Source organism: Strigops habroptila, chromosome 2, assembly GCF_004027225.2.
Source record: "Strigops habroptila isolate Jane chromosome 2, bStrHab1.2.pri, whole genome shotgun sequence".
NCBI classification, from domain to species: Eukaryota; Metazoa; Chordata; class Aves; order Psittaciformes; family Psittacidae; genus Strigops; species Strigops habroptila.
The window spans coordinates 11,503,598-11,614,002 of record NC_044278.2 but is presented as its reverse complement, the minus strand read 5'-3'; the positions used below and the strand labels follow the sequence as shown (position 1 = coordinate 11,614,002).

Here is a 110,405-nt window from a genome sequence, read left to right as displayed (position 1 = left end):
AAAAGACCTTTAAGATCACCAAGTCCAACCATTCCCCAGCTCTGCCAAGGCCACCACTAACCCATGTCACTGAGGGCCTCATCTACACGGTATGTGAACGCTTCCAGGGATGGTGACTCCAGCACTGCCCTGGGCAGCCTGTTCCGATGCCTGAGCACCCTTTGGGGAAGGAATTGTTCCTAATATACAGCCTAAACCTCCCCTGGCACTGCTTGAGGCTGTTTCCTCCTGTCCCATCCCTTGTTCCTTGGGAGCAGAGACCAGCCACTTGAACAGTTCTCGGGCAGGTGGGGGGCTCCCATTTCCAGATTTGCAGGTGTCACTTTGTTTCACCTAAACCCTTTCCCTCTTCACTAAGGGGTAACGGTGTTTGACAGAGGTGTGCAGGGAGTAAAGCAGTTGTGTGTTAAGAGGTGGGTGCCTTTCTGCAGCCTGTGGGCCAGTTGTGGGGTCACTGCTTTTCCCCATCACATGGTCACCCACCCTCTGCTCAGCACAAACTGCTGTAACACCTCTTGAAAGGGAAGCAAACAGTTCATTGTCCTGGTGCATCTCTTCCTCAGTGAGGGTTGGTGGCTCACTGCAGGGCCTGGGTGGAAATGGCGGCTGCCAGAGTGACTCTGTTGTGGAAGCTTTACCTGTGCAGGAATGCCTGCCCTAAGCTTCCTGCAGTTCCTCATTAAATACCCATCTCGTGATTTGGCAAATAAGCTGATGTTTTCTGGTTTTTATAAATGCTATTTAATGTTAATAGCATTTATAAATGCTATTAACACTCAGCTTTGTATAATGGTTGTGTTATAGCTCCTGAAGCGCCTCCACCAGCCTGGGCCTCCAACACTTTCCCAAGCACAGTGCTGTGGTTGGGTCAAGGGATTTTGGGTGTCCCACAGCCGTAAGCTCAGTAGGCTCTGCTCCTCCTGCCCCCCTGTCTTCCCTCTTCTGTGCTCTTCTCTTTACACAGCTCCTGAAGGTACCTCCCGCCCTCCAAAGCTGTGCTGCCCTGAGCCACGCAGGGGCAGTGAGTACCATCACATGCTCCCTGTTGTATCAGGAAATGGAGGTAAAGTAGTTGTTCTGCCTGGTACAACTCAAGGGAGACAGGAAGAGCTTTTGTATGATAGAAATAATACCCCCTCACAGTTTAGGAAAACGAATTATGGATCACACAAGCTGACACTGTTATAGTGCCACCTCTGGAATGGCAGAACAGGCAAGGCAGGGGGAGCACAATACATTTTGAAATGTGAGGGCATGGTTTTAGGGGAGACGTTAACTTGCCCACAGCTAAATACAGAGTTTTGTGCCTGTTAAACTGAGGAAAAGGGTCTTAGGGTGGCAAGGGCCAAAGTTAGCAATGACAGCAACAGGGAGAACTGTGTTTAGCCATGATATTAACAGGGTGTATTTGAGACTGAGGTGTGGTCCTGGGGCTATGTTCCACCTCCAGCTTCAGATGGGAGAAGAAACACAGTGCCTATTTCACTTGTGCTTCTGGATATAGTTTCTTTCATGTACATATGCATGTGGCCACACCAAGTGTTTGTATGAGCCTCGAGGGCTCCCCCAGCATCTTTCAGCCTGGACCTCACTGCCCTCAGGTGCTGCTGGGGTCTCGCAGAAACTGGATGTCCCACAGGTCAGTGTACCTGCTGCAGTTAGCCAGGGCTGAGGGCGTCAGCCCATCCTTGACTGCATTCGGATGGCTCTTCTCCTCTTTCCCCTCCCTGCACTATGACAGAGCAGGTTGCTACAGCAGGAATGCCACCTTTACCCAGTGTGCTGGCAGCACGCTGCCACTGAGGCTGGGCCTGTTGCTCCTGGGCAGTGCTGGGTGCAGTTAACCAGTCCAGCCTGCCACCTCTTGGGCCAGAACTGCCCTTTCGAGGCAGGGAAAATGGGCTGGGAGTAGGTTACTGTGGCTGCTCAGAGACCATCCGTAGTCCTGCATGCAGCTTCTTGATATTCTGAACCACAATGAGCTCTGAACAACTCTCCTCATTAAACTATAGCTACTGCCTGTCACTGGAGGAACAAACCAGCAGCTCATCTATCATAATACTGAATTTTAATTGAAGAAAAAATAATCTTCCATAATGGCATCTTCTGCGTCCATGAGAATATTGTGGTTTACAAGCCAGGCATCCTGCAGCCCCTGCCAGGAATTGTTTCATAGCAATTCTCTCACTTCCCCCTGTATTATGCAGCCTCCCAAAAAGCCTTTACTTACCTTGCAGCATCTCTGTACCTGTCACATCCAAACCCCACCCTTTAGATTCAAACTGTGACAGTGGGGTGTGATGAGAAGCATTTAATAAAGCTGGAGCTGTATCTTAACACAGTGATCACTTGGCAGGGACAGTGCCTGCCATGTGTCACTTGGATACTTCATTATCAGTGTGTGGTTCTTTGGGATTACGTGGTTTTATATAGCCAAATAAGGTGGTGCATAACTCTGGGGTACAGAGAGAATATAGAGCAGTGCAGAGCTATAACTCTGCATTCCCAGGCTCAAAACAAAGCTTTGATTTTTACCTATCTTGCAGCGTGATGTGGCTTTCCGTGAGGAAAGGAGCTGCACGAACACACAACTCACAGGGTTTTCCTTTTTTTTTTAATAAAATACTATCATGTTCATATCTATACAAATAATTATTACAACTATTAAACAAAGTATTACATTTAACAATAGAAATCTCCGAACTCTGAACAAGATCATGGTTTGGGATATTTACACCTGAATGCAACACATTTGTAAAAAGCTGTCAAAATAAACAGAACAAGATCTTATTTACAATAGGAAGGTGATGTTCCTGTTCATTCATTATAGATTTCTACTGCAGAGTTCCTTTTTGCCATTACAAAATAGTAAGGACTTTCCATGGGGCTGTATCCAAGCACTTTACAGCTGTATAAAACAGAAGCACAGCAGAAAACTCTGGACTGAATATAAATAATTCATTGTGGAGGGCAACAGCATCTTTGATTAATCTCCTGTGGCAAAATCCATCTTTGCTTCCCTTCTCACAGTGAGCAGGCAGGAACAGGGCTATGACCCACTGCGAGCTTGGTTGTTTCATGTTGGTGATTGCCAAAACCAGCAGCACATATTGCAAACTTTGAAACCTGCTGGTAAAAATAGTTCTGCTGAGACAGAAAGAAATGCCTTTTTTTAAATTTTATTTTACATTTATCTCCTAAAAACTGGTATCAGTGGATAAAAAAATGGCTTCTGTGTAACTAAAAGCAGGGCTTGTTCACAGAGAGAAGACAGTTTTGTATTGCCGTGACCAAAAACCTCTGCTGAATCTTTCACTGGTTCACAGAATAACTTGCTTTTAGTGTGACCAGAGGGAAGAAAGTGTTGGTGCTCTGAGGTTTTCCATTTACTCTAGGGACTGCAAAGGCAAACACCCTCACAAGCAAACCTGTGTCTGCACTGGCACTCCTATCCTTGGGGCTGCTCCTTGTGCTGGATCAGTGGCAGCGGGAGAAGGGAACAGCAGCAGTAGGTAACTTGTGTTACATGACAATACAGAATGGAGCTCCTTATGTCACTGTATGAGAAAACAACACAAATGTGACCAATTTCGTATAAATAGATTCAATGCTGCTCTGCCTTTCCAGTCCAAATGAGAGCGTTATAAAGTGATGAGCATGGAACTTATTTGGGGACTAATGAAAGATCATGGCTCTCAGCACAGCTGACTACACTCAAGTCATCCAGAAACAGCAGGAGTTTGTGGCCAAGTCCTCGAGCCAAGGCTGCACAAGTACCTCTGGATAAGGTGAAAAGACAACAGGAAATCTGAGATGAGGAAACAACCCCTTTCCTCCAGCAATGCCTCTGCAGTTGCCCTGCCACACGACTGATTTCCTGCAACAGCAGCAGTCACCAACCACAGCAGCAGCACAGCTTTAAAGTGCAGTAGGAAATGTGTCCAACATGCATTCAGGAGGCTCTGCACTAGCACAGCGTGAGTTTATTTATCAGGGGTGCTCTTCCACCTGGGCAGCAGCATAGTGACTGGAGCTGGGAGCAGGAAACATGCCAGTCAGGCTCAGCCACCGGCTCAAATCAGTTCTTAGAATCCTTACCTGTCCTTAACTGAGGTCCTTTCTCTCACTGAAAGGGTAGATAACGTTAACACATCACTTTTCTATTGCCTGCTTGCAACTCAGTCTGACTCTGCTCTTACTCTCCCAGGCTACTTATGGGATTAATCAAGGGCTACACTGGCATACATGCAATCCAGCAAATAACTTTGCTATTGTCCGTTAAAGTCACTTAGGCCAAGCTGAAAGCCACAGCTATGCCACGATGGTGGCAGTCTCACTCTAGAGGTAGCGCTCTCCCTTCTGCTGCTGATTTTGCTTAATTAAGCAGTACTGGGTATTTTTACTTCTTCAAAGTTAAAACAAACCCCCACTTAGTGTAAGTAACCATCTAAAAGGTATTATGGAAGAGAAAATGCCATTCCTGGGCTAACAAGTTGCAACTAAACCCACAAGATCTTTTCCAAATATACCTTGAGAAACAAAGGGACTGTTAATTGCCAGGTTGGCATCACAGATGTTTGCTGAAGAAAATGTATTTGTATGGTGACAGTTTGACAAACAAACTTCACCGCTTCTCCTGGCATAGATGAAGGGAAGGTGAACCTTCCTTAACATCATAACAACCCGATACTGAAACACAACAGCTTCAGGGGTAGGGGAAAGGAAAAAGAAAAGAAAACTAAAAAGAAAGAAAAGAAAGAATAGTTTCCACTCAATGGTAAAGATGTTGCCATCGTTCTTCTTCCTGAGAGCAAGAGGCCAAAGCTCTGGGAAAGGGCCAGGAGATGGAAGCTGAAACACAGACCTGTCAGTGGCACAATCTGACCTACAAAGTAAATGCAAGACGCCTGGTCAGTGTGAAACAGGAGTGATTAGTTTATGGTAAAGAGGAAAACCAAAACAATTTCATAATGAAAAAATAACCAAAATTACTTAACATCAGATTTCCTCTCTTTTGATGTGAAATACCCACTGTTCCTCCTGAAGGCATATAAGCATATCAGCATGTGAGAAGCTGAAATCTGTGGCAAACCAATGAGTTGCTCAGGGGACCTGACCAGATTAAGCATTCAAAGACCATCTTGGACAGTCAACTAGACCAAAAGCCTGCGCAACAGAGCCTGTTTGTCTTTAATTAAATTGATCTAAGAGGCAGTCATCACTGTAAAGAACAGAGTTCAGACCATTTGTTCATAGGAGGCTCTCGCAGCTAGCTCTGCCTAGCTTGCTTCTCAAAGCAGTGTTCCTGACCCCACATCAATGCCAGACAACCATTCAGCATCAATTATGGCACACAAAAAGACTCACACTGGTGTGTGGTTGAACTTCAATAGCAATTGCCATGTTCAAAGAGGGTAAGGAAATGGTATTTCTCCATCCTGGTCTCAGCAGGTTTCAGAGGAAGTCCTGGGAAGGATGACAAAGCGGCGTGGTGATGCCACAGGAATCACCATGCCCTGTCACAGCAATGTGAGGTCCAATCCTCTAGGAAGACTGACGGGCCCATGGTCATTACTTTTGAGCCACACACCACAAAATGGTGCAGTTCCTGCCAAATCTTGGTAGTCTCTGTATCACTGCAGTGCCTGCGCTGTGATTACCTGCGCTATAGGCATCCTGGGAATAAGGGCACTCTTTTTCAGTCGTCTTTCTGAACAGAAAAGAGGCTCATGGAAGTGACTGACACAGTTACTGCCTCTTCAGAAAATGATGTACAACATTAACAAAAAACCAACCAAGCTAAATCCCAGCTGACCTATTCTACTGTGAATACTCAGGATCACATTTGACCTCGCTATAACACCAATGAAATGAATAGTAAAATCAGTATGAAAGAATAAATATATAGCATAGGCTAGACAGTTTCAGTTGGAAGGGCCCTCCAATGATCACCCAGTCCAACTGCCTGACCTATTCCACGCTGACCAAAAGTTAAAGCATGTTGTAAGGGCATTGTCCAAATGCCTCTTGAACACTGACAGGCCTGGGGCATCGACCACCTCTCTAGGAAGCCTGTTCCAGTGCCTGACCACCTTCTCAGTGAAGAAATGCTTCCTAATGTCCTGTCTAAACCTGCCCTACTCTGAACCATTCCCATGTATTCTATCACTGGATACCCGAGGGAAGAGCTCAGCACCTTCCTCTCCACCTCCCCTCCTCAGGCAGCTGTAGAGAGTGATGAGGTTGCACCTCAACCTCCTTCTCTCCAAACCAGACAAGCCGAAAGTGCTCAGCCCTCCTCACAGGACTTGCCTCCCAGCCCTGTCACCAGCTTCGGTGCCCTCCTCGGGATCCATTCAAGGACCTTCACATCCTTCTTAAATGGTGGGGCCCAGAACTGCACCCAGCACTCGAGGTGAGGCCGCACCAACGCTGAACACAGCAGCACAAGCACCTCTCTTGACCTGTGGTTGCGCTGTGTTTAACACACCAGGATGGGGTTTGCCCTCTGGGCTGCCCGGGCACCCTGCTGGCTCCTACTGAGCTGCTGCCAACCAGCACCCCCAGGCCCTTCCTGCAGGGCTGCCTCCAGCCACCACTCTCCCAGTTTGTACTTGTGCCCAGTGCTACTGTCCCAGCTGCAGCATCCGGCATTTCTGCTTGTTCAACTGCCTCCCATTAATCACTGCCCAATGCTCCAGCCTAGCTACATCCCACTGCAAGGCCTCCTGTCCCTTAAGAGAGTCAATAGGACCTGCCAGTTTGGTATCATCAGCAATCTTGCTTACAGTGCATTCATCTTCTGCATCCAGATCATTGATAAATACATTGAACAGAACTGGCCCTAAAATTGAACCCTGAGGAACACCACTGGTGACTGGTCACCAGCTAGATACAGCTCCATTCACTATAGCCCTTTGAGCTCTGCCCTTCAGCCAGTTCTTCACCCAACACGCCATGGATTAGCTCATCCCACAGCTGGGATCTGCACAAGCTGGGCAACTTGTGCAGAAGGATACTGTGAGGGACAGCATCAAAAGCCTTATTAAAGTCCAGGAAAACTCCATCCACCACCTTCTCTTCACCCACTAGGCAGGTGACCTTATTGTACAAGGATATCCAATGAGTTAAACAGGACTCTTCCTTTGTGAACCTGTGCTGATTGCCTTGGTGACTGCACTGTTCTTTTAATGCCTTTCAATAGTACCCAGTATAGTCTTCTCCATAATTTTTCTAGGAACTAAGGTTAGACTCACAGCTCCATAGTTCCCCAAGGTGTTTGTCTCTCACACCCTTTCCGTAGATTGGAATAACACTGCCTAGCTCCCAGCCAGCAGGGACATAACCAAACTGCCAAGACCTTTGGCAGATGATTGAGAGGGGTCCTACAGTAACATCCACTATCTCCCTCAGTACTCTGGGGTGAATCCCATCGGGCCCTGTGGACACATGAACATTCAACTGTTGCAACTGGCCTGTGTAAGTTCACAAGCTCACTCCAGTTTTCAAAGACATCATGAAGCAGAGCAGTTTTCCCAGCAGAGGAAACTAATGTGGTACTACATGAATGTCTGGAATGACAAGCAGGATTAACAACCTTATATGAAGTCCTGGAAGCCAGGGCTTTTTGACTACTTTGTCCTGAAAGCCAAATACACCAATGCACACACAATGCCATTTAAAGAGTGCAAGAATGACTGTTTTGCTTCCCTCCTCAAGCTCCAGATGAGTATGTAACACACAAGGTAGCCGCTGCTTCAACACCCCTGTCTTTATCATCCAGAACTAATGGAGCCGCTGATTGCTATGGAACTCACTTCAAGGCAGCCCCTTTGGAGTTTACTGTGCTTGGGAAATCAATTTGATCAAGAGTCTCATCAGGTAAGATCCAGACCCGCAGTTCCCTTGGTTTGAAGTTGCGGGCTGAGCGTCCTTCCTGACCCTCCTGCTCCACACAGGCCAGTTGCTGCCATTCAGTCAGTAGCCACACTTTGGCAGCCTGTTTTACAGTTGAACTTAGGCAAGCTGCCTTGTGTGAAGTGAAATAAAGAGTCAATCTATTTAAGAAACACAAAGAACTGATGCACTGCTTGGGTTTTAGTGTCCTAAGATAAGCTTCATCTGAATTAAAAAGTGATTCCCAATTTGAATCAGAGCCATTAACTGCAGGAAAACATCAGACCGCAGGTTACAAGCGCAGAGACATTGTCAGGATGGACTACAGACACAGTTCAATTAATTAGTATGCTAAAGCTTCTTTACTTTCCTGGATAGGTATAAAAATACTTAGCAAAAACAAGGCCTGGGCAGTCAAGCTACGGAAAAATGTTTATCAGGTCCCTTTTTGTGGGTCCTGTTCTTGGAAATAGAGGAGTAACCTCCTCTTTGCCTTTCAAAGAAAGAAGAAAGTCCCCACAAAAGTCCCAGGGAGTCTGCTCTCCACTAGGAGAGGCTATGGGGAAGAACCTGTGACAGGTTCCAGGAGCAGCAAGACCATGCACTGGTGAGCAACACACGTTTCAAGCTTACTGTGCCCAGAGAAGAGGCCCCAGAGCAGTTTTTGCCACTCCCTGGCTGGCAGGGGGAGGATTGCATACAAGGAAACCTGAAATGACTTTGTTATTTGAAGGATCAAAGCCAGAATGGTATTTCCAAGCACATAAAAATAAGAGACAAATACTACTGCCTTGTTTGAAGAGAAAGCACACTGCAGAGCCATTAAATAAATAAAACTTACCTAGTTTTTCCCTTTCCTTTAAAAAAAATGGGACTGAAATTTGTCTCAGTACTGGAGACTCAGCCAGCACTCATGCATTCACTCCATCTCTCATGCACATCCAAAGCACCCCCCTTCCCAGTAGTGCTCAAATCACATCTTCCTAGCATGCAGCATTTCAGTTGTGACCTGTTCATGTTCCTCACCACCAGCCACGACCACACAGGTTTAGACAAAAGGTGCATTCAAGTGCAGAGTACTGATATTAACTTGGGCTCAATCCTGTCAGCAAGATCCTATCAGCAACGTTATGTAAAAGCTGTGTCCCCAGGGGTCCCTGCTCATTCTGCAGGATGCCACAGGCTCAGTCCTCATCTCATGTGCTACCTGGTACAACAAAGGGCTGCCACTCACAGGAACCAGAAAGCTGGTGTCTGAGCAGGGGCCAAAGAAAAGGAGAGGGGGTAAAAAAACCCCAGACAGACATTAAGAAGGTGCTAAACAAGGTACAAAACCCACCCTGAGGTAACTTGCAGCATATGAACGCTGAAATGGCAACAAATACAACTGCTGTCTCTGCTGACAATGCCAAAAGGAGTCATGAGCTACATTAAAACATTGACCGCATTCAGCAGTAACTGAAGCCACTGTTAGAAGAGATCCAAACAAAATTCTTTTTAGAAACAGAAAGTCATGGGTTAAAGAAATCTGAATTTTCTAAACCACTGTTTTGAATTGCTGGCCATGGAAACACACACTAATTTTTGCCAGGTGAGGTCAGCCTTAAGTCAAGTGCATGTGACAAGCTTCAGGCAGCCAAAAGCTGCCCAACAAAATGCCTTTACCTGTCAATGCTGGGCTAACACAGCCTTGACTTGTGCAGAGGCTCCTGAAGATACTTTACAAAAGGGAAGAGAGAAACCCAAGCCACTTCCACGTTTGTCTGTAGTTTCAGGTAAACACAACAGAAACAAAACCAAACCTGTACCATATATCCCGTCTTCCATATAGATGCTCTCACTCCACGTGTTACTGAGGGTGGCCCTTACCCCGGAACAACTGGACATCAAACTTGATTGTTGGAAAATCAACAACCAATATTTGCACAGCTCTCAATGTTGCATCCTTACTGTTTACAAGTAAGCATTGCTATAGGCACTGGTGCTTTAAAGTTAGTAAGGTGGATGGAAATACAGTGTGTATATAAATACAAGAAGTACCCATATACATACATTTAGGCAAATAAACAGTGATGCTACGAATGGTCTCTTCAGGGATGCCAATAAGATCCACTTTCTTCTTCTTAAATACATAAACAACACATCAGACTAGAAGTCAGTCTATCAGTTTTCATACAGCTGAGCTGCAGTCATGACCTAGAATATGGCTTATATTGTGGGCAGGTCGGTTTGAGGACTGCTTGGAAGAATCTGAAGCAGATGTGTTTGCGATGGACAGCAAAGGCGACATCGCTGAACCATCCGGAGGAAGAGCTGTGGCTATTTCTGGAAACAAAGACGTTAAGTTAAAATTGGATAAGTGCGATGTGTTGGTCATGTGCATCGGCGGCATATCCGGGAGCAAAGGAAAACTGGGCTGAGCAAAACCAACAGGCCTGGGAGGAGACAAAATGGATCCAAATCGATTGTTTAAACTTCCACTACTCGGCTTCTCTGTGGTTGGGTTAGGAAACATCTGATTGGGAAAGTAAGGGATAGAAATGTCATTGGAAAGGGTAGGATGGGCAGGAGAGTACGGTGGATAGAAGGACGGCAGAGTATTCTGAGGATCGACCGGGATGAGAGCTGGCGTTCGAGTGGCGCTAGGCTGAGTGACTGGTGGGATGAAAGAGGCGTTGGCATTTATCGGTGGATTCATGCCACCCTCCGGAATAAAAGGGAACCCAAAATTCTGAGACAGAGTATGTTGGTCAGGGGCTGCATTGTCATTAGACACTTGAGGGCCATCAGACATAAATCGGACAATGCTGCCTCTCTTTTCCATGGCAGACTGCTGCCGCCCAAGGATCATACTGCTGCTGGTGGACAGGGGAAGATGCGGAAGACTAGGGTCAAAGACATTCCCATGTCTTTGATTTCCAGATCGATTCCTTTCAGGCTGACGTATTTTAGAACCTCCATTATCTTGCAGAGGGTGCCTCGAGCGCTGAGCCACCGAAGAATTTGGCTGACGAACAGAAGGTTGCCCTTGCTCGCCGTTCCCATGAGAAACTGCAGGGTGAGGGTGGGTTGGCCTCACAACTCCGTGCATGTTGCTAGAAACAGGCGTATTCATGTGGCTCTTAGTTCCATGACTGTCCGTCATCCTCATCGGATTGGACTTCTGCACAGAGATATTTGGGCTCGTATTGCGACCCTGAATATCTCCCGAGGAAGAAGAAGTTGAAAAAGGAATATTCAAAGAACTGTTCCTTGTGTTAATTGCACCAATAGACATGTCACAGCTCTCCCTGCTCTGGCCATCACCATCTCTTCGGATGTGGACGCTCTCTCGTGCCGGGGGACAGTTGTATTCAATTGTGGAGGAGGCGCCACACTGTGTGTTCCTTTGATGTTCTGGGATCGATCTTTGGCTTCCACTAACTTGATCTCCAAGGTGAGGGGCAAGTAAACTCTGCATAAAGCTTTGGTGGCATGTGTTTTCATTTTCCCTCGAAGGCAGGGTATTTCCTGTGGGAATACCCTGCACTGGCTGGTAGGGCAATCTCTTCTGTCTCTCTATGGATGGCCCAGTATTTTGACTGATCCGAAACGCTTGCGACTGCATGCCCCTGAGGGATGACACAGAGTTACCAATTTCGCTGTTTCTTGAAGCCTGTACATCGAAGTTGCCCGTTGGTTGTTGGTTTGGTCCAGCTGGCTTAAACGTCTGACAATCAGAAAGCCGCTGCACATCTGAGCCAACGGTATGGTCGACAGATAAGCGGCCCTGCATATTATGAATCACCAACCCTTTATTTCTAGAAACATCAAGGTAGCTCCTCATTTCAAGCTGGTCAGGAACCCGAGGGCCTTGAAGAGATATTCCTATTCTCTGTTCTGAATTTGAGGGCGTCTTCCCAATGAGTGCCTCAGCAGAGTAGCTGGAAACTCTGTTCCTTTCCTGCCTGTGAGGGGTGCACGTCATATCTGATGGTCTGGTTACGATACTTGCCTGGGACACCATTTGCTGCTCTAAGCCCCTTGAAGTCATAAGTCTTTGCATCTGATTATGCCCTGACACATGTTCAGAACCTGAACCTTGCTGCCTGCTGCTAACATCTTGTTGCTGTTGATGCATAATATCCTGATTTATATGGCTCTGGGGGTGGTTATGATGGTTTCTGCTTGTTGCAGGATTTTCACAGTTCTTTTCAGGCTGGGAAGCTCCAAAGTGCTGCTGCATCTGCTGCTGCATTTGCTGGTGGTGAGGATGAGGCTGACCACCTTTTTGCCGTGTCTGGTCACTTCCGTGGTGTTTTGCTGTAGAGAAAGTTGCGTGGCTTGCGTTCCCTGGATGAGATTTCGCTTCTTTTGCATCTGCACCTCCTGCTGTATTGTTCGCTGTTGGTGGACACCGTGGGGTTGAGAGTGGACTGAGTTTTCCCCGTGCGTGACATGGTGCTGCAGCTGATACAAGTGGTGCCTTTCCCTTAACTGACCAGCCTGCTGTTGCTTTAAGTATGGATGATTACTGTGAAGGTGAGATATGCCTTGAGCAGGAACGTGTTGAATTGGCTGCAAGTGCTGCCCTGCCTGGCCTTGCTGCTCTGAAATTGATGGTTGAGAATTGCACTGAACTTCAGTTTGCCTCAGAGCTGGCGTTACGAAGTTGCTGTTAGGTGGGAATAACCTATTAAGGCCATCGGTGTGCCCTTGATTGCTCACTGGCACCACCGAATTGGATGAATTAGGGGGAATCTGACTGACCAGCATTTGCGTTTGATCAGCAATACTCTCTGGTGCTCGGTTCATCAACGCCATCCCTTCAAGCCTTATGGGTGTTGTCTGGCATTGCTTTTGCCTCTTCGCTGTAGAAAGCAGAAGGTCATCCTGAACAGCCCGCTTGGCAGAGTCTTTACGACCTTCATGATTTTGCTGCTTTAAGTGTGATTCCTGCAGCTGGGAAGCCTGCATGGTGCTTGCCCTAATAGCGTTCAGTTGTTCCTGAGCGTATTCGCTCATCATAGCAGGTCCTGGAGACTGATTAACATATGTGCTCGATGGAAGGGAGAGGCTCACAGTTGCAGGGACTATTGCTGGCTCTGAAGACTGGGATAAACTTGAGCAACTCACAAGTGGATGGACAATGCGACTCTGGTGTATTAGATTATTCACACTTAAACTGGTTATGCTTGGTGACTGGGAAGAGGAAATCTGCAAAGAAGTGTTTGATGTTTCCACACCTCCTACAGAGCAGCTTGGATTTTCAACCTGTCTATCGACGTTTGTCTGGACTGTATCTTGAGCACTGAACTTGTTTGGTGTTGCTTCCAATGGCCCAGCATTGTTTTCTTTCACTGGCTGAGCTTTAAAAGGCTGTTGCTCTCTCTCCAAAGGTGCAACCTCAGTTGACTTAGAGATGGCATCCCTCATGTTAACCTGTATTCCTCCGCCACCTTTCTCAAGGTTTTCCTGGTCAAAAATAGCTCTTGCTGCAAGAGCTACAATGTCAGTCTGTTCTGAAAATGTGCAGCTATTACATGTACTTGTTGAGGTGCTGCTAGTGATGTCTTCTCTGGTGGTGTCTGGCAACATAGATGCAACTGAGAAGCCTCGACTGCTGCCAGAGCTAGTTGACATCGGGGAGTCTGCCTGCCTGCTAGCGATAAGGGAAGCACTGACTACTTCCTGATCAGAAATGCAGGAGTGATGCTGGGAGAGAGCGTCACCTTCCGTGTTCATTAGCAAGAGTTCCTGCTTGTCGGGCAAATCCACATTTGATTCTGCTGATTTAGAGTTTTCCATGGGAAAATTAGAATGCTCCCCCTGAACGGCAAACGAAGAGGTTTTTTCCACAGCTGTTCTTTCTTTTGTGAGGTCAGACAGCATTTTGGTTAGACCCTGTCCTTCCAGCAAGTCTGCATCTTGCATCACTGCTGAGGAATCCTGCGCAATGCTGCAGGGCTCTGAAACCGTTCCTGCCTTGGAGGGATGACCTGCTGTGCTGCTCTGTGCTGCTGACGTCCCAGCAACCTGGGGATGTGCTTCAGTACGAGAGGACATTAAGGTGCTGGGGGGGGTCACGGGGCTTGGGAGACTCTGAGGAGGCAGAGTCAGTTGGTGGATGGTTCGGAGATCCTTGGGCCTGCTGGTGCGGAGCATCTTTGTCAGCTGGTGGGACCAGTGGTAGCTGCTCTGACACCACGGACTCCAGCAGCGAGGAAGCGGGTGCCTCTGCGGAGCTCAGCTCAGGGACAGGGCAGGTTTTCACTGCCTGCTCAGAGCGCGCGGTGTCTTTGGAAGGACAGTCAGGAACACCGACACCACTCGATGCTGCCGCACCACTTGCCTGTGATGTTAAAGCTTGTGATACTGCTGAAGTGGTTTCAAGCAGCCCCTCACCATTTGAATGCTTTGCCACCGTTTCCACAGCAGTACAGTCCACCTTCCCTGCATCTTTGCAAGAAACTGCTGGGCAGGACACTTTAGTGGTGACTGCTTGGTGTTTTTTTGTGCTTGGCTTTTTGTTTGTCCTTTTGGACTTTGCATTGGCTGGCAAGCCAGCAGCCGCTTTTTTTGGGGAAGCATTTATTGAATTGGATGCACTAGTTAATACCGAAACCTCTGCAGGTACTGAAGTTGCCACAGAAGTTGGCAATGACACACAGTTAACTGTGGCAATCTGGTTACTGACAGTTGTGGGATTGGGAGGATGGTTGAGAGACAAGTGTAAGCAGCTCTGCCCAGCCATTTGTGATATGCTCTGATTGAGGTTAGCTAAAGCACCAAACGTATTGAGGGCAACATTGGTATTTGGATCTTCGCTGGTGGTGGGTTGAATAATTTGCATAGGGGCTTGATTGGAAGCTCCAGATGAAGACATCACAGGCTGCAATGCAAAGAGCTGCCCGTTTAATGAGATAGTTTGAGGATGTTGTTGATTGGACATCGTAACTGAAAACGTCTGCGTAGAGCTAGAAGATGGCAAAGACGACGGTCTTGGTAATATATGGACAAGGTGTTTCCCTCCAAAAGTCTGTGGAAGAGACACATTTTGTATGGAGCTGCTGGAGTTTGCAATTGCAGTTGGCCCATTCACGGGAACTCTCACAGAAGCAGAGGGCTGGGCAGAGAGGAGGGGAAGAGGATTCTGGTTAGCAGCTTGTATAATGACAATTTGCTGACTAACAGTTTGGCTGGGAACTTCAGCTCTCACAATCGGAGGGCACGGAGCAGGGTTTGGAGGCTGGAGAATGATGACATTCTGGTTAGCTGGTGCTCCTGTAACAGCTGCTGCGACTGGCTGAGCCATCTGAATCACCTGCATAGCTGAATTTAATGGAAGGAGATTTCCTGCAGCCTGAGTTTTAACCTGTGGCTGGCTGATTAATGGCTGCATAGGTAAGGGTGGGCACGAGGGCAAGGTAACTACAATCTGTTCAGCTGCCTGTCCATCCCCAGGCAGAGAAGTATTCAAACTGATACTTGCAGTCAAAGGCCTGCTGTGAGCAGAAGATGCAGTACCAGCACCATTAACTGGCTCATTTAATACTGCAGTCATTATACCAGATGGTGTTTGGCTTAGTGGCTGAACAGTATTTCCAGCTAGCTGCAAAGTTGTCCATGTGGTCTGTGTGTTTCCAGCTGAAGGCATCCGTGTAAGGCTACTCATGTTTTTCAAGTCTGAAGTGCCAACACCTGAAGAGCCTGAAAAAGACCAGCAGTTCTCTAGGGAAATGGCAGGCAGAGTGCTTATTGCCGTCGCAGCCTTAACTCCTGCTGCTGCAGAAGTCACCGGCATCCCAGCAGTACTTACTAAGTCTGTACTTTTGAGGACATTTACAGAGGAAGAACTATCTGCAGCAGACAGCCCCACAGATGGCACACCAGCTGTGTCTGTGGTTGAAATGACACAGCTTTCCTGAAGGTCACTCCTAGAATTGTGTGTATCTGAGCAAGCTGCATTCACTTGTTGAATTTTGGAGGCTTCCGTAGAGGCACTGGAAGGAAGGCTGATTCCCTGGAGGAGTGTTTTCTTAGTTAATTTAGTGCCCTCCTCATCATTTTTACTTTTGGGGAGATTTTGATCATTCTGTAGTGCATTACTTGAAGAACACTGGAGTTCCTGTTCTGTTCCAGATTGAGATGCGCTCTGCGAGCCAGTGGTAGCAGTGGTAAGCACGCCTCGCTCATTCTCCGGGGTGGAAAGCTCAAGAACATTCCCTGCTGGAGCTGTCTGAGCAGACACCACGGGAGAAACTGTAGTTTGTGACCATGGCTTATTTTCTGTGGGGTAAATACCAGAAATCGTCACAGGAGTCACTAGGTTGCAAGTTCTCTGGACTGGCACAACATTGGCTGTTTGCTTTTGTAAATTATGACCAACATTAAATGTTATTCCCTGGACAGATGCTCCCTGGTTATTTCCATTGGGTTGACTCCCATTTGAATAGACAATGATGTTCTTTTGAACCTGATCACTGGGAATAACAACTGAGACCTTGGCATTTTTGAGATTTCCCTTCCAGTGGATTGTAGGGTCATCATACAGGCAAATATCATTTGCTTTCAGTAGTTCAATGTATCTCCCGTTCTCCTTTTGCAGTTCATCCAGTTGTTTCCGGAGTTTTTTTATCTCTTCAGCTACAAAACAGCAAGAGCACTCCATTACATCAGCACCAGAGCAAATACTAGGTAATGTTACCACATGACTTGCACAGTAAAGACTATGTAGTATTGAACTGTTAATTATGTATGACCTCTTCAAATGGGTAACATAATAAAAATGAAGACTCTTATCCTGATAAGCCTCTCTACTTAAGCAGTAAAGTGAATGAACTTCATAGACTATTCCATTACCAGTAGCAAGATATGTCAAACTATTTAGTTAGAAAAAGCCACCAGGACTAACTCAGATGAAACTGAACACTCATTAAATTGTTTAATTACTGAAAGATGAGCACATTAATTTAACTTGCTCTTTTCCCTGCTCCTTTGCAAACACTAAAACTGCTTCTATGTAACTGATGATAATCTCATGGTTTTCCAGGACAATTAAGTTTCATTACTTCTAAAAATGACAATCAAAATTAAATACAAAGCACTTACATACAGCCACAAAACCCAGCAATGCACTTAGAGATGGCTCATGTAACTAGGAAAATCACCTAGGTTTTTCAAACCAAATTACATCACCAAGATAAAAATAAACTATTAAGAACTCCATTCTATTGGTAGAAATAAAAATCACAAACTGCAAATGAGCTCTGAGATTATTTCTGTCATACCTGCAACACTGTATTTTTATGCATCTGTTCAAGAAGGTTTGAGATGATGTATTTTTATAAAATAGGCTGTTACCACTTACAGCATTTAAAAGGAAAAAAATAGCTCTATGCACGACAGCGACTCCCATTGTTTCGATGGAAAAAAATCTAACTAAAGTTCGTAAGAAATCATTCTGGTCACTAAAGTAGACTAAATCAGGATGGAATCTATTAGATGAATGTCGCATCACCTATAAGCTCTGTAATTACATCACAACACAATTGCTTCATATTCTCTCAGCTATGTACAAGAACACACACTTGGGCATTCTGCTGGCTTCCTGTTTCAGGATATTCTAAACAGCCGTATGTGTACAATGTCTTGGAATTCCCAAGTGTGTTGATCCAGGCTTTGTTGTTAGTCAGTACGAACAGACACACAGTGGAAGTGAGTGACAGAAATTCTAGAGCCTCCAGCAGCATCTGTACCTACCCTGTTCGTTGTTCCCTCCATTTAACAGAAGTTCATCATTCTGTCTTTTCATTTCTGTTATATACTTAAAGGCCTGATCCAGGATCATGTTCTTGCTCTTTAAAAGAAAACATGTAGATAAAATTAGGAGAAAAGTCTATAGTTGGTAGACCCATTGATGCTACTGACCCCAATGCCATGGGCTTTTACAGAATAACATTTTTGTTGCTGGAGCTGACATTTTCCAATGCCCAAAGCTAGCTACTAAGGCCACGGAACCCAAACAGCAAGCATCATTTCTTGCTGAACAGCCTAAAATTTGTGTTCACAAACAAACATATACATCATATGAAATTTCCACGATACTGCCTTGGAGATATTTTCTTAGGAAAGAAACAAACAAGGAACAATTATCCAGGGAGGTGTATGCATAACTTTGAAAGTAATATACTGGAGAATATGGTAAGAGAAAATATGCCATAACCCCTTCACCATCTTCCTTTTATGAAACTATGCTTACTCTGCCTGCAAAACCTCTTGTTCACTTCTTAACTGCTAAAAGGAATTCTATTACAAATAATTTTTAAATACTCGTAACTAGTAAGATTTTTGAGCATATTAATTCAGACAGTTTTGCCTTCATCCGAAGACAAATAGCAAAATAACTATACTTCCTTGCACAAGGAAATGCACAAGCATTTTACAGGAAACTTGTACACACCTCTGAATGGACACCCACCTGCTTAAGTGCTGGAGAGCAGGGAATGAGTTCTCCGATTCTGTTTATCCCAGCATTAATCTTCTTCTTTCGATGTCTTTCCACTAAGCAAAAACAATATGTGCTGTGTCATCTGGTTGGGCAAGTCACCACAACAGCAGCATAACTAGTACCAGTGTAAGGACTCATAAATACATCATTTCCTGATATACTGGAACCCTCAGTAACTTGAGAGTGGAAAAAATTCCTCTAAAGTAAACCTCAGTTATTGAATGGAGAGCTGTAACATAAGCAGCAATACCTTTAAAAGGTGCAGATGTTTTGGACCCCTTTGTGCAAAGGAAGAGTTACTACATCTCAAAATTCAGGTTTTGATAATGCTTTCTAACTGAGTTTTATGGCACTCGGCCTGAGGGAGGCAACTCCTGCAACATACAGCCAGTACATACAGTCAGTATGTGTTCTGAATTTCTTGGATGCCAACATCCAGGTGGGTGCCTCAGGGACAGGCTACAGGAATATTTCTAACAGGGAACCCCTGAAGCCCTCAGGTCGGGTATCTGTCTCTGTTTTAAGAGAGATGGGCATTATTGTCTGAATGCTGTGCGTTTATTTTCCTTTAGAATTAAACACAACTGAAATAGTTTAATTCTCAGTTTACTAGCATTGGAAAGCCAATGGGATGGTCTTGCTTTCATACTTGGGTGTGCTACTGCAACCTTGTACTATGGAAAACAGCAAACAATCAAGAAGCCCTTCTGCACAGATATTCTATGCAAGAACACAGAAAGGTGTTTGGTAGGGTGGGGTTTTAAGTGAAGTAAACTCCTCCAGAGGAACCTTCTCTACGCAATATCTGTTTTACTAGTTCAAAGCATCAGTGCTTATTTCCAGACCAAACAACAAAGCATAATGTTCCTACCTGCATTATGTGTTTCCCGGTTTTTCTTTCTGTGAAACACAAAGAGAAAACAGTGATGTGAAACAGAAAGGGAAAAAAAAAAAAAATCTGCACACAAACAAATATTACTCTTCTTATTTTCTTTACAGCTAAAAATATTAAATATTATATTCTGCTCTGTGAATAAGAATGTAGTGGAAGTCACGCTCACAAGGACAGGTCTTAGACATTAGTATTAAATAGTTTCTAACAATAATTCATGGAAAGACCCAGGTGCCCTTTGATTCCCACTACCAATACAGAATACAAAAAACCCCACTATTTAACGACGTAAGAAAGAGTCACAAAATCCATGAAGATTGAAAAAAACCCCATAGGACAGATCAACGTTCTCTCCAAGCTTTTCTTATCATAAATCAGATCCTACATGGCCACCTAGCATAGGATGAACGCTCTATTTAACCAGGGACTGAAGGATTCCTCTACCAATCAGATATTAGATCAACGTGCTACTACAAAGGAAGAAAGATCTGGAAAAGTTGTAACGGCCCTGGTCAACCCTCAGAACTTCTTATCAATACCCCATTGCCAAACCTTTAGCTAGAAACTTCACACCTGTGACATGACCACAGAGTACAGAAGCACAACTCACCGATGTTGCTTCTTGGTAGGTGTCTCATTCTCTGTCATCTCTGGCATGGTTTCGGAGAAGAGAGCCTGAAGAAAATTGGGGAACGAATTAACAACTGTACTCTTCTGAATCCTAAGCACATGGCATTTGTTATATCATTTTGCCTTTGACCACAAGGACAGGTCCATACTTTAGTGTACGCACAGGTCCATCACCTTGATGTAGAGCAGTTAGTCATGCGAGTATTAACTCACATGTGAGTACTCATGTGAGTAGCTTTGTGAACCTGCCCTGCTGTCTATGATGAACTGGTTTGCATTTCCTCAATTTAAATATCAAACCAATTATAATCACAACTACTTTAAGGAAGCAAGAAGGAAAATTACAGTGTATGATTGGTTTTTGAATGGGAGTAAATACAGCTGAACTCTGTTCCATCAGCCTTTCTTAGCTGAACATGCATTCAATTCCCAGCTCTAAATAAAACACAAATGCTAAGCAAAATACAAGCTACAATGAGAACATTTTATTAAATACAAATTTAGAGTGCTATTAATGTAGCAAATTACAAAACCTACTTACTATTGAATAATGTACAACTTAAAATGGCCAAAAGTGACACCCTACGTTCTCAGGTATATAAAATCAGTTAAAGTTATGAAATAAAGTTATACATAACAGCCTCAGCTTGAACACATCAGAAGTCTGTATTTCAACAAACAAAAACATGAAAAAATAAACAAAAGATGAGATTAAGTCAATGATGGTCGAACATGTATCTACCAGAGGAATTCATTTCATAGAGCAAGTAACATGAAGTATATTGTAGATTACAATATGAAAAAACCCAAAAATCTGCTTTTTGATAACGCAGAGCTCTAATAACTGTTTCTGCTTGTTCTCTCACCAACCAACCTGTTACTGCAACTCCTCCCATGGGCCCTCAGACTCCTCGTGGCTTCACCTCTCCCTGGCTCCTCCTAGAAAGCTCATCATCATCTTTTAACAGGCTTCGTATCTTTAGGGTGTTTGTTTGTACTGGAAGGAAGTGGGGGTGGGTTTTAATACAACTTTCAAACCCAAGCAGTTCATAATGTAAACTGAACCAACCGTTACTGACACTGACATCAAAAACACCCCCAAAAAACATATTTATGAACCAGAAAGCCAGCCACCTATAGAGAGAGCTACCAAAGCACTGAAGCACACACTTTGGAAAGGGCTCTGCGCACACACTTGCATGCATGTGTGTGTAAAGTTAACAGAAGTGATTTGTATTGTACCAGAACAGAACTCGAGTGCTGTTCTCCAGTCTAAAATGTAGTGCTCTTGTTCAGTAAAGATTAACTGGGGAGAAACATTAGGACTGATGCTGTTTACCACTCAATCCCTTCTTTAAGTGCTTCTTCTATTCCTGCGAAGACACAGGAAATGTTGGCAAACCTTAAAGTAAAGCAAACAGGTGACAGCCTGCAAATAGATCCAGCTTGGGGAACTGAAAGTGCCTGAAGTTTTCAGGAGCATAATTCAACTCCTCCACCTACACATCAGTGTTCACACCACCATAAAATTAGCCGCAATCCTCCCTGAGATGAGTTACAGCATTACACCACTCCACTGGGTGTTACAAATAGCCTATCTGAAACACAATCACCATAGACATTGCCCATCAATGGGAGTGCATCATTTTCTACTTGTATTTCACCACAGGTTTGCTTTCTCCATTCTCACTGACCATGCTCCGACAGAGCTAACACTCTTTGAGAGAAAGTAGTGGTGCAACTTCAGCACTTTTATTCACTCACTCTCTTTTAAATTACCTTGTGTTACTTTATCTTAAAACCAAGATTTCTTCTCCTTTAAATCCATTTAGCTTAATTCACTATTTTATTTTTGTTTATACACAATCAGACTAGTCCAGTCAGGACCTCAGGTCCTCCAAGTTAATGAAAATTCACAACTCTGAAAGCCAGGAAAGCCAGTTTCCTGCCCAAGCCATCTGTAACTGATCCCTCCTGTGCATAACTGGCAATGGTCAGTAGTACTTACTTATTCTAGCTGCATTCATTGTATCAGGTGATGATGGAGAGTCTAGCTGGGAGAGTTTAGCAGGTGTGCAATTCTGATTACTTAAAAAGTAAATCTGGTTAGAGCCCAGCCATCTTTCATGCTGTTGGCAACCAGAGATGTTCACACATACACTGACAGACTGCGGTCTCTCACCTCGTTTCAGTTGTGTCAAAGCAGCCCAGCAGAATCTATATCCATTAAAGCTACCAGCAAAGACACGAGAAGCAGACCAGCTACCCACTAATGCTACACTCTTGTGTATCGATCATTAAGACAATACCTTGTGTATCAGATAAAATAGCTATTCAAGGGGCAAAGGGGGCCATTTAATTTAGTGTACACAGTACTGTTTCTGTTCAGTGAGGTAAGGATGTGCGCACAGAGTATGTGGACATAGTTCTTGTACAGCAAAGTTCACAAACATTACACTCAGAAAAAGGAACATGCTGGATTGCATCGTGTGGCAGTCATGTACCCTGTTTCTTGACTTGTCTGCACCATCTGTAAGGAAAGAGTTGATGTATCTGTTACAGAGCACTACTAGACCATGGCAAGTATGCTGGAAATCAGAGCAAAAAGATGGAAGAGGTCTTGGTTTTGGTGAATTTAGCATTTTTAAAAGACTAATGTATTCACCAAGCAACCATGCTTTTTTAATCTTGCAAATTTATACAACTTCAGAACCAAATTACAGTGTATTTAATATAGAAAGCATTAACATGAATTTAGGTGGCCAGCTACTATGCAGGGCAACAGAGAACGCAGAACTGTGTGAAGGTAAAGGGTGTAAAAAAGCACCCACCCACAATTACTCTCCCCAAAACAGACACAGCTGTCCTGACTCCATCTACTCTCCCAACACACAGTCCAGATCATGCCCACAACCACGTCCTCCCCGTGCCGCAAGTCAGAGCACACATTTCTCTCTAACAACACAGTCTCCCCATACTCCGATATTCAAACTTCTTCTGCCGAGGGTACATATCCAATCGGCAAAATTCTTACTCCTAATAGGAGCATCTCTATCTCTCAAAGTTATGATCTATGCAATTTTCCACTGCCCTATTTCTTCCTGTTGAGCAGAAGCCTTAAATGATTCAGCAATATATCGTACATAGTATTTGGGAAGATCGGCAAGGCCTTAGTGTTAACTTGGGCTGAAATTTATTAACACAGCTTCTAACCATTTTTTGATCCGAGGAAATGGAAAGAACCCTAATTTCTTCCTTCCTCCTTTGCCCTTCTTTTAAATTACGTCAATGAGCTGCTTCTGAGCGATGCCATTCCCTGCACATTTTAAGCCAGATGCCACCACATGCGGAGTGTGTAAGCCTCACAAACATAAACAACTTTAAATGTGTGTTTGATACGCTTCAGTTCCACTGGGATCTACAGCCCATTTCACACAGAAGACAGGGCACAGGAATGCAATGAATACTACTCTAACTTCACCCCAATGTAGAATTACTTTAAGTCAAATTTATCACAGTTTACCATTCAACCAATGTTTCCCCAAAAGTTTCAAAGCAGGTTTGTGCCACTGATAAGAAAAATCAAGGCTGTACACGTTATCTCATTAACCCAGTGTATTTCAAGTGCTGATTTTCTATCTGAAAAGAGGTGGTTAAGTTTGTTAAACAGCACTTGTATACAACTCTGGTGTTTCCACTGAGAGATTGTACCCTAAGAAACATGGTGAACTGAAGGTTTTTTTCCTATTCTTATTCTCTAAGGACAAAAACCTGCCCGGGTGGAGACTTCTGTGGGCTCACAAATAATGTTTATACTGTCTCCATTTCTTCCTCTTAGCTGTTGTATCACTAAAGCACTGACAATGGGTTTATCTTTACTTCGTCATGGAGAGATTCCTTCACTGATTCTCTAAAGCAGAACATATGTATTTGCTTTACAAACTCGGGGCAAATGTATTTTAAGTTTACTCACATTAAATACTCTCACTTGACTCAGCTGAGCATCTTTTGCAGAGAGAATGTACCAAATTTCGAATTCTTTAGCCAGATGAACAAGAAACAACACAACATTCATATTTATTCAGTACTAAGGTTCCCTCAAGCTTTAATATTGTTTGTAGCTCTTACAGTGTCAACCTGAAATACAAATTCATATGCAGTGTCATCCCTAGAAATGAAAAGGTATTTTGTGTTCTGGAGATTTAAGTTGAACACAATCTAATATCCTCTATAGTTCGGAAAAAGTAGAGTAGAAAACTCAAAACCAAGCTGGTTGGAAGGGTCTTCTTGTCTACCACCCATCTTTGCAGGTATTACTCAGCAACTTATTTTATGAAATCTTTTCTTCAAAACATAAACAACAAATAACAGATGGAAAAAAAATTCACTACTTTTAGAATTTACTTCTTTTGGTTGCACTATCTAAACTCAAATAGCTTGGTTTGGGGTTTTTTTGGTGTTTTTTTTTCTCACTTAAAGCAATAAAGTTTCAGTAAGACTATTGTATAAGAACATAAAACAGTTTGGGTTGGAAGGGACCTAAAGCTTATCCAGTTCCAACCCCCTGCCATGGGCAGGGACACCTTCCACTAGAGCAGGTTGCTCCAAGCCCCATCCAACTTGGCCTTAAACACTGCCAGGGATGGGGCAGCCACAGCTTCTCTGGGCACCCTGTGCCAGCGCCTCAGCACCCTCACAGGGAAGAGCTTCTTCCTGACATCTAACCTGAACTTCCCCTGTTTCAGTTTGAACCCATCACCCCTTGTCCTATCGCTACAGTTCCTGATGAAGAGTCCCTCTCCAGCATCCTTGTAGGCTCCTTCAGACACTGGAAGCTGCTCTGAGGTCTCCACGCAGCTTCTCTTCTCCAGGATGAATAGCCCCAACTTTCTCAGCCTGCTGTGTAAGATCTTGAGGAGGTATCAAGTGATTCTTCAATAGCTACACTAGACACACAGACACACACTAAACTGGCTTGCTGCTCTCTCCTGAGAGCCCTAACTAACAAGCAGTGCAAAATACCCTAGAACTGAAACGTGCAGGACATCCAGAGAATTTATATGTCAGGGGGTTTAATTAATCTTTTTAGGTGTAAGTCGTTAAGTTACAAAGGATTATACAGTCAAGTTCTTGAATACCTTATAGGCTTGGGGTTTGAGAAATCTGACACAAACTAAGAACTTGCCAAGGATTCATGATACAGGAAGCAATACTGCATGGGTCTTCACTACAAAGCTCATTTACAACATGCAGAAGAGATCCATCCTGAGATTTGGTTACAAACACAGACCTTCCAAAGTAAAGGATTTCCCTAGGAATTTTAATGGGGCTAAAGGCAAAAACGGCTGAGGTAGAAGGCACCATAAAAGAATATTTCAGTTTTAAGGTACTCACCAATCAAACTTACTCCCCAACTCCACTGTTAAGACACATAATTTCCAAGCACATGGACTTTACAAGAACTAGTGAAACTTCCCATCAACTTCGAGAATTGTGGAAACTGGGAACTCTATGAAAGCACTTCCAAAGCACCTGTCCAGTCAGCGTATTGCCATGTCCTTCAGAAAAGGCCAGCACATGATTCCAGCAGTGGTGCTTTCACTATTACTAGCGGTAATGAAATTTAAGCACATGCTCTGCCCCCCAACTCAATAAAATCAAACAAAACCCCCAGAAATCTGCAATGTACATTTCATTCCAGGCTCCTTTCCAAAGGTTTTAGGGGACAGAAGGGGGCTCAATTCTCCTTCACAATCTTAATGCTATTTCACACTTTTGCTCTTCAGAGTTTCTTGTCTATAAAGTGGGCCCGCTGGGCAATTGCTTCAGTTCCAGGAATAAAGGACTCGTGATCTGGATGTCTGACAGTTTTGAATAACACTGGAAGGGATAAAGTTGCAAACTATTTCAATAAGGTTTAACAGAGAGGTCCAAACTAAAGATATCTGAGCCCAGCTGACCAGGGAAAGTGGGCACACTTTCTTAACACTCCCAAAGAGGAAATTTAACAGGAAGATCAATGTATGTTAGACACCAGAAAATGGAACCATTAGGAACCATATCCATTGGAAACCTGGATTCATTAATTCCACCACTTTCAGAACTACTTATTTAGCTTAGGAGAATTAACGTACATGAGCCATCCAGGAGTAAATCAGTAGCTCTGAAAGCACTAGAAAAAGCAAATAAGACTATTGGAGAAATTTAGCACTGACAATGGAGCAGAAACTAAAACCAGATTTCCAAGTTACTACTTTGCAGAGGTCTGAAAAGAATGAACAATGGGAAGGGACAGACTGATACCATGATCCTGCAAGTTTTACTTCATTAGAAGATCATTCCATAACATCAAAATGCCTTACCTCCATCTTCTTTTCTTTCTGTAATTGTCTGAAATCACCTCCTTATTGCCACCTGACACTGACTTTGCAAGAATATCTTAAAGTCAAGCTTGAAGTGGGAGATCTCCATTGTGTTCCTTTGCAAGGGACAGCTTATACAGTTAATTTTTCCAAGCTAAGAAACACAGGGTCTTCCCATCCCCGCCCAGAGTAAACCAGAAAAACCACAGACAAAGTGAGTGAGATAGACTGGAAAGTCTCTTGAGACAGTTAAAGGTGGGACTCTCTATAGTTGCCAGCCACAGCAAGTATAAAACATGACCTCGACAGACACCACCGCTTCACATAAAGGCAATACCTAATGCTCCAAATTATCAGCTCTAGAGACTGAGCATCACTTCTGGTCACAGACTTCAACAAAAACAAACCCAAGAAGCCCTCAAATGCCCCTCACTTTCATTTAAATGGACACAGACACCAGCTAAGTACCTGACAGCTGCCTCCAACAGAAGCTTTGAACTTGAGCCATGGAGACCAAGACAGAAGGATGGGTGTGCAGGTGTTAACGGGCACCATTGGTTAGAAGCTCAAAGGCAGAGCTGCAGCCCTCAGCTAACACTGCAGAGCAAGGAAACTGCAACTGAGAAGTACGGAGCACGTGCAAGCTGACTGAACACACTATATTTACACTATATTGGGTTAGTACCACACCAAATAGATATTATCCTCTTTTTTTTTTTTTTCCAAGTTTGGATACAAATGGTAACTGCTGCAGTTGCAGCTAAAGACAGTGATGACAGACCAAGGGGCATGTAGGCCAAATGTGACTACAGCACTATAAATACTGATGGTTTTTAGTTTTATGCACTCTTCTGAGAGTTTCTTAGGTTCTGAAGTATGTTATGGTGTTACAGAATCACAGAACGGTTGAGGTTGGAAGGGACCTCTGGAGGTGATCCTTCCCCTGGCTCAAGCTAGGCCACCTACAGCCAGTTGCCCAAGACCACATCCAGACAGCCTTTGAGTATGTCCAAGGATGGAGACTTCACAACCTCCCTGCACAATCTGCTCTAGTGCTTGGTCACCCTCACAGTAAGAAAGTGTTTCTTGAAGATCAGATGGAGCCTCCTGCATTCCAGTTTGTGCCTGTCGCTTCTGGTCTTGTCACTGGGCACCACTAGAAAGAGCCCGGCTCCCTCCTCCTTGCACCATCCCTTCAGGTGTTTATACACACTGAGGAGATTCCCCTGAGCCTTCTCTTCTACAGGCTGAACAGTCCCAGCTCCCTCAGCCTCTCCTGGGATGAGATAAGGTCTAGTATCTTAATTAGTCATCTTTCTGGCTCTTCATTAGACTCTCTCCAGCATGCCCGTGTCTCTCTCATACTGGAGAGCCCAGAACTGGCTACAGGACTGCAGGTGTAGTCTCACCAGTGCTGAGGACAGTGGAAGGATCACCTCCCTTGACCTGGCAATATTTTGTCTAATTTGCTGACTTTGTGCCACTGATCACCACCCTCTGGGTATGGCCATTCGACCTGTTCTCAATCTAACTCTCCTTATGCTGAGATGTAAGATACAGGGTTCTGAAAGGCAATGAACAGTTGCAACCTGATGCACTACAAAAATGAATTTTTTTGCTTGTATTATTTTATCAAATCTCAATGCTAACAGAGTCAATGAGTTATACTGCAACATATGTGACACTAGTTACCTTTCTTTAGTTAACAAACTGCCCTTATAGCAATAATAAGAAACCCAGTAAGATGGCTACTCTTCCCTACTGTCCTACCCACTCCAAAATAATGTTAAATTAAGCTCTCCCCTACTTCACCAGCACTCACACAGGAAGCCAGACTAGAACATAGTTTCAGCTTAAAGTTGACTGCAAAAGGATCATAAAGGATCCTCCACTGCCAAACAAATACACTGGAAACGCTTATGTTGGTACAAGGCTGCTTCTCACACTGGCAGCACTGGCTTAAAGTCTGTGTAACTATGACCTAAGATGATGCCAAAACTAGATAAACTTCTTCAAGCAAGTCTCAGAACTTACAACAAGCAAGAGACTCCCATAGAAGAATCAAGCATTTAAACTACAGATACATAATATTTAAACAGCATCTCTGAAAATTATGGATCCTCCAACAGTGAAAAATGAAATGGTGTTCCTTCTCTTGTTGATGATTCGGAGTTGCTCAGTGTTGGGTTAGCACCATTTTATTGCTGCAGTAAGTGGTAAGCAGAGCTGTAGTATGAAGCAAAAGGCAACTTCCAGCCCATCCAAGATTTGTGTTCAATTTCTACCTAATAATTTCACTGATGCATGAAAGCAGAGTCCAACTTCAAAGGTTGAAGGCTGGCATGAATTAAGTGCCCCTTAAGCCAACAAGTCATTCCAGAGTGTAGATGCAGGCAAACACCCCAAAGGGGCGTTATTTTCGCTTTAAACTTCAGTTACTTGAAGAAGAAACCAAACTTTTCAAATTGAGCTCTCCTCTTCCCATACACACTGCTTTTAACAGTGTCATCAGCCTAAAGAGCAATGTTTTTGGTAATTCTCTCATGATGCTGCCCACCACGCCAATGACTTTCAGATCACAAGACCTGTATTTAGGGCTAGAAGTTAAGAGATCCATACTCTAGTCATTCCAGCCTCTCTAGAGATGGACCACAGAGAACTCATTTTGCTATCAGAGTACCGGCATGACTGAAATGTGCACTGATCTCATTTCATGTTCTTCCATTTTGGTCACTTAATCTGACAGAAGCTCAGGTAACTGGGTGAGAGAGGCACTTGTTAACAGGAAACATGAAATGTTTTTAACAGGCTGCTACTTCCTTCTTACGTGAACACAATGGCACACAGCGTGGCTGATGTAAAAGACTGCTATCGTATGTCATGGTTGCAAAAGTAACTCATTCACCTTAAAAGACCAATGCCATAGCTTTTCATACAAGACAAATGTGGTTTACACACAATTTGTCAATCCTCTGCACCAGCAGAATCACTTTCGTGCCTACTCAGAGCATGACAATAGCGCTACACTTGTAAGGTCAAACCAAAGTACACTTTGGACACATGATGTGCACATAGAAAAGCTGGAATTGTATTTTAACCAGCATGTTAACCAGTAACCAGTTAGCATTATATAAACTGGGCACTACACAACATCAAGGAGTTGTAACCTTTACATGTTTTCCTACAATCTGAAACAAAGCAAGCCCTACAGCTCAACCATTCTATCTGAGATGTTTTCACTCGACTTTCCAGAACACACACACACATACAACTCACATTATGATTGACACCCTTCAGAATAGTAAATGCACTCCTGAGGGACTTAACTTGAATAAAGGAGTCATGAATGTGACTGAGATGAAGAATGCTAGCCCAGGAACTAAGTTACAAGGTGACTGGCAAAACTACGGATGAGCAGTCCATCAGTCTGGAGATAAGTACAACACTTCCTCAGAATCATAGAATCACAGAATGGTTTGGGTTGGAAAGGACCTTAAGATCATCTAGTTCCAACCCCCCTGCCATGGGCAGGGACGCCTCGCACTAAACCATGTGGTCCAAGGCTCTGTCCAACAAAGTAAGTAAGTAAGTAAGTAAGTAAGTAAGTAAAAAGCCTGAGGATTACCCCTGGACCCATTATGAAATGGTTAGGAACATTAAAGCTGTCAGATGCTATGCACACACACATTTTACATATCCATTTTCATTTAATCTCCTGGTTTGCACACACAGCTAGGCACATATCTCCATTGGTGTTTTATAATCAGGGACAATGTTCAGAACTGTTCTTTAAATGAAAACTGTCTCAGGTGAAACACTGCTGTGGTACTTACTCACTGTCCTTCAAAGTGGCACAGACTTCACAATGTTTTTTCCAAGTTCTTCCAGTGCAAACAGCTATGGTTCGTTGAGAATCCCTTCATATCAAATGCTATGCTACTTATACCTCCCCCCAGGCACATGTCATTTACAAAGTTATTTTTAAGACCATCTTGCATCCAAACACTTATTACAAAACCCCCAGCACTCCTGTACAACAAGTAAGCAACAGAATGGTTCTTGTCAAACCCAGCATGTCCCAGCCCTTGACTTCCTTATGTCTTTCTTTCTTTCTTTCTTCCGCCCTGTACAGTACCCAGCTTCAATCCATGCTCTGTATTAATTCACATCCAAGCTGGATGTGACTGGTTACAGTGTCACACACCTTATACCAACACACTTTGCAGATTAAAAGCATGCTTGAATATTTGGAATGCACTCCTCCACATCTCTTTGTTGCCTAATTCGTTATACTTCAATATCTGGAAGCCAGAGGTGTTCTTATGATTTCAACATCCACGGGAGGAAAAACCCATCACCACCACCACAACCACCCACGTTGCTCTTTAATTCCTCCCTTTAGAGAAGTTGGAAGCACTCAAGAAAAACCAAGGTGAAAAGCAGCTGGAGTAGCTCAGACAGTGGTGTCAGCAGGACACGTTCACTGAACTTCTGCCTTCCTGTTCATAAGATGTCTTTGGAATTGGAATTTGACTAAACTTCAGCTACAAACAACAATCTGCAATGCACACAGCAGGCACGTGCCAGGCACACAGCAAAGCACCGCTTGAGTGGCACTCACTTCAGTCTGTCCCCAGCCAGCTCCTGGGGACACCACTTGGGAAACCAGGAATCAAAACAACAGAGCCACTATCAAGCACTTACATCCTGATTATCCCGTTGCAGCTGTCACACTCCTCCAGGATCCATCATCATTTTGCATCTACTCCATTAAAATCCTCCCATGTATCCACAATCTAAGGGAATAAGTAAGTCTCTAAGGGAATAAGTATCCAAATACTTCCAAGTTAGCAACATTCACCTGCTGCTTCACATAACCAATACGTTATTATCAATACATGCATCTTCAAATCACACTCACAACATGAGCATCTTCTAAGTTTATTTCCCATTCAGCGACAAATGTATTTTCAGTTGTCAAACCTATTTCACCCCAAAATGTACCTGTGGGTTATTATTATGGCACTAGTTAAGAGTCAAAAACAAAAATTCTAAATCCTTACAATAACAACCATTTCCTCATGGGAAGTTTCTTCCTTCCTATTTGTCTGATTACTGCACACAATTCATGAGTGACAAGCAACACTGCAGTTTGTAAAAGTGCTGTGTAACATTAATCATTGTAAGTAAGACTGTCTCGATGCATTGTATATGAAAAGCAAGGATAACATCACCACTTTCAAACCAAGCTGTTAGATCGCCATGAACTTCTGAATGCTTAATTGTGCAACCATTAAGTTATCTTTGCTAAAAGCATTTAATAATCATACGTCTGGGTGGAGGCTAATAGAAGGCCAAGCTATTATTATGTGAAAAGGCAGATAAAGATGTGTATTCTCTATGTAATTATGGCCAGTGACTCAACACATCACTATTCTCTTCTTCTTCACCTTATTTTTGCCTTTTCCGTACAAGCTTCCCCAGACAAAAGGCATAATGACTGAGGGGTGTATTCAGCCATGTGTTTGCTGATGGACTCGGTTCACCTGCGCTGTCTGTCACAAGGAGCTGGATTCCAGGTGCCTTGCCCTTAGCGTGAGCAAGAATTGCGATGTGCATTTGACAGATGTTGATTTCCATAAAACCAAAGACTCCCATCTCTAATACCTCTGCTGCTGACAGATTTGATTGAAACAGGCCAGAGAGCTCAAATCATTAGGTGGAGAAGGAACAGAGAGAGCTCATCCACAAGCCTTTCCTTAGGAGACCAAGCTGCAAACACCACCCAAACAGGAAAAGTTAGTTTGCCAAGGACAGAACTCTGCATAGAAAAGCTGGACTTTCACCCTGCACTCACAAGCTGACTGACTTCCAGACCGAGCTGTCACCCAGCAAGAGCACGCAGAGGTGATGCGCAGCACGTTCTGTACCCTGGCCTACGCTGACAAGATGTTGCGGTGGGGCAGCAGCGCCCACGTTTCGCTGCCTCCGAAGCGAACTTTCTGAATGAACCGCGGCTTCACGGTCACTTGTCTGTGATAGTCAAGATTCCAAACCCGCAAACGCTCCGCGCTCCGAACCCTCCCTCGTTACTTTCCCCGATGACACACACCGGCGTTTCCAGACCTTATTTCTCCACGCGGGGCCAACCCTCACGACACAAACAACAAAACTTCTCCGCAGCAAAAACCCGGCCGGCACCAGCATCACCGCGGCGGTGCCGGCGGGCGCACCCGAGAGGCAGCCGCCTCCCCGCCGGGGGCTCCCGCAGCCCCTACCGAGGCCGCCGCAGGCAGGCCGGGCGCAGCTGGGCCACACCGGGCAGACAAAGGGGCCACCGCGGCGGCCCGGGGCGAGAAGCGCGGGGAGCGACCCCCCAGCCCGACCGGCGGGCGAGGAGGCCCGAAGGCAGCTCCCGGAGGGGGTGCGTGAAGGCCCGCGGGCCTCGGTCGCCACGGCCGAAGCCCCGCAAAGGGTGGGGGCGCCCTCTTTTGCCAACCTCGTCCTCACGGGCAAACCGGGTGGAGAGGAGGGGCGGGCGGCGGCCCCCGGCAGCCCCGGCCCCCACAGCCCCGGCCCCGCTGCCGCGCCCCGCTCCTCCTCCTTCCCGTCCTACCTCCCCCGTCCCCGCTCACCAGGCTCCGCTCCGGGCGCAGGGCAGCGGGCGCACCCGGCGCTGGTAGCGGGGCTGGGCGGGCTGAGCAGCGGCGGCCCCACCGCGGGGACCATCCTCCGGTCCTGCCGCTGCCTCCGCGCCAGTCCCCCCTCCCGCGCAGCCCACCCTGCTGCTCGCACGCGCGGCACACGACAGCCAATCCGAGCTCAGGGACTGAGACCCGGAGGCCAATCAAAAAACGCGAGACGGGGGAAGGCGTCGCTCCGCCGCAGATGGGCGGGGCGGAACCGGGCGCGGACCACTCTCCACCAGGAAACATCGGCGGGGGCGGCCCAATCAAAGACCAGAGAGGTTGAGATTGGGCGTGAGAACCGTCAACAAGTTAAGGTGGCCGAAACAGGAACTGCTGAAGACTGGCACCCTCAGCTGACCAATGAGGAGAGCGGGACGGGGAGCACGCAGGGGCGATAGGCGGGCACGAGCCCTTAAAGGGGCAGCGCCGGCGTTCTTTGCCAGCACCGGGTCCGTAAGTCAGGTGCTCCAGTGCCACACCGCGCTGGGGTTTTAGTTGAGGCAATGAAACCCTTCATCCGCCTTCCGCGGTGAATTAAATCTGACCGGAAAGTGTTGTTTTGTCCTCTAAATTAGAGACTTAATCATCACCAACTCTCCACTCTCTCCTGCTAACACCCAATTCAATCACCGGTCACAATAAGACACAGCTTTTCGCTTCCAGCCCACAGTTGTTTCCTTCCACGGCGTTCTGGAACTCTTTTCCAATGTGCTTTACAAGTACAAACTGTATTTCACACGTACATCGTATCTCTGCTCACCTGGGAGTTGCAAAAGGCTCTTCTTTCTGCCTGAAAAGGCAGAGCTGTGATGTTTAGGCTTTATGGAAAACCATAGATGCCTTTCTCCAGAAAGCATCCTGTATCCATCCACCTTCCTAAAATATTATAATGATATAGAGCAGAGTTTTGACATGATATGACCAAACTGGAAGTGAAATCTGAAATACCTGTGCTCCATCGGTTTATTCCAATATAAACTGAGTCACTTCCTTCCTCCCTGTAAAAGGGCAATGTACTTTTTCAGTGAAGATTTCGGGTGAAATCACATGTAACAGGAAATTGTTGACTCTGAGCTGCCTGTTTCTGGCAGGGAATATAAACTAGCAATTATATGGCAAAATGCTGAAACACAGCAACAACATACAAACCACCTCCAAAGCAAAAAGCTTTTGCACAAGTATCTAGAAGAACTTAGGGTGATGCGATGATTTTTTTAGTGTGACAGGGGAAGAGTTTCAACTCTATTTTAGATAGTCTTAACCAAGACAAACTCAAGTACATTTTTTTGCATGAAGACATAATACTTGGCTGCAGTGCAAGTTTGGATTCAATAGTTTAGTGAACAGGAATGGCCTCAATCTGCATGATGTGATACAGCAGCTGATAGAAGGGCAATCAGAAGACAAGTCAGTGCATCTTTCTCCAGGTGCAGGAGTTTCTTGCACTATGGGCCATATACATGAAAGAGAGCAGCACAGAGAGCTTTGGCTGATGTTGCCACAATGCCTTCAGGCAAAATGGTAGTAAAAGCGTATGCTCTGAAGCACTAAGGGAGGAGGAAAGAGGGCAGGATAAAAAGAGGGACAGAGGAACCTTTCCATCTTCTGGTTTATCTGATGCTTCCTTAGGGGCAAGAGAAAAGGACGTAAGGCAACAGTCGTGTCCTATACAAAGCACCTGCACTAGATGGGTTGAATAGATTTGGAGAACCCCTATGAGAAGTAGTATTGCCAGAAACAGATGACAACACTCAGCTGACAAACTGGTTTGATAAGATATTCAAAAGAATTCACATAAGAGCTTTTGGACAGGGATTTTAAAGCAATCTAAGCTACTGCAGGATCAGAGGATAGTATCCCACAGGGATAGAGAACTGATTAGAAGACAGAAATCATAAGGCGTAGAATAGAAGATCAGCTTTCACCCTAGTGAGAGGTTAGCAGTGGAGTCAAAAATTTATGCTGGGGTCATACTCCTCAACACCATTTTCAAAAGGAAGAACAAGATGAAAATTTACCCAAGGCAGTAAGAATAAGGAATGACTGGGCACTGTAACAGCAAATTATATCCAGCACAGGTAAATAGGGTGATGTACACACTGGGGGAAAACCAACAATCCCAATTTTTCATGTGAAGTGAATGACTTGACTTACCACCTATCACTAGATCCCAGCATTGGTACTGTTCTTTAAATCATCATCTCAGTAACAACAAAGCAAGCAGCAAACTGTTCTAACTGAGAGATAATAGTGCACTGTAAGTCATTACAAGGACACAGTACATACCCAATACAGGAAGGGCAATGGAACTGCCTGTAGAACCAGCACAGCTTTGGGAAAGGGCAACACAAATGATCAGGGGTATCTGCTGGTTTCCCTCTACAGGAGAAGCCTGTCTAACAGTGTACAGGCTGTTAGAGAGGTGACTGGGATGACGGTGGAGAGGGAAAGAACCATGACAGAGATCAATAAAAGTGGAATGGTTTGGAGAACCACTGCAGCAGTTTAAGTACAGCAGAAGCCTTCCAGCCTGTGCAGCTGCTGGTGAGGCCAGAGTGATGCAGGTTCATCTCCAGCGGTGTCCTCCAGGCCCTCCAGCAGAGGTCAGGGAAGATAGCTGGGAGCAGCAGCTCACAACCACAGTCAAGTTTTGCGGGCCCAGCTTTGGTTTTGCATTCTATCCTAATGCATGAATGCAAGCAACTCCATCTACTGCTAAAGGAGTTTCCAGAGGAATGTAAATAAGTGGATAGAGTATTAAGGGTAACATTTCTTTTTTCCCAGAAACTGTACCACAGTGCAACTTATCAGTTCATAAATGCCATGTCAAAGCAGGAGAGAAGCAGAAAGAAGCTACAGACAAAAAATGGCTTTAACAGAAGAGACTGGAATAGTTAAGAACAGAGATGAGTTTTACTTCAATACCTGAGAAAAATCAGTGTGGAAGAGTACTCGCTGCACCTTAAGACCAGTTATTTTTACAGGTACAGACCACAGTTTTTCAAAGACTGTTGTTGAGATTTGCAGTAGCTAGCAATTAGTTTGAATACTTTCAAATATTTAACCTATAAAGCCCAAACCCAGCTGCAGTGTTCTTGATGCCTGGACTGTTTGTTTCCAGACAGCTCACTAGTCAATGCAAAAATATTCCAAGAGAATTCCTCTTCCTCTCCTCCCCCTGACCCCACATGACAGAGAATTTCTGAGGAAAGACTCATAGCTTCAGAGAAACAAACAGACCCCACTCTCCTCAGCTGTCAGACACCCATGGCATTCATCACAGCAGCCCAACTCACAGTTCATGGTAGAAATCTTCCAAGTTACACAGTTCAGGAAACATCTGAGGAATATTCTGTATCTGGTTTCAGAGGGAAACAGCTGGACTGCAAAGAAAGTGCACATGACAAATTGTAAATGACATAACTCAAATAGTGCACGTTTATTCTGAACAGTATTTCTAAAGAGTTTGAGAAAAAACAAAAACATGCTCCTGATGCACAAGGGCAATGATACAGATTAAAAATGGACCACCTTATTGTAAGGAATTTGCTCCCCCTGCAACTTAACTTTTAACATTGAGAATGCATCCATAAACTGCATACAGTATACCTTTGAGTGAATGTTAACTCAAGAGACCAGGGGTGGTCTTAGCCAAATGAATCAGGAAGCAAGATTCAAAAGAAACATCCAAGTCAGCAAACACTTTACAAAACACAGACTTTGTGCATAGCAGCTGACCCTGGATTACAACATGGGGGAGAAGAAAACAATTTGGGGATCAGATTTTTATTAGACACAGGGCACCATCAAGATTTAACGAAATACAACGTAAGTTTATTTCAATGGTAACAGTATGTCATATTTAGTTGGCAGGTTTAACCATTAGCTGCATCATGTAAATTCAACCGGCTTCTGTATACACAAAATAAATTCTCTCCCTTCCCCTCCCAAAAATGAGGGATATCTCTCCTGGATGATTCTTTTTCCCCTGTACCATGGTTTCCCCTAGTAGGAGTCTTTTTGTGGATATCATCTGCATCCTTCAACCAATGTATGACAAAACCAGTTGCAGAGATTCAGGACTAACTCGTATATACACAATTTACACTCTAAAGCCGTTAGTTACATACATTTTTCTTGCTCTATCTTCATCCAGAAGAGGAAGTGCTAATATCTTTTTTTCTCCCAACTTTTAGAAAATTCAGTTGTTCATAAGCTGTTATTTTCAAGCTCAAAGGAGGTCCCGCTGCAGCAATGACCAAATTAACTGTAGTTCTCTGCAGTGAGCCCATACTTCACACAATTTCAGTACCTCTGGGTAACAGCACTAAGATACAGCATTCTCCTCCCACACTCAACATGGCTGATATACCAATAAAATACAACTGTTTGTCACCCAGAACTACTGACCTTCACCTGCCCTTATCCATGTACAGGGAACACAGATTTCTATGAGATTCAGATTAAACCTTGTATTCAAGATTCAACTTTTCCAGGATTAATAGCCTGGGAAAAGGAGTCTTAGCTTTGTGGTCACTCTCTCTTCTACATCCTACAAAACATTTTAACAGGAGTTACAATGAGGCAGGTTTGCTGTAGAATAGGAGCTTTAAGAATTGTTTTCAGGGATACATTCATAGAATGATGGCAGCCCAAAGCAAAAGAGACAGAAACAAAGGTTAATCCAAGTAACTTCAGACATCAGACTCGTACTTTTAAACCTGAAGGAAAACTGTCTGTGAAACACACCAATTTGTGGAAGCCTACGACAACAGCAAATCCTAAGAGTTCATATCCCCACACCCATCTACCCAACCCAAACACTTAGTTCTATTAGAATGAAGAGCACTTTGCTTGGCACCAGAGGCAGCTATGGTCTGAGTTACAGCTGTGCTGCACAAACATCCTCAAATACAATACTATCCCTCTCCCTCCACACACTTCTCTTGGTTTGGTCTACAGATGGCCAGGGAAACTATGTTGGCATATGACAAGCTAATTGTGCTTCAATACACCCCCTTCTAGAAAGATGCTGGAACTGCCAACATAACCAGTGTGAGCAGGTCCTAGCAGTACTAAAAATAAGCTTTTGTCAAAACTAGGCTGCCTCTGGCTGAGGAAACCGTTTGCATCTTTCTAGCCAGAGTCTGCCACAGAGTGCTGCAAACACAGATGCTCAGGCCATGCAGAGGGGCTTTTGTTGTTAGCAATCTGCCCATCCCCAAGACTCGATTAGTGCAAACCCAGCAAACAAAGTATCCACTTTCCAGCATAGGTCTGTCAAGATGCACTCCAACAAGCACTGCACACCTCTGGGAAAGGAGGAGTAACTCTGGAGCAGCTTGTCTAGTCACCCCTCTGGATATCAAAGACCACAATGTGCAATGAGGGGTGCCATCCCTTGCCTCACCACAACTCCCTGTCTTGAAATCCTTAGTTCCCAAGTCACCCTCGAATGACTGGACAGCACCTACTAACCGGATGTATGCTGCAATGCACACTATAGAGGTTGGAGGCTTTCAAAGCAGATGCATTTAAGATGCAGATTTAGACTTTAAAAAACAAACAGGAAAGGAATGCAGTTCAATATCTACTTGGGGGATGGGGCAGGTTGGTGTTGTCTCAGCTCAGTGCACTTTCCCAGGTGCTTGGAGAAGAGTCCAAGCTCAAGTTGGTATTTGTATTGGCATACATAGAATTGCTGGCAACAGTGCATAGAAAGGAGCACTGATAATCACGCAAACAAAGCATGAAAGGATGCAAAACAGGCTTAGTAGAGTTTACTGTAGCTTTGAGGTTACAGTACTAGGAAGAAGCCAGTCGGCCTATTTTCCAAACCCATAAAATGCTCTAATATATGCTGCTTTCTCTGGTGCTCCGTGAACACCCTCTCAGAGAGGAGAACGGCATTATTACCACTGAACAGGGCAAGGGGAAAATCATTCTCAGTGGAGCAAACCGTGCAGTTCCTCACCACCTCCTCCCAAAGGAGCACGTAAACACAGCAAGCCAAGCCAATCCCAAAAAAATCCAGGAAACCCCTGCAAAGCTCTGTGATGAGGGTTGGATTTATGTTTGCCTTCTCAGCCTTGCTGCCCGGTCTCCTCAACCCTTGCCTCATCTCAGATGTGTCACCACATATTTAGTAGGTGTAAAAAAATGATGTGGAGACCATGGGTGCTTGCCTTATGTGATCAAAGCTGGTAAGGTGGTCACAGTCACTTTTCCCATCCCAACAACAGCAATCAAACTAACTCTCAATGAGCCCTACAGCATTTCACCCATTTTTTCAGCAAGGGTCTTGCCTCAGGATTTGTATTTTTACAAGGTTACTCTTGCCAACACCAGATCTAGCTCTTACTCTGGCAGAAGCCTGCTGGGAGTTGCGTAAATGAAAATGAAAACCAAAGACCACTCTAAACACTCCTCTCAGTCAGTTAAGAAGTGTAGCACCAGCTTGGGTGAGGAGTAGTTAAAAAAAAAAGCATTCAAAAAGATCAGGCCAGGCAGAGTGAAAAGGTATGGTGAAGCAGCCCATCCTTCTCAGCAAAAGATGGAGGAAAAAGCCATACTCGAAAATATTGGGAAGAACTAAACATACTTTTGAGGTGGGAGGAATTAAGAGGAAGAGTGGGAAGTACTGAAGTAACATTCAAAGGGAGGGGGGGGAATAAAGTACCCTGTAGGTTATAAAAAATACAATAATGTAGGAGTCAAAGGACAAGATATTGCTTTTCCTTCCCCCTCCCCCCCCCATTGGCTTTACATTCTGCTTATTGAAAGAGATAATTCTGAAGGAAACTTGTCACCAGGATAACCTGCTCAAGCCCTCCACACCTCAAACTTAGATCTGCACACCTTTTCCCACCCCAACAAAGAACAAAATACAATAAACAAGCCCCCCGAAACCACCCCCCTCAAAAAAAAAAAAAACCCAAAACAAAACAAACCCCAACAAAATCAACCCCTAACGTATCAGAAAGGAGAGCTCAAAAAAACACCCCAACCCCAAACATGATTGGACAATCCTTGGAAGAAGCATTACATTACATTTTGTTGGAGAGAGGTCAAGAAAAAAAAAAATTAAAGAGAATGAAGGGGTGGAGTTAAAACCAAAATCAAACTCAAGAGGCCTCTCTTTCCTTATTTGGCGACAAGCAAGTGCAAGAAAGTGTTCGTTGGGGGTTTGTTCAGTTGTCGGTCTTTTGCACATCTGCGTTCTGGCCAAGATAAGGGGCTTTGAGGTTTTTCTGCAGCACGTGGGCATCTGCAGGCTCTATCCTCTTGTAGTAGTTTTTCTTTGTCTCAATGATCTCAAAGCCAAACTTCCTGTAGAAGTCAATCGCAGACTCATTGCTGATCTGGACATGCCTGGGACAGAAAGAAAGAGACAGAGAGAGACAGGGATCAGAACTTTCTGTGGTTCAGTCTTCTGCCTCCACATTCAGAACGGTCAAAGACATGATAAGAAAAGGAGCTGTCTAGATAGAGACAGGAAGGATGGTGGAAAATCAGGACTGGAAATTTTGGTCTTCCCAAATCAATCCTGAGCTAACACACAGCTCCTACACGGCCTGCAGTAATCTTTCTGAGAAGCAGCAAATGTTTTCCCTTATTAAAGCTCTTTTAAGGAACACAAATAACAGTCTCTGAAGCATTATTAGCTCAGTAATTTCCATTTTTCTTAATCTGGAAGTGACAGAGATTTTGTGGAAATATATAGCAAAGTTTCACTGCAGAGCCAATTTTAACTTCCTGTAGTGACACTTCTTAGGTGACCAAAACATTTGTCTGACTGCTGATCCCTACACGCTGCAACACAAAACTGGCAATGGTGTTTGATACAATTTTAACTCCTTGCTCACTTCCAAGTATCCCTCTCTCCTCACAAAAAGCTATGGCAGCATAAAAAAAGCCCCATGGACTTAAAAGTCCTTTTCCCCTTTTACCTATCTCCCCCAGAGATTTACAGATCTTGCTAGCATATTCCAAGAGTTTCAAGGCCTCCAAAACAAACAGCCACCGGTTCCTCATCCTAAGCAACTAAGACATTTATTTGCACAAGTTCTATTAAAAAAAAAAAAAAAAGAGAAAAGGGATGTTTGGCTCAACAAAAGACATTCATTAAACACTCCCAAAAGTCAATGGACACTGCACAAGCTCATGAATCACTCTGTCATGACAACATGCTGCATAACCATAGAACCAAAGATCTTAGTGTTAAGCCCAATAAACACCAAATAGCTAAAAAGGAACTTCATAATAATGACAAATTTACACACTGATAGCTAATTGGGTGCTAAGCTACGTAGTATGTTCAGATAGAAGATGCACAAGCAACAGACATAGTAATAAAATCAATGGGCCATTAAAAGAACTTTGTTATGCCTAACTTTGGGAGCTATTTATTGTCACCCCAGAATTCTACTCTGGGAAGTGGAAAGGATTATAAAGGATTTGGGTTTTGCATTAAAATCAGCAAACGGTTTCATTATGCACACAGGAACATGCAAAAGCAGAAACGAAAGCCTGTGCCAACTACCAGGCATCTGAGACTTCATTACCACTTCTTCAGAGGCAGGAGAGCAAGAACACAAGCCAAAAGCAGCTATACTCAGACTCCTCCTTAAGACACCTCTTACAGAGATGGCTCAAAGCTACAACAGTAGAGGACTTGGAAGGTTGCATCTCCTTGGCAGAGGTGGACTAAACTTGAGGAGAAAGTCACTCCATTTATAGTGATATTGGTGTATCAAACACTGCTCACTAAGCATCTTTAAAAGCCCAGGCAAGTGTTCAAGGTGCAGTTCTGTGGCAGCATAGATCCGTTCAAGTTGTACCTGCTGTGGGTCTATCCCTACCAGTGCACCCTGGTATAAGCTGGCGGTGATGGACAAGAGAAGCGAGCACTTGGTAATCACACAGACACCAATGACTTGTAAGAAGCAGAAGTGTGCAGCCAGCAGCAAAGAGGAAAACAAAGCTTTGGCATCTATGGATTTCAGGCTCTATTTCCATGGGGATCTATTAGGATGGCAGCGCTCTTTTAAGGAGCCCTGTCCTCTACCCCAGTCCTTGTTCTCATGTCTGCATCACACCAAATGCTTATGCAGACGTGCAGTTGATTTAAAAAAAAAAAAACCAAAAAACACACTAAAAAAAAACCCAACCCCACCCAGAATCAAAATTGGAAACAGCTTCCCTAGATGGGTCAGGGCACTGACCTGGTTTACTGTGTTGCTGCATAAACAGCTGAGCTGGCAGAGTGCAAGAATGAGAATAAGCAGTTGGGCCTTGCTACTGAATGTGAACCTAGAGCGCTTGCAAGCACCTCTGATCTGATGTTCTAACCAACACAGTACTGTCATAAAAGACAGACAGCAAATGCACCAAAACTGCATGCAAGACTCGCAGTAGGATTAATTCTTCCACAATTTTTTTGTCATATTCATTACTGTGCTATAGAAAGTCATTTGTAACTAAACTACATCTGAATGCAGCAAATTTGCGGAAGCCCTTCTAAAGCAAGCAAGCTTTTAGTTTTCTCAGCATCACACAAGCCCAGAATGTGACCTCTCGCCTTCTTACTAGCACTTACAAGATGTCCCATGACCCCACTGTAACACAAAATACAAATGTTCTTGGATCTCCCTCCCTTTGCTCCCATATATGCCTTTATCATGTCTCAAAAAATGCATGAGTGGAACTCATTTACTTACAGATAGATGTTGTCAAAAGTGCCATCTTTTTCGCAGATGTTTAAGACATGATTCAACATTTTAGTTCCTGCCAAAAAGTAAAGAGATACTTAAGAAAACCAGAAGTGCACAATAAAGTATGTACTTAGCTAAGGGCTTGCTTGAGGAGAGGCAGGTTAACTGTAGATAGGCTAAAATAACCGAGCTTGTGAAAACTAGGCAAGGCAAATAAAACACCATTTATAAGTACTTCACTATCTTTCTGACTGCTCACAAAATTAATTGTTTCTTTGGAGGAAGTAAAAAACCAACCCAACAACAAAACAGCAACCCAGAACCACATGTATAAAGCAGCTTATTTAAACACTAGCTTCAAGGTCCTAAACTCACCTCAACTATGGGGTCAAAACAATGTATAAAGCAGCGAGAACATTGGTAAGTTTTCTAATAAAGACCTAGTAAAATAATTTAAAATAAAGTTATTTTTCCATTCCAGCTTGTCAAAGCAAACAAGTTACTGTAAGGTCTTGATCAATCTGCCCTACAAATCTGCAACATGGAGAAAAGAACTAAATGCAGTATAGACAGAAAGCAGGTACTACCCCTGAGCAGGGATAATCAGTGTTGAAAAAGATAAACAGAAACACCACTTCCCTTTAGAAACCCAATGAAGGAATGTTGTGTTCTACTTATACACGATATGCATACTGGCTGTGTACCTCCAACAAGTTGTTTCATGTGTCTGTGCATCAATTTTCACATCTATAGAAGGAGAGTATTTACCTCACAGTATGATAATGTGATTAAGATTAAAATACTCTGAAATCCTGAATTAGAAAGTTCTACAAAAAGCCCATTTCTGACACGCAGGGGAAAAAGAGCACATCATAAACCATATTCTTTCCCCAAAGTCCCTTCCAAACAAATCAGTGGTCTAAAAGTGCACGATCTTGGTCAAAAATCTGAAAGAGCATTTAGAAGGCTGCACAGCAATCTGGTTTCTTTGAAGACTCAGATACAAAAGAAGATCCTCCTTACCTATTCCTAGCCTTCGGTAGGGTGCCAGGCATCCGAGTGTCATTATGTACAGTCTCTTCTGGTTCTGGGAATGATCCACCCTACAGCACACTGCTCCCACTGCAATGTCATTGAAATAGGCTGCCAGGGAGGGAAACAAAATGTTATCAGTCACAAGTCTCAAACTATACATACACCTCCTTCATTTACACCCTGTATCTTCCTTCCTTCCCTCTTGCTAATTCTCCCATCCAAATGAAATACCATACTTTGTGGCTTAACACTAGGAGTGACATTACCAATGGTGCTCTGACAAATCAACTAGCAGTGACATCAGGAGGTAAGCTGACAGCACACATCACAGGTTTTCTGCCATAACAGAAAACCTGCCTATTCCCAGTAAAGGGGAATCTATTTAGAACACAAACGCTCTGACGTTCAGACTGGAGATTTTTTGAGGTTTCCAAACAGTTCTTTTTCATTATGTAAAACAACAAAATAGAAGGATCTGCTATTCAAAACCATTATGGATAGCGATGATGAGCACTTCTGTCACCATAGCCCACAATTACTGGCAAGAACATTTGTACCTAATTTGGCTAGTTCGCCAACCTCCAGTACATCCTTGTAGAACTTGTCATTGTAGCTGACAGGAAAAATGACCTGGTTTAGCCTCTTCAGCTGCTTAATGTTGTGTGGCGTCACATCTCCCAGCTCGATCCGGCTACTGGAACAAATCAAAACATGCTTAACATCTGATACACACCCAAAATTAATGATTTTATTTATGCTTAGAGAATTGTCCCACCTAAAAAATCAGTTTGATACGTATTTGAACTGCAACGTTCAACCCATACAATAAAGTCTTCTGTTGGTGGCTGATTTACTCCCAAACCCAATTTCAGTTGGTACTATACAGTCAGAAGTTTCTCAGGCCACACTTAACACTGATGTACCACAGTATATATGTGGTTTTATTGGGTGGAAGACAGGAGAGCACAAATCTCTGTAGGAGTATTAGCTTTAACTTTATCCCATTAATTTCCTCATTGACCATCAAGATTGGGAGACAGGAGGGAGGTTAAAAGGGGGGGGGGGGAAGGAAAGAAAAGAGGGACAGGAGGCTCAAATAGAGACCGAGAAAATGAAGTCCTTACCCGTGCTTCCAAGACAGCCTTAGTTTTACCACTTATCAATATAAAGCTTATGCTTAGACAAAGACTAAGCATAACTAGACATCCATCTGAAAAACAACAATACTGTGTGCAGCAAACTCATATGAAGCCTAATATGCAAGTGTGCCACTCTCAAGGAGATATCAGTATTCCTTCTGCTGATGGAGAGCAGAATCTCAACTTTAAAATACCAGTACTGCACTGAATTACAGTAAGAAACAGATCAAACTCTTCTCCCTTTTCTACGACTAACTTCCTGACAGAAACACTGCTCACACAGAAGAAATAAATAAATAAATCAATATATATATACACACACACACACACTAGTTATTCATATTCCCAAGTCAGTTTCTTGGCTGCAGGTGGACAGCTTTAATGAGGACTACAAGAATGAAAAAAAGCCAAACAGCAAGATAATAAAATTCTTTCCCCAGATGGTCACCAGAACACATATGCAGGGAAAAAGCCAATGCATGTCAAGCCAGAGATACACAATCCTAGGTTCAGCCCAGCCTTGTGCCGAGGACAAAACAGCTCAGATTAACCTAAATAATACAGTGAAACAAGGAAGGCACAGTAACCAACAAATTTCTTCTTCAAGAATTGTACCAAGCAATGAGGTGTATAATCTGTCTCTGCTTTATTATCTGACCTTGATTATACATCAAAACCCTTTAAACAATTAATACTCCAGATATCGTATCAGTTTTAGTTGTTGCTACCAATGATGGGTCATAAATATACAGTGCTTTTTAGACATTGCACTGCAGCCTGCAAAACTATCAGAAAAAGCTATGGGAATGAAGCCTTTAACATTTATTTCAAGAAGCGTAACTTGCCCTCACATCCACTTTCTCCTTTTCTTTTACAGCAAAGGATACAGTCTTCAGTTCTGCAAAGATATCAAGGCTCACCACTGCCCAGTCTGGTATGACACAGATCAGTCTCCCCAGTGAGCCCTACAGAAGCTAAACAATTTTTTAGTAGCACCTTTTAGAGAACCTGGCATTAATTAATGGACTATTGATGATCTTGCAATTCTCCATCAGATTATTATGTTCCAGTTACTACTTAGAATTAATGGATGGCATTTACATATTGAACTTTGCTAACTCCCAAAGTCTAACCCTTCATGCCAAAGAGATTAAAAAGCCCCCTCGTGTGAAGCATCTCATGCCAGTATTGCTTCCAAACTGTTCCAGGCAGTTCCTCATCTATCTCCCCCTCTACTGCACTGGACTTGTCAGTCTTCTTCCTCCCTCATTGCAAGGGCAATTGCAAAGCAACTAATCCTTGTAGTTTGCCGCTGAGCTCTGCCCTATTATTGTACAGCAGTATCCTGAGAGACACCTCACTAGAGCTGGACAGTACAACAGTGATCTCAAGAATGACAAAAGCAGCAACAGCCTCCATATTCTTGCATGTCACCCATGTCAAGATATCCAGGCATACTACAAGCAACAGCAGTGGGATATATTTCTAAAGTTTCTAGCTATAAACCACTGAATTATTGCACTCGAAATACTCTGCAGTATCTCTTACCAGTGATTCCCACGGTCACCAGCCCTTTGTTTCACAGCCTTTTCCGTCTTCTAGATTATTTTTGCTTTCCAGATTCCTTTCTTCATGTATCACCACTTGCCCAAGTCCCCTTGATAATTACATTCCAACATAAAGTAAGTACTGTGCTAGTAAGGACCATCTCCTCACACCACAGGAGGACTCCCACTGTGAACAAGCATGTTATCAAAGTTACTAGATGCTGTGGTAACTTTAATACTTGCTTTATGCCCAGCTTTTCAGCCTAGCATAGCAGGGCTTCTTCAGGCACACAGAAGGCAAGTTGTGCCCCTTTTCCAATCCCAGCAGCAGCGCTGCTATCTTTTTCTCACAAAGGGTAGGAATAAAACCGGCATGTGGATTTTCAGGTGTATTTGTGGCTGGGAGAAAGTTTTGCTAAGGTAGAGCACCTCAGTAACCTCATGCTAGGAGCGAAGAGAAGACTCAGCAGCCTCCTTGTTGCAGTCTGCCTCAGAGTGGAAACCAAGAGGAGCAGGTCTCAGCTGCCCAGTTAGATCAGATGAGCTGCAGAGCAGGAGGTCAGTAAGAGAAGAGAAAAACCTCATACTCACACTCAGTCCCTTGAAAGCCTCGATCTCTTGTCCAAAAGATTTAACAGTATATTAACCTTGGTGATACTTTTCTCTATCAGTAGATCCAAGCTTCAGTAGATCAGTAACACTAGCGTGAACTTCTAGGATGAACTCACAGCAAAGTTGTTACAGAGCAAGTCTGACATAGACTATTATCAGGCAATGCGTTTTCTAATATTATTTTAAAATTAATTAGTTACTAATGAAACAAGAAATCAGGCATTAGAAGACAGTCACTATGGAATATTAATGATGACAGTGCAACAGAACAAAGATACATTGTCAGAGACAGCCAGGACAAGACGGATGAGAACGGGCCTATGGCCAGAAGATGGACCTTTCACCAAGAAGGTTTCAGACAGAGAATAAGTAAGTGCAGAAGCAGAGTCTAAGGCTGCTTGTAGCATCTGAGCCAAAACATCACCTCTGAGGCTGGCATAAGGCCAGAGAAACAAGTTCCCGTAGTAGGTGGCTAAAAGGTGCTGTTGACAGATTTCCTCAAGCCCTTGGGCTCCGCAACTCTCTCTCTCACCGCTTGCCACATTCATTGCTACCTCCTGTGCTGTCACTAGCTGTTTCCTCATTACTTGAGAGTTGCACCAGGGCCAGCAATTTATCCTGGAGGACAACATGAAAAAAGTTTGAGAACCACTGCAGGAAGCATAAATCAATATGCTAAATATGTCTGTTTAAATAGTATGTATTTAAACCATAAATTACTTTAATGTATAGCACTAGCTGATTAAATCAGCACCACATCTATTACACACAAAAACTTGTAGTAAGTAAACTAAATGAGGACATGGCAAGGAGAACTCAAATCATGAGAGTTCATCACTTTGCCTGAGGATACTGTGGTAAAAGTGCCACTAGAGCCTTAAGTAAAATCAGGGGAAAGCTGGCACTGCTGCCAAAAGCATCAGTTTTGCCGTCTCCAAGTCACTCGTTTCCATTCTCCTGCTGGCACAAACGTGTGCAACAATGTGGTGAACCAACCCCAATTAAAACTAACCTAGCCAAAAAAAGGGAAAGCTTAGTTTTAACCCACATCAATCCCCCTGATTGGGTTCACCACACATGTCTTCTGCCAGCTTAAAGAAGAGAAAACAATTGCCAGAGGCAGAACCGGTCGTTCTTGAGCAGAAGTGCAGCCTGCCCCGGTTTAAATTGGAAGTACAGTGCAAGGGGAGCACAGGGATCATTCAGCGTCTACTTGAGCTGGTAAATGAAGTTGCTAAGCCACTGTCCATCACATTTGAAAAATCATGGCAGTCAGGTGAAGTTCCCAACAACTGGAAAAAGGGAAAAATAACTCCATTCTCAAGAAGGGGAAAATGGAAGACCGAGGAAACTACAGACCAGTCAGTCTCACTTCCCAAAAGGAGTGGGACCAGCAGGTGGAAGGAGGTGATCCTGCCCCTCTACTCTGCTCTCATGAGACCCCACCTGCAGCACTGTGTGCAGTGCTGGTGTCCTCAACATAAGAAGGACATGGAGCTGTTGGAGCAAGTCCAGAGGAGGCCATGAGGATGATCAGGGGCTGGAGCACCTCCGGTATGAAGACAGGCTGAGAAAGTTGGGGCTGTTCAGCCTGGAGAAGAGAAGCTGCGTGGAGACCTCAGAGCAGCTTCCAGTGTCTGAAGGGGGCCTAAAAGGGTGCTGGAGAGGGGCACTTCATTAGGGACTGTAGCCACAGGACAAGGGGTGATGGGTTCAAACTGAAACAGGGGAAGTTCAGGTTAGATATAAGGAAGAAGTTCTTTACTGTGAGGGTGGTGAGGCACTGGCACAGGGTGCCCAGAGAAGCGGTAAATGCTCCATCCCTGGCAGTGTTCAAGGCCAGGTTGGAGAGAGCCTTGGGTGACATGGTCTAGTGCGAGGCGTCCCTGCCCATGGCGGGGGTTGCAACTGGATGATCTTCAGGTCCTTTCCAACCCAAACTATTCTGTGATTCTATGATTTTGTGCTACACCTTTCCATTTATGGAACAACATGTACTTTGAACTTAAGGACTTAAAACTACCCCAGCCTCAGAAAATCCAAGACAAAGGACACAAAACGTCACTCCTTTCTTTTCATTGGAGTAATGGAAACAGCTCTGGGGTTGGTTGGTTTGTGTTTTTTAATAGCTATTTACAAGTAGGTCTGCTTCTTCAAGTTACCTCTCAGCCAAATCAGTAACCCAAGTTTACCATATCAGCTAAGGTTTGATTAGGCCAGCCCTGTGCATTCCAGCTCAGTGTATGCTGTACCAGAAACACTCATCCTCTGCTGCTGCAAAGAAAAAGAAACCATGAGCTCAAATGAGTATATGAGAGAACATAATGACATACAAAGAGCCTGAAGCACCCAGAAGGGACTTGCCCTTCCTTAACAATTTTTTTTTTCTATTATTCCAATACTATTCCTAAGAAGATAGACACTTACTACTGGCAGCCTACATCTCAAATAGCACTTCATGGAACACACGAGTCAACTTTGGTGTCAAAGCTTCTAGACCAAGTCAGCCACCCCATCCCAAGCAACTGGCTTCAGTATGGAGGGACTCTTGGTTCATTGTGTCAGGCCTCTTACTCCTACAGCACTCTACAAACCCATACCCTTTCCTAGATAGAACACCAACCCTCTGAAGCCACTTAAACATCACCCATTGCAAGGCTGTTCCCAAGCTACCATTATCCTCATATATAGGCTTTCTTCTAACTTCCATCCTAAATGTACTCAAAGGCTACCCACATGCTGTCTCTTGTTGCTCATTAACTTAAGAGTATTGATGAGTACCAATACAGCCTATCCCACATGCCTTCCACAGAGCTACCATGACTTCTTTATACTTTTCTTCTGACTAAAGCCAAGCTCCTGGCCTCCTCCTTTAGGACTGGTTCTTAATTCCTATTATTGTCATACTAGCTCTTCTTTCCATTCCCTCAGATTAAAGTTAATTTTCCTTAAACGTGGCTAACCAAAACTGCTTACAGCACCCCAAATACTTACTATTGCCTTGTACAATGGCAGTAAGTTTTCCCCCATCTACCAGAAGCATTTTCCTGACATATCCTAGGACTATATTTACATTTCTTATGACTGCAAAATACTGTGACTTGATTACTAGGGAAAAAAAAACCCATACTGAGACTTCACTAGCAAGGGGAACGGGTTTCTGGTGCATAAGGCTGCTGTTCTTTACAAGCACACAGCAACACTGTCCAGCGACGTAAGGGTGGAAGTTAAGAGTGATCCACAAAATCCAAATGGAAGCGCAACTTTAGTGAGGTGACATGCAGCAGTTAATGAAGCTGGCTGCATGCCCAGAACATCAGCATTAACACTCCCGCTCTTGCATACCAGTGCCCTAAGATCCTTCAGGCACTTGCTAAAAAGGTGCTCACACTTTCTGCAGGACCAAATGCAATCCAGTTAGTCCTACTGCAGCTGCATTCCTCTATCTGCAGCCCACAACAGGACTGTGATTTGAACAGTCTATTTTCCCTATACTGTCTTAAATTTATACTAGTGAAAGCAACACAGGCTAAATGAGACACTAGTGTTTGCTTATGCTAAGGCTGCCTTTTGCCTCTTGATGTACAATGAAGGAGAGCTGCTATACAGAATGATAGCTCAAGAGAAAGCTGACTTCCAGAGTTGCAGCTCAAGAGGAAACACAAACTCAGCCCCAGGGAACAGCAAGTGTTGAACACCAGTTTAGAATCAACATCAGGGAGAAAAAGGGGGAATTTTGAGTTTCTTAATGCTGTAAGAATCTCAGTCTCATTCAACTTTAAATAGTGTGAGTCCCTCCCCAAAGGGATGTGCCTGAGTGAAACAGATCTCAGTGTAACCGATAGCTGGGCTCAGGCTTATTGAAGGCATCTGGCACGCTAAATTTAGCAAAGCTGTATCTGCAGCCTGCAAGACTTACTGAGGTATCATCAGTCAGGAGAAGGAGCACAGAGGAGAAAAAGGCCCTCACAAATTAGGAGGACTTCAGAGAAGGTTTGTCACCCGCTCAGCGGCCAGCTCGCTTTATTGCTTCTATTTTGGCTTCCAAGTCAAAGCAGGAGTCTAGACAGGATAATCCACTCATAAAATAAAACCAAACCAGAGCTATGAAAGCTATAGACCTGAAGGGTGTGGCTTTGCTTAGATTAAACTCCAAAGCCAAAAGAGCCTCTCTAGTGTTTCGGGTGGTTTGGTTTGGATTTTTTGAAAGCAGATGAGCTGTCTTGCTAGGCACACAAGTTAGGCTAGTTCTTGTGGACAGACCGGTATGTTTCCAATTATCTACAAGATCCGTGGGCTGTAAATCTACTTTGCTTCACTTGTCAGAAAACCAGAAGATTAAGTACAAGCCTACACGCAGAAAAGTCTTACCAACTTGCTTCTGAGCCCCCCCCCCACACCCCGATCCTCTTGAGCTCCACTTAACTACTGAAAACCTCTCTTTGCATGATACCAGATACCCTGCTGGAAGTTACCCCCAGCTGTGTGCTGGGCTGTAGAAGGGCACAGTGATGTTCACAAGAAAGCTAAGCAATTTTAGAATCAGAATTAACAGAAGACTTGTGATTCAAATGCATCTCAGTGTGAATAGGTCTCACTGGCATGCCTCCTCATTCCCCGAGACATACTTCAGACCTTCCTTGCCCCTCTCCTTTATAAAGAAAAAAAACCCCACCAAAACCACAGCACATTACAGTCAAGGTTTCTTCATTATATTTAGTTAATTCACCCTGCTTCAACCTAGAAAACCTGACCGTTGCACAGAAAACTGGCTGATCTTCACATGCAAGAAGCAAAATTATGCTATAATAACCTCATAGCCTTCCTGGCTCAAACCTGTTCTTTGAGAGCTGTACTAGACCTCAAATCTAGGCTCAAAACCATCTCAAAAATAAATACTAACCTAAAGCTGAAGTAGCAGTACAGTCATGAAGATCAGGAAGCATCTCAGCTGCCTCATAATGCAAGTGCAAAGCGGAGGCAGTGAGGTCATTTCAACAAGTGCTGAAGAAAAATAACCTTTCCCAAGAAAATTAAAACTTCTCTCCCTCTGCAGCTGGATACAAGCAGCAGAAATCACCATGCCTGGCGGACAGAATGGTCAAAGTCCCACATATCAGAAATAAATGCAGTTGGTCTAGAACAGAGAAGCAGCCATATATACATCAGTAGCCCATAACACTTCGTTGTTTCAGAGCACCTCATGAAGTAAAGGCTTATATTTTATATCTGCCTATCCCAGGTGCATCAAAGTCAGGTGAAAGAGGAAACAACTTGCCTGCGATCATACAGTAGATAAAGAGGTGCCTGGAAGCCTACTTCTCCATTTCTGGTCTAACCACTTTTCCTTATTAGTCAACTAAGCTCACAAGAACATTCAGATTTTGAACCATGATCGCAAAGCAGAAGCACTTCACTAGTTTGAAACAACTTAGCTCAAAATTAGTGTTGTCTCTCGATTACTAATACCCTGAGACATCTTATAAATTACTGCCCCTTTCCATACCCACAGTGCCCCTGGATGTAACAACTCTAACCCTTACTTGCCTCCTAAGAGATCATAAACCTTTGCCAATAAGTGCTCATGAAGTGCCTGATGATCCTCGGGTAAGAACAGAGACTTACCTTCAAATTCAAAATAGAAGTGCTGCCGGGTTCACAAAATGCCTTATTTACCTACATCTGTATATCTCAGAGGCACTTCTTGTGCTTATGTTAGGTAACAAACTATAGAATTGACATATCAGGAGAAAGGCATTTCTGTGCTTCACACAAACTATTCCTGTAGGTCACCGAAACACCTTTGTTTACAAGTGCCTGTGTCCGTAAGATCAGTAAAGAAAGAATAGCAGGTCATTCTAGGTCTCCTGCCTATCCTTCAGATTTCACCCCCGGGGTTGGTGGGGGTTTCTTGAGGTGTTCAAATCATGCATTATATAAATAACATACCATGAAAAAATAACAGAAAGTGCTATCAGTTTTATAAGCCTACCTTTGAATACTTCTAAAGCAACCATCATTGTAAGCTATCGAGTACAAAAACCCATTTCCCCCTCCTCTCCTTTTCCCAATTTTCAATAAGAATGATTTTTTTCCTCAAATGAAAGCTAAAAAACCAAACAAGTCTCTTTTAATTGCAATTTTCAACCTAATTCGTGATCTTTACTGACAAGAAATTCCAAGTGCCATGTAGAACAAACTTTCACAAGCCTTCAATTGCTGCCCTGGGTCTCACCCCATATTCTCAAGAGAAGATAAATACAATGGTCAGATGGTGGAAATGGGATTTCTTTTCAGGGATCAAGATTCTAGTCTGTTATGGGCCAAAAAACACATGAAGCCTGGAAAAGAACAGGGAGAAGAAAGACTAAGGCCAAGCGAGCTCAGGAAGCACTTCATACATCAAGATCTTACCATGCAGCATCTTATTTTCAATCTATTAAAAACCCCAAATAAATTACTCTGTCCTCAGGAAAATTCAAACACCTTAACTCAGTCACCTAGTGACAGTGTTGTGGAAATGATTTTGGCTCTATTTCCTATAAAGCCTTGTTTCATTTCCTTCCCATAACGAATTAATTCAATATGCTTTGACACAAATACACAGTTACCCCATTTCAGTGCCGTGCTTCTCCACTCTTAGGTCTTCAAGTCCAAGAGTCTCCAAATAACCAGCAAATCTTCTAAGCACAGATTGCTTCTCTCATCCCCTCTCCTCCCCACCTCCACGTTGACAAACTTTTGCTGCTGTAAAACTCCCACAGTGGTCACTTCGTCCCCTCTTTCAGCAGGGAGCATAAAGTCATCCTGACATTGCCTGCTCACTTAGAGCAAATAGGATGCAAGGAGGTAACTGCAGTTCTCTCTTATCAATTCCCAAACAAACATAAAGATCCAACTTCTCCTGTCCTTTCCTCCTCCTGTGGGTAAAAATATCTAGCACCTTCTCAGATTATTGGTCTGAACACTTGTAATGCTTGCCAAATGGGCAGGCTCTTTGAGTTCTGAATCATTTCCACTGGATAGAAGTATTTTTCTGGCTCAACTACTGCCCATTATTTCCCATTTTAGAAAAGATTTAATGTGGCAAAGGAGGATGCATCATTTCTCTCATCCTCAGGAGATGGCAGCAGAGTATGTGGCATTTGGTCATTAACTACATGTTTCACAGAACCTAACAAGCCACTCATGTGAAATGAAGTGAATGGGCAAACACCACTCAAAAACTAAGACTGGGTTCCAAAGTACTTCAATGACATGGCTACAAGCCCTATGCTACCTTCCTGTACTCCCAATCCTTCCTACTCTGTGGAATGTCTTAATCTGGTTATGGAATTAAAGTGGTAAGAGTTATAAATCAGGTTAAAGTACCTATAATAAACTGCACTGAGTTTTTATAGATTAATTTAGAAGCTATTAAGCCATTTGTAGGCATGCATATAGGCAAGGTCTAAATTTACCATCCATGAAATTCAATGCGGAAAGTATAGCTCACGCTTGGACATTTCTAGGTTCAGAAAAAGCCTAAAACCAAACAGTGATTTTTCAAGCTCAGTTACCTTTTTTGTCCTGCCAACCGCGCATATGACAATTCAGCCGTTTTCTCCTAAACTTGGAACTTCCTCCCATATACGTTAAGCTTAGCACTGTGCTTTCTGACTGGAAAAACATCGACAGTTATGTATGAACTCTGTAATACTAACTCAGGAGAGAAAAATACCTCCCTGTTCTCGTGAGAAACATGCACAATTTCAGGACCTTGAAGGGTTTACTTTGTGAATCCAGGCCAAACAAGCAGAGATATCAGAGCTGACCCATAACAACTCACTCTACTTCAAAACCATTATTGTTGTTTTTCTGTTATCTCAGTACTCCCCAGCTGTGGTGTCTCTTCTACAAAGGCAGCTAGAACAGCACTAGCCTGCAGAGCCTCTGGGTTACCAACTTTCTGTGGCAGCAGCTACCTGTTGTGTAGCATCTAGTCTGAAGGGTTCTTTCTGCAGCAAGTCAGGATCCTTAGAAACTACAAAGTGTAAGACAGATCAGATCCCTTCAAACACCACATTAGTTTCTGTATGTTGGAAGTTGAAGCTTTAGAGCTATTTTTGGACGCATCTTCTGACACTACTTGATTTTTAGGGATCTTCTCCAATCTTTGTAGCTTGTTAAGAAACTTGGAAGAAACTACAAAGTGTAAAAACAAGCATAGCATCTAGTCTGAAGGGCTCTTCTGCAGCAAGTCAGGACCCTTAGAAACTACAAAGTGTAAGACTTAACTGCAAACACATAAAAGTTTAGAGGCAGCCTCCTAACAAATTCCTTACACAATAGTAGTGCCCTGTTACTTTCTAAGACAGCGGTATAACACACAGCTCTCTGCTCCTTGATTCAATCCATTTTGTGTCATGTGGCTTCACATGTGCTGCCACATGACATTCCCATCAAAACTGGAGAGGGGTTTGGTCAATGTGATAAAATAACACATACGCACAGGATCACAGGTACTGGGCCCTGCTTGTAACATGCACTGCATGCTCTATATATGATACATGCTTTATGTATCTGATACTCCCAGTCACGTAGCAGGTACATGCATATAACAGAGCATGTGCATCCTGTATTACTCCCCTTGTGTAATGTGGGTTTTAGGTAAGGGCAGCAAAGAAAGGCTGGATGACCTATTCTCACAGGCTTCATCTGAACATTACTGAAATGGGTCAGTAAAGCACCCTTACTGTAAGACATCACAAGGCCACAGACAGCAATCAGCAAATGCTCAAGAATCAACGCAATATTTTCCACTGTCTTTCCTTAAAACTAGAGGCGTAACAACTGTGCTGAAAATACAAAACCACTGAGCAACAAGTGACTCAACACTGCAAAGGCATGAAGGTGCAGGGAGTATTATTTACATCTGCTCTACAAAACCAGACAAATTACTACAGACAGTAGAACACAAGTCCCTTCCACTGGACTTTTCCCTTGTGCAAATCCAATTCTAAAACAGATTTTCAAATTCCAGACCTAACAATAACCATATTTATGAATACAATAAAAAGAGAAATGAATCTCTAGAGAATCATGACATTCACTAACAGAACAGTGAATTACCTCAGTTTTTAAACTCGTCTCTAAACTACTAAAATCATTCAGAAGATGAGGAACGGGTGAACATAAAGTAACACAGAAGCAGTCGCCAGTTCAGAAGCTGGTGTTTATCTCATCAAACAAGAGAAAACTCACAAAAATTTTAAAGCAAAGAGAAAGCAAAAAAAAAGAAATCTTTCACCCTCCCTGAAACCAGAGGTCCTCTGTAAAAGAGGTCACCTAATCTCAAACACCCCGATGACAGAGACTCTACAACCCTCTGTGCACTATTACTATTGCTACGTGCTCTTTGGAATTAGAGAGCTAAGAAGGAGGGCTGCAAGCAACACATGTTGACTATACAATCTCTTTCAGATCTGAAATTTCCAATTGTCAGTGGACTTCCTAGCTTATTTTGTCATTGTTTATCTGCCAAAGTAGACTGTTCATAATTACAGCTGATGTTATGGGTCTCAGTGCTCCCAACTTCTCTCTGCACTTTGCAGTGAGGGTTACTATGCAACACATAGTTACGCTCCCAGAAAAAATACTCAGATGAAGTCAGTTTGTTCAAAAGAGATTCAGAAAGACAGATCAGATCCCTTCGAATACCACATTAGCTTCTGTATGTTGGAAGTTGAAGCTTTAGAGCTATTTTTGGACCTATCTTCTGACACTGATTTTTAGGGATCTTCTCCAATCTTTGTAACTTGACAAACAATTTGGTTTTGTTCCAAAGTACCTCTATGTAATTTAATATATTCCTTCTGAAAACTTTGTCCAGTCCTTTGATTCTCTCATTGTATTTAAATTAAGTATTTTTCAGTTTGAGTTCTATCAGCCTATTTGCCTCAATCTGAATTTTTAGAGAACACCTGGATTCAATATGAAGATTTTATTCTGCAGAAAAACTTGCTGCGTGGCGCTAACAGAGTTTTGACAAGACAGGAATATGCTGCTCTTCAAAGAGATGAAAGAGTACCAGAAAAGCAGAAATACACAACTATAGAACCCAAAGACATCAGTTCTGAAGTCGAATCAGCAATAAACCTGCCCGAAAGTGAAAGCAAAGTAACAGAAATAAAGTTTTTGGTGCTCTGGAAGCAGAAGAGGGGTACATGTGCCTTGGGCAGTGCCACTGCATGATGGACAGCCCTGGCTGTGACCTGCCAGGAGACCTCCACGGCTCCCACTTGTCACACCTGGGCCAGCTTCCACCTCACACCTCCATGCCCCAGTAAGCCCATCCCTCAACTCACAACTGACAACGGAGGATAAAAGAAACCTGGTTTTATCAGGAGCACTGCTGAACAGTGACCACATCACCTGCCACTTCATCTCAGCTGATGAGTGCTGTTGCTCTTCTCACAAACCCAGTCATCCTCATTATAAGGTGACTAAGAGGTGAAGCGCCCTGTTTCACGCAGGATGGTGCAGGCCAATAAAGGATTGACTTATACCCTAAACACACCTATGTCGTGTCAGCCGAGAGTCAGTTTATTTGCAAATCATCGCTGAACTTCTCTCTGCAGATATCTGCCAACACCTTGCAATGTCTGAAGCTGCTTACACACTGTAAGAAACAGCTAAGCATCTGTTATCAAGCAGTCTTGCCGTGTGACCTCACAGTGACTGCTAATAAGCTAAACCCCTTATCATTTCTAAGTAAAAGCTTAAGTGCTTCGGCTTCCATTCACCCTGCCTTAAGCTGCCAAACTGGAATAATAATACCCAGCATTGCGTAACACCAGTTTCAAGGGGACTGGTTTAATACTCCTTTGAGAAACAGCTGTGAAAAGCTTCCTTTGCACACATAAAGAAACTGAGGCATGGAGCAGAAGGTTCAGGTTTGGTGGAGCACAGGTGACGCTGACATTGATAAACATTAGGTGGTTTAACTAACATTGAAAAACCTGTCCTAAAGTGACCTGTGCAAGGGCAGGCAGGTCATTTGACACCGGAGCAGAACTGCGACTCTCAAGGCCTCCTGTCTCCTGTTCAATCACTGCGCCTCGCTGCCTCCACCGAGCAGGAAACCGAGTGTTGCAGCCGGCCACGTCCGAAACCTCTAGGTTTTCAAGAGCCACCGAGAAGTGCAGCCAGGCCCAAAGAAGCGTTGCTACAGAAATCAGACACAAAACACAGCTCGTTTTCACCCATCCGCATTGTACAGCCTCCACGCAGACAAACACCTAAAGATCTAAACCAACAAGAGTACTAAGAGCATGTTACAAACAACAGCGCTGCAAAACCACTCGTCCGAGGCTGGCAGCTTCGCACAGACCCAATAGCGCTTCTCTGCCATCTCCAGACGAGCAGGAACGACCAGCCAGGAGCATCCCCCTCTGCCGACTGCTCCCCCGGTTCGTCCTGCCGATCGTTCGAGCCCGCAAGCCGAAATCACTCCGGAGCACGAAGAGCCGCTGCGTCCCACCGGCTCATCAGCTCTCCTGACGGCAGCAGAACAGATTTCAAGGCGTGGGGGGGAGCTCCTGCCGGGAACACTCGTTCGGTGGGAAGGGCACCACGGGGCAGCCAAGCGACCGCCGGCTCCTCTCCCCCGAAGAGACTTCCCTTGACACCGGCCCCGCGCTGCGCAGACCACGGCCGCTCTCCCCGGAGGGCGGGAGAGACGCAGCGACACCCCGTCCCGGTCCCGAGGCGCCGGCGGCACTGCTCAGCCCCTCCATGCCCACCTCCCGCCGCCCCGCTCAGCCCCCCGCGCCTGGGCCCTGCTCCGCTCGGCGCCCAGAGAGGCCGGGCCTGATCCCCGTGAGGGCGCGGCGGGCCCGCACTCACCCCTTCATGGTGCGACCGCGGCCTGGGCGGCACCGACGTCCGCGCTGGCTGCGTGCAGGGCCTGGCGGCGCGGCTCCGGCCTGCTCCTCGGCCCGGGCAGCGCGGGCGGCTCAGCCTGCTGCTCCCGCGCCCGCTCCACATGGGCCTCCGTCCGCCCGCCCGTCCGGCCCGCCCCCGTGACCCCTCACCTCACGCCGCAAACCGGGGGGGGGGCGGGGAGAGCCGGCGCCGGATCGTGCTGGTGGCGCTTCCGGTGCTCGCCGCCGCGCATGCGCGCGGGGGCCGGCATCAGCTGATCCAGCACCGCCGGAGGAGGAGGAGGGAGCAGGGTCTCGGGGGTGCCGGCGCCGGCCGCAGGTGAGACGCTCCGGCCCTCTCCGCCCCGCTCTTTCCCGTCCTCCCCTTTCCTGAGGCATGCTCGGTAGCTGCCTTTCCTCCGCCCGCCCGGTCGCGATGGGGAGGAGAGGGGGTCGTCTCGCCCCCCCCCTCCTCAACCGGTGGTCTCCCTCTCTGAGGGAGCGCGCGCGGCCCGGGGCTCGGGGAGGGGGTGAGGTGGGGTCGGGGAGGGAGAGCCCGGCCGTCAGCGCCCGCTGCGGTGAGGTGGGGAGGCTGCGCTGTGTGTGCAGAGGCCGAGCCTGCCGCCGCCTCGGCTGAGAGCGAAGCGCCCAGCGCTGCGTGCGTTGTCCGTGCGGAGCCGTTCCGCAGCCGGGGAGAGCCCGCTGGCGGCGGTGGTGGCCTTCCTGGTCCCGTTTATCCTGGAGAAAAGGGCTGAGGAAAGCAAAGCTGTTCCCTGCTGAGCGCTGTCGGAGGTGTACCTCATTGATATGCTAGAATCCATTTTAAAGAGAAGTGGGGATAGTGGCTGGGTTTCTGTGCTGGGTCACCATCTTGGGTGGGTGGAACTGAAGCATAGAATGGTTTGGTTTGAAGGGGAACTTAAAGATCATGTAGTTCCAACCCTCTGCCACGGGCAGGGGCACCTTCCACTAGAGCAGGTTGCTCCAAGCCCCTGTGTCCAACCTGGCCTTGAACACTGCCAGGGATGGGGCAGCCACAGCTTCTCTGGGCAATCCCGTGCCACTGCTTCCCTCCTCACAATTGTTCTGTGGCTTGACCATAGCCCTACAGCTACGGTCAAGGCACAGTGAGTGAGCAGCAACGTTATGGAACGCAAACCTTGCTGTTGGCTTCTGACTGCAACCCTTCCTTAGTAAGAGAGTCTTCCTGTTGTTTTGCCGTTGAAAATACTGGTGGCAAATTAAATGTGTTTCCTATTCCTGTAGCCAGGAACAAAATCCTGATATAGATTAACTGTTGTAAATGTCACACTTAGAACTGACTTAAAGGCAATAAGGAAGTTTTACGTGACTATATTCTGGATGATATTGTACATGCTACAGATAGCTGTGACATCAGAGTGTATGACACGTGTGGAGATCTGTCCATTCAATGCAGTTGCCCAAAGTGATTTCTCCTGAAGATTTCACTAGCTTCCTGCAGAGAATTTGCACTCCCAACTGGGAGTAAAAGCAATTTGGTGATAGTTTTACTCTCTGTAATGCAATACGTGAGCAAATACCACTTGATGAAGTGGAGAGGGGGTGGAAAAGGAAGAAAGCCTGCTGACAGTCCTCTAAAGGTGGTTTATTAGCCCACCCGTTCTTTGTGTTGAGCGTATGTTGGCATTTGCAAGCAGAAGTTTGAATAGCTGAGGCAGATCCTCAACATATTGTAAGTTGCTGTACTTGGGCTGACTTTGGCACTCTGTAGATCTGCAGTAGCTGAATGCTTGCCTTCTCTATACAGTATTTTAAAGGCCTTCTCAATGAGCAGCAAACATAAATAATTGTATCTACATTTTATTATTTTCTGCTTAAGAATGTGTGAAGTGAGGTCAGTGTCTACAGGTGTTTGCATTACCAAAAATATTGCAGATTACTTTTACTGTGCCTGTTAGTTGATTATGTCAAGTCTTCTTGAAAAGAGTTTTACTCTTGTACGTGGGGAAAAACCTAGACCTGATTCTATACTCAGGGGACAAAGCACGGCATTCAGAAATGATAAACCACCATGGACATCAGCTTGAGAGGATGGGGAAGAAGAAATTAAGACAGCACTGGAAAATGACTGCTGGCATCAGCTGACTGTTTAAATGGGGGTTGAAGTCTTGTGTTGCAATAGTAACACAAGATCTGTTTCCTGTAAATGCAGGCTTTCCATTTTCCAAATCAAGAACTCTTTTTCTACGGATAGTGCTAATATTAGGGTTATGCCATGAATGATTAGTACTAGCTGCTTAATTTTTTGACAGCATTAGCTTAAATTTAACTCTTCTTTTGGTCCAAGTATATATCAACTGTTTTATACCTCATTCATCCTGACTTACGGAGTCTGCAGGCTTCAGTGTGCTGTTGTCTAAATTTTTTCTCAGTATGACTTTGTGCAGTCGTCTTCCAGACAAATGTGGGTACTGGCATTAGCTGTTGTCATCCAAAGCCATGATAGACCAGCAGATAACTAGATGATTCCCCTGGAGATACATCTAGAGGCACTGTGCTTCACCTCTTGTGTTTGATACCATAACACTGTCTCTTTGAGTTCCCGAGTCCTGAAAGTTCCTACCAATGTTTTTCCCTCATGCTTTTAAATTGCCTGTTTGTGAGCCAAGGACACGTTCCTAATTACTCTTTAAAAGAGCAGAATGATTACAGGATAACCTACTTGATGTCTTTGGTTACTTTGGTATTGACCATAAGATGTTGCATGCTATTGCTGGCCAAATCCATAGTCCCTCTTTTTCTTTCTCTTTCTCTTTTTTTTTTTTTTTTTCCCTGCTAAACCCTAACAAACCGCACAACAACTCAAAGCTACATTGCCTGGAGCTGAAATAGATTTTCTTTCCTTCATACTTTTATCTTTGGTTACAAAGAAATGTGGGGGATTTTAGACTTGGAAATGTTGAGGTATTGTTGAACAATGGTATCCACATGATTTGTTTTTAGACTGGAAGCGTACCAAGGAAAAGACTATGTAGTCAACTGGAATATCATGCTTGTTCACTCTTGCTCACCGTCTTAAAACATATGACTTCTTTAGCCTTCCATCTGGACAGAGAGAAATAAGTGGGGACCTACTCCAGCAGAGGAAGTGGAATGAATCTAAGCATTTCAACCGTTTCTTCCTGTGCAGGTTAAGCCAGTAATCACCTAAAGGCCTAGCATGAAAAGTGGCTTAGCCTTGATCTTATGGTTGTCATTGTTGTACCTTCTTTTATGTCCTGAAAATGGTTTTTTGTTCTTTGTGTTATGCCCTCTTTGAAACTGGACAGCTAAGCTTATACGAAATTCTTGGGTTTGGTGATACCTGATGGCATATGTTCTACAATCTTACAAATATTTTTGTTTGGTTACTTTATTTCATCTGTGCATTTATTTCTCCTGTTTTTGCCAAATTCTCAAGTTAAATGCCTCCACTTCTCCAAGGATTGACTATTTGCTTCAAGATTTTTAGACTTCCATATGTTATATGGCTGCTATAACACTTTGCCTTACAAGTTCTGTCTTTGCTGAAATGATTCCCTTACTCTGAAAACCGGTAAGATGTGTATGGATAAATTCTGCAAGTCATGGTCTAACAGACTTTACTATGACTTAACCAAATGGCAGATGAAAATCAGGTTTAGCTGCTGAATTTATTTTCTTGGTTTGTCAGCTCGATTACCCTGCTGAGCTTTTGTAACAGTAAATGTCAGTGTCACTGCTGGTTCTTTTCAGAAATGATTTGTCTGGCAGTGATCTAATATATGCATGCTGCCTTCTGACAGGTCTTTCATTTTGCCATACCTTACAGAATTTTGGAGAGTCCATTTTGGGTGTCTTAAAATATTCATATCTGAAGTAACCAGAAAGAACTAAAACTAGTATGGGTAACTGCCATCATGGCCATGTGTTTATAGTGCTGGGTTTTCTGCATTACCTATCTGGCATCTGTTTAATCCTGAAAAGAATAATTTTGCAGACCATTGCTACCCCAGTCAAGCGAGACTCATCCTGCTAAACAGTTAAATGAACTACAAAGTCTGCTGAAAATAGACCCACTGCAGTTGCTTAAGAGAGAAATGGTGTTCCTAGAGGGTGTCTCTGTAATGTGAAAGTCTTGTCTTTGTCCTCAGTCAGTTGAAGAGTGCTCATATTGTAAGGGTTCTCATGGCCAAGCTGAAATGTTGATGTGTTCAGCTGACCACTCTGTCTAACTAGCTCTTTTTGCCAGATGGCATCCCAAGAAAAATGCTGAAATCTGCACTGTGAAGATGCCGTGTTCCCATGCTGTGTCCCATCTTTAGGATGCTATCAGCTATGCTTGCTTACTGGAGTGGGTTGTTGTTGTTTTAAGACTGTGCAAAAGATAGGAGGTGTCTATGCTACTGGTCTGCATTCTGTGCCCTAAGCATGAAGAGAAGTCCTGTCATGTTTGGGATGATCAGGTGTGATATGGGATTAGAAATGTTATGGGAGAAGGTATTAACTTCATAGCGGCAAGACTGTGCCTTTATTAGCATAATTTATTATAGCAGGACAGAAGCTTTCAGGTATGAGAGTTTCCTTTAGCGGCCTGAAGAATGATGACTTTTTTTTCCTATATTTTTTTTTTTTACTGTTTTTACTATTTTTAGCAAAGAAACTGCATCTTTCGTGAAGTTCAGTTAGTGGGACAAACATTTGTTCCTTCTCGTTATTACACTATATTATTCTTTTGTTTCTCACTATGAAAATAATACCTTAAAAAGCAGCTCCTCAGGAAAAAACCCACAAAATGGTATTTCTGGCTAACTGGAGATAATGTTGGTAAGGCCTTCTAAAGGCACTCCTGTTATGTGAAATTCCTCTAGATCCTTGAAGTCTTGTGGGTTTTTTTTATTGTGAGATGAATTTGCATCACCTGGTAGATATTCAGATAACCACCACAATATTTAGTTTAAACAATGTTAAAATGTAGTATGTTGGAGGGGCTCTGGCTATTCTAAAGAAGCTGTAAATACTTCAGGTAATTGAACATAAAATCTCCAAATGTGGCTTAACTTGCTTTAAAACATAAAGATGACATTTTCCATTACAGGAAAAGTTGACCTCAACTTAATTTCCTTTTACTGGAATCCAATGCCAACATGTGTGTGGTGATTCCAACCAGGTGTTTCATTATACCAAAGTGCTGTAAAAGACTACTTCTATCTGCTAGGGGGATTAGGTCTTTCTTAAAGACTTTCATGCAAACTTACTCCTGGTTCAGCTTTTAAAACTAGCTGTCAAATACCTCACATAATAAACTGAAGATTCTGTAATATCCCAACTTTAAAGACTGATCTGAAAACTAAGTGTAATGATAAAATGCTTATTCCAAACTTCTGCTCATTATTTTAGCTATTACATTTAGGGACCGGGGGTTAGGCAGTGGTGAGGCTTGGAGAGGAGCTGATGTGTTTTAATGAGCCCAAATTACTAATGTGTTTCTGCATGTAAAACTGAGCCTGACTTACAAATCTAGTCACAGTTGTGTTAGAAAATTGTGCACCTTTTGTCTGGTAAGAATCTTTATTCAGAAATGACTACTGAACTGGAGTAAAGTTGCTGCTGTGATCATTTACAGCTTTGCATTCATCTCATTTTCATGTTTCTCATCTTAAAGGTTAGAGCAGTGAGAAGTGTTTCAAGTAACAATGCCAAATACACCTAAAAGTAGAGTGACTTTTATTTAGTAAAAGCAAGGGCAGATCTTATCTTTGCAGTAATGTTAGTGAGGTTAATGAAAACTTTGTTTGTCCAGAGGAAGTGACTGAGCACTGTACTAATGGCTGCAGGACTTTTTGGTCCTAACAGCTAGATCCAGTATCAAGGCGGCCACTGTGGAACAGAGAAATGAATATTGTATTAATGTTCTGTGTTATGGCTTGGATCTCAGTAGCGTTAGAGCTTTCTTTTGTGTGAAAGTCTATCAAGCCAAACAAGGGCAGGATGTGTAGCAGGATGAAAGGGATAGCGAATTTTTTGCAGTAGGAAACTTGTGAAGCAGTGTAGCAAATAAGAAATAAGGGGCAGCTCATCTATTTCCACCTCTAGAGCTCCTCTGGAGAAGCCTTCTGGGCTGAGAGGAAAGAATTGGTGTAGAAAACCCCATTATGGAAACTTTGTGGCATACAACCAGTCAGCTGATGAAGATCTCGCGCCCCCCTCCCCCTCTGAACAATGTGGTTTTCTCTAATAACAGGAGTATTGTAATAGATAAAACTGGGATCATTATCAGTTCTAGATACAGCATGACAGCTACATTTGAAGCCAGAATGCCGGTTATCTACTGAGCTGATCAAATCTTCAGTGGGTCAAACAACTCTGCAGTGAACGCCTTGCCTGCTTTTCTCCCTGGTTTTATTGCTGTTGCTAACTTCACAGTCATGTTTGAACACAACTTTTTCCTCTAGTCCTGTTCTGGGCTAACTGAGGGAACCTCCCAAGCTTCTGAATAAAAGCTTGGGTGCTTGAACAACAATTGGTGGTGGTGGTATTTGCGCAAACAGACTTCACTCCTCATCTTCATGGGAGTGGAAAGTCTCTCATGCTGTATGTATGTACTACGTATAAATACATTTTATATGTGTTTAGCTTGTGTGCAAGGCATGATGCTTGCTTGAAGCATTAGACTTGTACGTATTGGCATACCCACACGTCAGTCCCCATCTGTTTCGAGGAAGAAGGCAGTGAGAGCTTATGATGGGCTTCGTGAATTGCCAGGTTGCACAGTCTCACTTTGTAGCCGTTGTCTGCTCTGCTGATAGTGGCAGCATAATTCTATTTGCTGTCTTTTTTCTTGAGTGCACCTGGATTTACCTGTATGTGTACTGAGTAGCAAGCCTCTTGTAAAAGGAAGGAGCTTTATAGTACCCAAGAAGCAAGTGGTGTGAAAGACGAATTGTTTTGTATGGTTGCAGGTGGATCCACAGTATGTAGTTGAGCATCACTTAAGCAGATTCCTGACCTATCGAGAGCAGAGGGGGCCTCAGAGTGCCCTGTGGCAACTGGAATTGTATGAATAATTAAATGGAAGAATGTCAGTATTGTTGAGTTTAAGAAACAATGATACTTCTATCTCGGAGCTTATGCCAAGAGGTTGGTACAGTTAGCTTCTTGATGTTTGTGTGAAGACTAAGCCATATCATTGTGTTGAGCTGGAGATTGTCTTGCTGTGAAGTGGCTTTGCTGAAAAGGACCAGAGGTCCTGGTGGCCACCAAGTTGAATGTGAGCTGGCAATGTGTCCTTGTGGCAAAGATGGCCAGACTATCCTGGCTTTAGGACAGCGCTGCCAGCAGGTGCAGGGAGGTGGGTTTTCCCCTTGATTAAGCTCTGAGGAAACCACATCTGGAGTGCTGTGTCTGGTTCTGGGTTCTCCGGTAGAAGGAAGTCATGGCTTAACAGAGTGGCTTCAGAAAAGAGCCGCAAAGACTGTTAAGGTTTGGAGAGATGAAGAGAGGGTCAGAGAGCTGGGATTATGTAGCCTCAGGAAGAGCAGGCTCCAAGAATCTTAATGTATATACATAACCTAATGGGAGGGAGCAAAGAGGATGAGCCACCACTCTTTTCGGTGCTGTCTGCTGAACTAACAAGAAGGAATGGGCACGAACTGTAATACAGGGAATTCCCTTTAAACGTAAAAAAACCACTTTTTTACTGTGTCTGAGCAGTGGAACAGGTTGCCCAGAGAGCTGAGGAGTCTTCATCCTTGGAGGTAATCAACACCCAGCTGGATGTGGCCCTGAGCACCCTGCTCTAGCTTGCTCTGAGCAGGGCCTTGGAACTAGGCGATCTCCAGAGGTGCCTTCCAGCCTCAGTGATTCTGGTGTTTGATGGCTGAGAAATCTGGAGCAATTTTCCCTGCTGTGTTACAGTAAAATTATAACTCTGCATAGTATGAAGGAGCAGATTTCCTATTTGGCTTCCCTTCCAGGTGACCTGTGTTAGAGTTCTGGGCATGCTATTTCTTCTGGGACAATATCCCAAATTGCCTGCATTGGTGCAGAAATGCTGCTAAACTGCTTTTGACTAGTAACTTAGGCACTGTACTTTTTTTAATACTTCCTCTTAAAAATAGTCTGTTGGAGGGGGAAGTATAAACTGCCCAAGCTACAGGAAATCTATGACAGTGATTATCCTATTATTTATGAGGCCCTTGCAACACGTCCTCGTACAGCCGGACACTGGGGTTTATGCAGTGTACCAGAGTCTGCTCTGGTGAACACAGTACATGTTGGCAGTCTTCATCCTAAAGCATGTCTCGAATGCAACACTAAGCTGACTGTGCAGTGTGGGTTCTGATCTTTACTATCCTGTAACATCTATGTTTTTACTAAGAAGAGGAGGAGGGATTTTCTTTGGAAAACTTTATTTGGCTAAATTTTAATGTGTATGCCTATTAAGCTTTCCTGGGTATTGAAAGTAAGGGCTTATGTTCTGACTCAATTTTTCTACCCTAGGAAGTCAACTCGCATTAGTCTGTTTCAGATATAGTAAATTCTATGATCTTAATTCAAAATTACTTCAGCAGAATGAATCCTAGCACTGGTGACTTAGTAATGTAATGCTGCAGCATGTGAATTGCTGGTCTTGTGCTATTTACTACAATTTTGGTTAGTGTATTTAAGTAATTTGATGTGTTGCTAATGCTGGAACTTGCAAAGATAGTCTTGGGAAGCTGTGAAAACTACAGGGAACTCTTCAACTCATGCAGCTTCCTGGGGGAGAGACAGCATAACTGCTTGTCTCCTGTGCCACGTGCAGGACAATTTGTCAGTGCTTGTCAAGCTCTAGCTGTCACTCAAGGTGGCACATCAGTCTGCTTCACTAAGGTGCTCAGTGTTGGGCAGCTTCATCAATGCTTTTGCTAACTAGGAGAAGGGGCTCTTAGCAGAAGTAAGCCCCACAAGCCTCAGTTTTGACAATCAATACCTGTTCTACATACTCAAGCAATTAGGATTAGTGTCTTCAGTGCCTACTTGCGCAGTCTGTTGTTAAACAATTCTGTTAAGCTCTTCCAGAACAGAGCATTCACTGACATGGATATATTAGACTGGAGGCGGGGGGGGGTAAACAGATTTCAGCAGAAAGCATCTCTCTGAAGGATTTTTAGGTAGTAGTATGCACCATTGGGATTACTGGCTTTGTAGGGGGCCCTTCATGTGAACACTGAATTTCTTCTGCTGGGTCCTGTGCAGCGAGGAGGGCACAGATGGGAGTTCAGCTGGGCTCTGGGAAGCTTGATTTGCTATTGCGGCATTCCTGAGTGCTGGTGGGAGAGAGAGAGACTGATGACTCACCAAGTCAGGTGGTTATGCCTCTGCTGTGTGTCAGAAATTGCTTTCCCCTCTGCAGCAGGCTTTCTCATCCCTCTGTTGGGGCACGAGAAGGACAATCATTTCCTAAGTGGTAGTGCTTAACTGCTGAATTCTGGCTTTGCTGGACTGTTACTCCCTGTTTCTGCAAAAGAAGGTAAGGATCTGTGTTTATATGGTAAAATAGTGACGGATTTTCTTCCATGCTGTGAGAAGGCTCCTTGTAAAAAATCTCTCTGGAGTCTTAATTTTGAAGAGATCTTTGTGGTAAGGCAGTTCATCGTATAAATTCTGGGACTGATCAAATGTTTGAACCAAAACCAAGGAACTGTAACAGAAAACAGGTTTTGCCAGCATTGAGAGCTAGACAGTTAAATTTTTGGCGTTACTGTGTAGCCAAATTGCTGTGCTGGGGTTGAAACCAAGGTAGAAAACTTGGGTTGTTGGCCCTTTCTTGCTTAATTATGACTAAAAAATTACTTTAATAAACCACCTTTCAGTCAGAGATGGTTCTGCAGCAAGTAATATTTTGATTTCTGGCACTGTTAGGCAGCATATGTCCATGTTAGAGCTTAAGAGCGTGTTTAAAATCAATTGGTGAACTGTTAAATATGAAGAAGATTCATGTATGTAAGTTTTGAAGGATGCAAGATGCATCTTTGTCCATGAGGGAATTAAAATTAAGCTAATATCCTGTGTAGGTGTTTTAGTGGACTTTTGTAGGAGTGGATTGCATATAGTGCCTAATACTCTGTGTTGGCAAGAGGCCTCTGAAAGGCTACAGGAGCTCAGTAGCTTTCCAAAATGGCTAACTACCATGGCTTCTGGGGTAAGTACATGCTGCCTGCACACACATTATGTTGTGTTTAGCAAATCCTGACGTGCTTTAGGGAATTCCATTTTATCTGAGTAATAACACTGAAAACATTTAACAGTGTAGGTAGGTAAGGCAACGTTTCTGCCCTCAAGGACTTTTCCATATAAAATGAAAATCTGTTAGTGCTAATACACTAGCACAAGAAAACTATGCAGAGATAAATAACAGCACGTTGTTTTCTTAATTTGTATTCAATGTTAAAAGATTTTTAGCCCATTAAAAAAGAGGTCAGCTTGTTTGGGTGAGGACTGGCTTTTTAGACTCTCTGTATTTTGTTTGGAGGTATATAGGAGATGGAACAAAGAAAGGTGAGGAAGAATTCACTGCGCCTTTTACACTTGGAATAGTTAATAAATGTGTGTTTAAAAATAGTTAGTGCAGGTCATAAAGATCAGGACAAAACCAGGGTTTGTTGGTGCACTGCTACGTGGCCTAGCAGAGGAATCCCATTCCCTTTTACCTGCCTTCGCCAGTCATGTGGGAAAGTGGCTGTAGGAAGAGAGAGGGAGCAGAGCAGCCACAGCAACAGGAGCTGCAGGTGCTGGGTGTCAGGATGTTGCAGTTGAACTGCAGAATGACTGTTCTGAGGTTCTTATTTGCCTTCCTGGAAGCTAAGCAGCCGCTTGCGGTGGTGGTCAGCTGAGCTGTGGTGTTTGGATAGGAAGAAAAGTTAATGTAAATTGAAACTGGCTGGTGTTCTTCCTGCCTCTCCTTGCTTTGTAAAGCGACTCTTCTCTATGAAACCCTGTACTGTCTCATTGACAGGCAGTGTCACTAATTCAGTTATGAGAATTTGGTGTAACTCTCTATTCACATAGAAGATTTTGGTAGTAGGACTCAAGAGTGTTCTTTGTGGTGTGTTGAAGTAGATGCTTTGGGTAGATTTATAAGGCAGGCTGCCTTTTTGTATGGTCAGTAATTGTGCTTGAGTTTTACAGCATTTTAATTGTTAAAAGCAAAAAAGCTGAGGTAGTTACATTAGTCTGATCAGAAGCAGCTCTTACCAGTTGCTCAGGAACTGCAGATTGCTTTGCAAGGACCTCCCCTCTGCCATTTGTTAGGAGAATGCTTTTGAGAAATAAGCAGTGAAATTCAAATTACCTTGCGGGCCTAGACAACAGGCAGCTTAAGGGATAAACTATCATTATGGAGAGGTGAGGGGTCTAACAGATACCTGACATCTGACTCTGCCTTTAAGCTTGAGAGCAGTTAGCAGCTCCACTCCTTGGTGGTGGTGATCAACTGTTGGGGTGGCTGTTGTGAAATAAATCAGTGGGAGCCATGTTGAACACAATCCACTCCAATGAGACATGGAGCCTGGAAGAAGCTATTCCTTCAGGATGAATAAGAATTTGGAATCATTTGATCCTTTTGTTACAGAGCAGAGCCAATGTTTTTAAAACATTTAGATTGGGGAAGAGGCTGAGAGGCAGAGGACTTGTTAGTGTAGTATTAAAAAGCTGGGAACAGTTGTAAGATTTTAAGAATAGCAAATGTCTGTTACCTGCTGCTCCTGAAGAGCAGGCAGAAAAGCATCCTTTAATGATGTTGGATAGGGTGGCAATGTAGCTGTCATCTTCCTCCTAGCGGACGGGTCAGGTTTTCAAGCCTGAGCATGCCACTGCATTTGCTGCCTTGCAGAAGATGCTGGGTTAGGTTAAGCTTGCAAAGACTGTGTCAACAGATGCTTCATTCAGTTCACGTCACCAAACCACAGCATCATATGCTGGGGCTGCCATACTGCGCCTTTCACCAGTGCTGGATGGTAGACATGGTCAGAGAGTTGCCTCACAGTTCTCGAACACTAATCAGTTTCCAAGGTAACACAAAGCATGATAAGGGCTGACAAAGCAAAACCATTACTCTTATCGGCACCAGAAGCAGGCCAGCCCAACCGTCGATCATAGGACAAACGTGGATGGAGGAGGTCTGCTTCTAAAACAGCTTTTCCTGTTCCCTGAACAGTGATTGGCAAGAGATGGCAGTCAAGTTTTTAACTGTTGCAAGTAGGGGTTTTGGGTCATTATTCAGCACTATTTTCTTGTAATGCTCCATGGTTTTCACTGAGAGCAAGGATTGTGTAATACCTCACTGTGAGGCATCTAGAGAGAGCTCACGTGTTTGTGTGCTTGTGGAAATGTATATTTCTTCCTCTGAGTGCTCTTGATTCTGCAGCTTAAGATAGCAAAACCAGAAGTTTCACAATTAATATTTGTAGTATTGCTTCTTAGAGACCTGTGGCAGTAAAGCAGCACCAGAACATACTCATGCTCAGAATGATAGAAACTCCATGTTTTGAAGGAGAATAGATGAGATGTGAAAGACAGAAGAGATTCTCCATTGTTTAAATATCCTGTTATTGGGCTTGGAAATAGTCCAGCTATGTTATGGCATTTTTGGAGTGTAACTGTTTCACTCGGCAGTGTTTTGTGGAGCATACTGGAGTGATGTTCCGCGCCTGGTTTTCTGCAATAGGGGATGTTAGTTCTTTTGTTTGTTTAAATAAGTTACCTTTTAACTTTTTATAGCTAAAATCAGTGTGGTTAAGGTGCTTCAGGTTGTATGAGTTCAGAATTCTTTCTCACCGGAAACAAAGAGAGAACAGAGGGAGGAAGAGGAGGAGCTTACAAGATGTGTGTATTCCTTAGGACTGACTCTTTTTTCCTTCTCTACAGTTGAACGGGCAAAATGAACTTTTCCAAGCTACCCAAAATCCGTGATGAGGAAAGAGAGGCTTTTGTTGGTTATGTCCATGGAGTCTCAGGACCTGGTGGGTATTTCATAGGTTCTGTTTAATGTCTTGTTAATCTTGTTCACTTGGAAGTGCAGAAGTATAGTAGAGCTCTGGGTGGGGCTTTTTCTCTTTCCTTTTGGGGAGGGCTTTTTAAGAAGGGTCACTGATCAGTCTGATAAAATGTTAAGAAATATACTAACAGGATGTTACTGCTAATTTATCTTACCTAAAGATGTAATGAGCAGAATCAGGCTTAATAATAATAATACCAAAGGTAGTAAGCTTTGAGAAGAAAGCCACTTGGTCAGAACTCTGCAGGCCCAGTGTATTAAGCTTCTCTACAACAGTGAGAAATGCATAGTCCATTCTTACTGAAATGCAGTTTGACCCTGTGATCTCTGGAATACTCAGTCCCTTCCCAGGGTCAGGCTGTTCTGTATTACTGCACTGTGGGCTGGAGGAGCTCAGCGAGGAGCTGTAAGGGTCAGGGAGGGTGGCACAGTGTGGTGGTAGTAAGGCTGGGACAAGGAGGACTCCTCCTCCTCCTTTATCAGCTTAGATAGTTTCTTGAGGCTCTGATGGTGACAGCTTTTGAATACGTGCAGACTCTACCAGCTTTTTTGCTCCCATCTGCATTCTCTTCAGGAGGTAAAGGAAGGGATGGGAAAGTGAGAACAGAAGAATAGCATGTATTTTTGTTAATGCAGCTTATTTGATGAGTAATAATCATTGGTTCATGTCTACCTAAATAAATACCTATTCTTTAACTGCCAATTCCTTAACTGCAGAAGTGCTACTTAAAACCAACCACTTCATTTCCTAAAAAGTGGAAATATGTTTTTATGTAAATATGTGAACCCTGTGTGGAAGATTGAGATTACAATATAAAAGACATAATAAATTTTGTCCTAAAGCAGTTAGGCCTCATGTATGACCTGCTGAAATTTGTTTTTGACCTAACTCAAAACAGTAGGAGGTTTAAGGCCCAAAAGATGCTGTAGAACAGTCTTCATCTGTTGCAAGTTAAGTGCCCTCATACCACTTTTCTACAAAATAGCAAAATAGTGTTTCCTTAAAAGCTTTGTAGGCATCTGCCACTCTACATACAGGGTATGTATTGCCTTTAGCAGGCACCTTGGCTTCATCTACGCATGGAAATAGATTGTTATGTGAGCATCCAAATGCTACCAAGGTAAACAGAAGTTTGAGTGACTTGAGAATGCTGGTCCCCAGCCACAGGTTTATGAAACTGTCAGGTATCAATTTTGCTGTATGTTTTAATTTGGTCAGCTGGGAGTGTGGCCTACCTCACTGAAAGGGAGCAGCGTCTATGTAACTTGTCTGTCAAAGGTCACTGTGTCTCTAAAACTCTAAACATTCACCATCTGTCAAGACACATAAGAGATGATGGCATGAATTGTCCGTGACCTACTACATTCTGATACTGTCCTCTTACTGAGCATGAAGGAGCAGTGTAAAAAGTATAAGGAAACTTCCATCTTTTAAACTAGAAATATCAGGATTTGTGGCAGCCAACTTACCCCTTTTGTGAAACTAAGAATGCAGTTCTGATTTGAGTGAATCCCAGGCTTATGCTGTGCAGTTCTTACTAACTTCTGATGGGTAAATTTCCTGAGCTATAGGAAAACAACTCACCTGTCTCTTCCAGTGGTCACGGCGTGCAACATGGCAGGCGCTGCTATGTATGAACTGGTACGAGTAGGCCACAGTGAACTGGTGGGAGAGATCATCCGACTGGAAGGTGATTTGGCAACTGTTCAGGTGTATGAAGAAACATGTATCCTTTCCACTGATCCCTCTGGGCCTGCCAGACTGCTCAGTCCAGAGCACAGGGGTGATGAGGGTGAAGACAATGACCAAAGCTGAGTGGGACCAGCGCTGGGTACTTCCAGTGCCAGCAAGACATCTGTTCTGCACATCCTTGATAAATGCTGCTGGGTCTGAGGTAAATCTTGTCTTGCCCGGCTGTGTGCCGAGGAGATTTCAAGTGGAAATCAAATAATGTGTACCTTAGAATTTAACTTAATTTTAAATAGTAGAGCTCATTCTTAAGGAAGTTGTCTGACAAATGTTAACTATAAATGGCAAAATTAGCAAGCAGTATTTGTTGCATCTATTTTCTTTGCTTTTGAAAACTATGCTTGTATAAGAGGGCAGGTTGCTGCCTTCTGGGCAGAGTACTTTGCCAGACATAATGGATTACATTTTTGCTTCTGCAGTGTGCTTACAGAATCTTGGTCCAGCTAGAGCACAGCATGTATCCTAAAAATCTAGTTAATGTAAAATATATTTTCTATTACACATAGATGAGAGAATGTCAGAAAAGAAGTCACAAAACTTGAAGCCAGACTTTTTTTTTCCCCTTGTATTCTTTTAAACTTAAGAGTTGGCTCTCTCTATCTGTAGAGGCTAGCAAAAAACCTGTGCTGGCTCCCAAAGCTTTGTTCTGAGGAGCTGGATGGTAAACTGGTGACTAGCTCCTCTCTGTACCTAATGATTTATCATTTTAGATGGCATCATCATTGTAATACCTAGTAGCCTTCCAATGGTACATGGAACAAGTTTGAGTATAGTTTACTCTTAGGTTCCTCATGAGAGGAGTCTGCCATAGGGCTCTCTGAAGTCAGCTTGCATTTAATCTCTTCATCCTTGCATAGGGTTTTGGGGTTTTCTTTTATATTCTAGCAGGGCCTTTTGCCAGGCTGCTGGCCCTTTGCACAGGAGTCCATTGTGCATCTTTGGAGTTAGATAGTGCATAGACTGGACAACTTAATACTAGAAAGGAGGGAAATAATGCTGGTCTTGGACAAACTTCCTTTAAAATTAGACTGCTGTCAAAAAGGCTGTGCAAGGCTCAAGATCAAAACAGTTGTGCTCTCTAGCAAACAAAAATCTATATATTTCATAACATTGTCTGACTTTAACAATCAAACCTGTTTTCTAGGTTTGAAGATGTAAGAAATGCTTGATGTTTTGTCCTGCTGCTGCCTGGCACTCCAGCAAACTCATCCATACAGTTAACTTGAACTAATGATCGTGAAGCAGGGTATTTACCCCTAGAATGAGCAGCTTTGTTGCTTTAGCAATTTCAGCTTGATTTGAGTATAAAGCATACATGCTTCTCAAAGGATGATGGGTAACACAGTAATAAAAATATTACCTTAGAGTCAGAAAGGAGGTTCTAGATGATGAAGTTGTGAATGTGGTACCTTCTTTCCCTTGCTCTGGATGAACTTTTCCTCAGCAAATCTTTAGCTGGTGTCTCTGTAGGAGATCCTGTACTCCGTACTGGCAAACCCCTGTCAGTGGAACTAGGGCCTGGCATCATGGGAGCTATTTTTGATGGTATCCAGAGGCCTCTCTCGGACATCAGCACTCTGACCAAAAGTATCTATATCCCTAGAGGTGTCAACGTGTCAGCTTTGAGCCGAGATATCAAATGGGAATTCACACCTTCAAAGAATCTGCGGGTAGGTTCTGACAAGCCTTCCCCCCTTGCTCCTCAACCCCCAGAGGTTAGGGCTGGAGCAGAGTGCCAGGTCTGGGGCTGCTGGAAGCTATGGTTGATGCAGTTTGTGTTGGGAGGTGGTAGTGATGTATGAGCTTGGATGGGGACCACCAAAAGTTACTCGATGTGACTTATGGTGTGTTGCTGCTGCATCTGAGAAACTTCCAAAGTTTTAATGTATTTGCAAAACTGTAAAGAAAGAAGCTCATGGAATTGCACTAAGCAAAAGGAATGACTGCGGCATATTTTGCATATTTTGCAAATGAAGGTAGCCTTAGAGCTGGAAAATGTCATGGCTTTAGCCCTTGGTGGCATCTTTTTTCCAAGCCTGCAGGTTAGCATATGCTATTCTTTCTCTACTTGACACATTAGACTGAGAGGTGTACAAGAAATGAGGAAGATTCCTTGCATCAGTCAGTAATTGCTACTGTCTGAGCCTTGAAAGGCATCTGAACCCAGATAATGTTGCTAGCAATGTGTTAGTTTAATGATGTGTGCAAATGGGCTACTGTGCTCTAACAATGCATTTACAAAGGGAGTAATCACAGTGCTAGACTTAATAGCTATAGTTCCTTTGTTAAGGTTCTTTTTTAAAGCCAGAGTTCTTGCTTATGACTAATACACCTGTTCTGATTCCAGGTTGGCAGCCACATCACTGGTGGAGATATTTATGGTATTGTGAGTGAAAACTCCCTTATCAAACACAAAATCATGCTGCCTCCACGGAACAGGGGTACAGTTACATACATTGCTCCGCCAGGAAACTATGACACTTCAGTAAGTCTCCCAAACAACAGTTGCTGATATATTCCATGTCTCTCTCATAGGATTTATGTACTCTTTCTGTTCTGCATGATGACAACTAGAAAGTGTTTCATGCAACAAAGTGTCTGAGTTAATGATCACCTCTGCTGACCTGCCTGCAGGGATTACATGATTATCTTGTGCAGTTATATTCTGTATATGGTTTCCCAGTGGCACTTGGGTATGCCACGTTTGCTGACCTCTGTGGGGATCTACACTATCTTATGAATATGTAAAATTCATTTGGTCTTTAGAAGCATATTTTTAGTTGAAGCTTTGTCTTACACTTCTTTTTCCCTTAGTAGCATTGTAAATATGATATGGGAAAGAGCCTTCCCTCGAGAAGGGGTGATAGCATATTGAAGTTCTGAGAAGTTGGTGGTGGTGTCAAAGACCTAGTTGTGCAGAGTAGTTGAGACAAGAATTTGTATGCTGGTCCACTGCAGCTGTTTGCTTACTTCAGATGTCTGGTGCTGTCTGTTAGGATGTTGTCTTAGAGCTGGAGTTTGAAGGTGTGAAGGAGAAGTTCACTATGGTCCAGGTCTGGCCTGTACGTCAGGTCCGTCCTGTTACTGAGAAGTTACCAGCCAATCATCCTTTATTAACTGGCCAGCGGGTCCTGGATGCCCTCTTCCCGTAAGTACTGCTTCTTCTTTTCTAGTATGTAAGAAATCTCTTTTTTGGGGGGAATCAGAGGGAAGAGGCCTTAATTTTTTTTTATGGGCAAACAGACCCCAAGCTTTCACTGTGTATTCACAGCATAATCTCAAAAAATATTCAGCTGAATTCATCATATTTCTGTATTTGGCAAGAGATCCTACTAGTGGAAAAAGGAGGAGAAGTTTAACAAGATCGTTCTAGTGCATTAATCTAGAAAAGAATGGACAAGCATAAACTTAACCTAATCGTGCCAAGCCTACAGAAAGGCTAGAACTTTCAAGCTTGATGCCTCCATTTGAACACATCAGTAGGATTGCTTTCCATGGTCTTGAGGATTCACAGTTCCCAACAATTATGGGGTCACCACTTACAGAAACTGTTGCATGTAACTGTAGCACAAAATGCTTATTTAAGCAGCTAACTTCGAAGACACTGAATTCAGTAATTTGGGTCCTAAAATATGCTGCTTATTCTTATCAGGTACAGCTAAGTACTGTTCTGTTCTTAGCATTTGCATTCTGTTGGTGCTTCCAGCCGTGAAAACTGCTGTGTTTCAAGCCTGAAGGTCTAGCTGTTTTACCAGTGTAACTCATGTACTTCAAGGGCAGTAGAAGAAAAGGATGGTTTATTCCCTCAGTCTTTTGGTTTAGTGAAATACCTCTGCGTTTCTCACCCACAACACTGAATGTGGCTCCTGTCACTCTGCGTTTAATTAAGGAGTTTATTGGGAAACATATTTTAAGATATGATAGAGCTGGTTTCTTGTTCCTTGCAAATCAGAGTCCTTTTTCTTTCTTCAGGTGTGTGCAAGGGGGTACAACAGCAATTCCCGGGGCATTCGGTTGTGGGAAGACTGTGATTTCTCAGTCTCTCTCAAAATACTCCAACAGTGATGTCATCATTTATGTAGGCTGTGGAGAACGAGGAAATGAAATGTCTGAAGTACTGAGAGATTTCCCTGAGGTTAGTATGGAGAATTCATGGAGACTAAACTTGCTATTGTAGTGGTATTGTAACTGAATAACGTACTATATTGGCAGAGTGACTCAAAATGACCTTCTTGCCTCCCTGCTGTAAGTTCTAGCTGTAGTAGCAGAAATCCCTTTTGGCTCATTCAGGAATTATTTCAGTGGCCCCTCAGTAAATATCTGGACTAGTTTTTGGGTGTACCTTCTAACTTGCTTTAAAATAAAGCCAAGAAAGACACAGTTGCAAGCACCTTATCTTTCGCTGGTAACGTCTCTAACTTTTCTAACTTAACCATGCATAGCGAATGCAGCATTTGTATTTGTAGGGTGCAGGGTGGTGATACAAATGGTTACCAGATAATAGTGTGACATTTGAGGCTTTGGAATGCCTTCTGAAGGAAGGAGAAAATGCCTGGTTAAAACAAAACAAACAAAAAAAAGCAATGGGTTTACTAATCCTTCTACCTGTTGTTATATGTTAGTGAATTAGTTGTGGAGTGTTCTTCTGTAAAATATGGGAAAGAAGCCAGATAGTCTGAACTGTTAGGGAAACTCCACTGTCAGAAATAAGGGGTAAAGGGCTTGGATCTGTTGGTTAGTTACGAGATGGGAAAGTCAAGATGAGGTGGCCATGAAAAAAGATAAATCCCAGTGTATTCATAAGTGGAATTCTATACAAATGTCAGGATATGCATTCTGTTCAGGTGTTTATGAGGTTTCACTGGGCTTATGCATGTGGTTTAATATGCAGTTGTCAAAGACAAACTTGGATCATTTTAGATGGGTGTGATGGTTTAAGCCCAGCCAGTAACTCAGAACCACGCAGCTGCTCACTCACTCCCCCACTTCTTCCTCCTCCCACTCCCAGAGGGATGGGAAGGAGAATCGAAAGAATGTAAGTCCCACGGGTTGAGATGAGAGCAGTCCAGTAACTAAGGTATAATACAAAACCACTATTGCTACTACCAGTAACAATAATGATAAGGGAAGTAACAAGGGGAGAGGATACAACTGCTCACCACCCGCCGACCGATACCCAGCCCAACCCAACCAGTGATCTGGGCCTTCTGGGTAAGTCCCCCCAGTTTATATACTGGGCATGATGCGCGGTGGTATCGAATACCCCTTTGGCCAGTTTCGGTCAGGTGTCCTGTCTCTGCCTCCTTCCAGCTTCCCCTCCTCCCTGGCAGAGCATGAGACTGAGAAAGTCCTTGATCAGAGTAAACATTACTTAGCAACAACTAAAACCATCGGTGTGTTACCAGTGTTGTTCCCAGGCTGAAAGTCAAAAACACAGCACTGCACCAGCTACTAAGAAGGAGAAAAATGACTGCTATAGGTGAACCCAGGACAATGGGGAAAAAAAGCTCTCTGATTCTTAACAGTCTTAGGATAGAGGTGAAGGATACAACTTTTTGGATCTTCCAGCTTAGTAAGCTAAGAGAGGATAATGAACTTCCTGATGCATTGGATTTGTCATTATTTATTTGAATGGGATCAATAGAGATTCGCCAGTTGCAGAAGATGAGATGAGGCAATGTGTTAAAGAGTTAAGCTGTGTGCAATCTGGGAGGCAAACCAGCATAGTATCCTCTAGTCTCTGCTCTTGGTAGAGTAGCTGTGAGGAGAGGATCCTGATTTAAAGGGAGTAATACTGTAAAAACCAGAAACCCCACAAAAAAACAACAAACACCTTGCTACTGTTACATTATTTTTCTTTTCTTGCATTTTAGCTAACAATGGAAGTTGATGGCAAAGTAGAAAGCATCATGAAGAGAACAGCTCTGGTAGCAAATACCTCCAACATGCCTGTGGCTGCCAGAGAAGCCTCTATCTATACGGGTAAGATTTACAGGAGGCTGGAAAAGGCTGTGTGTGTAGGGCAAGCCATCATGCTGCAGCGTTTCCAGTTCCTGAGGTGGTCAGCACCAAGAAACTTGTTTAGTTGCGGAAGTCAACCCTTTTGGACCTTGCCTGCATGAAGCCCTAGTATCTTAATTGAATTCGTATATAGTTATGATTTTTGAATATTGAGTAAATTTTGTTTATAAGGTGAATGTACTGCACCAGCTCTCATGTAGGTTTGTCTGCATGCTTTAGTTATGTGAGCTTTTGTTTATGAAGAGTGTTTTGCTGACAAGTACAGCCACTTACTGGGCAGGATTAGGAGTCTCTGAGTTGACAGGCTAGTCTGCTTTCCTTTGCAGCCTCTTAGAGCGCTTTTTTACGTTCTTTGTTATGAAAACTTGTCAGATCATTAAGATAAAACATGACCTTTTCTCACTGTTGTATTCTGGTAGTTTGAAAGGGAAGAAGACATTTTACAATAAGAGGCTTTGTTCATGGTTTCAGTGAGGCAGGGAGTGACATCAGTGACATTGTCATGTCTCTTCAAAGAGATACATGGGAATGTAAGATGAGCCAGAGTGGTTCATAAGTGAAAATGGGAAGAGAGAGAAGAAATAAAAAGACAGCAAGGACATGATTCAGTGGGAAGAAAGAATTAACTTCCAGTGTCTGTTTCCATCCAAATGTGAACTTAGATAACTTGGCTTATTTGCATCTTGGTGACAACATGAAAGCATAGAATTCCTTTCTGAACCTTATGCTGAGCACGCTGTTGTCTTTGGTCTAGGAATCACCCTGTCTGAGTATTTCCGGGACATGGGCTATCATGTCAGTATGATGGCAGACTCCACTTCCCGATGGGCTGAGGCCCTCCGAGAGATCTCCGGGCGGCTGGCTGAAATGCCAGCTGGTGAGTAGCCTTTTCTCAGTCTAGTCTTGTAAAAGCATCCTTTAAACTCTGAGCCTTTGACTCCATTTCTGTGCGTTGATGTTTGCAGACAGTGGTTATCCAGCCTACCTTGGTGCCCGTCTAGCCTCCTTCTATGAGCGAGCTGGCAGAGTGAAGTGCCTGGGGAATCCCGAAAGAGAAGGCAGCGTCAGCATTGTTGGAGCGTGAGTGTTGCATTGCTTTGCTTTGCGTTGGCTGCAGCTCTTCCTCTGTGTTTCTGTATCTCAAAGTACCTATTTTTCAGACAAAAAAAGTCTTATTGCTCTGTGCAGCTGCAGAACTAAAAATATGTGGTTGAGTAGGTAGATATTTAGTCTCTGTTCACCCAGAGCTGCAGCTAAATGATGTGTGGGGGCAGAAGGAATGAATGTGGACAGGTAGTTCTGTGAGGTGCAGACTTGCAGTCACTTGAGCAATTGGAGCAAATGGCTCAGGGAAGAATGTCATTAGAGCTGACACTGAAAAGTATGTCAAACCATGCTCAGAGCAGGAAAGAAGGGGCAATTAGAGCAGCAGTGTGTGCGCTTGGGGGCATGATGAGTCGTGATTCTCTTGGTTAAATAGAGTAGAACTACGTGGAGCAGCACATCTCAAGCTCCCATGGGCTTGTGGTACCCAGACATTCTTATAGGTGACATTGATTTGTATATCTTACTGTGGGCAAGTGAAGTTCGCACCACGTGTTTTGAGGAGATGCTCCAGCATCTGTAAGAACATGTAGAGTCCATTTTTTGCTCTGCTTAGTTCCACTGCCCACAACATCCATACACAAATGAATTGTGCTTTTGAGTCAGATGTTAATTATTTTCTCTCTGATGAGGCATTTATTAGGGTGTCAAGCCCAAATGAAATTGAAATGGTTATTGTATAGGTGAATATCTCAAATAATTTCAAATTGGGATACTGGTTTCTGTAAAATAATCATTGCACTGTCTCTCAGTATTCTACCAGCACACTTGCTGAATCTGTTCTCATGGAGTTAGGTTTGATAATCCAAGCTGGAGTTACTTCCTGGAGCTAAAGTGACTGAAATCACACCTTGATACTGTCAGTCAGTCACTGATACAACTGTATTTCCTGGTGTATTTGATACAACACCTGTGTGGGTATGCATCAAACACTTTCTGCAGTGGAAGCTTGTGATCTGTTACTTGAAATCGTGTTGACTTTTGTGTTTTCTGTGATAACTGAGCTGTGCAGCCTCACATGTTCAGTACTTCTGTTTAAACTGTGAAAGCAACTCTGATGATTCTTCCTTATCTCTTCCTGCTCAGTGTGTCTCCCCCAGGTGGTGACTTCTCTGATCCTGTCACATCTGCTACGCTGGGCATTGTTCAGGTATGTCCCGCAATGTTTTAGCTCTTCCATCCACTTTGTTGATCCCAAAATTATCATGCTTCAGTGCATTTGTGCCAGTGGCAGGGGTGTGAGAGCTTTGATTTGGCACAGGCAGCTTTGTAGGATGCTTTGCAAAATGTTCTAACAGTGTAAAAGGTGACCGTGTGAGATGGTCTCTGAACTGATGTGTTTTGAGATCCCTTTGGAAGATGAAGTGAAGGCAGCAATTCCTTCCAATGCCATCTGCTCAGGAATATCTATATGCTTCCTGATTGCTGTCCACTGAGCTGCACTTCAAATGTGGCTGCTCTTAGCTGAGATGGAAAGTGAATCACTCTTAATAGGTGCATTGAAACCACAAAAAAGTCCTCAGAGCAGCTGACTGGCAGAAGAATATCTTGCAAATGATTGCAGCCCTGTTTAGGGAAAAGGAGTTACATCTGATAGGTCCCCGCTTAATTAGACTCCAGCATTGACATTGTAGTGGCTGACTTCTTCCTCATGAGGAGTCTCAAGATGAGTAAGTCTGAACCCAGTTTAGAAGGTACATCCTTTCTTGAGAAGTGTGTTTGAAAGTCGCTGCTATAGTTAACATAAGGAAGGCTTTCTTCTCTCTGAAGCTCTCATTTGTGATAGCCTTTGAAATATTGCCCTTGCGCAAACTTGCTTGCTGTACTTATTTATTATTGCCTTCAATTATTTTTGGTTCATTTTTTATTTGGAACACTGGTTGATCTCTCTGGTTTCTGCCAGGTTTTCTGGGGCCTGGATAAGAAGCTGGCACAACGCAAGCACTTCCCCTCCGTCAACTGGCTGATCAGTTACAGCAAATACACACGTGCCCTGGACGAGTACTATGACAAGCATTTTACAGAGTTTGTCCCTCTCAGGACAAAAGCCAAAGAGATCCTACAGGAGGAAGAGGATCTTGCAGAGATTGTGCAGCTTGTGGGGAAGGTGAGTAACCAGCTCTGAGGAACTTTCCAACTTTCTTCCTTTTTGACTTCTAATGACAAAGAGTTTTTTGGATGAACCTTGGCTTGATGCTACTTTTCTAATGTAAAATTATGTTGCAGACCATCCAAGAGTTAAGAAGCTTCTTGCTTCAATGTTCTTGTTCTGCTGAAACACCCTTTGCTGTAACTTACAGTAGTAATTTTGCAAGAGAAATGACACAAACTGATCTTTACTGTTGAAGTCACCTGAAGGGTTACAGTTTACTAGAAGCCATGTTGCCAGCTGCAGAACAGAGGTGTTGGCATTTACAAGCTGGCCTGTAAGAAACAGAAGCAATGCCTGCCTTTTCTGAGACCTGGTGATTCCCTAGTCCCTCTGGAAACCTGTGACAGGACATATGGCTCCACTTTACTGGCATTCTTTAATTTCCTTCATTTGCTTCACTGTTTTGGAGAGAAAGCTGAACTTGGGCAGGAATATTTCCCTTGAGAACTCTCAAAAAAGGGACCTAGTGGAAACTCTTATGTTTCAGCTTAGCACTGTAAACACAGTAACTGACAGGCGCCCAGTACATACTTGACAGTAACTTAATCCCATGAGGTTTGGGTGAACTGTGCTGATTTACAGGGTCATAACGGTGTGTGTGATCTTGTATTAACTATAGTTATTTGGAGGGAGTTTTCTCCTGGTGCTCTCCCTATTCACTGATGATCCAGCCCATCCAAGATGAGGCCTTCACCAGCTCTTGCCTAGCAGAGCTCTCTAGATGTGTCTTTGAAGAAAAGCAAATGTGATCTTGGAGTCTTCTGCAGTTTTCTATTTGCAAAACCATGTTCTAAAAGACTAGTTTACAGAGCAGGGTAGAATCAGTTCCTTGGTGTGGAAAGGATATTGATAAGCCAGTGCTTGTAACAAGGCATTACTCCCATGATAGAAGTACTGGAACTGTTGATCTTGATCTTAAAGATGGTACCTTTAACAGTTTCTTTCAGCCTGGGCTTGGCCAACAAGTGCAACCAACATTTAGAAAGGGGGAATTGTGGAAAAACAATCAGATACTTTTTATTTTTTTTCTTATTAGCTCTGATTTCTGTTAGTCTCCTCATGAAAGAAGGTCCAAGTTTCCTGTGCCCCCTTCAGCGAAAGGACAGTGAAGGCAGAGGAGAGTGACCTGTGGTGCCAAGAGCAGCAGTGTGCAGCAGGGTTGTGGCTGTCCCATGGAGTATGACAGGCATTGTCATTAACTCCTTTGCTTTTCTTGGATGCCAGACAGGGAAAGTGGAGGCTAGTATCAAATCTTTATGATTACTTACTGAGATCTAGTTTTTCTTCCATGGACATAAAGATTCAGGAAGGTAAAAATGAATTGATCTCTTTATGTAGGAAGGTGATGTTGCAACGTACCTTGTAGCAAAGCCATGTGTGTTTTCTATCTGGTGGCTTTTCCATTATATTAAAGGAAACTTCCTTTCCATTGTTTATCATCAGATAGACTTAGTGACTGTTTGGCCCATCTTAATTTGGCAATCAATGAAATTGGCTGGCCTAGAGGAGAGAGCAGGGAGTGAGAAATGCCCCAAAGACAGAATTCTGCTGAAAGCCATCTTAAGAGGGTTGGAAGAAAACAGATATTGAAAGATACTGGTTCTTGGCCAGGACACATCATGTCCTCATGGAGTGGAGTACTAAACTAACAGCGTGCCTTACTTTTCTAGGCTTCCTTGGCAGAAACAGATAAAATTACCTTGGAGGTTGCCAAGCTGATAAAAGATGACTTCTTGCAACAGAATGGTTATACACCTTATGACAGGTGAGATCTGCGTGGCCGTTCTACCCTCTTAGTCTTGTGTAGTCTGCATTTAGCTAGCTATTGTACTTGGAAATTGCACTCAGCATGCAAACGGAAGAGCTGGGCTTAGGTAAGCCACTGAACAGTGTATTCACTTTGTCTTACCCAAGGCATGCAGATCTTTCCCAAATACAGTCACACCCTTTGAGTTTCTCAGGTCCCTATCTGTTGTTCAGTTAACCAGTGTTTCTGCAATAGCGTATCCTCCTGAGGAGGAGCACTTTATTTTCAGAGACGACATCCAAAGTCTTCCTGATTATTCTGGCAATACATGGGAGATTGCGAGAATCTGCTTTCAGTTACGGTTGCATAATTCCTGAGTAAACTGGATCCATAAAAAAAAATACTGGATTTTTTTCCCAAGTGTGATATTAACTCCTGTCTGCTTTGCTGCTTTCTATGCTATGTTTGTGGTTTTTAAGAGCCTGACAGAGGGGCCTTTTGTACTTCGTCTCACTCCCCTGCTCAGGTAGATCAGGAGATCTTCAATACTTCATCACTAAAAATGTAGCTGTCCATCATTCTGTAGCAGTGCATGCCTTTGATTAGGTTACTAGGGCAAGCATGCTGGTATGTGATAGGGAAGCACAGGAAGTAGAATGATGCAAGGTGTAAATAATAATGAGGCACTTTCTGTGGCAGTCATCCACCCATTAAAAATGGAGGTTTTTTGTGTGTGGAGTGCTCTTGTCATAGAAACACTTCTTTTCCTGTGAGCAAAGAATATTGCAGAGCTGTCAGGTCATCCCAGGCTGCTTGGAGGAAGCCTGCTCCCATGATGGACAAAACAGGAAGGAGGAATTCCGTTGGCTGCTCTGGTGTTTTCCCTTTCTTGTTAGCATTGGCACAAATTGAAAAGTGAGACTTTCTACAGCCATGGTTCCTGTTCTCTCCTGTTTTGCCCAGTGTTTGGGTGCTGCTTCAGAAACCTCCCTCCAGGACGATTGTCTTAGCCTATGATTTGCTTATTTAAAAACGTGTCTGTGACAGCACATATTCAAAATGCCTGGAGTGAAGCAGGCTAGCACTCCTTCTGTCAGGTGAGGACTCAGAGTTGTGAAGGCAGGAGCAAAGTCCTGTTAATTGTGACAAGATGCCTGACCAATCCTTTCCTGTCCCACCAGGTTCTGCCCTTTCTACAAAACAGTGGGAATGCTTTCCAATATGATTGCATTCTATGACATGGCACGCCGTGCTGTAGAAACCACAGCCCAGAGTGACAATAAGATCACGTGGTCCATCATCCGAGAGAACATGAGCGAGATCCTCTACAGACTTACCTCCATGAAGTTCAAGGTATGTTTGGAAGGAACTGGGTTGCACTGCTTTTTGTGAGCTCCCAGTGCCTCTGGAAGGTAAAGGTGGTCATCAGTTGCCTCAGATAAAGACCTATGAACAGAGACTTTGTGAATGCACTTAAGAACTGGTTTTAGTTTGTGAGCATGGGAATGGTCAGTGTGGAAGCCAGGCAGGTGATGCTGGCTTCAGAGCCTCAGCACTCCCACCTTGGAGAGTCTCTTCTATGTTACATGTATCGTGGTACTAGTACAAGCACCTCTCCTGTTTGTTTGAGGGGGTTTGTGATAAACTTGTGTAAAAAATCATACCATGTTCTAAGGAGAATTAGCAGATAAAAGCAGCCTCAAGTTTAAATCCAGGAATGTGCTAAAAAGTGAATGATAGAAATGTTGACAGCATACTCTTAAATGGAAGTTAAGGAAACGAATGCTAGTCTCCTGCAGTAACACGACGTGTGCTGTGTTTGGCTTCAGGACTTAAGGCAGGTAACTAGGAGGAGGGGAAGGGAGGAGTAACTTCAACATGGGCTAAAGGGAAAACAAGTGTCTTGGAGCACCTGCTCTGGGTAACTTCTTAGGGTACAGCTTTCCTAAAACTCATCCAGAGCATGCTGGTGTAGCAGCTCCTGGTAGGACAGTAACCTGCGATGCTGACTGATGTTAAAGAAGCTAAGAAACTGATCTTAAAGTAGCTAAGGAATATTCTCTGTGAAGAGTAATGCTTACTCTGCTATAACTCATAAAAGTCATCATTGCAAATCTTTCAAGAACGAGTACCCTAGGATAAAATTATGTTAAATTTAAGTGTTCTGGTGTGCCAGTGGATTCTGTTCCTGCAGGTTTTTTATTTCTTTGGCTTGTTTCTGCAGTAAGCAGATCCCTGGTATATATTCTCAAAGCATCAAGAACATAACAAGATACACTTACGAGCATGAGTTTCTTTGAGAACTGGTTATATAGAGATAGAGGAAGTAAGACACTTTTTACAAACCCTGGCCACCAGAAGACATCTGGCATACAGCAGAATGGTGGACTGAAAAAGGGAAGCCAGGGTGTGAATACATGTCAAGAGGAGCTGGCCCTTGATGCAGGAGTAGTTATGAAAGGAAAATTACATTTCCTGGGTAACAGTCTAAATGGCACGAAAATTTAAATGCCCTGCATCCTGCAGTCTGTGTGCTTTGGAGAGACAATGAAGGAGGATTGCATCCACACATGTAAGTCCTCTGTGTTTCCCGAGAGCTGCACTGGCCCAGAGAAATGTAGTGCTGAGAGGGGAACGCTGAAGACATTGAGCAGGTTTCAGAGCCCAGCAGTTACTGCTTCTCACAGGAAGGCCTTGTTACATTTTTTGCCTTTGTCTTTCATTAAAAGTATTCTGAGAAAATGAAGCTGTGCAAGGATGGGTTTGAGCTTATGATTGCACAATAAGATTTTAATTGGAACCAAGTGACCTCCAAATGATGGCAAAGTAACTCTTGCACTTAAGAGGGGATGCACCCCAGAAAGTACGACAGAGCATTTCTGAGTCACAGTGGTTTGGGGATAGGAGCTGGTACTAACCACTGCAGCTCTTGAATCACACAGCATTAACTCTGTATTACTGAATCCTCTCCAAATCAGTTGCTTTTCAATAAAGTAACCACTGCTCATGAAAGAAAATCTCTGTCCAGTATCCATCCTGCCTGCTCCCTGAACATGGCAAGAGGATGAGATTTAAACCTCATGGCTGTCAGTGAGACAGACGGGAGCTAGAATGCTTGCTCTGAAGTTGGCAAGGCTTAATCCCAAGGGCAAGAAATGACAGCACTGGCAAAGCAGGGTTGTCTAAACTACGCAAGGCTTTTCCTCATGGAGCTGTTCACTTGCTGTGTTATCTTTCAGGACCCTGTCAAAGATGGTGAAACAAAAATCAAGGCGGACTATGCTCAGCTGTTTGAGGATATGCAGAATGCGTTTCGCAGTCTGGAAGACTAGACTTGACCTCTGTGACCACTCCAGTTTGTCCTCTCAATTCCTCATCTCAGCTCCTCTGCTTCCCTACCTTACAAGAATGATGCAACAGTACTTGAGTTGATAAATAGCCCTATGTTTTCCCTGTTCATACTCAGAGAGTGTCCTTACAAAACATTCCTCTTGATTTGTGTTTGGCATTGCTTTGTGTGTCTGAAATGGTGAGTGGTGTGTGGATGGGCCTGGCTGAGTGAGGAAATGCTGTTGTACATTTCTAGGGTGGGAAGAATTTCACCTTGCGTCTCCCAGCTCTCTTGGTAACCGGTCTTTCACCTTGGGATGTATCCAGCTGAGCTGTACTGGCAGAGGAGGTGTACATCTTAATGCAGTCATGCGGTACGTTCTGAGCTGGCACGGGTAAGGGCATTTACATCTGACGCTTTGCAAAGTGGCTATCATGACGTAGAACTCCCTATTCTCAAAGAGGTTTTGACCATGTTCTGCTGATGTATTGATACAACCAGAAATTCTTCACTACTCCGTCCCTTCTGCAGCCCTCAGCTGAGTCGGTGTTTAACATGGTAGTTCTAGATCTCTCCAAGAAGGGACTGACTAGAAGATGAGCATGTGCAAGTGACCAGTGCACTTCTGTACGCTGGAGAAATAGTTTTATCTTCCTGCTTAATACAGATAGGACTGCTGGGCTCTGCATCAGCTAAAATCAAAGCCATAGGTGCTCAGCTTCCAGCAGAATTTGACCTTCTTGCCTCCCACTCACCCCATAAGATTTCATGACACTCAGCTGCTTTAGTTAGTGAAGCTTGTGACTGCTGCCATGTACTGCAGGATGTGGATGGCAAGTTTCAGAGATGCCATGCATGTGGACCAGGAAGGCAGTCCTTCCTCGGTGGTGCTCTGCCTCCCAGTGCAATGCCCAGGTCGTGCTAAGGAAGGGAAAGCGTGTGCCCAGCCTTCCTCCTCCACCTGTGCTCACGTGGCCGGTTTGGCGGTGGCACAGAAGGTCCCTGGTTCTCGTGTAAGAGGAATGTATGATGCTAAACTGGGGGCGGGGGATGAACAGGGGGAAGTCTGGCAAGTACAAAATGTAGTTACTCCTGCCGTGTTGATGGCAATGCAAGAGAAACCAGTGACTCTGGCCTTGTGCTCTGGAAGCACTCTTGTCAAGCAGCTGAAACCGCTGCTTCTTGAGCTTGCTGACTGGCAAAACTAAGAAGAGGTGAGGAATGAACATAGGGCAGCCTTTCTGTCGCACTCCAGGAGCCCACTGCTGTGGAGAGAGACAGAAATGCCAGCACCCTCTCCAGTCTCTGCCTCTTGCTTGTGTCGGGTGGCATCCAGTGCTGCTTGCCTGCACCCAGCTGGCTTCCAGCTGACATTTACTGCTTTGTTATGTCATCAGACAGTACCTGGGGTCGGTGACACCGTGGTGGTGGCGTGGCTGTGCAAGCATGAATTCTGTGCGGAGGTACTGCCACCAGCTGCCAGCTCTGAACAGTAGTGATGCAAAGGATCTTGCACTACGGACCAAATGCTGCCACTTCCATTATGGTATCAACTTGCTGTTTGTTAGGGGAGAGCCCGGCTGAAAGTTAAAGGGATTAACTACTTTTGGTTCTCCCAAAAGCAACTGCTACTCCAGCTGATATCCTGGTAGCGAATGGTTAAGTTTACAGCTCACTGAACTTCTGGTGTATGCTGCTTATTTTACCAATGAGCATGTGTGAATGAGTAGTCACTGTCCAAGCCCTTGCTGGATTCCTCATCATTCGTACCCTTCACCACTGTACTATGTAGCATTTCATGCTAGAAACCAGATGTTCTTATCTCTTTAAATAGAGGATGTTATAAACTTTACAGAAGATGTCTAAGATAATGCAGTTCTAATATTTATTGTGCTGTACCTGGCCCTGAAGTGTGACCAGTTCAAACAGTTTCATATATATTTTTGTCTTTTTTGGTTTGTGTCTGTTTTCAGTGTTGAGATTCTGATGTTCACTGTGTCCTGCAGGTCTTCCCTCTACAGCTGTGGGAGGAACTAAAAGATGGGCAGAACTCCACCACCTACTTTATCTTGTATATTTCATAATGTATGTTGCAGGAAATTGTGTAAAAAAGAAAATTAAAAAAAAAAATACGTTGAAGTCAATGAAAATAAAATTGATTTAAAGTAGGTTTTATCTCTCCTCTTTTCTTACACCAAACCAACCCTGTGCCCGTGTGGTGTACACAGCATACCCTCAGGACAGCTCACAGCTTGCTTAACACCTTACTACTTCATTTTAGGGATTTCTTTAAATCAATCTGGCAGAGCCTTAAAGTTTTTCTCTGCTCTGGAATATACCTCCTGAAGTCTCTAAATATGAATGTTGGACAAAGTGATTGGAACCTCTGGAGGGGAAGATCAGCATCAGTGCTGGCCACAGCCCAGAAGTTAGCATTCCTTTTCAATAAGGAGCTGAAACCACCTGTAAACAGCACCACACAAAGTGGGAATATACTGAAAACATTATATTCAGGCATTGTTGTACCTGTTTGACCACTGTGTAACACCTCTTTGATGGAAATGTTTTGCTGTTTTACATATATTAGAGATACAGCAAGCCTGAACAGAGTAGATGTGCAAGTAATCCCACTGTCGCCCAAAGGGGTGGAGGTCACAAGCTCAGTCCTGGCAGCTGCAGCCTGGCCAGTTCTCCATGGACAGTAAGAAATCCATCGAGAGAAGCGAGGAGTTCAGGTTTTGGCAGTGTGGAAGTTCCCGACCGGCAGTGTCCTCACTTCATCCACGCGGCTTTTGTGGATCTGGAAGGCGGGTGTCACCCAGCGGCCGCAGGAGCACTGCTCCCCCCGCCAGCTGAAGGAGCCCAGCTTCGACATGCATTTGGGACACAGCAGCTGCAAGAGAAAAGCACAACCCAGTCGAAGGCACATGCAGATGGAGAACTACTTCAGTGCACTTCTATGGCATATTCATTGTGACAACCTCTGCCGAGCTAGCTCCTTTCCTTGTAACACTTCAGAGAAGGTAAATGGGCTGAAAAACTGACCAAAAAGCTAACCTGGCACAGCTGTTTAGCCCTAGGGTGTAGCAGGCAACTGTGGTGGCAGAAGGGAGGGTGTGGAAATGCAGCTGCTTGGACCTGGTGTGGGTCCAGGACAGTTCTGCCAGTCTCCAGAAAGCCTCAGTCAGCCCAAGACCTCAACAGCTTTAAGTCCCACAAACTTTTCTCACACTAAAACCAAACAGCAGATAAACCCTGTCCAACACGCTGGATAGTGGTCTCAGTCCATTACTATCACCAGCTCCTTTCCTTGTAAAAGGATATTTAAGAATCTGTTCACAAGCTGGAACATTCATGCCAGAAGGGCTGGTAGACGTAGGTCCTGGTGTGGGAGCTTTTGCATCAGGGAACAGAAACAGTTTGTTCTGCCTCTAAGAAAGAATAAAATCCAAGACTAAAGCACATGCTGCCCATCACCTGTCCTTCCATTACTCCAAGCAACGCCGGCTCCATCCACTGCACAGGCTCGGTGAAGTAAGAGGTACACTTCTCACGGCTGTCACCACAAAGCTGAGCAGAGTCCGTCATCCTCTTGTGGGCAAAGGCTGTCGGGCCGCTTCCTTCCGTGTGGGAGAGGATGCTGGAACTACGGAACAGAGCACGCCTGCCGCCACGACAGAGAGGGGAAAAAGCACTAATTGGGTTTTTACTGGGGAAACTACAGACAACAGGAAAGATAGAAGTGGACCTCCTGACAGTAAACAAACGGGATTACAAACTATGGTTTGGGGTTGTTTTCATTTGGTCTAGAAGGCACTGATTCTTTCAGGGTTGTGTCTTGACACATCTAGTGATTGGTGTAGTTCTGGGCTCTGCCCCACTGTTGTATGCTTTTATCTAGACCTGTTTTCGAACAATTCTGCCTACAAAAACCTTTAAATCTATGTTCATATATTTGAAGAAACCTACACCTAGGAAACAGCAGGAATATTCAGTTTCACTTAAAGCAAGTTAGGTAGTTAAATGCAGTAAGCCTACACATTTACCAGAATTTTCTTCTGGAGAAGCCGACTATCAAAAGCAAACTAGAAGTTATGGTCTCAGAGCAAGCTGCTCAGAGCCGAGTGGGATTATGCTGGTCCATAGGAGGCAGCAGGTCAGGCTGCACAAGTGCCACACAACCCCAAGGAACAAGAAATTCTGTTTTTTGTAAGATTTTATTTGTCTGATTTTGGGGGCACACATGGCATGGAAACTCGGGCAAGAGCTCATCCCTGTCCTGACAATGACAGTGATTTACACAGGCTATTTTTCTCTGGAGTCCATTACAAAATTACATCTTATGGAAAAATAGGGAGGGTTCAGTACCTGCATTTCCTGCACCTGTAGAGAACCTCTGTGTTTGGAGTCTGACATATACTGGTTGGATCAACAGCAAAGACCTCTCGAGGCAAGTCCTGAAGTTCTGCAGAGGTGTCAGTACCAAGTTGTGAATCACATGGACGCAGCCGTGCTGCATGTGGGACAGGACAGCACTGCGCCTCTGCCCCAGCATCCAGAAGCCACCTTCATCACATTCATTTGTCCACACACCAACAGATAAGCTAAAAATGAAAGAGCCTCACCCTGCCACACCTAAGACTGGGATTCACTTAACGCAAGGAACCAGGATCTAGACTTCAGCCTTAACAAGGGTGAAATAGTTGCATTTTGCTTTATGTTCTTACACAGAAAGCAAAGGCAGAGAAGGACTTAGTTCTGCCAATCTTTTAGTGCACACAAGCCAGCTTACGAATGGGAACTGCTAAGGAGAATGATACACAAGGGGAGACAGCACTGTCATGCTGAATATGCAACACTGAGATCCTGCAAAAAAGCTATGGATTATGATTTTATTCTAAAATTACACATATGCACACATTTCTACTGCAGTCACCCTCTGGCAAACCAAAGTATAACAGTTTACTTCATATCTTGATTTCAACTCTGTCTCAGTTTTGCATTTGCCAATTTTTTTGTTGTTGACTTCTTTTTAGAGGATGTTCACTTTGCTTAGCCAGGTATATAAAAATCAGGAAACAGATCAAATCGACCTTTACCATTTCTGCATTTTGCTAAAGAGAGCAGTTCCTTACGGACCTCATTTCTCGGGCATCTCTCAGAGACACCTTTTTTCCCCATTGATAAGCTGGAATTCTTTAGGGCCAGTACATTGTAAATGTTTGCTTAGCCAACTCAATTGCTTTGACCGCAACACTCCAAGTCAACCAGCTCTGACACGGCCTTCTGTGTTCCCTTCGGGACAGACCTGGCCCAGAGGGACCACCCTCCTTGGGACACTGCCCGAAGCCCCTCTACACGCACCCCGCAGAGCCCAAGCCCGATGCCCGCCGAGGCGCTCCCCGGCCCCGCCACTCACCGGGGTATCTCTCCGTGAGCACCTGCAGCCGGTACCGCTTGTAGAGGGCGCTGCTGCTGTCCACGGCGCAGCCCATGGCCTCGTAGAGCTTCAGCTGCGCCTGGAAACCCGGGTTCACCCTGCGGCGGGGCGAAAGGAGAAGGGGCTGAGGGGGCACCGGGCGGGCGGGGAGCGGCGGGGCGGGGAGCGGGGACCCGGAACCCACTCGGCGTCGGGTTTGGCGGCCCTGACGGCGGCGTAGGCCTCCTCCCAGCCGAGTCCCTGCGTCTTCATGAGGTAGGCGGTCACCACGGCCACGCTGCGGCTCACCCCGGCCTGGCTGCAAGGACGGGACAGGGCACGCTGTGAGCAGCGCCGCACGGGGGGGGGGGAGGAAGCGATCGGTCCCCCCCCCGCCCCGGAGCTCACCAGCGGACGAGGGCGGCGCCGCCGCCCGCCCTTGCGGCGCCGATGAAGGCAGCGCAGTCATCCAGGCGGCTCAGCAGGTCGGCGTGCGGCTCGTCCCGCGCCCGTACGTGCATGGCCCGTACCCCCGGCACGGCCGGTGGCTCCTCCGCGTCCACCGTCAGCACCGCCACCACCCCCGCCGCCGCCAGCGACTCCGGGGACGAGCACGATTCCGCGCCGCCCAGGTAGAGCCCCGGTAACACCGGCACCATCCCACCGACCGGGCACGCCATGGCGGCGGGGCAGGCCGCCGCGCATGGCGGCTGCTGAGGGCGCCGAGGCGGGGCCCGCGTTGCCGGCAGGGGGCAGGCGGGAGCCGCTGGTGGCGGTATGGGGCGGGCGAGGGGGAGTCACCCGTGTGCCGCCCCCCAGGCCTGTGGGGATTGCGGCGGAGATGGACCCGACGGAACCATCGGAGGAACCTCACAGGCGTGAGGCAGCCGGAGCCATGTCAGGGTGTTAGATATATAGAGTATTTAGACTTGTGATTTGCTTGATTTGTGTTCCGTTAAGCCTGTTGCTAAGCCAGAGAAGTTTGGTAACTAGGATGTGGACATAGATATATGAGACTATCCAAGCGAAACAGTACTCCTCAGATTACTTCAAAGCAGAACTTTTAAGATAAGAAACGAAGATGCATACCAGTACCAGTCAGAGAGAGATAAGGAGAATGCTGGTGCAAGCACCATCGTTGGAACCTATCCAGGACTCGAAAGGTGAAAAGTACACAGCAAGGAAGACGTCTTACTTCATCTGAGGAAGACTACTTACTTCATCTTGAGACCCCTGCCCGCGACCACCAGGAGGCACTGCGCAAGGGCAGAACATATGGAAATGACTTTTGTACTCATTATAATACGAAGCGGGGATAGGTCATGAATATGTATCAGCATATTGGGAAAGGTGATGCATATGTAATACTTTACAGCATAAATTGTGAACACGTTGTGATGGTCTTTGGAACCAGATTTGGGTGCGTACCCCTGGTTCCCGGGGCCTCGGAATAAAGCACCACATATAACCTCCTTAGAGTGGTTATGTGTTCTTCTCTCGGCTAACAGTTTTGGCGACCCAGATGGGACCTCGCGAGCATTGCTGAGGCGGCTCGCGCATCGATCCAGCTCCAGCTGGCACCGAGTGATTCTCGGGGAGCCATCGACCGCGACCGACCTCCGGTGCTCTCGACGGACCAACGGCATTGGTAAGAGACGGTGCTTTATTATTTGGTATTGGTACCATTTCCTGGTCTGGTAAAAGCCTGCCTGTTAGACACGGCGAAAGCCGTGCGTGGTTGGGCTATGGAGCTCCAAGGAAAGCCTAGGCGCCGTCCGTCAGACAGTGGCAAAAGCCCTGCAGGTTCGGCAACAGTGGTCTGGTCTGGTAAATTATTCGGTATAAAGCCCTGCAGGTTCAGGCAACAGTGGTCTGGTCTGGTAAATTATTCGGTATATTTTTATATTTTGTAATTTAGTTTGTCTGTCTGTATTTAAATAAGCTCAGAATGCCACCGATACCAAAGTCATCGCCGTTAGGGTGTATTTTGAGTCATTGGAAGGAGGGACGGTTTGGACAAGAGATGCAAAAAGGGAAATTGATTGATTACTGTAATGTGTGGTGGACGCAATATGCATTAGAGGATCAAGTCCGTTGGCTGGAGAATGGAACTTTAGATTATGATACGATTATGCAATTAATGTTATTTTGCAAACGGGAAGGAAAATGGGACGAGGTCCCATATGTGGAACTGTTCTTTATGTTAAGAGACAATGATGAATGGAGAAAGGCGTGTGGAATAATGGTTGTTAGTGCAAAATCGAATGAACAATGTAAAGGCTGTGTGGGTGAGAAGAAATGTATGGGATGCATGGCTGTGAATAATGTTTTGCTTTCCGGACCTTGTGGAGAAGGTACGGCGCGGCAGGAGGAACGGGGCGACTTTCAGGGCGCAGCCTTTACCGGCGGAAGCCTCCCACCTTGCCGCCCAGTCCCGCCGTGCTCCGCCGGGACACGCGGTGGCGGGTGCGCCCAGGGACACGCCGCCGGGATGGAAAAACCCCGAGCGGCTGCGGCGCGATGAAGTCCCGCGACTGGTTTGCATTTTCCCATTGAAAGCGCCGGGGATGCCCGGTGTCGCCGGTGGGGAAGAGGGGAGGTAAACACAGAGGCGGCCGCGGCGCGGGAAGCGCCGTCCGGCGGTGTGACAATCGCCCGCCGGTGTTGCATCAGTCTGCGCCCCGCTATCGGGGGGGGGGGGGTGTCGGGAGGGCGCGGCGGTGCCCGTAGCTCCGCCGTGTCCGCGGCGGTCGGAGCGGGCCGTGGCAGCGGCAGCGCTCACGTCCCGTGTCCCGTCCCACACACACCACTCCCTCCCCCCCACCCCGCCGCGGGTCCCACCTTTGTCCGCGCGCGCCCCCCGACCCGCGCGCCTGGGCCACGTGACGTGTCCGCGGCGCCCGCTGCGGCAACTGACGTCGCCTCCCACCTCCGCAGGCGCGGCGAGCCCCGCCGCCAAGGACAAAAGAGCGGCAGCGGCAGGGTGAGCAGCGCCGACGTGGGCAAGTTCAACATTTCAGAAAGATGATGATGATTCTGATTTGTTGATAGCCCCACCAGCCCCGTCAACCCCACCTGCTTTAAGAAGCAGGAAAGTAAGGGATGACAGTGATGACGAGAATCTAGAAGTAGATAAAGGATGTGAATGTAGAAAAGAACGGGAATGTCCCGTCACCGCAGTTTCACATCGGACCCGACAGCGAGATATACAAGGCAAAGGACAAGGTACCCCTGGTAATAGGGGTAGAGGTAGAGGAATAATGCGTGGGCGAGGAAGAGGATTTGGAACACTTAATAATCCAGGGTCAGGATCAGGCATATTAGGCATTAATCAATGTGCCTATTGTAAACAGGAGGGGCATTGGAAAAATGAATGCCCTCAGAGACTGAGACAGAATCCGCAATCTGGATACTCCTTCGGGGAATCCGAGGTGGCAAAAGCCATGGTTCTGGAAGAATATGGGAGTCAGAGCTGACTAGAATCGGAAAAGGGTGAACCACTAGTGAAAATAAGGCTGGGGGAAGAGGAGGTACAATTTTTAGTCGATACTGGTGCAACTTATTCTGTGTTAAATGACCTGTATGGGAAAATAGGGGATAAGACTACCACCGTAATAGGGGCCACAGGGAGAGAGGAAGTGCGGCCATTCATGCGACCCCTGGAATTACGGTTTGGGGGAAAGGAATTGATACATGAGTTTCTATACATGCCGGACTGTCCCGTTTCCCTGTTGGGATGAGATTTATTATCAAAATTAAACGCTAAAATTATTTTTGAAAATGGAGAATTGATTATGCAGGTACCGGAATCACAATCCGGACAGATACTAGTGTTAAAGGACAGTCCAAAGGCCGAATACCTAGAGAAGTAGAGGAAGCAGTGATTCCCACAGTTTGGGAAACAGAAATTCCGGGAAAATCAAAGATGGCTCAGCCGGTAGTAGTGAAATTGAAAGAAGGAGCAAGACAGGTACGGATAAAACAATATCCCATAAAATTGGAGGCACGATATGGGACAGTGAAAACGATTGAGAAATTTTTTAAATTTGGAATTTTAGAAGAATGTGAATCAGAATATAATACACCAATTTTTCCAGTAAAGAAACCGAATGGTGAATACAGGTTAGTACAGGACTTAAGGGCAATAAATGAAATAACAAAGGATATCTATCCGGTAGTGGCTAATCCATATACATTGTTGACATCTGTAAAGGAGAAATATAAATGGTTTACAGTAATCGATTTGAAAGATGCTTTCTTCTGCATTCCCCTTGACAAAAGTAGTAGGAAACTCTTTGCCTTTGAATGGGAAAACCCACACAATGGACGTAAGACTCAGTTAACCTGGACGAGACTTCCACAAGGATTCAAGAATAGCCCGACGCTTTTTGGAAATCAGCTGGCGAAAGAATTGGAACTCTGGGTAACTCAAGGGAAAATTCAGGTACCAAGAACACAATATCTCTTATTGCAATATGTAGATGATATATTCATTGCAACTGAACAAAAATCACTGTGCATACGAGTAACAATAGAGATCCTGAATCAATTGGGACTAAATGGGTATAAGGTTTCGAGGGAGAAAGCCCAGATTGCCTGCACTACTGTAATGTATTTGGGCTGTGAAATCTCCCAGGGACAACAGAGGTTGGGAATTGATCGTATAAAGGCGATTTGTGCTATTCCAGAGCCTCGGAATTTACATGAACTGAGAACATTCCCTGGAATGGCGGGTTGGTGCAGGTTATGGATATCGGACTATGGACTGATAGCTAAACCTTTATATGAGGCACAGAAATCTCAGACCTTCGTTTGGGGAGGGTCCCAAAAGGAAGCTTTTAAAAAGCTAAAAGAAGCGTTAATAAAAGCACCCGCCCTGGGATTACCAGATTTAACCAAGGACTTCCAGCTGTTTGTGCACGAGAGACAAAGATTGGCATTGGGAGTCCTGACGCAGAGACTGGGTAGCTGGAAGCGACCAGTGGGATACTTCTCCAAACAGCTGGATCCGGTAAGTGCTGGATGGCCATCGTGCCTACGAGCAGTAGCAGCAACAGTGACATTAATACAAGAAGCAAGGAAATTGACCTTAGGAAAACATATTGATGTATATGTGCCACACATGGTAATGACTGGTTTAGAACAAAAAGGGGGGTACTGGCTATCCCCAACTCGGATGATGAAATACCAGGCGGTATTAACTGAACAAGATGATGTGACTCTAAAGACAACTAACTTGTTGAACCCAGCAGCTTTTCTAGGTACAAATACAGAGGACGGCATATTAGAACACGATTGTGTGGAGACGATTGAATATACATATGCGACGAGGGCCGATTTGAAGGATACCCCACTTGAGCAACCTGATCAGGAACTTTTTACTGATGGAAACAGTTTTGTGGAAGGTGGGGGCCGTTATGCTGGGTATGCAGTAACCACACAAAACGCCCTAATAGAAGCAAAAGCTCTGCCCCCAGGGACTTCAGCACAACGGGCAGAGATAATAGCTCTCATCAGAGCTTTAGAACTGAGCAAAGGAAAGCGGGTAAATATATGGACCGATTCGAAATATGCATTCGGTATGGTCCATATACATGGAGCTCTATGGAAGGAACGAGGGCTCCTGTCCTCACAAGGGACAAATATAAAATACCAAGAGGAAATTCTGAATTTAATAACTGCTGTGCAATTACCAGAACAGGTGGCTATCATGCACTGTAAAGCACATCAAGGAGGAAATTCTAAGATAGCCGAAGGAAATACATTTGTGGATCGGATGGCTAGATGAATTGCACGACAGGTACAGACTGTTATGGCCCTGGTACCAACGAAGGTAAGCCCATTACAGAATTGTATGAACCAAAAACCAAGATATTCAGAAGAAGATGTTAAATTGGCTGAATTAGTAAAGGCTCGATTGAACTCAGAAGGATGGTACGTAACCACTACTGGACAAGTGGTGGTACCACCTGCCATCATGCGGACAGTTTTACAAACTGAACATCAAAAATGTCATTGGGGGGCAGAGGCATTGGTAACATATTTAAAACGAGGAATGATCTCTACACAGATGTTAACAATGGCAAAATCCATAGGATCTAAATGTGAAATTTGTTTGAAAAATAATCCAGTAGTCAAGAGGAAAGTAGAAATGGGACATATCAGAGTAGGTACGGAGCCGGGTGACTATTGGCAAATTGATTTTGTGGAATTACCCAAGACACAGGGATACCGATACTTGTTAGTAGGGGTTGACACTTTTTCTGGATGGCCAGAAGCCTCTCCCTGTCGCACCAGTCAGGCTAAGGAAACAGTGAAATGGTTGTTGAAAGAGATCATCCCTAGATTCGGAGTCCCGTTGGGTATATCATCAGATAGAGGACCGCATTTTACAGCAACTATAGTTCAGGAAGTCAGTAAACTGTTAGGAATATCCTGGAATCTTCATACCCCATGGAGGCCACAGTCCAGTGGACAGGTAGAAAAGATGAATCAAACAATTAAAAGACAGATAAGCAAAATATGCCAGGAGGCTAAAATAAAATGGCCACAGGCATTACCAATAGCCCTTTTAAGGATCAGAATTAAACCTAGAAGTGGGATGACGGTAAGCCCATATGAGATCCTGTTTGGAAAGCCATATGAGGCTCCCCAGCCAAACCCACATGTACATATCAAAGGAACTCAGGATGTACATAATTACGTGTTATCTCTCAGTAGAACTTTGATCCGGTTGCGTAGTGCCCTGATCTGGAACCGACCGCTCTCGTTGGAGACTCCAGTACACGAGATCGAGCCAGGAGACCAGGTCTACGTTCGTGATTGGAGCGAGGAACCACTTAAGGAACGGTGGAATGGACCGTACCTGGTGCTGCTAACTACCTTCACCGCTGTAAAAGTGGAAGGAATTGACTCCTGGATTCACTACACTAGAGTGAAGAAAGTCCCGAAACATTGTCGAATCAGAAGCCTTAGGACCTACGAAACTGAGGCTGAAATGCAGATAAGATGTCGTGTTATATGTATAGCACTTTAATTGTGATTTGGTCAGTCTTACCTATAATAATTGTTGGTTCCTTAGAAGAAAAGGGAGGTGGTGACGTATGTTGTTGGACAAAATGCCACTCTGTCTTGCAGGTTTACCATGCCAATGGGAGGAGAACTAATAAGGGTTATCTGGGAAAAGGAATCGGAAAATTTTGAAGCACCTGAGATAATTTTTGACAGCAAGGACAAAGGATTAGTAGGGCATGAGCAGGAGTTGCAGGAAAATTGGCAATCTAGAAGTAAAGTAATGAACAGGTTCTGTTCACGAAATCTTACTGAAGGAGAGACTAAATTAAGGATAGCCAATCTGACTGAACAAATGCGGGGAAAATATCGTTGTCTGGTCAAGACAAACAATAGTGCAGACTACGGTGAGAAGATAATATACATTACTAAAACTAGAGTCAGACGAGCTATAAAACCGACCGAATCACCCCAGATAATTCAAGTACCCCAACGTGATCCGGAGGAAAACCTAATGATAGGATTAATCAAGGATTTCGCAAAAATGCAAAATACGAGTAGAATAACGGCATGCCTCCCAATACCAAAAGCAGCTGGAGAACCAATTGAGTGGGGAATAATAACAATACCATTCCCAGAAGGAAACGAGACAGTTAAGTGTCAGGAAAAGGAGATAATAAAAAATGATACAAGCCCCGGCTGATGGAATAAACTGCAGATATTTGATGATACATAGCATGGGACATCTTGTTTGGGCACTCAGTGATGGTACCTGGACCACCCACCTTCCAATAACAGGGCCAGTGCAGGAAATTACCTTAGGACTCCCCACTTTGTGTCCAGTTTGGAAGCGTTCCCCGTTCAGGGGCAAACTATAAACTTTGCAGATTCGAACCAAAAGAAGTATTGATGATGACATTGACAATATAGATGACACTTGGCAAGAGCCTGAGACTGGAGTGAAAGTAAGATGGGCACTTGAATCCCTTTTTGCTCAAATAGCTGCATATCGCAATAGGGAAATGATTTATAATTTAATTGGACAAACTGAGAGATTGGCCAAGGTGACTAAAAAGGCTTTAGGGATCTAAATTTGCAATTACAGGCAACAACCAAAATGACTCTGCACAACAGAATGGCATTAGACACATTGCTGTTAAAGGAACATGGTGTTTGTGGATATCTCAAAGATAGAATCGATCACTGCTGTGTACATATACCAAACATAACTGCAGATATAGAATATGACATTGCTCAATTAGGGAAAATTGAAAAGGAAGCTGAAAAGGAAAAAGAAGAAATAAGTCAAAATTGGGTAGGAGCATTATTTGATGGATTGGGAATCCACCTGACTGGATGGATTCATTCCCTCATAGAGACAGTGTTTACTCTATTACTTGTGTTCCTCACAATCTATTTGGTATATTTTTGTATTCGAAGAGAAATAACCCAGAATACCAGTTGGACATAAAATCATTGGAGCGGTGACTCGAGAATATCCACAACACCCAATAACTCCTCCTCTTACCTATCAGGAAACTACTACATGAGTGAAAATACTTGCAAAAGATGAAGTATTTTCAAAGGGGGGAAATGTTAGATATATAGAGTATTTAGACTTGTGATTTGCTTGATTTGTGTTCCGTTAAGCCTGTTGCTAAGCCAGAGAAGTTTGGTAACTAGGATGTGGACATAGATATATGAGACTATCCAAGCGAAACAGTACTCCTCAGATTACTTCAAAGCAGAACTTTTAAGATAAGAAACGAAGATGCATACCAGTACCAGTCAGAGAGAGATAAGGAGAATGCTGGTGCAAGCACCATCGTTGGAACCTATCCAGGACTCGAAAGGTGAAAAGTACACAGCGAGGAAGACGTCTTACTTCATCTGAGGAAGACTACTTACTTCATCTTGAGACCCCTGCCCACGACCACCAGGAGGCACTGCGCAAGCGCAGAACATATGGAAATGACTTTTGTACTCATTATAATACGAAGCGGGGATAGGTCATGAATATGTATCAGCATATTGGGAAAGGTGATGCATATGTAATACTTTACAGCATAAATTGTGAACACGTTGTGATGGTCTTTGGAACCAGATTTGGGTGCGTACCCCTGGTTCCCGGGGCCTCGAAATAAAGCACCACATATAACCTCCTTAGAGTGGTTATGTGTTCTTCTCTCGGCTAACAAGGGCACCGCTTTAGTTATCACAGAATCACAGAATCACAGAACACCAGGTTGGAAGGGACCTCAAGGATCATCTGGTCCAACCCTTCTTTGCTAAAACCATCTAGACAAGATAGCCCAGCACCCTGTCCAGTATATGAAGCCTTTAAACCACTGAGATTGTTAAAGAAAGGAACATCTGCCTATGGATCCATCCCTCAGCGGTATTTAAGTAATGTCCATAATAATCCTCACACATCTGCGGGTACCGGTGCAGCTCTCTCCTCCCGGTGTCCATGAGTGTGTGTCTTCACCTCATCCTTTTTAAAACCAAAGGGTTTCCTGCGTCCCTGTCTTGTCTCCTTACACATGCTCAGAAAACAAATACCATTAAAGAATGAGACCCCACTTGAAGTACTCTGTACAGTTCTGATGTCCTCAACATAAGAAGGACATGGAGCTGTTGGAGCAAGCCCAGAGGAGGCCATGAGGATGATCAGGGGCTGGAGCACCTCCGGTACGAAGACAGGCTGAGAAAGTTGGGGCTGTTCAGCCTGGAGAAGAGAAGCTGCGTGGAGACCTTCAGCAGCTTCCAGTGTCTGAAGGGGGCTGCAAGGATGCTGGAGAGGGACTCTTCATCAGGGACTGTAGTGGTAGGACAAGGGGTGATGGGTTCAAACTGAAACAGGGGAAGTTCAGGTTAGATATAAGGAAGAAGTTCTTTACTGTGAGGGTGGTGAGGCACTGGCACAGGTTGCCCAGAGAAGTGGTAAATGCTCCATCCCTGGCAGTGTTCAAGGCCAGATTGGACAGAGCCCTGGGTGACATGGTCTAGTGTGAGGTGTCCCTGCCCGTGGCAGGGGGTTGGAACTGGATGATCTTAAGGTCCTTTCCAACCCAAACCATTCTGTGATTCTAGAAAGGAGAAAGGAGAGGAGAGGAGAAGGGAGGAAAAGGGAGGGGAAGAGAGGAGAGGGAAAGGGGGAAAGGAAAGCCTCCGTTCTAGAGTTCAAAGCTTGATTTATAGTGTCCAAAGCCTCCTTTTGACTTCCCAAAGTCTTAGGTTTCACTTCTAAGGTCTAATTTTTGGCTTCAAAGCCTCATTTGCAGGGTCCAAAGGCTCAGGTTCAGTTTACAAAGTCTCTTTTTCAGATTCCAGGATGTCATTTTTAGGATCCAGCCAGGCATTTTCTGGGTCCGAGCAGCCTCTTAAGTGTCCAAACCCTCATTTGGAGGTTCTAAACCCCTCTTGTAGGGCTCAAAGCCCCAGTTTTAGGTCCCAAAGCCTCATTTTTAAGGTCCAAATCTCAGATTCTGCTGTTGAAAGACTCCTTTTGGTGCTCCAAACCCTCATTTTAGGATACAAACTGTCCAGGTTTTGGCTGGGATATAATTAATTCTCTTCCTAGTAGCTGGTACAGTCTGACCCTGACTCCCTTTAGATCACCACAGTAACAAAGAACCAACTTTGGTATCACCAGCCAAGTGCAGCGGTGATGGAATCGGAACTGGCCTCAGTGTGCAACAATGCCACAGCACACACCATCCATCTCTCCTGCCCAGAGAGATCGTTATGAGAGAGGGAGCCCCAAGTCATGGACTGAATGAACTCAACCAACTTCTGTAGGGATGCTCCATAGACTAAGGGAATGCTACCTCTGTGTGTGTGCATTAGTGTATTATATCTCTATCAAAAGACAGGGAAAGTGATGGTGGGAAGTGTGAGACCTGGCATGACGCGAAAGGGGTGGATACTGGTCCTGGTTTTGGCTGGGGTAGGATTAATTCTCTTCCTTGTAGCTGGTGCAGTGCTGTGTTCTGGCTTTATTCTGGGAATAACGCTGGTAACACACGGATGTTTTAGTTGTTGCTCAGTATTGCTTACCCCAATCAAGGACTTTTCAGTCTCATGCTCTGCCAGTGAGGAGGGGCACAGGAAGCCAGGAGGGAGCAGAGCCAGGACACCTGACCCAAACTGGCCAAAGGGGTATTCCATACCACAGCACGTCATGCCCAGTACAGAAACCGGGGGGAGTTACCTGGAAGGCCCAGATTGCTGCTTGGGTCAGGCTGGGTATCGCTCAGTGGGTGCTGAGCAATTGTATTGTGCATCAGTGCTGGTTCGTGTTTTCCTTTCCCCTGCCTAGTCTTATGCCGTCCCCTTTAAACCATGACAGCTCTACAGGAGCAAAGTTTGTTGTACAGCTGTTAATAGTGATAAGATTTACCTTTTATCTTGTTGCTCCAGGTTTGGTTTTTAACTTCATGACTTTGTTCTTGGTTGTTTTTTGGGTTTTTTTAAGAGCTCTGGCTGGTGGGTGAGTTATTTATTTATAATTCCCATGGGTTTCCAACCTGCGCCTTGCCCCTGCGGCTGCTGATTCCCAGGTTTTCCATGTGAGTCTTTCCCTCCGTGTGTGTCCCGTGCCCGTCCCCGTGTCCGCAGTGTTGCCGTCAGCAGCCTGGCAGAGGTGCGGAGCGGCTCCTGCTCCCCAGCTCCCTGTGGCCGTAGTTCTGGTCGCTGCCGTTTCCCTGCTACGGGCAGATTCTCAGTGTGCAGCTGAGGGTTGCTTTTCTCCAAGGGTGTCTTGTTTGGGGCTGGGGCGAGGGGAGCTGGCCCCGGCTGTCCGCGCTGTCGGGTCTGGCCACGGGACCGAGGGTTGAGCCGGCGGGATTTGTGTTAATAGTGCCCAGTGTAGGGAAGGCAGGAATCTTTCGTGTTTGTTTTCCACGCAGACTGAAATAAAAGGAAGCACTTGATGTGATGGAGCCATCCCGTTATTGCGGGATGAAGGATGCTGCGAGTGTGCGGGGTGCGGGGGAGCACAGAGTGGCTGCTGCGGGGCCCAGGGTCTGTCTGCCAGCGAGACTGACTCTGCAGGTCCCCCAAAGGCTCGCCGAGCCGCGTTACCCAGGAGCAGCCCCCGAGAGCAGCACGGGGAAGGCTGGATCCAGCCCTCCGGCGGGAAGGGAACACGACACAGCGGTTTGCCCGCGATGAACAACGGCGGCGCGGGGGGAGCGGGCGGGACGGGGTCCGGGGGACGCCGGGAAGCGGCGAGGCCGCAGGGAAAAGGGATCGAGTGAGGACCAGGCTCCTCGCGGAGGGCTCGGACGGGGAGCGCCGCAGTCCCAGGGATGCTGCGGCCAGGCGGCGGGCGCACGAGTCCGCTCGCTCTCGGTGGCTGGGAGCCCTCCCTCCGCCGCTCCCCGTGATGGTGCCCCCCGTCTCCCCCCAGCCCGCGGGGCCTCCTCCCGGCCGCACCGCCGGGGCTCGCCGCCCCGCTCCGCTCTCCCGCTACCGGCTGTGGCGGCGCTGGGCGAGCCGCCGCCGCTGGGTCTGGCGAGGCAGCGCCCCCCCCTGGCGCTCCCCGGCCCGACCCCAGGCCCCGCTCCGTCCGGGGCCGGCCGCTCGGCACCGCGACCCCCGAGCCCCCGGTGCGCGGTGCGGCTGCGGGGGTGCCGGCACTGGCACCGGGAGAGCGGTCGGGCAAGGTGCCCGTGGTGCTGCTGTGGCGGGTTGAGACGGTCGGTGGCCCATCTGCGCTCCGGACCGGCGGGGAGCTGCACGCCGCGGAGCCGCGGCCGGGTAAGGGCGGTAACGACCCGGCTCCGCTCGGCCCGGAGCGGCCGGTGGGGGCCGGCGGGGGCCCCGCGCAGCGGTAGCGGCCGCGTGTGGCGCCCAGGGAAGGAGAAGGAGCCCCTGGAGCGGCTTTACCGCGTGGGAGCGCTGCTGGGTAGCGGCGGCTTCGGGTGCGTGTACTCGGGGGTCCGCTTGTCCGACAGCGCCCCGGTAAGCGGCGGGGAGGCGGCGGGGCGGGGGCCAGCTCAGCCCAGCGTTGCCCTTGGCTCGCAGGTGGCGATCAAAGGCGGGGGTCGGGAGCGCATCTCCTCGTGGGGCGAGCGGGTGAGTGCGCGGGGCCACCGGGACAGCGCGGGGCAGGGCGTGCGGGGGTGAGCCGGTGGGGTCGGGAGGGGGGAACCGGAGCATCCCCCAAACCAGTCTGGGATTCCATGATTCCCCGTTTTGCGAATGTCGGTCACTCTCCACTTCTCGTAGGTGGACGTGACGCCCTGTTCCATTGCCCAGGTTGAGCTGTGACCCCTCGCATGCTCCACCTCCGGACGAAAGGCACTGAGGAAGAGCAGCCCGTGAGGGACCTCCTCGAGCCGGCTGAGCAGAGGCCGGTCCCCTCGCGGCGACTCCCGGAGCACCCCTGGGAGCCCAGTGGCCATGGGCACGATGCTGCCGCCGTCACAAAGCCGTGGCGGTCGCTGTGGAGATGCCCATTGTGACGGGGCCCCCACAGTGCCCGTGGGGTATTTAAGGAGGGAGAGCCCTGGTGTAACCAGTGCAGAGGAGACACATCCCTCGAGAGGCTGCATCTCCCCTGGGTGCCCTGCGGATCCAGGTCCGTGTTATGCTGGGAAGGGAAAAGAACAACTCTTTGTTTCATTCACCGATATGGAGACAGTCATCTTGGGGAAAAAAGGGCTTGTTTCAGAAATGGTTCATCTGCAGTCATGGTCTAAAGCTTAATTTAGTCTCCAGCCTTGCAATCACACCTTCTATTTGCCTCAGTCACTGGGATGATTCTTGTAAACCATGAGAGTAGTGTTCAAGATGCCTTAGGTTTCTAAGGTACCTTAAATTCCATCTGCAGACTGCCTCTCTGCTTAGTGGTCTCTGGTGTACTAGAGCATGAGTACACACTTCAGAGTGTGAACGTCCAGGCCTTGCTCCCACAGCCAAATAGACTGCCAAGTTGGTGGCACCGTACTGGAGCTCACCCTGTGTAAGTGATGCCCAGCACCACCTTTGTGTCCTGGCACCTTAGGCTTAGCATCAGGATCTGGATGTTTGCAGTCTGGTTTCTAGGTCAGTGGAGAGTGGTATCCACTGAGGCTTTACACAGATGGAGTTTTAAGTGGGTAAGTGTCCTGGGTTCACCTATAGCAGTCATTTTTCTCCTTCTTAGTAGCTGGTGCAGTGCTGTGTTTTTAACTTTCAGCCTGGGAACAACGCTGGTAACACACCGAATGTTTTAGTTGTTGCTAAGTAATGTTTACTCCAACCAAGGACTTTCTCAGTCTCATACTTTGCCAGGGAGGAGGGGAAGCCAGGAGGAAGCAGAGACAGGACACCTGACCCAAACTGGCCAAAGGAGTATTCCATACCATGGCACGTCATGCCCAGTATAGAAACTGGAAGGAGTTACCCAGAAGGCGCAGATCACTGGTTGGGTTGGGCTGGGTATCGGTCGGCAGGTGGTGAGCAGTTGTATCCTCTCCCCTTGTTATTTCCATTATCATTATTATTATTAGTGGTACTAGTAGCCATTTTGTATTATACCTTAGGCTTAGTTACTGGACTGTTCTTATCTCAACCCGTGGGAGTTACATTCTTCTGATTCTCCTCCCCATCCCTCCAGGAGCGGGAGGAGGAAGAAGGGGGGGAGTGAGCGAGCGGCTGCGTGGTTCCGAGTTACCGGCTGGGCTCAAACCACGACAGTAAGTCAGTCAGGATATCCATGTTGATGGCACCGATCCAGGGTGGTCCCTGTGTAGAACGTGCCCAGCTATTTGTTTTTATCCTAACACATAAAGTTTGGGAGCAGGGTCTGGACATTTGCACTTTGGGAGCTGGTGTCTCAGTCACTGGCCAGTGCTGTCCAGTTGGGCTTTACACAGATGGAGTTTTCAGTGGGTAAGTAAATGAGGCTATCCATGTTGGTGGCAATATTCTGGAGGGCACAACCTCTGTGGAATATGCCCATATATTTGTTTTTGTTGTTAGACATTAGGTTTAGGTACATGGTTTAGGTACATTAGGTTTAGATTTATCTATGTTGGTGGCACTGTTGCGGAGGGCACCATGTGTAGGTGATGCCCAGCACCAGCTTTCTGTCCTGGCACCTTAGGCTTAGCATCAGAGTCTGGACATTTGCACTTAGGGAGCTGCTGTCTCGGTCACCTGAGAGTGCTGTCCAGAGAGGTTTTACACAGATGGAGTTTTAGGTGGGTAAGTGAGGGAGGATATCCATGTTGGTGACACTGTTCCAGAGGGAATTTTTGTGTAGGACATGCCCAGCTCCTAGTTTCTGTCCTAACACATTAGTCTTAGGAGCAGGGACCAGACATTCGCACTTAGGGAGCTGGTGTCTCGGTCACTGGAGAGTGCTGTCCAGTGAAGCTTTAGACAGATGGAGTTTTAGGTGGGTACATAAGTGAGGATATGCATGTTGGTGGCAATATTGTGGAGCACACCCTGTGTGGAATATGCCTATATATTTGTTTTTGTCCTAAGACATTAGGTTTAGGTACAGGGTCTGCACATTCACACTTTGGGAGCTGGTTTATGGGATGTCTGAGAGAGCTGCCCTGTGAGGTCGTATGAGGATGGATGTTTACGTGGCTAAACAAGGGTGGGTTGCCATGTTGGCAGCACTGTTGTGGAGTGCACCATGTGTAGGTGATGCCCAGCACCAGCTTTCTGTCCTGGCACCTTAGGCTTAGCAGCAGGGTCTAGACATTTGCACTTAGGGAGCTGGTTTGTGGGTCAGAGGAGAGTCGTGTCCAGTGAGGCTTTACACAGGTGGAGTTTTTGGTGGGTAAGGAAGTGAGAATACCCATGTTGCTGGCACTATTCCAGAGTGCACCATGTGAAGGATTTGTCCAGCTCCCAGTTTCTGTCCTAACACATTAGGCTTAGGAGCAGGCTTTGGACGTTCTCACTTTGGGAGCTGGTGTCTTGGTCACCTGAAAATGATGTCCAGTGAGGCTATACACAGATGGAGGTTTTTGGTGGTTAAGGAAGAGGATATACATGTTTGTGGCACTATTCCGGAGTGCACCATGTGTAGGATATGGCCAGCTCCTGGTTTCTGTCCTGACACATTAGGCTTAGGAGCAGGCTTTGGACATTCACACTTTGAGAGCTGGTGTCTCGGTCACCAGATAATGGTGTCCAGTGGGGCTTTCAACAGAGGCAGTTTTAGGTGGGTAAGGAAGTGAGGAGGTGAAAGATAAAAGGAAGGGCTTCTATAGGTATGTAGCAAACAAAAGACAGACTAGGAATAATGGGGGCCCTGTCTGGAACATATCAGGAGAACTGGCTGCCCTGGATTTGGAGAAGGCTGAGGTTCTCAATGACTTTATTGCCTAAGTCTTCGCTTGCAAATGCTCTGACCACACAACCCAAGGCTTGGAAGGCAGATGCACGGACTGTGAGAATGACGACCTTAGGCCCACTGTAGGAGAGGATCAGGTTCGAGACCATCTTAAGAACCTGAACGTGCACAAGTCCATGAGACCTGATGAAATCCATCCATGGGTCCTGAAGGAGCTGGTGGATGAAGTTGCTAAGCCACTGTCCATCATATTTGAAAAATCATGGCAGTCAGGTGAAGTTCCCGACGACTGGAGAAAGGGAAATATAACCCCCATTTTCAAGAAGGGGAATATGGAAGACCCAGGGAACTACAGACCAGTCAGTCTCACCTCTGTGCCTGGCAAAATCTTGGAGCAGATTCTCCTGGAAAACATGCTAAGGCACATGAAAAACAACGAGGTGGTTGGTGACAGCCAACATGGCTTCACTAAGGGCAAATCCTGCCTGACCAATTTGGTGGCCTTCTATGATGGAGCCACGGAACTGATGGACAGCGGCAGAGCAGTTGACGTCCTCTACCTGGACTTGTGCAAAGCATTTGGCACTGCACAAGATTGAGGTCTGTTTCTCACTTCACAA

The 110,405-nt window shown here is 45.0% G+C and overlaps 4 protein-coding genes across 9 annotated transcripts; 1 reads left to right on the top strand and 3 right to left on the bottom strand.

Moving 5' to 3' along the window:
• Positions 1-2,592: 2,592 nt before the first annotated feature.
• On the bottom strand, positions 2,593-33,051 carry USF3 (upstream transcription factor family member 3). Its single transcript, XM_030471960.1, is given in 8 exon segments — positions 2,593-12,198; positions 12,201-13,965; positions 13,967-16,521; positions 17,638-17,734; positions 18,356-18,438; positions 19,257-19,285; positions 19,888-19,952; positions 32,951-33,051. Coding segments are annotated over 8 exon segments (6,774 nt in total). The 5' UTR covers positions 32,999-33,051; the 3' UTR covers positions 2,593-10,066.
• A 3,318-nt stretch (positions 33,052-36,369) lies between these two features.
• Positions 36,370-59,264, bottom strand: NAA50 (N-alpha-acetyltransferase 50, NatE catalytic subunit). Of its 4 annotated transcripts, none has more exons than XM_030471990.1 (5): positions 58,891-59,264; positions 44,264-44,400; positions 43,695-43,814; positions 42,678-42,744; positions 36,370-40,329 (listed from the first exon to the last, which is right to left on the bottom strand). In XM_030471990.1, the coding sequence occupies exons 1-5, from the start codon at positions 58,896-58,898 to the stop codon at positions 40,149-40,151; spliced, it is 513 nt and encodes a 170-aa protein (XP_030327850.1). In that variant the 5' UTR covers positions 58,899-59,264; the 3' UTR covers positions 36,370-40,148. The 4 variants fall into 4 exon arrangements, with proteins under 4 accessions (XP_030327850.1, XP_030327852.1, XP_030327851.1 ...); XM_030471992.1 differs by having other exon boundaries at positions 44,264-44,397; positions 58,891-59,100; XM_030471991.1 differs by lacking the exon at positions 58,891-59,264 and adding an exon at positions 53,240-53,557.
• On the top strand, positions 59,156-90,219 carry ATP6V1A (ATPase H+ transporting V1 subunit A). 3 transcript variants are annotated; one of them, XM_030471973.1, is made up of 15 exons: positions 59,156-59,247; positions 71,817-71,911; positions 73,545-73,673; positions 75,152-75,366; positions 76,044-76,181; positions 76,693-76,844; positions 77,669-77,831; positions 79,570-79,678; positions 80,472-80,594; positions 80,683-80,797; positions 81,908-81,971; positions 82,725-82,928; positions 84,644-84,738; positions 85,902-86,073; positions 87,960-90,219. In XM_030471973.1, exons 2-15 carry the CDS (start codon positions 71,830-71,832, stop codon positions 88,050-88,052), a joined length of 1,854 nt encoding a protein of 617 aa, XP_030327833.1. In that variant the 5' UTR covers positions 59,156-59,247; positions 71,817-71,829; the 3' UTR covers positions 88,053-90,219. The 3 variants fall into 3 exon arrangements, with proteins under 3 accessions (XP_030327833.1, XP_030327835.1, XP_030327834.1); XM_030471975.1 differs by lacking the exon at positions 59,156-59,247 and adding an exon at positions 68,141-68,257; XM_030471974.1 differs by lacking the exon at positions 59,156-59,247 and adding an exon at positions 68,280-68,421.
• On the bottom strand, positions 90,202-98,632 carry DUSP12 (dual specificity phosphatase 12). The gene is made up of 6 exons (XM_030471989.1): positions 93,879-98,632; positions 93,676-93,789; positions 93,471-93,589; positions 92,420-92,516; positions 91,529-91,715; positions 90,202-90,944 (listed from the first exon to the last, which is right to left on the bottom strand). Exons 1-6 carry the CDS (start codon positions 94,148-94,150, stop codon positions 90,783-90,785), a joined length of 951 nt encoding a protein of 316 aa, XP_030327849.1. The 5' UTR covers positions 94,151-98,632; the 3' UTR covers positions 90,202-90,782.
• Positions 98,633-110,405: the final 11,773 nt, after the last annotated feature.

Coding starts and splice junctions, on each gene's coding strand:
- NAA50 (XM_030471990.1), bottom strand. Junction 43,815..44,263: donor TGGCGAACTAGCCAAATTAG/GTACAAATGTTC, acceptor CCTCCCTGGCAG/CCTATTTCAATGACATTGCA. Junction 40,330..42,677: donor ACTTTTGACAACATCTATCT/GTAAGTAAATGA, acceptor TTTCTGTCCCAG/GCATGTCCAGATCAGCAATG.
- DUSP12 (XM_030471989.1), bottom strand. CDS start 94,150: ATGGCGTGCCCGGTCGGTGGGATGGTGCCGGTGTTACCGGGGCTCTAC. Junction 93,790..93,878: donor GGCGCCGCCCTCGTCCGCTG/GTGAGCTCCGGG, acceptor CCGTCCTTGCAG/CCAGGCCGGGGTGAGCCGCA. Junction 91,716..92,419: donor TACAGGTGCAGGAAATGCAG/GTACTGAACCCT, acceptor TCGTGGCGGCAG/GCGTGCTCTGTTCCGTAGTT.
- ATP6V1A (XM_030471973.1), top strand. CDS start 71,830: ATGAACTTTTCCAAGCTACCCAAAATCCGTGATGAGGAAAGAGAGGCT. Junction 80,595..80,682: donor GCTGGCTGAAATGCCAGCTG/GTGAGTAGCCTT, acceptor TGATGTTTGCAG/ACAGTGGTTATCCAGCCTAC. Junction 81,972..82,724: donor CTACGCTGGGCATTGTTCAG/GTATGTCCCGCA, acceptor GGTTTCTGCCAG/GTTTTCTGGGGCCTGGATAA.